Below are 124,761 nucleotides of genomic sequence, written 5' to 3' on the forward strand. Positions count from 1 at the left end.
GCACCAGAGGGGAGGTCAGGGGTCATCAAGCGGGGGTTGGGCGGCATCATGTGGGAGGTCGGGGGCATCCGGCTGATCACATGTGTGCTTCTCAGAGGGCAGCATAGCAAGCGTTCTAGGGAGAAATCAGAGGGGTCCCAATGATACATGGGCACACACAGCACACCCCGGGATTTCTGACCCTGAGGCCACAGCCCCTAGGCTGGGTGCTGGACGCCAGTCCTTCTGCCTTCGAGGGCTTTCAGCAGAAGCCTGTGGGATAAGGGCTGGCTGCTGGGGCCTCCAGTGGCCAGCACCAGGAGTGAGAGCCTGGGACAGGCCGTCCCTGCTGGGCCCTGGCTCCTCACCCAGACCCAGAGGGCTTGGAAGAGCGCCAAGGGTAGTGCTGGACGCATCCTTGTTGGAGACAAGGACCTGGGACCCAGGATTTGGGAGCAGCAGGCTACACATAATGGATGTCGTTTGACAACTTGACACAGACAAGGACAGCCCAGGCCACACCCCAGGCACTTATCCTACAGTGGCTTGTATGACGCTTCCAGCAGCCCTGTCCACAGAGGCCGTTTCCACCCCGTACTGAGATGGGCCCTGATGCAAGGGAAAGCCAGTCATTGACCCAAAACGGGGGGACCTGGGCTTGAATTCAGACAGTCTGACTCAGGTCTGGAAAGAGGGACAGAAAGAGAGACAGAGAGAGACAGAAAATGACAGAAAAAGAGATGGAGAGAGAAACAGAGAAAGAGAGAGAGAGACAGAGAGAATGAGACAGAGAAAGAGAGACAGAGTTACAGAGAATGACAGCGAAAGAGAAACAGAGACACAGAGATGGAGAGATACAGCGACTAAGAGACAGAGACAGAGGGAGAGAGCCAGAGCTAGAGAGATACAGAGACAGGACTGAGAGACACAGCGTGGCAGGCAGGTTGCCTTATGAGGAGGCCCTCCCCTTGCCCCCCAGGTCCCCTTCCTAGCTGCCAACCCCGGCAACCGCCTGGAGGAAGGCCGGCACCCCAGCCCCGCGGCCCTGACCCGGCCCCTCCAGGGTTGGAGGGGTCCAGGCTGCAGGGCGCTGCTGCCATCTAGTGGGAGCATGTGGTCCTGCAGGACTCAGGGTGCAACACCACCACCGTCCCCCGCTCCCCTGGACACCCTCCCTGTGTGTGGGAAGGCTCACCCTTCACCCCCCACAGTCCACGGTCAAAGCAACGAGTGACCACAGTCACTGCCATTCCCGAGACGAGAGTCCACTTCATGCCTGCCCTGTGCCCAGGGCCCACTGCACCACCTCCTGCCGAGTTCCGTCAGCCTTGGGCCAGGCCCTCATGTCCGCAGCTTTGAACAGCGCTGGTCAGGGGTTCCCAGACTGGCCTCAGTCTGTCCGGGTTGCTCTGATGCTTTCTTGTGATTCTCTGTGGGTGTGGGTTTGGAGACGATCCTACAGAGGAGAAACACTTTCCCGTTGGGACGCCTTAGGTTCGTGTGGCCAAATTGACCTTGACCCCAGGGCTAGGGCCCCTCCTGTCTTTCAGAAGTGAGTCCCCTCGGTCAGCGCACCACACCCAAGAGGAGGGGCCGTCGCCGTCACAGGGTCCCTGATTCCGGCGGGGCCTCCGGAGAGCCGCAGTGAGAACAGGGCTCTCCCCAGCAGGAGCGTCCCCCGGAGAAGTCACGGTTTGGGCTGAACACGGCTCTGCCACATCCACGGAAGACCCAAGTGGGAACAGGAACAGAGCAGGTGGCGAGAGCAGACCGCTGGGTCCTGGTGAGGACCTGAGCAGGAAGCCATGTGGGGCGGGGGGCTAGGAACGTCTAGGACAGCTCCCGAAACCAGAGGAAGCCGTACGTCCCAGCGTGGGGACACCACTCTTGCCAGCCCTGCCCCCACCTGGCTGAAGCCGTGGAACAACCCCCACACCCAGCATGGGCGAGGGTCTCAACCCCCCATCCCTAGGCCAGGGCAGGCCCACCCTGGGTGTAGAGCACAGCCTGGCCGTGAGTCTGGGGTCAGGACTCAGCACCCCAGGTGGCCAGTCTTCCGTGATTTCCCCCGGGGAAAGGGAATTCCTGCAGCCTGTGGTGGTCTCTTGCTAGCCCCCCCAACAAGTAGAAGTTTCTGTGAAAGTCACAGCCACTGGGCTGGTAGGGGTGAGGGTCCTCCCAGGCTGAGGGTCCTCCCAGCCCACGGAAGCACAAGGAGCAACGTCCCCTCTGTCCGCTAGGTGTCGGTGTTGGCCGCTCTGTGTGCAGGGCCACGGCAGCAATTCCCAGAAACCTGGAGGGACCACACGAGGCCCGGAGCTGGAGCACGGTGACAGCCCCCCTCCGCGGGCATGCGCCCGACTCTGTCCCCAAGCTCTCACCGCAGCAGGCCGGCTGCTTGGCCAAGCTGGTGCCCCCTGGGCTGCCCCTCCCACCCCCGGTAAAGAGAGGGGCTCAGACTGGAGCCCAGGGAGCACCCCCACCCCTCACACCCCTGGCCCCAGGGAGGGTCTCCCCACTCATCTCCAGCCACACCTCCCCAGGGCCTGGGTTTGGGATTCAGTCTCCCAGGCAGCCAGGCTTCTGGGATTTCAGGTCTGCTGTGGGCTGTGCTCCTGCAAGCCCTTGGGGTGCTCCCAGCCCTGGGAACCCCCACAGAAGCCCCGAGCCGGTGGACACGGTGTCCGCCCGCCCTCGTCTGATGCCACCCAGTGTGAGTGCAGTGACCTGGGGAGGGACGGGATCCTCCGGGGCCTGGGAGCTAGAGGCCCCAGTTCTCCGTTAATCCATGCAGCTCTGGGTGTGAAATCACAGGCCTGGTCCGGTCCAGCGGAGCTTTGACTGTGGTGGCCTCCGGCAATGACTCCCGCCCAGGGCCCACTGACCTCGGGGAGGAGGAAACAAAGTCTGGTTGATCTGGTCCTGGGCCCGAAGCGGCCCATCAGTCAGGGAGCACGCAGGCCGCGGACACCCATCCTGAGATGGGGCAGGGCTGGAGGGAGACGCAGAAGGACGAGAGGGAAGGAGAGAGGCCGAAGCCATCCTCTGCGGCCTCCCAGCCTCCCCGTGCTCCCCCGGGGGCTGCTCAGCCCCCAGGGGCCCCCATCCCTCGAGGCCCAGACACTTTGAGGATCACTTTGGGGCAAAGCTGCCCCCATGTTACAGGGGAGCAGGCCAGACCAGAGCCCTCGGCAGACCCTCCAGGTCCGTCCTCCGGGGAAACGCACCCTGTGGCCGACTGAGGCCGCTAGCTGGCCTCCAGGATCAGCGAGGAAGGCAGGGTCTCCGTGGTGGTCGGGTCTCGGCTCCCCACAACGTGGGGGGAGGCTCCGCAGGCCGAGGGCGTGTACTGCCCTCCAGGGCTCAGTGGACAGGGCCCCTCACTGTCCCGGCTCCAAAAGGGGACAGAGGCAAACATCTGGAACATCTGACCAGCAGACTAACTAAAGGCCTGGGGAAATGGTCTCAGGGCGTCCGGGGGCTCTGACCCCAGCCAGCCTCACTACCCTTCTTCCTTGAACAGAAGCGTCGCCAAGGGCACACCAGCGGCGCAGCCTACCGCCAGGCCCGGCCAAAGATCGTCTGCACATTTGGGTCAGAAAGACAGCGTTTTGGAGAACCTGCCAGCACTCCGGGGTTCCTGACGGGTCTGTGCGTCTCACCCCCTGCACACTCTGTGCGACCCACGCTTTGCACCAGCGGCCCCGAGCGGGCCAGGGTAGCTGTTGCCAGCCACCGGGGTCCAGCCCGAGGGACCTGGCGGCCAGGGGCTCTGCTCCCGAGAGGCCGGGGCGTGCTGTCCCCAGCTTCAGATGCGTAGGAAATCTCTGTGCCTTCCTTCATTTATTGGAGGAGGCAGGGACTATTATGGGTCATTTTGTCGCCGTGGCAACACCGGGGTCTGAGCACTGGGAGAGACCTGATTAGGTCATCGTGACTGTGGTGACGGGAAGTAATAGGGACAGCAAATCAATGGGTCCTGATGGCTGCGCCCAGCTGGCTGCGGGGAAGGCTCCAGGCAGGGGGTTAACAGGGTCCCAGCGGCAGCTCACGCCGACAGGAAGCCGATGGGGCGGCGGGACAAGGGGGCCTTCCCGTCCGTCCGACCGTCATCTGTCCAGTAACAAGCCTCCTGCGGGGGAGAGGGGACGCGGCCGCTGCCCTCCCGGGACACTGCCCCAGTGCGACACTGTGCATCTCAGGTGGGGCCCTCCTCACTGACACCCCAGTCTCCCGGGACCTCACACGCCTCGTGAGAAATCAGGAAAAAAACCCACACATGTTACAACATCGCTAGCGGACCCTGAGTCCAAGACGGTCACCCGTCCTGTTTCGGGGTCACGCTGTTCCCATCCTGTCCCCGGACGATCGTCCTTCTGGGTACGGACAGTAACACGGGCCCTGCTGACACTGCTGTGCTCTGTGCCGCGGGCGGGTAACCCTACAGGGGTACAGTCACTCCCTGTCACCCGGAAGAGCAAACGGCCTGCACGGTCGGTGAGGGCCAAGGGCAGAGGCAGCTGGCCGTCTTGTTGCTGACTGGGGGGGTCCGCGTGTGGCCGCCCGGCCCGCAGTCCAACCCTCTTCGGCCCCGCACTCGCGGGCGGCGTCCAGCCCCAGGCGGTATCCGTGGAAGGGAAGGGGAAGCTGTCCCCGACTCTTGCAGCGGCGCCCAGGAGCACAGAGAGAGAGGGCCTGCTGGGGGCTCATCCTGGTCCGCGCGCCCCCAGGCCCTCTGGCGGAGCCTCTGCTCTCCCGTTTACAGGGCAACAAATCAGGGCTCCAAACAAAGCAAGAGGGAGGAGGCCGCCCCACAGGTCTAGACGCCTAGCACAGGAGTGGCCAACTCTCTGCTGGGCCCTGGGGCTGCCCAGAGGACCCTGACCAAGGGGATGCCCCAGGACTGGAGCGAGGGCGCATGCTGCAGCCTGGTCCTCTCCTACCACGATGGAGCCGTGACAAGTGACCCTGCAGATCTGGGGAGACCCACGACCCCATGGGCAGCTTCCACTTCCCTTCACAAACACCTGGGCAATGTCTGGCAGTCCCGAGCGAGAGTGCAGGACGGGAGAACCCCGCCGCACTGCTGCGGACTGTCAGTGGGGAGCCTAATAACTCACCATCAAATCTCGGACGCTCTTCTCTCTTTGTACCTAGTCCTGGGGCAGTCCAGCCTCTTCTCTTCCTCCCGAAGGAAGGGAGGAAGCGTCCCTACTAAACTCGTGTTTCTGAGTTAGATGACTAGAAGGGGCCATCTCTGCATGTGGTCCCCCCACGTGGCCTCTCCATGTGACCTGTGTGGCCCCTCCACAGTCTGGGCGGCTGAATTCCTTACGTACCAATTCAGGGCTCCCATGAGGGCACACACGGAGGCAGCCAGACCTTCTGAGCTGGCCAGGGCAGGGGCGGGCGGGGCACCGACAGAACAGTCTGGGCCCCTGGGGGCTGAAGGCGCCAGGACCCAGGGCCCCAGACGTACCTCGACCTCTCCCTTTGACTCCCGTGTTTTTCAGACATGCGCACACTGTGGCTGGAACAGGACCGGGGTCCCAGAGTGGCCAGGTTCTGTTTGGGGTTGAGTATGCCCAGACCCAGACCTTGCTGGGGGCTCCTCTCCTGCAAACAGACAAGAGGGAAGACACTGCTTGGCCCAGAGAGGTGCGCACAGCCAGATGACCCAAGCAACCCCTCATCACCCCAGATCTGGCTAAATCCTAAATGGGAGGATAGGTTAGACCATCTCGGGAGCTTGGGACGGGCAGCTGGGGGTCCCAGGCAGTCAGCTCTGTGGCTTCCTTCCCTGAGCCTCTCTCCTGGGGCTCACTCAGAAAGACGGTCACACCGAGCTCTGCAATCTCCCTGAGCCGTCCTGGTGAGCACGCGGCGCCCACGGGAGTGGCCCGTGAGCCCAGCCCCTCCTGCTCCAGGCACCGCAGGGGCACACATACCCTCGTGGGCACGTGCGCACAGGGGCAGGCGTCACAGCACTCAGTCAGGCAGATGCTGAAGCAGAGCAGGGAAATCGCGCTGCAGAGGGGACCCCGGGCAGCGTCCCCCACACGCCAGTCCCACCTGCTTGCTGCCCGTGGACAGCCCCTCCTGCCACCCCCTGCCCAGAGTCCCAGGCCCGACTTCGGTTGGTGCTGCATGAACCCCGAGCTCACCTACGGCTCCAGACGTTAGGCACTGCTGCCAGCCCTGAGGCTGGGCAGGGGCTGTGTCCACTCAGTGCCCGACTGGCCCAGAGACAGCGGTGGTTCTAGACGGGGACCCTGGAGCTCTCAGCAAAAGGGTAAGCACGCTGGCTGCCCACGGAACCGGGCAGGATGGTGCGGTGTCCCCAGGAGCTCACAAGAGTCCAAATCACCTCGGGGAAGCGCTTCCTGGCTCTGCCGCCCGCTGTCGGGCCGTGGGCGCCTTACTTACCAGCTCTGTGCCTGTTCCCCACGTGTGGAATGGGGTTAAGAACAGACGTACATCTCAGGGACCCGTGGCATTCAATGACCCGTCTGTGAACCACGCTCGGAACGTGGCTGCTGTCATCACCGCGGCGGAAGGACACACCAAGGACAAGAAGACATGTAGCCAATCCATGGGGCTAAGGCACCGCCCAGAATGCCATGGAGAGACTTCCCCCCTCAGCTGCAGCCCAGGGGAAAGGCCAGCAAGTGCCGTTGGGGTAGTCAAAGCACATCATCCACAGCCACGGCTGGAGGAGAGGCAGCGGCCTCGGCCCCAGTGCCCAGGAGCAGCCTCCAGGCCCCAGGCTCTGTGCCCCCTCACACCTAACCAGATTTCCTCATAAAGAGAGAAAAGCTGTGACTTTGTACCAGCGCATCTTTGTCTGCAGGGCTGAGTTCCTAAGAAGGGAGAGCCAGACAGGGGGCTGGAGGGAAGGAGCCGGCATTGATAGACTCCAGAGTCAGACCCCGACAGGCTCAAATTGATTCTGCAGCCTGAGAAAATTAAACGCACGGGGATTGGGATTTATGCCGTTACATGTAGCTGCTTCCTGGTGTCTATACCCGAAGCTGTTAGAACAGTGATCTTCAGAGATGCACGGAAATGGTGTGTGAACAGACCAGCGAGCCGTCCCTGGGGGGGCAGCGCAGGTTCCTTGCGGGGTTTTTTTTTTTTTTTTTTTCCAAAACCACTCAACCTTTATTTGCATATAAACAGTTCACTCTTTTTATTTACATAACCACCTTTCTCCTAGACAAGCAATATTAGCCAACATAAGGCAAAGATGCCTTGTTGATGACAATCCTATTCAATTTTCTTTTTTGGAGAGTCTTCTCAGCAGCCAGTTATCACATGGCAATTTTCACAGTTTCAAAGAAGTTTTCTTCATTTTAAAACAAGAAAGTGTTACACCTGATGGTAGTTATTGTCAAATAGTTCAATCAACCTTATATAACTTTTATAATATAACTTCAAGTATGTGTATTATTTAACCAACACAAACCTCAAAAAGACGCTTTAATCAGAGCGTCTAAAAGTACAAGCAAACCCCAGCTTGGGGCCACTTCTCTAAGGGTGGAGTCACTCCGGCTACTGGGAGCCCCAGAGGCGGGCTTTGGGGCTGTCGGTCCCGGGGGGCTCGGGGTTTGGGGTGCGGAGGGCAGGATCCGCCTGGATCCAGGATGCGCTCAGAGGAGGATCCGCCCCTTCCACAGGACAGGGCCCACGGGGTGCTCACGACCCGGAAGGCTCGCATGCCCGCGGGGTCAGAGCCATGCCCCCACCCCCGCTATCTGGCCCTGCACCCCCGCGGATGCCCCACTGTGCCTCTCCCTGTCTCTGAGGGGCCCAGGAGTAAGCAGTTTTGCGCCTCCCCAAGGAACAGCCCCATGACCGCTGCCCCCAGACTGGAGGGGAGAGGCAGAGCCTGGTCGTGGCGGGGTGGGGGGGTGGGTAGGGCTCACAGTGGGGCTGCAGTAGACTCTGTCCCCTGCACCCCGTGCGTGCACACGCCACCCCCTTCTACTCCCCCGTGTCCAGACTCGGCCCGCGGAGGCTTTCACTGTGCGTTCATCCAGGGGGTCGGGACCCCAAGCTGACGCGGCTCTCCACCATAGCCAAAGCGGGGAACGCCGTGACCAGGACTTTGAAGGCTCAAAGCCGGCCACGCAGCCAGGCCCAACTTCAGGAAGCAGGGGCACGTGTCTAGAGAAAGAGGCCAAATGATGTGCAAGCAGCTCCAAAGACTCTGGTGGTCCTGTTCCAGGCCGGTGAATCCTGCCGGCCATGTCCCATGTGTCGGCCGCACGGAGCCGGGGCCCGCAGCTGATGCCTGCCTGGCGGGGTGCTTTCCGGGCCCACTAGGGGCACCTGCCGTCTGAAGACCCCTCAACCCAGAAGACACACCGTTTCCTCCACCCGCTCGGTGCCCCGGAATGTACGTGAGCCCGTCTCCTGGCTTGGGGCCAGGCACGCGTCCCAGTGCGGGCACGGTCTGGGGCACGACCCACACGCCCTCAGGGCTGGCTGGATCTGGGGGTCTGGAGACCTGTCGGCGGTCCCGGCACTGAGGGCGCAGTATCTGCAGCCTCCTCGTCCCTCCTCCCCGCTCCACGCCGGCAGCTGGGCTGAGCCAGGCTCCTTCTCAGAGTCTGGCCAAAGGCTGCGCAGCCACAGCTGCTCACGCCCTCCTCCCCACCCCCTTCCCCCTCCCCTTCTCCCCCTCCACCTCCACCCGCTGCCCCAGGGGCCTGTGGCTGGCCTCCATCCGTGCCTCTGGCCCCACCCCCTCTCTCACTGTGTGCACAGACCTTCCTCTCCGTCTGCCACTTGGGCGGGCGTGCCCTGCCACTGTCCAGGGTACGCCTTGATCAGTGCCCGTGCCTGCACCAGTCAGGGTGAGCTACGCTCCAGCCCCAGACATCAATGACTTGAGGACTGCTTCTCACTCAAACACAGCGGGTCCTGGGGGCGCTCGGACGCTCGGTCAGCACACCCCACCACAGTGTGGGGCCAGAAAGGCTGCGACGCCCCCACCTCCCGGGCCCTTGGGTTTCCCTGCACTCATGGGCCCCAGAGAGGGGACTCAGGAGGCAGGGGCCAGAGCCAGTGGTTTTTATCAGCTCTCTTTGAATTTTTTGCAAGAACGGATTCAGGAAATAACTAGCGGAATTAAAAAATGTTTCTCGCGAGTTTTCAAGGAGAAAACGGGGAAGACAGGTTGGGAGTCGCTCGTGGCTGCAGGGTGCTCCCCTTGCACAATGGGGCGAGGGGGAAAGCCGGAGGAGCCGGAGGGAGGCAGGCCCCCCAGCGGTCAGGCTGGCCGTGTCCTGCCCTCTCCTTCCTTCCCGTCTCTCAGCAGAGCCTCGCAGGAACAGACACATGGGGCAGGCCCGCGGATTGTTTCCTCCGGTGTGCTGGGGATTTCGAGTCCTCGTCCGCATCCTGTGGGACACAGAGACGGGAACCACCTGAGGCCGCCTGAGGGCCCAAGACCCCCTTCTGCGGGCCGGGCTGGATTCGCCCTGTGCCCCCGTGACCTGTGTGCTCCCAGCCCTTGATTGGGGGCCTGCTGGAGAGGATTCAGATGCTACAGATGCAGCGGTGGGGGAGGACAGGGGCGCACAGAGACACCCCCATTGTCCCCAGAGCATGGGAGGAGGGGAGGCGACAGAGGACACAGCGGGCGCAGACGGACCCTGTGGGTTCCAGCATGCAGGGAAAGGAAGGTGCCGGGAGGGTAAGGTTAGGCAGGTGACCTGTGGAGGTGAGCAGCGAGCTCCCCCCACCGCTCCGGGGAAAGCACCCCAGGCAGAGCCAACAGCCCGTGCCCAGGCCCGGAGACAGAAGCACGGGGAAGGTGGGAAGTCAGTAGCCGCGTCTGGGGCTGGAGAAGAGGGCGCTCAAGGTGGGCCGGCCAGAGGGGGCTGCAGGAGGGCGTCTGCTGGGCTCGGGGTGGACAGGGGCTGGGGCTGCTGGGAGGGAGTGGGGGCCCGCGTACGGTGGTGATTGCTGCTGGCAAATGACCCTGAACCTGGCAGGCGGTGTTGGGGGGCCGAGGTCCACCTGGAGGCTCCACCGGGGAAGCAGGCCCTGCTGACCTAACCCACGGGCCCTGTGGCGGGGTTCAGCTCCTTGCTGGCTGGCAACGGGACGCTGTCCTCAGTCCCCTGTCTGTGGGCCTCTCCCAGGGTGGCTCTCAAGGGGGCGGCCCCTGGCTTCATCAGACAGAACGGGACGCAGAGCCAGAAAAAGAAACGGATCCAGTCAGTGTTTATAAGGTGACGCGGGAGTGAGGCCCATCGTGGGCACCATGGCTGGTCATCGGTCCCACACACACGGGATGGGCACGGCCCGGACACGGGGCAGCAGGGGGTCTCCTGAGAAGAACCTGGACTTGCGCGCATCTTGAAGGTGCTGCAAACAGGATTCTTGGGCCAAGAGACCAAGAGAGGCGTCTTGGCTTTCGGCCTGGTGATGAGGCCGTGCTGACCTGAGATGAGGCCAACCAGGCCCCCACATCTGGGGTCCCTTCCCACAGAGGAGAGAGGTGCGGAGGGGCGTGGAAAACCCCAAGACCCAGAGCCCCCAAAGGCAGAACCCGCCCAACGCCCCTAACCCGCCAGTGGCCTCGGACCTCATGACCACGGTCCCTGCAAGTAGAAGAGTTAATCTCCACAGGAAGGGGGAGCCGCAGATGCTTGGGGGAGAGGTACCTGGGTCCCTAAGCCAGCTGACCCTCTCCCTTAATCCGGATTGCAGACCAGAGGCCGTGGCAGGGTAGGGAAGTGGTTGTTAAGGTTAGGGACGACATCCCCACTCCCGCAGTCGCCCAGGGCAACAGTGGGTGCTGGATGCTGGAGCCTGGATCCCTGCCCACGGTGCGTCCAGACGTCCAGGCAGTGGCCGCTAGCCTGCTCTGCCCACCCTGAGAGGGAATCTGGGGCTGCGGCCGCCGGCGGCCGCCTGGTGTACCTTCTGTGAAAAGCAGCCCCCAGACCGAGTGTTGAGCCCCCGGCGTGGGAGACGCAATTTCAGGGAAACTGAGCCACGGCAGCACCCTCTGTGACCTCCGGAGGCCAGAAAGAACAGAAGCAATCCTCCGCGGGAACGCCAGTCCCAGAGGGGCGGCCCCCAGGAAAGCTTTCTGTTGGCTGCACCTGTGTGCTCCCTGCCACCCCCCCATTCTGCAGGTGGCTCCCACACCCAGCCACCTCCCTCCCGGACCCCGGGGAATCCAGGGCACTTGCACTGTGCGGGGCCAACCTGTGACTAGCCTCCCGCCCCAGGATGAAGGTCCCAGAGGCCCTTGTGTGTGAGTCACATCCCAACTCCTAGGGAGGAACTGGAGGGGGGGGCATGTGGGGTCACGACAGGAGGGGGCTGAGCGTGGTGGGAAGCTCTTGGTGGGCACCGCTGAACCACATCAGGCCCTGGGGGGCAGAGGCTGGTTAGTCCCTGTTCTCAGACACAAGCCCAGCTGCCCCACCGGCCCAGCCTGCCAGCGCCCAGCCCAGCCCCACTCTCTGTCCCGTAGGCCAGAGGCTGGTCACCCCTACACCCCAGATGGAGAGAAGCCCGTGCACCGTCCACTGGGGAGGGAGCAGCTGCTCATAGGGAGGGAGTCCTCAGGGCTGTGACCGCTGGGATGGGGTCTCTCCTTGGTGGGGCCTCTTCGTGTGGCGGGTCTGGGCGGTCCCAGCCCGTGGGCTCCAGAGGCTCCTGAGTTCTTCCCAACAGCTTCTGGATGACAGTGCCCCCACGCAGGTGAAGCAGGCGGCGAAGGAAGCATTTGTGCCAGAGCCGGCGTGAGAAACCCCTGCCGAGACCACACCTGGGCCTGGAGAAGCCACACGTGGCCCAGGTGCCCGGAACTCCCCAGGGCTCGGGCAGCGACCACCAGGTGGCAGTGTGGGGACATCCCGAGGGGCCCTGCCTCTGAGCCCTGGCAGGGCCAGGCCCACTCGGGGCGGGATGCCGAGGCCTGCGGACGGGGACCTGCGTTCCGTGGGCCGTGGGTCGGCAGGCCTCCTGCTCCAGGATTCAGGCAGCAGGAGTCAGGCCACACCGCAGTGCATGCATTCCTGGGCCTGTGCCCCTGAGCACCCCTGGGACAAAGGCCCAGCTCCACCCGGCTTTCTGCACCGTAGACGCTGGCGCCTGGAACGGCCACCCAGCTGGGAGGAGGCCCAGGCCATGTGGGAGGCCGGTGTCCTGCTGAGGCCGCTGCTGACAGCCAATTGGCTCTCACAGAGCTTGACCCCAGGATGCAAGCCAGAGCCCCCCCACACACACGCCCTGCCCAAATCCACAAACCAGGTCAGTGCTGGTGCTGCTGGGTGCTAACAAGTCTGGAACCACAAGCGCGTCTTCTCCCCACGGGGCCCCTTGTGCACGTTCTCCACGTCTCTGCCCGTCCCACAGGGCGCTTGTATGGGGAGGATTCAATAACTATTCACGTGTATTGTACGGGGTTGCACAGTCTTCCCCACATATGCGTGTCCCCTGGAATCTCAGAACGTGACGTTACCTGGAAAAGTGTGTTGCAGATCTCATCCGTGCAGATGAGGTCCTCCTGGATGAAAGTGGGCCCTGAGTCCAGGAGCGGGGTCTTACGAAGGGAGGAAGCAGACACACGGGGAAGGCATGGAGAGTCGCCGCGTGTCCCGTGGGTGGGGGAGGAGGGGTGCGTCTACAGGCCAGGGAACACCAAGGCCACCTCAGCTGCCAGGAGCCGGGAGGGGCCAGAGGGACAGTCCTGGAGCCTCCAGAGGAACGGAGTCCTGCCTACACCTTGGTTGAGGCTCTGGCCCCAGAACAGCAGCCGAGATGCCCCCATGAGCATGAGAGGCCATGGAATGGTCCCTGCCCTTCGTCCTGAGCCCATGAGAACTCTGCCGCTCTGGATTCCAGGTGGGATGAAGCAACAGTAAAATCCAGCCTGCTGTTGGGTCCACCAGCTCTCAGCAGGGAGCACCTAGAAAGCCCCTTCTTCCCCAGGGGTAGGGAACTGTTCTCCCAGTGGGTTTGCACAGCATCTGAACCCGGCGACCCCTCCCCCCCAGGAGAATGCAAGCCCTCAACCAGCCCAGGGGGTCACACTGCCGCTGGCCAGTTCCCCAGCTGCCACACCGAGTCCCTGTGCCAGCCGCGAAGCTCTGCCTGTCGGGTGGGCATCGCCCCAGACACCCCCACCGCAGGCCAGCCGGCAGACCACCCACCCACCTCCCTTTCCTGGGCACAAGCAGGACCCTCCCTCACCGCCTGCATCTCCAGAACCAGGGCTCAGAGGCCACCCCCCCTCCTCTGGAGAGACGTTGCCAAGTGGGGCCCGGGGGGCTGGGCTGCAGCTGTGTCGGGGGGCTTTCCTTCCAGAGCAAGGCCTCTGAGCCTCACTTCCTCCCTGCCGTTGGGAGTTGTGCCAAAGGCACTGAACGGGAGCCCCGCCTCTCGACCTGCCCCCACCTCCGCAGAGCAGAGGCCCGCGGTCTGTGCCCAGACAAAGCCCAGCAGAAGCCAGGGGCCAGGCCCCCGTGCGTGTGCAGGTCCGTGTGCTCCGACAGAAAGGCCCGCCCAGGCTGGATCTTCCAAGGTCCAAGGTCGGGGGATGTCTGTCCTGCCAGCTCCCAGAGTCCCGGGCTCAGCGCCGCACAGCTGGGTGCCGCTCACCCCGCCCCCACCCTTCCCGGGCCCGGCAGGAGGGACACACGCTTCTCCAGCGTGCTGGGGTGGGGAGGCCAGCCCCAGGGCCTGCCAGAATGCACTTGTGCCCTGCAGAGGCCTTCCTGGTAGCCCTGGCCTCCCCCACCCCCGCAGGCATCTGTCTCTGCACGGAAGGCCGGAGGAGGAGCAAGCCCAGAAAGAAAGAGGAGGGGGAAAACCTCCGGAGAAGTGGGGCATGTGCAAGTTAGGGCCTCTCCCGCACCCTGCGGATCCCTGCGGGCCGGGCGTTCTGCCCCAGCCCTTGTGGTGGTGAGAACAGCCCTACTCACCAGCCTCCCTCTGGATTAACTCGGCACCCCATGCTGTCACCGCAGCAACGGGTTTGTGAATAATAGTGATTTGCCACATTTTGTGTGTTACGTTGCCCACCTGCCGTCATGGCTCGAGGAGGGGCTGGTGGTGGCTGGAGGGCTGAGTCATTAACCTCTGATTAACAGTCTTCTGCAAGGTAGTCACAAGCCCCCCAGCCTGGGATCGGTGGGCCTTCCTGAGGTCCAAGGGTGGGGGCCCAGCTCTCAAGGGGTAAGGCATCCAACGGGGGAGGGGGAGCTTCCAGGAGCTGGATCTGAGATCACGGGGCCCCTCTGCCTGCCCTCCTTCCAAGTAATGACCCCGACTCCTCCAAAGGCAGATGGGATCCAACCCTGTGGTTGGAGCATTTAAAGGGCCCTTTTTGAGGGTATCATCCCCAAGTCCACCCACCCCAAAACTGCAGGCTCTGTAGGGCTACGGGGATGGGTCCTTCCTGGAGTGGGCTGGCGCGTGGCGGGTGAACACAGGCCCCGACTTGTGGCCAAATCCCATCTTCGGCTGCCCTGCTGTTCGGGAAACACTTCATGGCCACCTCTCTCGGACTCCCTGCCCACCGTCTGCCACGCTAGCCAGCCAGTCCTGTGGGGTGTCCTCCAGCCCCCGGATCCCCAGCCTGCGCGTGCCACAAGGAAGGAATGCTCACTGCACATTGCTTTAGGGGACACAGGGCTTCTGGCTCTTGCCCGTCTGGGTGTCCCAGCTCCCCTGGGCCTCGCCTGCATGGCTGTAAACCCTGTTTGTAAGATTTCTTGACTTGGATTCTTTCCTACCGGGTAGCCGGGGAGAGACAGCAGGAGCCCAGGTCCTCACTGAGTCTTCTCCCGGGAAACCTCGCGGGCATCTCCTCTGCTCCGCCCAGCCCACAACACCTAAGCCACCGTCAACAGCGCCCCAGATCCCAACCCAGAAGCCACCGTCATCCCCACGGCAACACCCCCGACGCTAGAGCCACCGTGTCCCGGGAAGCGGGTGGTGGTGGGGACCCGCGGTGTAGTCCGCGGGACCCAGCGCACAGGAAAACAGTGCCATTATGGGCCCCGCGTGGGAAGTGTCTCTTTGTTCCCCTGTCCCTGTCTGCTGTTTCCCACTTGGCATTTCATGCCATTCTCGCTAAATAAAAGAGTTACAATTGCTAGCATGGATTTTGCCGTCCGGGTTGCTGTGAGGTTTGTCAGCTTTCCAAGCCCACATGGGAGCATGTAACCCACACCCCAGGTCACTGAAACCCCAGAGTTCACTGTGCAGCTCGGCCCTGACCGTGCCTCCAGCTGCCAAAGAGAGAACACAAGCCTGTCCAGGGACAGTCACGGGACGAAGACGTCCTGCAAACTTGGAGCCTGACGGCTGCTGGAAAATATTGAGGTTTTGGGGTTTTTTTTAAGATTTTATTGATTTATTCAACTGACAGACAGAGATCACAAGTAGGCAGAGAGGCTGGCAGAGAGAGAGGAAGAAGCAGGCTTCCTGCTGAGCAGAGAGCCCAATGCAGGGCTCGATCCCAGGACCCTGAGATCATGACCTGAGCCGAAGGCAGAGGCTTAACCCACTGAGCCACCCAGGCACCCCTGAAAACAGCGAGTTCTGCTGGGAGCTGTGAGGCTTAGCAGGCCAGCAGGGCAGGACACAGCTGCCACCGAGGAGAACGTGTTCCCAGAGGCCCAGAGGTGGGCCACGCCAGGCCACGCAGGGGCTTTCGCCGAGGCCACAGGGTTGCTCACGGTGGGGGGGGGGCTGGGTGGTCTGCACACAGAAGGAGCCCCCTGGACGGGCTGCTCACCACCCCTGGGTATCGGCTAGTCCCGGGAGGGACGGCCCCTCCAGGGTCAGTGCACGTCTCCCCCATCCTCCATCATACAGAGAACAGAAGACGCAGCGGGCATGAGGGAGATGTCCGTGGGACCCGTGTGGACCCTCCCGGGGGCCCAGAGCCCAGCCCTCCCACATGGGCCAGCCCTGGGACCTGACCATCACCAGCGCCTGCCAGCAGGGGCAGAATGGGTTGGGGGGTCGTCGGACGAGGCATCCCTCCTCCCGCAAGCTCTCACCACCATCCACAGCAGATGGGTGACCCCTAAGAAATTAAACATTGGGACACTAGTGTTTCCTGCGTCAGGATGTAGCCTCCTGATCCCCACCAGCACTGCCGGCAGCCAGGGGAGGGGCAGTGCCTCCCCGAGAAACTGGGGGGGGTACCCCGACGCCTCTGCCCATGCCCAGGCCCAGGCCCCTGCGGGGGAAGCCAGCCAGCATCTGGGACCCCATGAAAGGGAGCCAGTAGTCAGGAACCTGTCCCAGGGAGTGCCCTGGCGTGGGCACACTCTCCTTTGTCCCATTGAACTTCATCACAAAACAAACACCGAGTCAAAATTAATCAAGTTTTCATGACTTCAACTAGGGAGCACTTAAGTCCAGCAAGATGTCTTCAAGGTGGGCTGTGTACTGACCCCGGGGGGCGGCTTTGGAGAGATAGCTTGGGTCAATGATCCCAGGAGAGCTCTGGGTCCCCACAGAGCAACCGCCGTGCAAAGACCCTGTGGTTGCAGGGGGGACAGGGCGGGGGATGCTGTGCGCTAAGAATACTGCCAGAGGCAACAGGTGCGCCCAAAATGCAAATCGCAGGGCAGCTGGCGGGGGTGGGGCCAGGGAGAGGTGCCTCCAAGTGTCGTGGGAAGGGTCACGGAAAGAGACCACAGCAGGGCAGGAGAGGGGGCTGCTGGCTGAGTGCCGGGGTGCGGGCAGGAAGTGGCCTTCCTAGGAGCAGCCGCCAGCCCTCTGCAGGGGGGACGGCCATAGGCCGCTGCAGGATGCACCCCGCAGGCCTGAGAAAGCACCCCCCTTCCCCGCAGAGCCTTCGCTTTTGTCCCCGAAACAGGAAGCAAGGTCTCCTGGGAGTGAGGGTGGGAGTGGGGCGGCGGCCACGGGGGAGGGGGAGGAAAGGAGTCCTCCGTCCAGGGGCTACCCGCAGCCCAGAGGACTCCCTGGAGCTCGGCGGCTGAGAGCCTAGAGTGAGGCCAGTCAGCGCAGACGTGCGAAGCAAAGTGAGAAGAATAACAGGGCATTTCCCTACTGCGCACAGCCCCAAGACAAGCCCTTGGAAGGCACAGAGTGACCGTCCTCTGGGAGCTCCCGGCCTTACTGTGGACACTCTCCTGAGCACAAAAGGCAATCCTAGGTTAACCTTAGCCCCCAGGGTCCTGTACGTCCATTTTAACATATAGAAATTCTTCGGAAACTTCCTTTATCTCCGCCCCCAAGATAGGTGTCGGCATCGTCCCTCCCCCCCGACCCCCTGCCAAGCATACGACCCTCCTGTACACGTCGGAAGGGTCTCATGGCTGAGTGTTTACTAAACAGTAATAAATAACCTTTTCCCAGCAACCGCTCGCCCCCACAGGGTCCCGGAAACCCTGCTCCCAGATTCCTCAGAGACTCATGCTGCCCCGACCCCCTCCCAACTGGGCAATGTGTTCCACCCAGCGTGTTCCCCCGTTCCCCTCTTCCCACCCGCGGGTCCTGTCCCAGAGCTTGAATAAAACCACCTTTTTGCACTGAGGATGGCTCAGCAATTCTTTCTCCGCCTTCGGCTCGGAACCCCAACGTTTTCTACATCAAGCCCCTGGCTTACTGTCTCTGCAGTGTCTCAGCTGAAAGATGCAAAGGGCAGGAAAGGTGCAGGATTTCACCAGCGTCCGATTTTCAGCAAAGAGCGTCAGGAGTGTGAGCCACGGGACAGGCTGATGGGGCGCAGCCCAGGGGTGGGAGAGGAGGGCGGCTGGCGGTGGCGGGGCCGATCGAGGGCGGTTAGCGGTGGCGGGGCAGGGGATCCCAGTGGGGGCTCGAGACAGGTGCCGTGGGACCCAGCAGAAGCCGGGAGGATGGCAAGGCCGGCTCACACTGCCCACGAGGTCCAGTCTAGAAGAGTCCAGGGAGCATGGGAGAAGTGGCCACTGCCCACACCCGCAGCGGAAAACAATGAGGTTGGGGTGTCCCCTGGGCCCTCCTAAGGCCCTCCCAGGGTCAGAGCAGGTTGAGGGTAGACCCCACGCCTGCAGGCCAGTGAGGGCGGACTCACCAGGGGACAGGCCCGCACCCCTTCTCCATGGGGCTTGCTAAAGTCCTGCCTGGCCTCCCTGCTCAGTCCTGTTGTCTGGGCTCTCCTGTGGCCATGTGACCCCCATGGAATGGGATGGACACGGGGGGAGGAACCAGATGAGGGACCTGCTCTCGCAGGGGCCTGTCCCACATCTGATGGGACCACGGGTCAGGATCTGAGGCTATAGGCAGCTGCTCCCGTGGGAGGAACCAGCAAAGGATGGCCCCATAGTTCAGTGAGGGCCTGAGATGGCCCATAGTCCAGTGAGGGCCTGAATCAAAGCCACTGAGCTAGCATCCCCAGGAGACCCTGGTAGCAGCTGCCTTCTCGCCGGCTCTGCCCACGGGAGGCACAGCAAGGGGCTGCTTCCGGTCGGTGAGGCCTTGCTCACTGCGCAGCCCGGCCAACAGTCGCGGCCCATGCCAGCCCCTCTCCCCTCCCCCACCAGGGGCAGGCCGCAGCTACCAGTCCCTGGACACCCCTTCCCCTGGGTGGCCCCCAGCCCTCCCAGTGCCAGTTTCCCTGGGAACCCTCAGAGGCTTCTGACTGACAGGATCCCAGCTGCAGCTCCAACGGAGGGTCCTCTAAGGCTTGTTGCCCTGAGCCCTGAGGTCACTGTGCTCCTGTCTCACAGCCAGAGTGCCAGGAACGACCCAGACCTGGTCTCGCCGCAGGTGCAGCACCGGCCAGCCCCTCTCCACCCAGGCCACCAGCCTCCGGCCCTAGAAACAGCCAGCAGACGCTGCCTGTGACCTCAGCCCCAGGAGAAACGTCGCCCACCAGACCCACCAAAAGACTCTGTCTCCTTGTAGTGATGCGTTACCCCGTGGGCCCAGCCACCCGGCGCCCCTGCTGGGGAGTCCCCCATGCGCCCTGGCGATGTTCCAGGGGCAGCCAGGCATCCCCACACACTGCCGGCCCCACTCCTGCTGACCGAGGAGAAGCCAGGTGAGCCCGGCTGGGAGCAGTGGAATCCAGCATCAGAGGCCACGGGCTCCCCTGCGCTCAGCGGCCAAGCACGCATCGGTCAAACACCGGGCACGACCTTCAAAATTAAAACACAGCCCACTTCTACTCAGCTTGCTGCAGCAATGGGCGCCCTCCGGGAGGGGTAACTCACATCCGGGAAGGATTTCCAAAGCGGGGTCACCTGAATGGGGAGCCCCTCGGCTGTGTGAGGGCCTCAGACCCCCAGCCCCGCTGCGCAGACACCACCTGGTGGGGATTACCGCAGACCACCCTGTGGAAGGCCCCCAGGAGCTGGGCCAGGGCTCACCACCCGTGGGACCCCCACCCCCACGCCCAGTGGGAGGAGCTCAGTGAGCTCCTGCAAAGACCATGCTCCAGGACTGGCCGGGCCGCTGTGTGGTCCTCCCTCCATCCAATAGAGGCTTTCCAAGGGGCCAGACAGGGCCCATCCGTCCCCTCTAAGCCCTGTGTCCCAGCCCCTCCGGAGGCCAGTGGATAGAAGGACGAGCCTGGTTTGGTGGCCAGAGGGCATCGGGCATTTGAACTCATGCTGGGTCAGGGGCATACCTCCTGGGAGCCTCCAGGGCCTGCCCTCACCCATCCTGAACCCCAGGGCCACACCCCCTTTGTCCCCGCTCCTGCCTGTTGCTCCAGAAGTGTCTGGATAAGGAGCGCTTCCCAGTGTGTGATGTCTGGGGCCTTCTCCAAGGGTTTCATTGCCTTTCTTCCTGCAGCTGCAGCCTGAAAATTCTTTTAAATGGAAGAGACTGGGCCGGGCACTCCCAGAGGCCGCTGGTGGATGGGGCACTTGGGGGGGCACATTCGCCCTCCCCTGGAGTGACCCGCTAGCCGTGGGCTGGGGAAGGCGGGGAGCAGCCTGGGCTTGTCCAGAGGGCCCATGGGGCACTGGGCTGAGCATACTGGCAGGCTCCAGGGCGGCCCAAGGCCCACAGAGGCCAGATGGATGGCTTTGGAGGTCAGGCCCGGGGGTCCCAAGACAAGATGTCTGCAGCTGCCGGGCCTCCCAGTGGGGCTGCGGTCTCCTGCTGGTCCTTCTAGCCCCTCCCTGGAACCCTGGGGACCCTGGGAAAGGCTTCCAAAGCTGCGCTGCTGTGGGTCTCAGGGAGCAGATGTGGGGTACAGAGGGAGGGCCCCCAGATCTGCTCCGAGGGGTCACCCCACACCGCTCCTACCACAAGGGGCTGCTCAGCTGCGGGTCGCCCCCCTTGCCTGCGTGCCCGGGTGTCTCGCTTCTTGGGTGAGGCCAGGCGTGTGCTGGGGTCTGTCGGCACGACGGGCACCGCTCCTCGGCCACAGAACCCATGACATGGTTCCTGCAGAACACGGGCTCTCCCTCACCTAACGAGGTCTGGAGCGTGGACACACAGGCCACAGAGAAACAGCGGCGGCTCGTGTCCTAGAGATAGTCTCCGAACGAGACAGCAGGCTGTCCGAGGGCTCCGTGCAGAGACCCAGGCGGTCGCCCACCAAAGCACCCCTCCTCTCAAAGCCGTGGACTCCTGTGTGCTCTCCACGTGAAAGGCGCCCCTCCTCGCTGACGCGCTCAACTGTGGGCTCGTGCACCACCCGGAGGCTCCGGGATCTGCGACCTCCGTCTCTCGTGGCCTCATCTGTGTCTCCTCATCTTACAAAGACCTCCCCACCCTAACCCCATGTGACCTCATCTTCACTAAGTGCATCTGCAAAGACCCGTGTCCAAACAAGGCCACGTTCCAGACCCCTGAGGATGTGAATCTTGGGGGGACGTGACTCCACACCACACACGGCCCGCACGGAGGGGTGGGGATCCCGGGAGAGCCAGTCCCAGCAGCCGGGCTCCCGACTGACCGGCCTCTCCCCACGCCCGGCAGCTCCCCACGCCTGGCTCACCTGTGATGAACCAGGAAAGGTGGACCTGTACTTTGTGGGGCTGGGCAGCAGACGGACACCTCAGGCCTCGTTACCCATCAGAGGAGAGGCTCTGTGGAAGCCAGGGAGGCCTGGGATCAGTTAGCTACAGACCCTGGACAGCTGGGCTGGGGGTGCCCCTCCCGGCCGGGCCCTGCCCCCAGGATGCAGGCCACAGACCCAGGTAAGGGCACGCATCTGGCCAGCCCTGGCCAGCCCTGGCCATCAGGGTCCCCATCCTTAGCCTGCGTGGGAGGGATTAAGGGACCATCTGACCTGCAGTTTTAGGGGGCCCAGGGCCTCGGGCAGGCCTCCAAAGTCACTCCTGAGGACTCTGACGTTTATTCTGGGAGATGGTGAAGAGGTCCCCGGAGCTGCTCGTCTCTCCGACCTCCCACTCTGCCAGGATGCAGACCCACACGGGACCCAGGACCTGGAAACCCCTTCCTACCCCGCCTGCCCCTGAAGCCACTTGCCCTCCTCGGAGGAGTGCAGGTGCGAGCCTGCAGCAGGGGCAGGTCTTCACAGGGACGGTGGGAGAGGGAAGCCAGGACTCCCCCGGGAGCGCTGGCTGCAGACATGCGTAGGAGCCACAGCAGCAGGCCTCCCGGGAGTGTCCAGGACAAGCCAGAGGCTCCAGCCCCATCGTAAGAGCAGAAGCAGGGGTCTGGGCAGGACCGCCGGGGTAGGGCGACTCTAGGGGCGGCTCGGAGAGGAGAGCTGCACACCGGTGTGGGGTCCCCGCCTTCTCTCTGCCCCAACGGCCACAGCAGAGGCCTGAGGGCTCCCCACCCTCAGCTTGACACCAGCACGTGGCTAGATGCCCTGGGCCAAGAGCCATTTATATGGAATAAATGTGGATGTTGGGGTTTTATAGGTTACAGCCTTATAAGGAAAATCCTGGGTCTCTGTGAGCACGCGTGAGCAGGTGTGAGCGTGTGTGTGTGTGTGTGCGTGCATGCGTGTACACCCACCAGAGGGGGGTAGGCTGTGAGGACAAGGCCAGCCAGTAGCACACCTTCCGGAGGTTCAGAATAAAGTCTACAAATCCCGGCCGGGCGTGGGGTGAGGCTCACCCGTGCTGGTCGCCAGATAGCCCCCTGCACTCAGCCACAAAGACAGCCCCGTCCCGCTGTCCCCTGCCGGCACTCGGGCCTGGTGTGACTTGGCTGTCTTCCCATCAAGGCGGGTCTACCTGCCCCGCTCCAAACCAGGGCCAGCCCTGTGTCACCCTTGACCTTCGGGATGTGGTGGGGAAATGCTACACGAGCTTCAGGCCCAGAGCAACCCCCTTGTCCTTGGGGAGCCCCTCGAAGGCCGCCCCAGCCACCCCAGCCACAGGCCGTGAGCAGGCACGTGGCTGGGGCAGCTTCCTTCCTGGTCCCCGGCAGGATGCCAGGGCTGCCCGGCCGACCAGCACACACTCGCCTCACGGTGTGTCACGCACTCATCTAAGGGCTTGTCGGGGGTTAAACTGCCCCCCAAACCATGTGGCCAAGCACTAACCCCCAGTACCTGTGAACGTCACTGTATTTGGAAGAAGTCTTTGCTGATGTAATCAAGTTAAAGTGAGGCCTTATGGCCACAGTAATCCCCAGAACCTATGAATATATTAGGTTTCACGGTGGGGGGTATTAAGGCTGCAGGTGGAATTAAAGCCGCTAATCAGCTGACCTTAAAACAGGATTATCCCGGATGATCGGTGGGCCTGGCGTCTCCACTGAGAGCCCTTTCCTGGGGGAGGCAGAGGAGCCCAGAGCCGTGGGGAAAGACACCAGTGGGAAAACCAGTGTGTCCGGATGTTGCCCGCAGTCCCCTGAGGGCAAAATCACCCCCAGAGAGACCCCTGCCCTGGTCTGACACATTGGCGGATGCCCACGCCGTCCACAAGCCCAGTGCCACGTGGGGTTCTGTTGCAGGAACCCAGAGGGGTGCACAGTAAGGCACCCTGTGGGCCCCGGGGCTGCAGGAAGCACTCCTTGCCTCCCTCTGAGGGTCTGGGAGGGCAGGGGCCTGGGGAGAGCAGACCCTCGCAGAAGGGGACACAACGCCTCCCCCAGGCTCCAAGACACTCTTAGGAAAAGCTGGACGCTGGGAAACAGGGTCCCTGCAAAACCTCCTAGCAGTTCTTAGACCAGAAGTGGGTCTCGGCATCCAGAGCCCCAGTTCCAGGCCCCCCAGGATGCGGGTGCCGGCAGAAGCTCGCTCCGACCTCCACGAAGGGCTGTCTGGTGTCACATGGCTCCTGGCCACATGAGTGGGTGCAGGAACTTGGGTTGCAGGAACGCAGCAGGACTTGGGTGCAGGAACTCAGCGTCAGTAACGCACCTGCTGTGTTTTCGGGTCCACATGATCCGCAACAGCAGGGACGACACCGATCCTAATGACAAGAACTGACCTTTCGAGCACGTACCCTGTGCTCACTCCGTGCCCACTTCACGAGGCACGTGGGTTTTCTGTCTCCGCTTGACAAGCCACCCCCAAGCTCAGTGGCTTAGTCCACCGCACACATTTCTTCTGCTTGCAAACCTGCCGCGACCACGCCTGCCTCTGCTCCAGACTCATTCCCCGGGGCAGCTCGGCTAGGCTGAGGACCCACTTTCAAGGTGAGTGGCTGGGGGCCAAGGGCCTTGGTTCCTCCGCCATCTCCCCGTGGCCTGTCCCCACGTGGGCTGCACGGTGGTTGGCCCCGGCATCACCTGCCGTGTTGGCCGAGGCCAAAGCCTGCGGGTTCCGGGGAAGGGGCAGGCCCCACGCGGACGGGAGGAGCACACACGGGTGGGGGTCTCTGCCGGCATCCTAGAGCCACGCTGTGCCACGCCGGGACCCTCGTGCAGGAACCCTCACCCACCTCTGACGCAGACCGTGCTCCAGACAAGGAAACGGGGATGCGTCGGGGTCAGTCCCTCCTCTGAGGCCATGTGCGACATGGAGCCAGGATCGGCACCCAGACCACCTGCCCCCCACAGTGGGATGGTACACGGTTGGCCCTGCTTTTGGATCTCTCTCCCGGGACCCTCGTCCACCTGCGTGATGCGTGAAGGGTGGGGCCCACGGTCCAGCAGCCACTCCTCCCTCAGCATCCGGCCTCACCTGCTGTACTCACCCCAGAACACGTCAGAAGTCTGCCAAACACCCCGCTGGAACCCACAGGTTTCGGTGTCACTCAGGTGTGGTGGGCAGGACAGCCCCAAGGACAGTGGGTCCTGCTCGCCGAGACCTGTGAAGACACCACATTAGAAGGCGAAAGGGACTTTGAAGGGACTTTGTTTAATGAAGGCTCTTCGGTGGGGACTGTCCGAGACGACGGGGTGGGGGTCGTGTCCCTATGAGGGTCCTCCCAAGAGGGCAGTGGGAGGGTCGGTCAGAGAAGGGGATGAAGCAGCAGAAGCAGAGGGTGGGGTGGGGGGAGCAGAGCCCAGGAGCAGGGCAGAGGCCAGAGCCGGGGGGCTGGGGTGTCCGTCCCCGGAGCCCCCAGAGGGAGCCAGCCCACACGTGGATGGACTTCAGACATCTGACCCAGAACCGGGAGAAGCAGGGGTGCATGAAGCTCGTGCTGATCAGCTGGCCAGCGGGGAAGCCCACTGTGGGGACCGCTTCCAATCCCGATGCCCTCCAGCATCGTTTTAGGTGCCTGAGAACATCTCCTGAGGCCGCGTGTCCCGATGGTCCATGGGCTCCATGCCCCATGTCCTTGCGGAAATGGGAGGCTGCCTTGGTCTTTCCTTTTCCTCTGGGTCCCCAGCTTTGTCTCCCTGCCGAGCCCTGCCAGTGCTGCTGAGGTGGGGGACGCGTGGCCCCCGAGGCGCGCCTATCCTGCCTCAGGGCACGTAGGGCCAAGTGTCTGTTCAGAGGAGCTGGGAGCCGGGCTTGCATTCCCCGCTCTGAGGGGAGCAGCTGGGATGGGAAGAAATCAGGGAGGAGAAGTCCCCAAAAGAGGCGTCCATCAGGGACATGGACCTCATCCGGAAAAAGAGCCGTTGTGACGTAATTCTGTCGTGACCCTAGATCCGGGTGGGCCCCAAATCCAGGGACAGGTGTCCTTACAGGAGACACACAGAGGGGACGGCACGGGCTGGCCAGGCAGACATGGGCCACGGCCACGGGCCAAGGACACCAGGGGCCACCAGAGGCAGCCATGCCTGCAGCTCCTCATCTCGGACTTCCGGCCCCAGAACAGGGAGGACAGGCTCCCGGAGTCTTCAGTCCCTGGGGCATGGAGACTGGTTTCGGGTGCTTGCCGCAGCTGCCCAGAGAGACGGGGAGGTGGGTGGGAAGCGCTGGCCCAGTTCTGGGCAGAGGGGATGCAGGTCTGCCCCGGACAGGATGGTCCTGCAACTTCTCTGTGTGTTTGAAAGTTTTGATTAAGAAATGTTGGGGGGGGGGCACCCGGGGGCTCAGTTGGTGAAGCCTCTGCCTTCAGCTCGGGTCATGGTCTCAAGGTCCTGGGATCGAGGCCCGCATTGGGCTCCCTGCTTCTCCCCTCTCCCTCTGCTGCTTCCCCTGTTCGTGCTCTCTCTCTCAGATAGATAAATAAATAAATCTTTTAAATAAAATAAAAACAAAAAACTAACATGTTGGGGAAAACCTGAAATGTTAAAGGAAATGGAACTATCTCTCCCTACCCCCACTCACTGAACTCTGAATGGATGTTTAAAGTCTGCGGCAGACTGAGCTCTCAACTGGCTGCAACCCCCGCCGGCCTGTCTCCCCCGGGCCTGTCCCCCTCACTCCCTGGGCAGACGGCACCTCGCTGCTCCCCAGGCAGGGGCTGGGGACCCCTGCCTCCTGTCCACTCTCAGCGACGCCTTCCTCTCTTGCTCCCAGACCCCAGGGTGCCCAGGCCTAGGCATGCTCCCAAGCCCCACCTGGCCCCCACTGTGTCACCCCCAGAGGCTCCAGTGTCCCTGAGGTTTTGAGGTCTTCCCAGGGGACTCTGTCTCCCTCCGTGTGTCTGGTGGATGTTCTTGGAGACACGTGTCAGGGCCACTTCCTGTCCCAGAGGTGCCCCCAGGAAAGCCCCAAGTGGGGAGGGCTCTTGGCACCTTGGTCTCTGCTGCTGCCAGAGCCCCAGACAGGGCCTGACCCCCAGCACACCCTCCGTCCCACCTGGGGCTGAGCGGATGAATGCGTGAGTGCGGACTCCGGCTGTGGCCCAGGTGGTCAACCATGCCCCCCCGCCCCCCCCACCAGCCTTCCAGACAAGTCCCCACCTCGGGGAGCACAAATACACTCCGCAGGTCACAGCTGGTGCTATCCTGGCGGAAGGGACGTGACCAAGCCCCAGCAGGAGGCTGGCCTCCCGCTGCCGTCCCCCGGCGGGGTGGGGGGGCGTCCCTGGGCCTCTGCCAAGGGCCTCTCTGTCTCCTGTTCTGTAGGTGCTGAGGCCACTGAGCAAGACAGCCTGCTCGCTGATCCCCAGCCTCTAGGGCAGGAGGGAGTCTGAGCACTCCCAGCCAGCAGTTCTTCCACCCCTGCCCCCCCCTGCTGTGCTCTTGTTACTCTTGTGACCACCTGGTGTTACATTCTTCCTCCTGAGCAAAGTCCACCCCAGGCCTCCTGTGCCCCAGGGTGGTGGAGGGGCTGGGGACTGGATGGTGCTGGGGACCAGAAACTGCACCAGGCCCGAAGGACCTTCCCCCGACCCAGTGGGAGCCAGGAGCTGCAGACACCTTGATCTCAGACTGTGCCCCACCCCCCCCACCCCGCCCCGTGGAGAGGGAATGAGCTTCTGTTGTTCGAAGCCACCTCGCCTTGGGGGTGTGGTGCTTTGTTACTGTGGCCCCAGGGAACAAACACAGTACCCCAAACCAGCCTCCCCAACCCCCGCACCCCTCACTCAAGACAGGACCACTCTTTCCTGGTTGCTGAGGCCAGTAGGACACCCTCAAGGCCCTCCTGTGTTCCTCTGTCCCTTGTCCCTCCCTACAGGGGCACCCTCGGGCCTCACCTGCAGGTGAGTGCTGACCGCAGGTCAAGGACAGGGTCTCCGAGGGAGTGTATCGGACCTGGGGAGGATGAGAAGGGCCCATCCAACCCCACGCCAACACCCCCATCCCCCGCCCCGCCGAGCTTGCACCCTTCCCAGCTGGCCTCCTGCTTTTGTGTATGAGAAATGGTATAAGGCCGGAGGCTGAGAAGCCGCAGACCTCTCCACGCTGGTGGCCTGGGAAAGCCCGCAGCGTGATGCAGTCCCAGTTCTAAGGCCAGAGCCCCTGGGAGCTTGTGTAATGGCCTGTCCCAGGGCAGAGAAGGTGGGATGAGATGTCCCAGCTCCGCTGTGAGCTGACCCTTCCTGCAGCTCATGCCCTCACCTGTTGCAGGAGCCCCTGTTTCTCTCCCTGGCACCTGACAGGATCCAGAGCAGGCCAGCTGTGTGCCGCTGCAGCCCAGGGCCCAGAACACGGGCACACAGCGGGCCCACGAGCCGGGCGGGGGAAGGAGCGAGCGTGAGCACCGCACACAAAAGCAGGAGCTCGGGCCGAGCCTGGAATGAGTGCATGAGCAGCACAGCCCTTGGGCATTAGGACGGTCCACACCACGGGGTCACCACGGGTGTCCACAGTCCCCACCCAGGCCTGAGGCATGGCGGCAGGACCCAGTGGCCACTGCCAGCGGTTAGAGGCGCTGGTCTCTGCCCTGTGGAAGGATATTGCTGGGGCAGATAATGGCAGATAACGGCCGCAGTGACCCCCTGTTCGCTCCCCGCTCAGACCAAGAGAGGCACCTGGGAAAGCAGGCCAGCACTTCGGAGGGTGTGGTGGAGGGTCCGCTCCCAAGCTGAGCCTGGCCTCTGCCGGCTCCTGGGAGGGACACAGGCCCAGAGTGCCCTGTCCAACAGGAGTGCTGGCTGCCCGAACCCAGACATTCGGAGTCCGTGTACAGGTCACACTGGGGCTTCTGGCCGCACGGCGTCCACCCTGGGAGGAGCTGGACACCAGCAGCCCCCACGGCCCCATAAAGACTGGGCACCAGGCTGGGGGCCCCTGGTTGGCAGGGCCAGTGCGTGCTGTCAAATGTCAGAGCTGGGGAGCCCGCTCTGTCCATGGCCCACGGGAACCATCCCAGAGACACGCGTTTGGGAACCCCCCCTGCCCCTGCCCCGTGCCCTTCCCCTGGCTGATGTTAACCTATTTCCCTTCCCTGCAGTAAACCCTGGCAGTGAGCACAACAGCTCTCAGGGAGTTCAGGGGCCGTGGGGGTCAGATGTCGGTGGGGGTCTCAAGGACCCCAGACTGGCCTGGGGTCAGAAGCAGCGGTCCTGTGTGCACAGGGCTCCCTCAACGTCACAGTTGGCTGCCTCTCACAGAACCACCAACACCAACCGCCCCCAGACTCACCCCTGGGCATGGTCCCTGTGCAGTCTCTCTGCATCCCAGCAGAGAGGACGGCGCCCAGCCCGGAGCAGACCCCGTGAATGAGCGGCCTGCATGGACGTAAGGTTGGGGAGATGCCTGGGGTGCCTGGAATATCTGACCTCAGTCGTCCCTCTGCCCCACGGACATCCCCTGGCACTTTCTCCTCCCCCCCGCCCCCAGGTGCCCTGTGCAGGAGGTCCCGTGGATTCCATGTTACTAACCCGTGACTGTCCCCAGCTGTAGGACATGCGCACGATTATTTGTGTCCTGCTGGTAGGAAACTAAAACCTAGACTACTAGCGTTTGAGGTCATTCAACCAGAAAACGTCAGGTCTGGCCTCAAAACTGCTCTGAGCCACCACACCTGTCAGCCTGGGGAACGCAAGCCCTGGCCCGGCCCTGCCTGCTGTTCCCTGGAGTCCCTTCCGGATGTCCCCCACCCCTGCCCATCCTCTTCAGGACGCGGGGTGTGGCCTCACCATCCTGCAGAGGCTCCCCAGTGGCTGCTGAGATGAGCAGGCAGCTGGTCCAGCTGTTGCCATGGAAAAGCTCAGTGCCCACACGGGCTGCCCGGCAGGCTGACCACCCACTCCCCCAGGACCCCCGGCCAGGCTGCTGGCCCCGCACCCAGAGTGTGCAGGCGGCAGGGAGCTGCTCGAGGCCAGGAGCCTCCGCTGGGAGGGGCAGACAGCATTACCCCCCACCCTCTGCGCTTGTGGGGGCCACTATAGCCTCTCTGGGGGGCGGGTACAGGAGCTCTCTCTTTGTCTGTTGCCTCCCAGCTCTTTTGCTAATGGCACCTTGGCCTGCTTTAATGAGCATCTTCCCCTATGAACACAGTCTCGGGGCCCTAATATCCCCTTGGCCAAACCCAGGCCTGGCCAGTCAGTGTGTGCCATTCCCCAGTACCCCCCCTCCTCCCCGGTCCATGATCTGGACAGGTTGGTCCAGGTACTGGCAGGTAACCTTAGTCAAACCAGTGATGCTCCTGGGTCCGGCCAGGAAATCAGGCCAACAATCAGGAAAGGTGATCAGGGTTGGCTTCTAGATTAAAGCACACCGAAGTCAGCCCCCCGCAGCTCCATGTGCCACGCCAACTCACACAGTCCCGTGTTTACTGATGCTGGACTAGCTTGGGGTTTTCACTGACGGTCCTAACTAACGACCTTTGGCTCCTAATGTCTCTGGATCCACCCAACCTACCTGGTGTGACTTCAAACAAGTCAGCCCCTGGGGGCCTTGGTCTCCGTGTCCATGGCAACGAGTGCCCAAGACGCCTCCACGCTGAGTGTCCTCCATTTCTGTACCATCAGGACCCCCAAAGTCTTTCCTGGTAACATCAGCCTTTCTCCAGCTGTGGAAAAGTGTCGGGACACACAGAAGATCCCCGAAGGCAAAACACTGGCCTCTTTAGCAGAAGTCTGAGACTTCGGCCCCTGTGGGGCGGGGGCGTGGCACTGTCTGCGCGTTCAGCCAGCCAAGGAGCACTGTGCGTGTCCACCCTGGTGCTACGTCTCGGGGCCAGCCAGCTGTGTGCCCCAGAACACATGCCTTGCCTCCTCCTGACCCCGCAGGGCTGCCTTCTACCAGCCGAGAAGCCTCAGGCAGGAGACTGGGCATCTGTCAGCCTGGCTTGGAGCTCTTCCACAGCTCAGTACTCCCACTCCTGTGTGGGCATCCAGAGCAGGGCTACCCCACATCTAATTCTGCCTTCCTGGAGGAAAACTCAACAAATTACCCCCAGCTGCCCTCACGTCTCCACGTCACGCTAAGTGGTACTCTAGGGAAGGTGAGCCTGGAACCAACATACTGATCCTGCAGCAAAGGCTTGTCCCATATCTGATGTTTCCAACGTGCTGCTCTGACTCTCTTCATGCAGTGATTACTCTTGCCTGACACCTGCGCTGGAGACCCCTGTGGCCAGAGAAATCTTCCCTGCCCGCTCACACTTCCGCACCTCTAGCTCTGCTTTCTCTCTCAGGATGGTGATGATGGTGGTGATGGTGATGATTTTGGTGGTGATGGCGATGACAGTGGTGATGGAGATGATGAAGGTGATGGAAGCGGCGGTGGTGATGGCGGTGGTGGTGATGCCGGTGATGGCGGTGATGGAGATGATGGCAGTGATGGCTTGGTGGTGGTGATGGTGGGGGTGGTAGCTAGGAGCCCTCACTCTAAATCACACTGTTAGTGATGGTGATGGTGGTGGTGATGGTGATGGTGGTGGTGGTGATGTTGGTGATGCTGGTGATGGTGGTGATGGTGGTGATGGTGATGGTGGTGGTGGTGATGCTGGTGATGGTGGTGATGATGGTGGTGATGGTGGTGATGGTGGTGATGGTGATGGTGATGCTGGTGATGGTGATGGTGGTGGTGGTGATGGTGATGGTGGTGGTGGTGATGGTGGTGATGCTGGTGATGGTGGTGATGGTGGTGTTGATGATGATGACGGTGGTGACCGTGGTGATGATGCTAATGGTTGTGGAGTTGATCGTGATGGTGACGGTGGTGATGTAGGAGCCATATGTCTAGGTTCAAAGTTTGGTTCATGAATAAAAGTTATGTGACTGGCCAAGTTACTCAACTTCACGTACTTCAGTGTCCTCATTTGTGAAAAGAGGATTAAAAAAGAATTGATGGGGATGCCTGGGTCATGGTCGCTGAAACATCTGCCTTCTGCTCGGGTCATGATCCCAGGGTCCTGGGATTGAGTCCCATGTTGGGCTCCCTGTTCAGTGGGGAATTTGCTTCTCCTTCTTCCTCTGCTCCTCCCGCTGCTCATGCTCTCTCCCAAATAAATAAATAAAATCTTAAGAAAAATAAAAATAAGAAAGAATTGATGTTGTTGAGTCATTAGTGAAATGTCCAGGTAGAAATCTAGTGCCTTTGCAGCTGGCAAGCACTAGTAACTGCTCACTGTTCCTGTCATTGTTATCCTCCCCTGGGTCGGTGTTTGATCAGACGTGGGCAAACAGCCCACGCAAGTCCAGGGACAGTGAGCCCTGGGGTTTTGGAGGGACTGTCTTGCTGGAGTCACTGCCCTGAGAGAGTGAGGTCCTGGAGATTCAGTCAAGGGACATGTTGCCGCCACAGGTATGAACCTGGCTAAGAACAAGGCCAACACAGCGGCCAGCAGGACTGACGGAGGGAGACAGGGTCCTGGGGGCATTGTTTGAAACCCCGGGTCAAGCTATGTTCACCGTCCTAGGCTACACTGGTGACATCTTGTCCTGTCACCCAAGCCGAGTGGGTTGAGTTTGGGTCCTTCACCACGGGAAGGGCCCTGCTCGATGGCCCAGAGCTGGTGATAAGTGAAAGATGTGCCAGGCGAGCTCTGAAGACGACGAGCGGGGTGAGGAGGAGAAGGAAGCCCTGGTATCAGGGGGTAGCTCGACCATCCTCACAGGTCCTGCCAGCCCAGGGTCGCCAATACACCCACTCCGGGGGCCCCTGCGGGAGTCCAGCAGCGCGAGCACTCGGGCTCTCCAGCCTGTTCAGAATGACGGTTTTCAGCCTGAATGTCTACATGTCATCTCGGATCAGGCTGTCACTGTTTGGGGAACTCTCTGGAAGTACCTGGAGCAAGGACTAAAGGGTAACCTGAGCAGACCGACAGGGACATCCCGCGCCTCAGATGTCCGTGCAGATAGGCAGGAGACAGAGGGTGGAGCACGTGGCCCCAAGAGACGAGGGAGGGTGGGGACCACGGCAGAGGAGAGGTCCTGTCTGCCTGCAGGTGTCTCAGCGACCGGGCGTGCGACCTCCTCCAGCCAAACAAGAGAACAGCAGCCGAACTCAGATCGGGTCTGGAATCTGAAATAGAGACTCTGGGGCTTAGACAGGGATGGTGTCCGATGTCTCCTGTGGAGGGCTCAGCACAGAGTGGGTGCTCAGGGTAACGCTAACCTGAGTTAACCAGAGACTCAGCCCTGCGTGTTTTCCGAGGGGCCGGCAAACAGGACTCCTGTGCAGGGGTCTGGAGAGTCACATCGCGAGGACAGGAAGCCCGTGTGCGTCAGGTCATGTCCACACACCGCTGCGGAGATATCCGCCACTGACAAATACTGGCGGGCCCTCCCTTTCCAGCCCCGGTCTCGCACCTACGGGCCTCTAACGCCACTCTACCACGTGTCACCTCGGGGAGCAGGCATTACAAGTCGGGGTGTTTCCTCTGGGGCTCTACATCTCAGCTGGGGCAATAAGAGACTCTCCACGTGCCAGGAACCCTAAGTAACTACGTGGAGAAGAGCCCCACCCTCTTCCCAGCGTGTGAGCAAGAAATAAACCGTACCGAGGGGCTGGTGACCAGAGCAGGTCACCACAGTGTCCCCTGGTCCATCACGGCAGTGGTGAGTGAGCAGTGGAGCGGGAACAGCGACCAAGTGGGAACGGCACGTGGCCGCCAAGTCCCGCCCCTGTGGTGCGCTCGTACCTGCCTCCTTCAGTAGGTGCCCGTCCCGCACTCTCCCAGGACGCCCTCCTTTTGCCTTCATCCACCTGGAGGCTGGGCATCTGGGAAAGAAGCTGACAAATACAGATGCTGTCCTGCGTCTCTGCGGGTTTCCCATAACCTTAGGTACGCTCTTGAAAACGTACGCTCTCAGAAAGCTCAGAAAGCCGGGTACACCACGAGCCGCAGGACGCGCCTGACGGCTGCCAGGCTACACCCCCGGGGGCGGCTGCCTGCCCTGAGCAGGTGATTGGTGGCATCAGCCCTGACTGAGGGCAGCCAGGAGCCTGTGGAGGAGTACCAAGCCTCAATGCACAGGTCCCATCCGGCTCTGGGGTGTGCACCATAGTAGGGTCATCTTGGACAGCATTCTTTCAGGAAGATGTGCTTGTGGCAGAAAACTCAACACAAACTGGCTTAAGCAAAAAGGGAATGTATTGAATCATGTGTCTGTAAAGTCCATGGGAAGCTCTGGCTTCAGGTACAGTGGGATCCAGGAGTTAAATATGTCTTCAGGAAACAGTTCCCTCTGTCTCCTTGCTCAGCTGCCCTCCACGTGGGATCCATTCCCCAGTAGGTACTCCCTCCCTTCTGATGGCGAGGTGGCAGCCAGAAGTCCCTCTGCCCTGACACCTGCCTGCCCCCAAAACCCGAGGGAAAAAGTGACCTTCCCTTCCAAGCATGACTACCCATCCCTGGACCAATCACTGGGAACAGGGAAATGGGATTTTTCCATCGGCAAAACTTAGGTGATGTGCTCACATCCGGAGCCAGAGATGGAGTCAATATTTCCCTAATTTTGCCCAATGGGTATGGGACAGAGTTACCCCAGAGAAAATCAGGGTCCCGTTACCAAAGTCAACATGAGGACACAGTGCTCACTGTCCAGCAAATAGCCACACATGCCCTCCTCTCCTGCCCACAGAGCCGCGTGCTGTTCCATACGCAGCAGAAAGCCCTTGACCACAGCAGACGGGGCCCTCTTCCCCGGCCTTATGATGAATCCCATCTGGTTTAAGGCAGTCATAGTATACCACCCCCACCACCACCAGATTTTCATTTTCCCAGAGACCTTTACAACAGTTAATGGCCATGAGACTCTCTTCTGGTCAATGAGCACTCCCGGGACTGGCATCCAGTCTGCTGTTCTCCGCGTGGGCCTTCATAGTGACCCCTGATGACCGAAGCTGTAGCAGCCACGTTGTGTCTATGAAGTACCAGGTAAGAGAGACAAAGCCGACGCTGTGAGCTGTGTTCTGTTTCTCGACTGCTGCATGGGTAACACGCAAGTTTCCCTGCAGGGACAGCTCGGAGTGGCTCTTACAAACCGGTAACAATGAAGAGCTTCATGAAGACTAGGTGAGTTTGCTTGGGGACCCTATGTGGTAACAACAAGCTCCTAACCACGGACAGCCGTTAGGGTCATTGCTGGCACACTACCACACCGTGCTTCCTCTGCAGGAAACTGCTCTTGGCCCCACGTTCCCCTCCAGCTACCGTCCACATCGTGTTCCCCTTCTCGGACGCACTCACTGACCTCATGTCCACAGCCCCTCAGCAGTGGCCTCGAACCCCTTCTATGCTGCGGAAACTGATAAATACAAGGAGTAGATGACCTGGAGGGCAAAGACTCGCGAAGTACTCGCCCCCACTGGCCGACCGCGGGTCCTGGGGGGCCGGGTCTGTGCCTCTGGAGATCACCACCCCCTTGCTGCACACCACAGATGTTCTGAAAGTCGCCAACGCCTTGTTCCTGCAGCCTGGCCCGGCAGAGCGGAAAGGTTTCAGTCCCTGTGGGGCAGGCTCCTCGCCGTCCATGCCTGAGGGCACCCAGGCCCCCTCAGAGCCGCGATGCGAGGTCCCTCCAGCTGCGTCACCCATGACCCCACCTGCACCTGTCAGCTAGTCCACAAAAGTGCTGAGTAACAAACAGCTGGGACCCTTGCAGCTTCGGACGAAATGTACGTACGCTTCCTATGTCTGAAGGTCGCCTATTCGTCTCAGCCAGACTCACGCTGGGGTGGGTGTGCCTGGGCCCTGCAGCCACGGCATGGGTCTCTGGAGTCTGGGACCAGCAGGGTCATGCCCTCCTCGAGGCCACGGCAGAGGCCCAGGATAGCAGGCAGAGACACATAGCATCTCTTGAGTCTGGGCTCAGAATGGGCATATGGCTGCTTCCGACCCTCCCACAGACCCCGGCACTGCAAGACCAGGCCCAGGTCTGGGTGCCGGGTAGGGCATGGGCCTGGTGGTTACTTCTTGTGGCCACAGACCACACAGCTTGAAACAACACACACCTATTCTCTCCCGGTCCTACAGGCCACAGTTCCCAGATCTCAGTGCAGCCAGGCTGAGGCTCTCACCGTGTTCTTCCTGCTGCCCTTGACCGTACCGGCTGCCACTGCTGCTGCCCTCACCTCCCTCGGTGAAGCCAGTCTCACAAGTCTAGTCCTACCAAAGGCCCCAATATACCTCTGAATTTTCAGGGGGAGTAAGCAGGCTCAGATTTGGATTTCTGGCACCTTTAAGGAGAAGAGTCCTGTGAGTCCAGGCGCTTTGTCCCGAGGCCTCTCCTCCCTCCTGGAGGCCTGCCCTGCTGTCAGCACAGCTCAGACCAGGTCCCACATGGGGGCCTCCCTGCCGTGTAAACGCCCAGCAGATAGGCCTTCTCACAGGCCACCTCCTGCTCCCAGGACAGCCAGGAGGCTGGGATGCCCGCGGCCCTCCCAGGAGGAGCCCTCAAACCACAGCTTACTTACATATCCCCCTGCTCTGTGCCAGTGCTAAGCTGGGCCCAAGGCCGCCCTTCTGGAGTGGGCAGACGTGCTCACGAACCAGAGCGTGCACCAGGATGGTGGGAGAGGGCGCCGCGGTGGGGAGGCCTCAGGTGGCCGAGGCACCATCTGTGGGCTGGGGCCCCAGAGCCGGCCTTCCACCACAGACGGGCCGGGTGGTAGGGACAGCTCTGTGGGCAAGTCTTAGGGGAGCGGAGCGGCAGCTGCGGACACGGTCGAGACAAACCCAGGCTCCTGAGCCGGCCTCTCGCCCCTCCACCCACACGGCACAGCTATCCTGCTTCATTGGGACCAAGTGCTGGAAGGAGACGGGCAGGAGCCCCTGGGCTGCAGGCCTGGAGGCGCCCACGCCGGCGTGGGGTCGGGGGACCATGCGTCCTAAGTCTGTGTGCAACCGCGGCAGACCCGGGTGCCTTGCAGGCCCTCCGGAGAACCCTGGTCCCGCATCCGCCCCTGCCTGCCCGAGCACGCACCAGCCCCCCAGGCGTGCACCCTCTCAGCGTGAGGCCACCAACCGGCCTCTGGGAAGACGTGACATCAGAGCCGGGGCTGATGAAGAGAGAGGGTATGGACAGATGGGGGCAGGACGTGGGTAGCCCCCAGGGCAGGTGCAGGCTCAGGAACCAAGGAGCAGGAATCCAGGGAAAGGGCACATCTAATGTCGTGGACACTGTCCCGAAGACAGATTGTAATTCTAGGAGCAGGCTGTGCCCAATAGGAATATAGTCCCCAAACGCTCACTTCCTCTCCGTCCAGAACCACACTCATCTCCTGTTGTGGGAGCCTGTAGGGCCAGCCCCCCAACCCGCCCCAGGGGCAGGCATCAGCTTCCTACACTACCTATGATGGTCTTGGCCACCCGACTTGCCTTGCGCTGCCTGTAAACAGACAAGATGCAAAGGCCTACCGCATAGACTTTGAGTGTACCCGTGTGGTTCGGCCCTCTGAGTCTTGCACAGAGAATACCCCAGGGAGCTCACCTCTTGCCACCTGGGTCCCAGAAAGAGACCTGAACCTGACCCACAGTCTGGAGCAGAGCCCCTCAGGTCAACCTACAGCCCTGGGAGCCAGAAAAACAAAGTTGGCATTGTAAGTCACAGAGATTCTGCGGACTGCAGCTTAGGCAGCATTAGCCCAGCGGGAGCTGACATCCCGCCCATTCCTTGGCTGGGGGTTGGGGGGTGTCCACGGAAGTAGTCTAAGTATCCAGAGGGCCCTGAAGTGCTCTTACCAGAAGGAGGTGGGATGGATGGGAGAGCGCACGGAGGAGCTGACCTCTGGCTCCTAGATGCGCCACCGGGGCTGGCCTGCTGGCCGGCACTCTTCTTCTGGCTTTCGCAAGCAAAAAGCAAGTCTGAACCCCAAAGGAGCAGCCGGCCCCGCTGATTTATAGGGCCTGAATTGGATCTGTGAGAGCAAATTGAATTTTGAATAGAATTTCACGTCAATTAACTTTGCTCAGAGTCTTAGAGAAGAACAGTGACTCTCTAAAGGAAAACCGAGCGGTGAAGATTGATGGGGCTGACCGGCCATCCTGGAAGCCACTAATTATCGGCCAAGCAGGGGAAGGCCCTGTGCTGGGCAAGGTGACCAGGTGAGGGCTGGGCTTCCAGCCACAGCGAGGGCCCAGGGCAGGCTGGGGGTGGAGAGAGGTTTTCTCTCTGGTGGACTTCCCATCTGAAGGCAGGGACCCTCTGCCCTTATTGCACCTGATGGTCCCACCTGGTGGGAAGGACGGTCCTCAGCGACAGGATGAAGGGGCAGGAGAGACCTGGGCTGGCCGCAGGCGCAGAGCCAAACCCCAGGGGCCTGGGAGAGAGCTAGTGAGGCGCCCAGAACTAGGGCAACAAGAAGAGGGAGGATTTCATTGTCCACAAGAGGCAGGCCCTGGGGGGGGGGGGAGCACGCGGGGGAGGGGCGGGATCCCATGCTCAGGGACACCGGTGGCTACAGAGGGGGCACGCATCTGTAAGCCCTACTGTGTGCCATGTGCTGTCGTAGTTCCGGACACCGTGGTCCCCAAAGTACAGTCCCCAGACCTGCAGCCCCTTCGTTGGACATGCAAATTTTCAGGACCCAGATGAGTGGGAAACTCTGGGGCAGGCCCAGAGATGCACGCCAAGGAAACTCCCAGTCCCACGGGACTGACAGTTTCAGAGCTGGAGAACTCGCTGAATCTTCAGACCACCCACTGCGGGGAGCAGAGACAGCACCTCCAGCCCTGTTTTGGAGCAGGGAACCCAAGGCAAAGAAGCGGGATCCATTGCCCTGATCTTGTGGGAGGAAGCTGGGGACGGACAGTCTGGCTCTGTGACAGCCCTGCCCAGCACGTATTGTTCTAGGAGGTGGGGGGAGGGGCGACAGGAAAGGGCCCATAGGAAGCCCCAGGCTGGGTTTAGACAGGTCTCTGCACCCTACAGAGCAGGTATGGAGCCTGGAAGCTGCCCTCAGAACAGGCCTTGGACCCAAGGGCCTGTACCCAAATGAAATCTTGAAATATTATCCTGGGGCACCCTCCAATGCCCACATTTTCTGGCCTTCTGTCCTCAGGTGGGAATGAGGATCGCGGGAATACAGAGGGACCAGTCTGGATCCGTTTCTGTCTTCCTAACGAGGTTCTTACAACTCAAAAGGGATGATGCCGAAGGAGTCAAGAGTTTTCCTAACAAAACCTGGAATGGGAAGAGGCGGAGGGGAATCCGGGCCCTAGCCTTCCCAGGGAGGGCCGGAACAGAGAGGGCCTCATGGGGCCGGGATGGACTGAAGGCTAACAGTTTTGGGGCCTGAGAGCCCCAACCCTGTGTCTGAAAGCTTGTCGAGTTGCCTTTCCAATGATCATCAGTGGCAGCACTGGCAACGGGCACCCAGACTACTTGCCTCCCTGCCCCCCCCCCACACACTGGGGCCCTAGGCCCTCCAAGGGGCAGAGTGATACAAACTGAAAGCCCAAGTCCCTATATGGGGGGCACAGTGGACCATTCTCCCAGCATTGCCCAGGGCAGCACTTCCTCAGTGAGCAAGGGGGCACCTTCCAGAGCTCATCTATTGTGTTCCCTTCAATTTCCACATAGTCCAGCAAATGTTACCCTGCCTCAGTGCCTTTGCATGGGCTGTGCTCTCTGCAGGGAAACATGGTTCCCCGGTCCTGTGCACTACCAGCTCCTTCTCCTCCTGCAGCTCCTCAGCTCAGATCTGCACTCAGAGGCATTCTGGGACCCCTCCCTTCAGTTAGCTTCGTGTTATCATTAGATACTATGTTATCAACCGTCACATTCTCCCCCACTTCCAAAAGGGCTGTGTCCTCACTACAGCCTCACAAACAGTGCCTGGACCTAGTGCACTTGCTAAGTATGATTCGAGGGAAGAAAACAGCTTCTCCCCACCTGAGTGTCCCTCCTTTCCCCAGGCGGTCCCCTGTTGACAAAAGAGGAAGTTCACCATTACATCGAGCTTTCAACTCTCCAGCCGCCCCTTCCCATCACTTCCTGCTCCTCAGTAACACTCGGTGGGGAGTAACCCCTACAGCAGAACCTGCTGTCTCAATGTGAACCAGGCAGCCCTGGGGCCTCAGTGAGGGTGCATTCTGGGGTCTGGAGCTCTGGTCTCAGGTGGGCTGCCCTACTCTAAAATCTGAGCAACCTGATCTGGGAGAGGGACAAAGGAGCGCTGTGCCTGGAACTGCAGCGGGGAGGCGGCAGTGGAGAGCTCCCGGAGCTGAGAGCCTGCAGCCAACCGCCTGCCTGAGAGGGGCAGGGGGCCACACGGAGACAGTGGGTGTCCTGCTGGTTTTGGGTGGTGGGAGGCCTGGAAACTTGCCTTCACTCGCTCCCTCTCCGGCAAGGGGCAGTCCGTCCCCTTCTGCACACATCGCACGTGAGCAGGACTTGCAGTGCCTGGGAGAACGCCCCCAGTAAGTCCCCACCCCCACCCCAGCCTCCAGCTCGGGTGGGACGGTGAGCTTGCCCCTCGGCCCACGTGTCGGGTTTGGCTGGAGCAGTCCCCCCACCATTTTTCCGTGGTGAGGCCGAGGTTGGAGAAGGGCAGACACCCCTGGAGGGTGCCTCCCACGTGAGGGGGCGCCCCGCCCAGGTGCCCGCAGAGCCGAGGGGTGGGAGGGGGAGGCGCGGCCTTCCAGTCCCTCCTTGAGGGGCGGAGCCTGCAGGAATTGGGGCGGAGCTCGGCGGAGGACGGCGCGCACGGGGCGGAGCCCGGGGCGGGGTCTCCTCAGCCGGAGGCGGGGCGGGGTTGGCCGGGGCGGGGCCGGGGTGCGGTCGGGGCGGGGCCTGGGCGGGGCTGGCGCCGGACTCGGCTGGAGCGCCCACTTCCTCTGGCGCTGGCTGCCGGGCGGAAGTACGTCAGTTGTTATCTGCTCCGGGCGCTGCTGCCGCCGCCTCAGCCTCAGCCTCAGCCTCAGCGTCAGCCCGAACCTCAGCCTCACGAGCCGCGGCGCCTCAGCCCGGGACCCGCCCCGCCCGCGCTCCGCCAGCCGCCGCCGCCGCCCGCCGCGCATGAGGCGCGCCCCCGGGGCCGCGGCCCGGGGCCGCTAAGCACCGGCCGCCCCGCCGATGCGCGCGGCCGCCCGCGCCGGGGCTCCCAGGCCGCGCCGGGCCCGGGGCTGAGGGACCCCGCGCGGCATGCCCGGCCCGGCCTGCCGCCCGCCGCCGCCCAGGGCCCGAGCCCGCGCGGCCCGCACCGAGCCCGGCGGCGCCGCGTAGCGCAGCGGCAGCGGCAGCGGCAGCGCGGGAGCCCGACGGCGCGGCCGCAAGGTCACCGCGCACCATGGAGGCCAAGGTCCGCCAGAGCCGGCGCTCGCGCGCGCAGCGGGACCGCGGCCGGCGCCGGGAGGCGGCCCGCGACGCCCGCGACCAGAGCGCGTCGTCGGGCGACGAGACCGAGCCCGGGCCTGGCAAGGAGAACGCGGGCCTACCCCGCGCGCCCCCGCCCCGCGCCGCCGCCGTGCGCCCCCCGCGCCGCCGCCGCCGCGAGTCCAGCTCGCAGGAGGAGGAGGTCATCGACGGCTTCGCCATCGCCAGCTTCAGCACGCTCGAGGCCTTGGAGGTAGGTGGGGCGGCGGGCGGGGCGCTCCCGGGGCGGCGGCACACCCACCCCTTAGGGCTGCCGGGCCGCGTGGGCCCCGCGCGCGGCGCAGGTCGCTGCTAGGGGGCCGGGCAGGCTGCGGGGGGCGCCGGCGAGTGCGTCTGCAGCGGCTGGGGAGAAAAGGTTCGCAGTGGCACTGTCCGGCCGAACGCCGCCGGGTCGCTCGCGCGCTTCCCTTTCCGCTGTTTTCCGTTTCCAAAATACCGCTTGGCTGGGCTCAGGACGTGCCGGGCGGTGAGCACTGCCGGTCCCGGTGAGGGCGGTGGCGGAGGGGGTCCTTCGAGATTCTTCCGTTCCTCTCCTGCTCGAGGCTTCTGTTCAGACGGAGGCAGGCAGGGGGATTTCTGAGACCCCTCTCCTGACGGCTGCTTCACTGGCTGGTCCGTAGAACGGCAAAAAAAAAAAAAAACACAAAAAACAATAAAAACACCAAAAAACCAAAAAACGCTTGAATGGCGGAGTTATCCGGGCAATATTTGCTCAGCAAATGCGGCCCTTCCTGTGCGAACCCAGGTGAGTTGAGAAGGGAGTGAGTACTGACTGTCAGATTTGGCCAGGGCCCTGACCTAGAACTGGGGAGAAGTTGCACCCCACAGTTCCGCCGGCCCAGCCAGCCCGCCCCCCACCCCGCACCCTCCAGGGGCCCCTTGCAGCGCTTACTAGGGGCCACCGGCTTCCCCTGGGTTTGGGGGTCCCAGAAATTGCCCCGTTAACAGCCCCCCTTCGTTTTTCTGGGGCTCGGGAGCCAGTGGCCTGGGATCCCCAATGGGAGGCTGCGCTCTGGGGAGAGGTGCCTGCAGTGCGCCCTCTCCCTGAGGTGGGCCAGGTCTGTCCAGTGTCAGGTGCTGGCAGCCGGGGACATGCCTCTGGGACAGGTGTGCTGCTTTCTGTCTAGCAGGTGGATCATGCGTGGAGGTGGGGCACTTACGTCAACCACAGAGCCCCCATCCCCACCCGGTCCTCTTTGTGTGCAGCTGGGGGGCCCTGGATGGCTCCTGGATCAAGGGGTCCCCAGCAAAGACACTCTGGCGGGGGTGGCACGTGCCACAGCTCTGAATGGGAAGGGATGGCCAAGTTCAGCGCCGCAGCTTCGCAGAGTGGTTCCCCTGCCACCTTCCAGGTGCGAGCCTGCCCTGCCAGGTGGGCAAGAGACAGTCCTGCCTGTGGTCTCCAGGGCCCTGCATGTCGGCCTCCCACGCAGGCACGTTAGCCCCTCAGAGGTTCTGCTGCCTCGGGCCCTTTGGTCCCAGGTCGTTTGGACCCTCGAATCTCCTCCGTACAGACACTGCTCACGCCCTCCCCAGTGACCTGCCCACCCACACCTTGCCCATCTTCCCCTTTCCTTCCTGTCAGTGACCACTCTCTGAAGCCATCTAGGGAGTGACTCTTCTTTGACCCTCTCCCCACCCGAACTTGTAAGCTGGAAGAGAGCAGGCACCACGTTTGTCTAGTGTGTGCTCTGTGACGGTCCCCGTGCCTCATATGTGTTTGTGGGAGGAGAACGGCTGTTGAGGAAGGTTGTGCCGGAAGTCCGTCTGCACCCCCGCTGAAGTGAGCCGGCAGCAGCCTTGACAGCACCCCTCCGGCATCGGGGACCCTCAGTGCAGCCTTGGGCGTGGGGGCTTCTGCAGGTCCCGCCGTAGATGGAGTCTGCCGGCTGCTCGGAGTTCACCAGCCACGGCACCATTGTGCCTTTTCCTGCCCCGCTGGGCCAGGGAGGACCCGCCTGTCTTGGAAAGTACGGGGCTTCTGCACAAGTCGTAGCTTCCAGTTTGGTTCTCTCGTTCGGGCTCACTTCTTGCTGAAGCCTAATAGTTTCCCCAGAGTTCAGATAGTTCATCAGGACACCGAGTGGCAGCACACAGTGAACGTGTACCTGACCAGGCACAGTTCTGGGTCTGCGTGTCCTCAAACTGCACTGTAAAGATGGGGACCCCGAGGCCCAGTGCTGCACCCACCCAGTGTCAGAGCTCTGCCAGGGCTGCATGGCACAGGGATGTGCACCGCTGTCACCCCTGGGGCATAAACACCCAAATGTCAGGTGTAGACTTGCTTAGGAGGTTTGAGTGCGGGAGTCCAAGAGTTCTCCTTTTCTTTATCCTGAGGATGCAACCTCCCCCGCCCCCCACGCCCCAGGCAGGTCCCTGACCCCACCCTTCCAGCACCTCCCTGCGCACCTGTGTTTGCTGGGAAGAGAGGAGGAGTCCTTACCTCTGGTGTCTAAGAGGATCACAGGCCACTTGTGTGAAATGCTGGGGCCACACACATGTGACATGGTGGTGTCAGCTGAGGAGAGGGCTCCGGGTCTGGCCAGGCTCACAGTGTGTCCACGGCCTGGGCATGGAGATGGACGGTGGGAGCTCGCTATCTGAGCTGAGGGCGTGCGGAGGCTATGGGCTGGGCAGGGGTTGCCCATGTCAGCCCTGTTCCTCCGTCGGCATTCTCATTCTGTTCAACAGGGTGGGAGCAGGTGGCAGCGGGCAGGGGTCTTATGGTTTGGTGGGGACAGGGGCTGTCTTTCTCTTTCTGACCAGGAATGTTAGGGACAGGTGGATGTTTCTTGCTGTCCTGGTTCCTGTGACATCTTTGCCTGCAGAGGTGATGAGAAGGCCCTTGGGGGACAGGCCAGGGCAGAACTGAGGTCCTCCCGACCCACCCTCCCTAATGGCAAAGGGAACCGTTAGGCCACAGTGCGAGCCCCTGAGTCTCCTGGGAGATCCACTTTGCAGGCAGACCTACTCTGTGGCCCCCAGCTTTTCCATCAGGGCTGTCCGCATGCCTGGGCACCAGCGCTTCCCCTTGGCGCGCTCTCTGTGTGCTACCTACTTGCGAGCACGTGTGCCGCACGTACCCACTGGAAACCACCCTTCTGGTTTGGCATCTGTGTGGTTCTTCGCTGATTTGTCTCAAAACAGCGAGATACCTTCAGCTGGTTCGAAGATCAACATCAGTGAACACGTATAGTCTGAAACAGTTTTCAGTTCCAGCCGTGACCGCCTGCGGGAACTACCCTGGCCAGCTTCTGGCCTTTTCACAATATGTTGTGTGGGTAGAACCACACGGGCCCTAGTAGCATATCTCGCCTTTTTTTGCTAGAAAGAAAGGGTTACCCACCATGTCTCTACATGGGTCTAGGAGACATGTATCCAGGAGTAAAAAACAAAAAGGAAAACACCCCAAGTTTTAGCTGGGGTAACCGGTGACTTCATGTCTAATTCTGTTTCTCACACCGATCACTACATGTTAACTTGGATAATCCATAAAATGGACACTAAAGCCAGACACGACCTGCTGCACACGGCTGTGCTTGAGACACCAGGCCGGGCCTCCCTGTGGCCACATCAGCAGGTGAATGGCCGTGTGGGCTCGTGCTCTTGGCCTGCCTGCCCATCTCCCAGCTTCGGGTGATGTCGGGGGCATGCTGTGCGTCTCTGCTGGAAGTAACTCAGTTCTCCCCGGGCTTAGGACGCTGGGGCTGGGGCTGTCGTCTCAATGCAGGCACTGGAGGCTCTTTGCGTTCTGATGGGTGGTGGCCCTGCAGGGGGGCAGAACACCCTCTGGCCTGTGCAGAGGGCTCAGTGGTAGTGGTTCTGAAGCTGCTGTTCGGTGTCCCCCTGGGCAAGGGGCACACGATCATGCTGGGTCTGCTTGCTAAGGGCCAGAAGTGTGGGGGTCCAGGATGTGGCCTCACTGTCCATGTGCTGAAGCCTACACCATGGTTCCCGCCTGTGGGGGCCTTGATCTGGGGGGCTGCATGTGTGCCTGGCCCAGCCCTCCAAGGAGAGGGACAGAGGAGGGTTGGTGCTGAGAGGAGCTGGCAGCTGGGAGCGACCACGCCCACTGGCCAGAGCACCTCCAGGGTGCCCCCTTGGGGATACTGAGGCCCGGAGAGCAGGAGCACTTTGCCTGCAGTCATGGAACGGAGGTAGGGCACCGAATGTGGAGCCTGCCTAGGCCGGCACTCGTCTGCTCCCGTGTTCCTCCTGAGGGCTGCCATGGGGGAGGAGCTGCTCCCTCCAAGGGGGACCCCGCGTTCCGGTTGGTAAGCACAACGCCATTGCATAGCCTCCCCCTCCCGTGTGGATGTGGGCTCCCTGGCCTGGGCAGACAGCTGGGGGTGGGGTGGGAGCCTGGCCTGGGCTCTCCAGTTGTGTGGGTCAGTGTCCGCTGTGAGAAGTCATGTGGTGGGAGCAGTGGTGACATTGACAGCCGCTGAGGGCACCGTCCTCAAGCACCCACTTGGTAGATGAGGAAACTGAAGGGGGGGCAAAGTTCTCATCTGGAATCTGCCCACCACGGTGCCGGACAACAGGGATCTGGTGAGTCTTCCCCCAGACTTGGGTCACATCTTCGGGAAAAGTCTGAGCTTGAGTAGAGCGGCCAGCGGTCTCCCTAGCGTCTAAATGGACGGCCTTTCCTGGGCGGCCCTGGGCCAGCTGCCTGACCTCTGGGGAAGGGCTGCCCCTCTGAGCCTGGCTGGCATCGCAGATGGTCTGCAGGGCCTGCGGCTACACACAGGCTGCTCCATCACTGCCCACCTGTCATGGGCGGCGGGGCCGTGGCGTGAAGGCTCACACACTATGGCACAGCACAGTGGAGTTGGCCCTGGGTCTCCTGGCCAGCCTGTTGTCCCTACCTGGCCCTGGGTACAGCTGAGGGTCTGGAGCCCCTGGCCAGTGGGCAGGGCCTGTTTCCTGGCCTCCGTCACCCTGGCCCACTGCCCTGCTTCTCTCTGGCTGGGGCTTACATACACAGCATTTATAGCTTGTGGGCCTCAGTTTCTCTCTCCTGCCCACACTGAGTCCCAGCATCTGTGAGCATGGCGTAGGACTGATGGTGGCAAAGGTGGGGGCCCGTGTCTCCCCACATGCACTCTGCTGAGCCCATTCAGGCTGCCCGCACCTCACTGTGGGTGCCGTGGGCCTCATCTGCCAGAGGGTTGGCTTTACCCAGCATCGGCAGCGGGGGTCATGGGGGCACCCCTGCGACAGACCGCAGCTCTCCATCCCCCTGCCCCGCTCGGAGTTTCTAGCCAGAGTCTCAGGTCCACCGCAGGTGCAGGTGTGTGTGCAGGTGGGTTCACGTGTGTGCTGTGTCCTTGCTGGCATACGCGTGTAACTGTGTGTCTGTGCTCCAGACCCCATCTGGGGCAGCAACTCTGTGACCTGGACAGAGCAGAGGACAGCCTCCATGTGACCCCTTGGTCACACATGGTGAAACCGCATTCCTGGAGCTTGAGCGTAGGACCTCATGTCCTCTATCCATTGTTCTGGGCCTGCTGCGGGACAGTCACCCTGTCGTCCCCACACACACCAGAGCAGATAGCAAACGCTCATGAGTTCACAAGACTCGTCCTGTCCCTACCATCCCCTTAGCTCTTTGGGCCTGTCTCTGCCATGGCCTCCTTCATACCCCACCACAGTCCCTCGGTCCTGTAGCTCCCGCCACATCGAGCCCCCTCCCACAACCCCCCTGCCAGAGAATCCTCAGACATACACAGGGGCACACTTCTGGCCCTGGCTAACTGCTCTGTCCCCTGCCTGGAAGATCCTTTCCCCAAGTGTCAGGTGACTCAACTGTCTGGTTGTAAACTCCCCCTTCCCTGGCACGGAGCCTTCAGCCCTGTGTCTGGGCCACCCCTGACCCATTCCAGCTTATTCTCTGTTCCTTGTCCCTCCCACGAGGACTCAGGCGGTGTCGTTCCCTCGTGGACGTCTCCCCACCAGAATCTCCTTGCACGCATGCTTGTTTCCAGGGAGCAGCTCCGAGACCTGGGGCTGGGGCAGGGGATCTGCCGTGCAGTGCTGCTCACTTGATACCTGGAGAGGCAGCTGTCCTCGGCTGTGGCACCAGGCGGTTGTTTGGCGTGCCTTGGTCGCTCTGTTTTCTGATGGGCTGCCGCCGTGCTCCTGCCTGGGCGCCAGCAGGTTCCCGTGTCCGTCCGATGCTTGTCCAGTGAAGCGTCTCAGTTGGCCGCTGTGGGGTCCGCTGGGAACACAGCGCCGTCGCCGCTCATCTTCTTTCCTGTCCCGTGGCCTCTCAGCACCCCCATGGCATCCTTTCCGGTGGGCTTCTCCTCTTCCCCCGACTCCGCACGGCTGTGTGCCACCCTCCATGCGGCCATGGTTTCTTGCCTGGACTAGAGCAGAAGTGAGCAGTGGGCCTGACGCGCCCTCTTTGGTGGTTGTCATTGTTCTCTGGAGCTGGTGAGGTCAGGCTGGCCCTGAATGCCAGGCAACGGGGGCAGACTGCTGTGAGCTTGTGGCTGGGTTTTTAGCACCATGTTCTTAGATACATTGGCCTGAGACTGTCTTGTGTCGGCGGCATCTTCTCTTGTGTTCTGGAGCAGTCCAAACGGCTCAGGAATCAGCAGCTCCTCTCCACCTGTGCGGCCCCAGTGTTCATCCGCATTTGCTGGTGGCCAGTTAGAGACCCGAGTCAGCTCAGGGTGTGTGTGTGGGGGGCAGGTACTGAGTAAAGGATCCAGGGACCCAGGGTCATCAGGGCGCCCCTCACCCCTTTCCCCCACCCCAGAGCAGGACGGCCTGGGGCACTTGCTGCCGAGCAGGACTGCCTGTGAGTTGGCAGGTGGTGAGGCCTTAGGCCGTGTGCCCCTGTGTTCTATTCGGGTGGGCAGTGGCTGCTGTCCGGAGGAAGGACCCTGGAGGCTGGACATCACCTCACTGTGGGCTTGGCTGGGTCATGTTCTTGGGGCAGCCCGAGTGCCAGCAACTGCACAGTGACCTGGCAGTGCGCCTGCTGGGAGCCACGGTCATCCTGGCCTTGACCCCTGTGGTTCCCGTGCTCTGCTTCCAGAGGTGGGGGCCGTGGTCGGCCCCATTAGGGAAACTGGAGAGGCGGCCGAGGCTCCAGGCGTTTGCTAATCGCCGAGGGTGGAAGAGGAGTTGGTCGGCCCGGCCACAGCCACACCACCCAGGCTGTTGTCACCCACCCATACGCTCTGCCAAGAGCCCCTCAGTGCAGCCTCCATGAGGCCTCCCGGAAGTCTGGGAAGCCAGACCATGTCCCAGTCAGAGCTCTCCAACACTGGGTTAGATCAACTGAGCCGTGGCTTTCTTCACTCAGCCCGCGGCAGCCCCCATCACCTGGACCCTTGGTCCGGATGGTGTCTTATTGTGTCTTGTTCACTGGGGCCCAGGCTGTGGTTGCTGCGGGCCACGCCAGGCTGTAGGCCTCTGGAGGGGACTGCTGGCCAGCAGGGGGTGTTTGGATCCATTCTTCCCATCCTGATTCTCTGAGCCTTTATTGAGCACCTACTGTGTGCCATACTCTGCCAGCTACTGGGTCGGCTCCAGACAGGACGCAGATAGGTAACCAGAGTGGTGAGTGAGTGCCTGCAAAGAAATTGGGGGCTCGGGAGGAGGCTGCATAGGCCTGGCAGGTGCTAGCAAGGCGCCCGGCAGGGCTGGGCGGGACATCCACTTGGATGCCTGGAGAGGGTCGGTGAGGTGGCCAGGCTGGGGCCCCAAAGGCACCCGAGGTGCTTTCTCCTTTGGGAGCCAGAATCTGAAACCCACATGGAATTGAGTGCTTTGGGGACTTTGGACAAATGTAGTGTCTGGTTCCAGTTCCATGTGGAGACTGTTCTGGTGCCCTGATTTGCCCGAGGAGCTAAAGAAAGAAAACTCGCCAACGAGTTACCAGCCTTATTCAGCTCCCCAGGACTGTGTGTACCAGGCTTCTGTTTGAAGCTGCGTGTGGGGGAGAGCTGATTCCGGAACCTGGTACCCAGCCCAGCATGTAGACCACCCCTGCCTGTCTCTCCAGTGGCAGTCAGTGTGTGTGCACACGTGTGGGGTCGGGGGGACCAGGCTGGCCTGGTGGGGCACGTCCATGCCCCCCCCCACCTGTCTGCCCAGCTCATGCTCTGCCTAGCGAGGCATCTGCGTGCCTCCAGCTCTGCTTCTGCCTGGGAGCAGCTGTTTGGGTGGGCGCCGCTCCCTGGACGCCCCACAGGTGGCAGGCCGGGAGCCACGTACACGCCAAGGCGACTGCAGGCGCCTTTGGGGCCCAGCCAAGGGAGGGTTCTCCGCTGAGAGCGGGGAGTGAGCAGCGGGTGCGGAGGGCCATGCCCCCGTCCACGCCGGGCACATGAGTGCTCTGCTGGAGGGCCGCCACGCATACCCCTCTGCCAGGGATGAGCGGGAGGCCACAGCCCAGTCAGACTTAGAGCCCCCACGGGGACTTTCGGGATTGCCCATGACCCCCATCAGCTCTCTGAGCTTACCCATTGCGGACGGCTCCTAACCGCTCGCCCTAGCCCCACGTGCCGGTCCTCAGAGGCTGGCAGGCCACTGGCTGGTCCTCAGCCCACACTGTCCCGCGTGCTGCCGGGCCCACGCTCGGTACCAGGAGCCCAGAGTGGATTTGTCAGGAACTCATGCAGACCTGTCTCCCGCGTAAAGCCGGGGCCCCTGCCTGTCGCCTGTGGAATGAACCCACATTCTCCATGAGGCCTGGCCTGCCCACCCCCTCACCTGGGGCCCCGGGCACTCCTGTCTTGGGGCCTGTGCACCTGCTGTGCTGGTTCTGTCTTCCAGGAGCGAGTCTGGGATGCTTCCTCCGAGCCTCCCCTGCTTCCAGACAGCTGAGGAGGACAGTGAAGGGGGCGAGCCCAGTCCTAACACCTGGCCTAAAGTCCCTTCTCTTCCTCACCGCGTGGCCCCAGCTAGCCCTCTGCCCACTCTGGGCCTCGATTTCCTCATCTGGGAAGTGGGGGTGATGAGCTGAAAGTTCCTGCCACATGGTCCTGCCACCCCCCCCCCCAGTCCCCGTCCCCTCCCCAGTGTTCTTCTCTGAGCTAACCCTGAGGTTGGTTCTCTGTGTCCCCCACCCCTGGACGAAACAGGCCCGGATGTTTCAGCAACAGCGGCCCTGGCTTCTGACCTCCCTGGGCAGTCTCTCTGAGTGTGCAGCTGAGCAGGTCGCAGAGTCTGACGGGGGCTTGCAGGGCGGTGAGCCCAAGGCCAGCTCTGGCGGTCATGGGTGGGCACATGGAGGGGCTTGGTGGGGTGGAGGGGGCTTGGGCAGAGGCTGACCTCCACACCCAACTGCCAGGACAGTGGCCGTGGGCAGGAGGGTCCTAGTTGAGTGCGGATGAGAGCGCAGCCTGGCCGGTCAGCACGGGGTCACAGTGTGGGGTCGCAGTGGGGCGTGTGTGCACTGTCGTGGGAGGAGGGTGTGTCCGCGGTATGCAGGCCTGGGTGGGGGGGCCCCGAGCAGGGCCTGCCCGCTTCTTACTCACTGCCTCTTCACCTCCGGCTCTGTGCCCACCGTCCTCATCCACCTTCGTGCTTTTGTCCAGAGCACCTGTCGCCATCATTTGTGTGGCTTGTCCCAGGCCATAGGGTGGGCGGGTCTCTTCCATTTCCAGGGTGCTGCCTCTGTCCCAGCAGCCCCTCCGCACGTGGCAGGGGCTGGATGGCCGTGGAAAGGAGTAAGTGTCTTCACAGAGCTTGGGGGGGTGGGTCCCCATTAGTGTGCTGAGCGCTGGGTGCGGCAGAGGCTGTGGTGGCGCTGCTCCCCGCCTGGCTCCCCCGCTCCCAGGCCTTTGACCGTCTGCCCTCCAGCCCTCCTGCTCGGCCTGCGTTCCAGTGCATAGAGCGCACTGTGGGTGGGCACCCAGGGCAGGGGTGCTGAGGAGTCCTCTGAGCCGGAAAGAGACTGACCTAGAGGGACCGAGGGGCACGAGCGAGGCAGGTTCCAGAGGGTTCTGCAACAGCTGGGGTGTCAGTGAGCCCTTCGGGGGCTGGTCCTTGAGGGCCGTGTTACCCTCAGGGGCCCTGTCGTCATCCTGGGGATTGAGGGACCTCTCCAGCAGGCTGCCTTATATGGAGGGACAGCGGGTGGGCTGTGGGGGTGGGAAGGTGATGGGGAACAGTACCCATCCAGTGTGGGTGTGAGCTAAGGAGGGGACAGGTCAGGGAGGATGCCTGTCCTGGCATGGTAGCTGGAGGGGGTGGCTGGACGTGGTTGTCATGGCCGGGCCGGGGCAGCTGGGTGGGGGCTGCCTGCAGGCACTGTCCGGGTTGGCTCTCTGTCTGTCCGCGACTCCCAACCTCCTTAGCTGCGGGTGTTGGGGGGCCCCAGGCCTTGCCGCACCTTGATATGGCGGCCCTGGGCTGGGCAGTTCGGCCTGGTGGAGGGACCCTGGCTTCCCCACCCCACTGTCCTGTCCGTCCTGTCCTCCAGCTCTCTGTGACTCAGGTGCAGATGGTCTATGGTAGGGCAGTGCTGCCATTACGGTTCACAGGACGTCCTGTTTCTCTGTGCCTTTCCCACATCCAGGAAGCCTTCTCAGTCCCAAACATACAGGGACCAGTCGGTCGACTCTGGGGTGCTGGGGGGTGTACCGGTTGCTGGTGGGCGGTGGACACACGGGCTGCCTCCTTCCTAGCTGGGGAGGGGGGTTACCCTTCCTGGGGAGAGGCCCCTCCACCACCTGGAAGAAGATGCCTGTATATGTGATCTCTGTCCCCGGGGCCGGAGGGGGTAGGTCACAACACAGAAGGTAGGTGCGTGTGGGCTGGGCCTGTACTTAGCGTGTGTGAGGGGTGAAGTTTGCGTTAAGAACTTGCAGGTGAAGGAGAGTGAGCCGCACAGATAGCAGGGTGGGGGCAGCTATGCCGAGGGCCCGGGGCAGGTGTGCGCTGGAGGTCTTCCGGGTTGGGGAGGACAGCCTGCCGGGTGAGCAGTGGCTGTTGCCTGATCTGTGAGCCCGCAAGGTCTTCTGGGGACCCCCAAGTCCCGGAGGTTCTGGGAGACGGGCAGCCTCAGCCAAGCAGGGTGGGAAAGTGGGGAGGTGGGCTGGTTGGAGGGAAGGTCAGGTGGGTCAGGCCACCAGGAGCGTGCCGGAGCATGGCTGTGAGGGTGGGTTCTGTGTGACCCTGGGGGCGAGGCCGCTCTGCAGCCCCAGGAGCAGAGGGGGCACCCACCTGGCTGGAGGGGTGCGGCCATGCCTTTGCCCACAGGATCTGGGAGCCAGGAAAGGCCGGTACACGTCCGCCCTCGCAGCCTCAGACCCTCAGTGAGAGAATCTGGGTCTGCCAGTTCTAACTCCTGCTATCTCTGCACAGTTGGCTTACTGAAGTGCGGTTTGAGAGCTTCTTAGTACTGCATAGTAGTGACGTTTAGGGGAGCTAAAAATAGCCCCATAAAATTGCTATAGGAAAACGTAATCACTGATTTCATGACAGCAGGCAGATCCCCCTTGTGGTCTGGGGAGGGTCCAGGGGCCTGGCTGCTCCGGGGGCTGTTGGAGGCTTCACTGTGGGACTGTTGCTTCCTCAAGGATTGTGGGCCTCGGCGCTTGGCCATGCCCCTTTTTTAGGGCCCCTCTGTGTGCGGGTGCTGGGATGCGCCGGGGCACATCTGCCGCCCAGTCTCTGGGCTCACAGATGAGTCTGTGGGCGGACGGCAGCTCAGGGGTACAGGCCAGTTCTGTACTTCACCCCAACGTGGCTTCACCCCAGCCTGTCGCTGCAGCCTTAGCAGGGCCTGCTTCCTCGTGGGCACGCCCCAGTTCTGTAGGCTCCCAGCGTGGATCCCCCAGCAGCCCGCCGAGCGTCCCCCCCCAGTCTGATGCCAGCCCACCACTGCCCCGCTCCGTGGGGGTCTGCTCCAAGTCTCTCTCTACTTGCCGTCCCGCCCTGGCCTCTTGGGGGCAGGCACTGCTCTTGCGGCCCTGCTGCACCCGGAGCGTCCAGCACGGTCTGGGCACGGCCGCTGCCCCAGTCTACAGATGAGGAGACCATGCCTACCCAGAGGCCCCGTGGTCCAGGCAGAGCTGTGCCTGGGACCCAGGCCAGCGCCCCACCCTGCTGGCTCAGTGGGGGTGGAACTGGGGCGGAGTGTGCCTGAGCTAGGGTGAGCCCCCAGAACGGGCCTAGGCTCACACGGGGTCAGCATCACAAGTGAAGGCCAGCCCCAGCCCTGGTGTGCTGGAGAGGGCCAGCCGGCCACGTTCCGGCGATACCCCTGTGGCAGGAACTGTTGAATCCTGTGACCAAGAGCCCCTTGGGTGCACAGTCTGGGGGCTGCTCCATGAAGCCCCCATCATTCTCAGGGCAGTGGCTGGGCGGAGGTGGCTGCCTCTGGGTCCCGATACACAAGGCCTTTTGCCCGCCTGAGCCAGGAGAGGGCCCATGGGGTGGCTGTCCCTCCATGCCACAGGGCCTAGGCCTGTTGCCTGCTGGCTCATGCTGTGCTGGGCCGGGGCAAATGGCTTCCCAGCCCCTCACTCTTCCAGATGCTGGGGCTCTTGCCCTGGGGCCAGGATGCCACGGGGCTGAGTCCAGGGCAGGAGACAGCCCAGTCACTGATATTTCAAGGGTTCACAGTCTCGGGTTTTTGTTTGTTTAAAAAAAAAAAAAAAATAGATAAAACAGGCTTACAGAAAATGTGCTGCATTGGATGATTTGTGGTTGACTGATGCATACTTTGGGTGAAAGATGTGATTGGAGGTGTCTAGAGAAGGGGGCTGGGGTGCCCAGAGGCCCTTCCAGAAGCTGCAGAGGGTCTGCGGCAGGGCCTAGAGGGAGGCCCTTGTGGAGCCCAATGCCTGGCCTGGCCTGGTCTGCCACTGGAGGTTCACCGGGCTTGGCTGTGTGGCATGTCTGGCCTGCCGTCTGTCCCCTCTGTTCTGTTTGTCATGATTACAAGTGCTCGTTAGAAAGATCGCTCTGGCCCAGCCAGTTGTCCCGCGGGCAGGGCTGTTCCCACGGTTCCTGGTTAGTATCTGCTGGCGCTTCTGATCACATACACCACCGGCCAGGCCTGTTCTCGCTCCAGGGCTCACACGTGGGGCTTCAGAGCCTGTCCCCAGGCTAGAAACCATTTCTGTGATTTTACCTGCTCAGAAGGCCTCAGAACAGTGGCTCTCTCTGAGAGAGTGGGGCTCACTCCACAGGGACTCAGAGGCCTGTGTTGTGTAGTCCTGGAGCACAGGACGCTCGCTCGTTGCGGAGGGAGGGGCCGTGGGCATCTGGGGAGAGAGGACAGGCGGCCTTCTGTGGCAGTACGCGGGTCTAGGTGGCCCTGGCCAGGTGCTTGGTGTGTGTGGCCTGGGGCCTGGGAGTCCATACAGTGTGGCGGCAGCACTGAGATGCCCATCCTGTTGGTGCACGCCGGGAGTTGGGGGGTGGGGGTTGCGCATGTGTGTGTCTGGGCACGGCGGGGCGCCTCACCCTCCCACCTCGTGACCACGCCCACGTGGCAGGGCCAGTGTCCCCCAGGGGCCCAGACATGGGGTCCGATGTTCTGGGTCCCCATGAGCATGTTTCTGGAGGATGTTAGCATGGAAGTCTGAGAAGTGATCTGTGAAGTGAGGGAGGCTGGTGGGGGGCCTTCTCTGGTCCCCTGGAGGCCTGAGTAGAAGGAAAAGCCAGACCCTCCCCTCAGGGCGGAGAGCGTGCCTCCTGCCTGGCCCCTGGAGCAGGTACCAAGTTTGTCCGGCCCCCAGAAGAGCCATACCCACAGCGGGTCGGGGGGCCTCCAGGCTCCATGCTTGGCAGTCGCTTCCTCGGAGGGAGACTCTCTGTGTGTGGGCATCCTGCTGCTCCGTCTGTGCAAACCCCTGGCCGGCCTGCCCTTGACAGTGTGTCGCTCTGGTTCATCTCTGCAGACTGCTGCCCACCATCTGCCCCGGCGACCCTGTGTGCCGTGGGGGGGCTGGGCTGGGCTCTGCAGTTGGGTGGCAGCTTCCCGGCGGAGAGCTCCGGACCGTGGGAGCCTGTGTGGGAGGGAACAGCCTGTGAGCAGCCAGGTCTCCCCTATAGGCGGGGCAGGGAACCTGAAAGCGGGGACCCCGTGTGAGGGGCGGGGCCCTCGTGTGTCCTGTGGCGTGCCCGCATGGGCAGAGTGAGCTGCAGTCCTCGGGACTTGCTTGTCACTGGAGGGACTGCCTCGTTCTGCCCCGGGGAGGCCTGTGGCCACGTGCTGACCAGTGGAGCCCTGGAGGCAGGCGCAAGAGAGGGAGGGGGCGGGAGCTACTCCCCGTCTCAGGGCATTTGCATTTGCTCCTCCTCTGGAGGTTCCAGCCTTGCGCAGGAGTCCTCCCTGAGATGTTCAGCGTCTCAGCTGGGGCTGCCCTGCTGTCCAGCTGAGTTTATGCGGGGGGGTGGGGGTGCACCCCAGAGTGTGGAATCAACCTGATGCCCATAGGCAGGGCAGAAGCCAGGAGGTCTAGTGAGCCAGGGTTCCATTGTCAGGGTTCGGAGCGGCCCCTTTGGGCTGAGACGAGCTGGGGCTCTGAGGAGTTCAGTGCGGGCATTAAGGCATCTGACTGGGACTACAGGAGAGGCTGCAGAAATGCCACAGCCTGTGAATGTCCCTGGGGTCTGCTGTCCCAGACGGCGGGCGCGGAGAAGGGTCTGTCTCAGGTCCAAGGAGTTAGGAGCCACTTGCTGCCCTGGCACAAGCCTGTGGAGCTTAGGGCAGAGCCTTGGCACGGGCCAAGCTGGTCACCAGACTTAAGGAGGGCTCCCAGCCTTGCGGATGCCCCAGGACAGGCGCCACTGCCGGCCCGGCTCCCTTCCCTCTGCTCCTCAGTGAGCCATGGGACGGCGTGGGGATGAACCCCGTCCCTCCTTACTGTTCCCTCAGAGGGGAGAGGCTCTGACGGGGCCGGCCTGCATCTGTGTGGTTGGGGCTGTGGGCCCCCCAGGAGAGCCTGGGGGTGTGGAACGTCCCACGCTAAGCGTGGCGTCCGCGGCTGCCTCTGCCCCCAGTGCAGCCTGCAGCCGCACCTGCTTGCTCCCAGCCCAGGCTGTGGGTCACACACAGCAGGACAGTCCCGGGGGCTGCCGTGCATGGAAGGGCAGCTCTAGTCCGGCCAACTGGGCTGGTTCCCCGCACTAGTTCTGGGAATTGTGGGCCCCTCTCACCAGCCAGGAGGTGGCGTGTGGTTCGAAGTTGGAGGACCTCCCCTGCCGCGCACAGCATGTCCCTGTCTAGACTGGGGCTTTGGTTCTCCCTGCCACCTGCCTAGGTGGCCTGAGGCCTGGCTGGGGCCACATGCCCACCTGAGCACAGAGGCCAGCCTTGAAGAGGCTGCCACAGTCGCCCCGCAGGTTCTCAGGAAGCACTGCCTGTGGGGCTGTGAGGATATCACCTGGGATATGGGGGACACGTCAGCCAGGGGCATCACCTTCATGCATGCCTTCCTCCCCACCTCGGGTGAATGCTTTCAGAATCTTCTGGGTCCCTTCCAGTGAGTTCTTGCCTCTTCCTCAGCAGCCAGGTGGAGATGGCAGCTCTTACCGACCCCATGGACCCAGGTGTGAGGCTGGTGGGGGACACTGCGCCTGCTCAGCACCGTGAAGGCAGGCTGTCCCGGGCCTTGGGCTCGCTGGCAGGACCAGCTCTTCGCTGGGGGCGGTAGGGACCCCACTGCTGCGACTGGCATTGGCACAGTAGCCCCTGCTCCGTAAATCCCTGCTGGGTGTCCCTCCCTGTTCTAGGGCAGGGCTTCAGGGTCCCCGAGCTCTGTGGATCTGGCCGAGTCAGGGGCTGGTTCCCCAGCACAGGCTTCCACAGTGTCCGCATGCCCGGCTGCGTGCAGTTGGGCAGTAGACCCCAGGGGGCTCCGGACCCGGGGACAGTGGTCAGCTGCTGTGGCAGCAGCCATCAGCTCAGGAGTCCAAGCAGCACCCCTAGGAGGGCCAGTGCAGCACCTGCTCCATTTTGGGCCACAGATTGGGGGCCATTTGGAAGCTTAAGCCCTGGTCTAGCTTTGTTTCTACTACAACATCCTCTGAGCCCCCCAGTACTGATAGCCCCCTGGCGGGGTGAGCACCTCAGGTAGACGCTGTCACATGCCTAGGGACCCGCCCTTGGAGCACAGCACAGTCTTGCATGGTGTCACCAAGGCCACTGCCAGTTAACCAGCTTTGTCCTTCTTCCCTCACAGAAGGACATGGCCCTGAAGCCACATGAGCGGAAGGAGAAATGGGAACGTCGCCTTGCCAAGAAGCCCCGTGAGTCCGAAAACTGCCCGTCTGCAGAACCAAGTGAGAATGGGCGTTCCCTGGAGATTGGCAGCCCCGAGCAGGACCTGGAGCCTGCCTGTGACCGTGGGAAGAAGAAGGCCCCACTGCAGCCCAGCAAGCAGGTGAGCGCTGGGCCCTGCCCCACTCAGAACCACGGGCTCTGTGCCCTCTCCCCTGGGTGCCCTCGGGGCCACACCAACACCTGGACACCACCGTCGGCATCTGGGCCTGCCTGGCAACCTGCTCCTTCGTTGTTGGGCATGGGGTACGCGGCCCATGTGGACTGGGGCCCGAGGTAGCCGCTCGCCGTGAGCCCAGATCCTGAGCAGACAGAAGACCTTCCCCCCGTGGGTGACACAGCCAGAGAGGCCAGGCTGGGAGCCCAAGGATGGGGGTGGGGGTGTGTGTGCTTGGGGCAGGAGGGTGCAACTGCTGGTAGGCCGGCCCCGTTGCCCCGTTGCGTCTGTCAGGCTCCGCCGACCACGGGGTGTCCAGGGTGTCTGTAACGCGTGGGGGCCGGGCTCTGCACCAGGTGTTTTCCATCTGCTAACCTTCTGTAGAATGCAGCACATCTTTTGGTGGGGGTCATGTGACTGGTGGTCAGGGGTCCCGGTATAGGGAGCAGCCCACCCCAGGGGCCTCCCTCCACAGCGGCCGGGAGCCAGGTCCTTTCTGGCGGGTGGTGGGGGAGGGGAGCATCCTTGCTGTCACCAGAGCCCAGCTGGGATCGGGTGGGGAGACTGGGACCAGGGGACACTCTCCCAGAGCGTGGGGCTCTCTCCCAGGTGCCGGCTCAGCCCTACACTGCTTTCCTCCTCAGGGACTCGCTGGTTTGCGCCTTCTTTTCAGAGAGGGGTTCTTCTTGGTGTTTCACACTCCACTTTCAGCTCCCTTGGGGATGGGACTGCTGGAGAGGGGGCAGCATGTCTCAGGGGCCCGGGCTGGTTGGGGGGTCTGCAGGCACACCTGCCCAGGTGGACACGTGCTCTTTCTTCCATGCAGGTGTGCTCCCCAGAAGGGGGGCCGCTCCCAGCCAACCACTGGGACCAGAACGGCCCGGCCCAGCACCAGCAGCAGCTCCAGCCCAGCCAGCCCCAGGGGTCACTCCCAGCCCCGTGTCAGCGCTGCCAGCCCCGTCGGGCTCTCCCGGACCCCGGGCAGCCCTGCCAGCCCCAGCGGCCACTCCCGGGTCAGCGCCGCTGGCCCCAGCGGTCACTTCTGGGCCCAAGACAGCCCTGCCAGCCCCGGCGGTCACTTCTGGGCCCAGGTCAGCCCTGCCGGCCCCAGCGGCTGCTTCCAGCCCCAGATCAGCACTGCCGGCCCCAGCAGTCACTCCTGGCTCAGCCTTGCCGGCCACGATGGGCGCTCCTAGGCCCTAGGCACCGCTGCCGGCGTCTGCGCTCCCTGCTGGCCCCGTGGCAACGCTGCCGGCCCCTGCGCTCCCTGCTGGCGCCGTGGCACCGCTGCCGGCCCCTGCGCTCCCTCCTGGCCCCATGTCCCCTCTGCCGGCCCCTGCGCTCCCTCCTGGCCCTCTGGCACCGCTGCTGGCCCGTGCGGTCGTGGGTGGCCCCCTGTCTTCGTGGCCAGCCCAGCAGGGCATCCTCAGGACAGCGGGGCCGGCCCCCACAGTCACTCCTCCTGCTGCGTCCACGTCGCCGGCCCACCAGCTCACTTTCAGGCCAGTGCTGCTGCCCCCGGCGGGCTCTCTTAGCCCCTTGCCAGCCCCGGAGGTCCCTCCTAGGCCAACCTAGCCGCCCCCAGGGGTCCCTGCTGGGCCTCAGTCAGCCCCAGCAATTAGTTGAAGCCCCAGAGCACCCTGGCCCCGCAAAACCTTCACTGCTGGGCCCTGGACAGCCGTGCCAACAAAAGCGGCCACTCATGGGCCCGGAACAGCCTCACCCCCCCAAGCGGCCACTCCTGGGCCCAGAACAGCCCTGCCGACGAAAGCGGCCCCTCCTAGGCCCAGAACAGCCCTGCCAGCCCTTGCAGTCCCTTCTGGGCCCCAGCCAGCCCTGCAAACCCCAGCCGTTACTCCCCATCCCTGAGCGCCCTTCACTCCTGGGCCGGCCAGCCCCGCCCCGTCGGCCCCTCCTGGGGCCCCCGAGCCAGCCGCGGCGGTCGCTGCTGGACCTGGTTCGGGCCCGTCAGCCGCAGCTCTCACTCCTGGCACCGGGCCGTCCCTGCAGGCCCCTGAGGTCACGACGGACTCGATCCTCCACCCCTGCGGTGGCCCGCCAGGCCCCGTCTGTGAGTCCTGGAGCCTGATCGATGCCCATTTCCTAGGCCTGGGTGTGGCCGTGCTGGGCAGATGTGCTGCTGCACTGGCCAGAGGCCTTCTCCAGGCAGGCCGGGCTGTTTGCGGCTGGAAACTGTGGCTCAGCAGAGGCAGCCCCCGGCAGGGCTGCTGCCAGGTGGAGGCCCGCCTGCACCAGGAACAGAGGAGAGGACCCCCAGCATCTTCCCACCTCCCTGCCATGCTTGACCCTGTCGTGCCCGCTACTTTGGGACGCGCACACTCCTAGGAGAGTGGACACGGCTGCCCCCAAGGGCTTGGGGTTGTCGGAGGGGTTCCTCAGTGTCTCGCTGTGCCTCATGAGTGCCCGTGTGTCCTTGTACGTCAGTCTGTGCACGCCTCCCCCCCCCGCCCTGTGTGATAGGCTACAAGTGTGTGTGTGAGAGTGTGTGCGTGCACGTATGTGGTGTGTGTGTGTACGTGCTGTGGGGGTGTGCCAGCTGCAGGCCTTGCGCCCTGGGGCCCTGACCCATGTGGCCAGCGTGCATTCCGTGCCCTTAGGCAGAATGTGGGCCCCACTGGAGCCAGACTGCAGGTCCCGCTCACCTCCCCTCTGGCAAAGGGCAGCGATGCATGTTCATCTCCAGTGTTCTGTGAATGCAGGGAGGGGACATGGGGGGCACTCGGGGCTGTCTGTGGCCACGTAGGAGCTGCTGGTGACAGGAGGGTGCCCCCCCCCACTCCCCCAACTCCGCCTCCACCCCAGTGGCTAGGTACTGAAGCAGAGGCAGAGTCTCCCGTCTCCCTAGCTCTGGACCAGGAGGGTCGGGGGTGTTCTCAGAATGCCACCTCCTGGCCTCCCACCCAGCCCACGCAGCTTCCTGGCTGTTGCCCGCCCCCCCCGGACGTTCCCCGTCGGGACAGACCTCACACTACAGGGCTTTCTCTGCCCTCCGCCCATCCCACGCCTGAGCTCGGGGGTCACCCATTCCTCACCCCAGACCTCTGGCTCAGGGCAGTCCCACACTGGTGCTCCTGGAGTTTGGGCATGAGGCAAGGCATTCACTTCTGATCCTCCAGAGCAGGAGGGTCTCTGGGGGAGGGAGCAGCAGCTCCTGGGGTTTGCCCTGGCCAGGCTCCCGGACACCCTTTGTGTGTGTGCCTAGTCTCACTGAGCCGCGACGGCCACTCCAGTGCTGATCCCGTTTATGGAGGCTGGGAGGCACACCTCCTCCATCCCATTTGCTCATGAGGACACTGGCTCTCCGGGGTCCCCACTGGCTGGGTGTGGGGGCTGCCCAGCACCCAAAGCAGGGCTTACGGGCATCTGGTCCTCACCCAGGGTCTCCCAGAAACGCGGGGCTTATTTTTCTGATTAAAGAAAATAAAAAGTGCCGTGCCATTATTTTTATGACCGCATCAGTGAGTGTGTGTCATACGTGAAGTGATTTATTCCGACAAGTGGTTTTCTACGCGTCTGGACCTGCCCCCGATCGCTGCGTTCCCACTGAGCAGCAGGAGAGCAGCCTAGGGATGGGGCTGCCCAGGGAGGGGTGCGCAGCCTTGGCACGGCTCATGCTGTGTGCTGTGTGTTCGGGGGAGCCGTGCTCGCCACAGTCCCCCAGCAGACCATCTCAGCAAGCCCCCACATCTCTGCCCTGTCCCTCGGAGCCACTGCTCAGGAAGGGGTCTCTTTCTAGGTGTTGCAGAAGGTGCCTGAGAATTGTCCCAGATTCCTGATACTCCCAGCGTCCCCTCCCTCCTGTTGACCTGAGGGGGGCAGTGTTGGGATCTCTGTCTTCTTCTGGGTCCTGTGCAGGCTCGTGGGTGGGCAAGGCGGGTGCCAACGGGCACAGCTGCTGCCTTTCTAGGCCCTCCTGCTCTGGGAATGTGGCCCTGGCACGTGAGTGCCTAAGTGGGGGAAGCAGAGCTAATGGAATGCTGATCTGCGGGAGGGTGGGAGACTGAGTCCCCCGGGCTGGGCCCAACCCTTCCGATCTGGTACGGCTCCACTGTGACTGAGCCCCACGGTGCCCTTGGGCCCCTGCTCTTCCTTGCCTACTTACTTGCTGAACCATCTGATCCCAGAGGGGTCCCCTGGGGCTCCTGCTACCCTTGGGTTCAAAGTGACAGGACCCTGAAGGGGAGGGCACTTTGGGGAGACACCCAAAGTTGCTGTTGGGAGACTAGACCAGGTGTGCCATGTCCTGGGGGGGCGGGGACGGGAGGGGGTTGCTGCCACCTTCTGCTGTAAGGAGATGAGGGTTTTGTGTGGCCAGATCTTGGAGGTTTCTGAGAACATCTGGTGATCTGGGTTTTTCTGTGTTTTTGGAGATTTTTGAAATGATGGTGGCTCCTTCCAATGTCATCAACCACCTTACTGGCTAAAGGACACGGCTGTGTGGGACCTGTGTGGCCTGGGGTAGAGGCTTGGGCCCTGGCAGCTCACGTGGCCCCAAGGCCAGAGGTGTGGGGGATGGTCCGCCCTGTGGTGGGTAGACTGGGAGAAGCTTGGCTGAAAGTTGGGCGTAGATTGAGTCCATGGGGGCGCTGTGGGTCCGAGGGAGGCCCAGGATTGCTCTAGGCGACGCCGTGAATGGAGACAGGAGCCTGGGTGCAGTGCTCTGGGGGGGTCTCCCTCCAAGCCCTACAGCCCACCCCACGTAAGCCCCCTGCCTTCACCTCCCCATCTGCGGATGGGGCCCAGAGGAGGAGAACATGCCTGGTGCCTGCCAGGCCAGTGAGGAGCAAGGACAGTGCTGGTGGCTATGGTGGTTCGCTGGGAGAAAGGAGACTCCTACCAGGAAGGTGGGGTAGCCCCGGGAGGGCAGGGTCCAGGCACAGGGACAGACCCGGTGGGCCTCACTGGCGCTCTGCAGCCACAGCCGGGCCTCACGCGGTGCTCTGCAGCCACAGCCAGCAGGGTTCCTGGGAGGAGCTTGTCCGCGCCCCGCACACAGCCGAGCGTGTGCGCCTCTGACGAGCGGCGGTGCTCCACGAGCAGGCTCAGGGCTCGGGTGACTGCCGGGGTGACTGTCCTGCCCTCTCGCGTGGAGGGCCCAGGGAGGAAGAGCCCCTGGACTGCCCCCTCACTCGCTGACCGAGGATACTACGAGCACCTCTGTGAACAGGCTGCTCCTGGCACGGAAGAGGCATCCTGGAACTCTGTTCTCACAGATGCTTAGCGTGTCACAGAGGCCGAGGTGCATCCGGGCGACACCGCTGCCTGGCCCTCCCGGCCTGGCCCGAGGCCGCAGTGACCATATGCCCATGCAGCCTGCCCATACCAGTGGGCTTTAAGGGAGGCGGTGTCCCTGTCCCACTGTCCGCTTTGCTTGGGGGGGTTTGGCAGGAACCCCACCCCAGGGCCAGGGTTGGGAGACCACCAGCCTCCCAGAGGGGCCGCGGGACCCCGTACAAACACTTGTCTGAGCCTGCAGATGCAGCTGAATGGTGGTGCTGCCGGGGGGTCATGGTGAGAGCCACACACAGCTGGGGACACTCGTGGCCATGCTGAAATTCAAGAACAGGAGACAAAATTGGTATCAGACGTTCCACGTTCAAAGTGCTATCGGGGACATTTCCCTTCTCCGCAGAGCAAGTCTTAGGACCGTGGTGTGTCTCTTGCTCTTCTCCGTTCAGACCCACCCATTCATGGGCTCCGTAACCACGTGGCTTCTAGCCTGTGGCGTGTGGAGGGTCCACAGTGACCTGCCTCCCCTGGTCTCTCCTCACTCATGGCTCTTGCTGGCTGGCTTGCACCTCACGCTCAGCCAGCCTGTGGCTTGAATCCCCGCCAGCCCGCAGAGCTGAGTGGGCCAGCCCAGAAGCTCCCCTCGGATACCACAGCCCCAGCACCGAGCACGAACAGGCCGGAAGACATGTGCGCTGAGCCTCCCCCAGCCTCAGGAGAGCTGGCATCTGCCCAGATGATGGGCCGGAGACAGGCAGCCGCCTTTCCCTGCTCCCCGCCGCCATGTGAGGCTGATCCTTGGCTTCCACCTTCTAAATGTCTCTCCGAGTGAGATCTCGTTAGAAAATAATTCTGAGGAAATGGCCATCAAAATTCATCGTCTGCGCTCACAGTCACACCCCAGTGTCCGTGCTGGAGGAGGACATGGGTCTGAGGCCGGTCACCACCAGAAACTGGAGATGATGGACCAGAGGAAGGAATGAGGCCGACAGAGTGGGCATTCACAGACCGGGAAGCCCTGGCGGACACGGCCAAGGCCAGAAGTTGTTTCTTTGAAGGCACCAACTACACAGCCGCGGCCGGACGGATGAAGAGTAAAGGTCCCCAGCGACCAGGGTCGCGCCGCAGGTGTCCAGACAGGCCTGGGCCGTCACCGTCTGAGGGGGCAGGCTGCCGGGCAAATCCACTCTGAGCCCACAGACTGAAACGAAGCAGACGCCTGGGTGGTCCCTTACCTGTGGAGGAAGTGAGCTCTGCGATGTGGCCATGTCCGCACCCGCCAGCACCTCGGTCTGTGTCGCAGTGCCTGCCAGAAGGCCGACCTCCTGCTACAGGCCCCAGGGGCTGGCCACACCCAGGACGTTTTCGGACCCCAAGGAGGTGGCAGCTAGGTCGCCCTGCACTCACACCAGGCAGCTCCGCTCCCGCGGCCGATGCCCTTGTCCTTGAGCCTCCCCTGGCAGGCTGTGGTGGTGGCAGCCACTGGCCTCCCGGGCTCTGTCCCCTGACATCTGCGGTGGCGAGGTTCCTCTGCAGAGCCCATTTGAGCATATCCTCCCCCTCTGCCCTCAGTAAAGTCCGATTCTTGGTGCCCTGAGTCCCCCTCCTGTCCTGACATGTCTGCCCTCTGGCCGACTGATGACCCTTGAGGCTCGGCGTCCGGCTCCTCCAGGCACCTCACACCGCGGGCAGCTGCGTTCGCTCACGGCCAGGCCGCACGACCCTGGGCCTGGCGGAGGCCAGTGCTGGGGGAGGACACTGGGGGGGCTGCCGTCTGTGCTGTCCGTCAGGTGGGGCGTCCGCAGTGTCTCCCATGCAGGCCCAGACCCTTTGCGTGTGGGGTTCGTCCTTGCGGCTGCCCTAGTTCTCTCACTCGTACAACAGACATCTCTAGCCTCCGTGCCGGACCCTCTCATGTCCCCTGCTGGGCGGCCTCCCCAGCAGCAGACTGGGTCTCAGGTGCTGGGGCAGGGCTGCTGCAAGCCCCGAGCTCCCACCCCAGACCCGGCGCTCACAGGAACCGAGCAGTGCGCCCTGCATGGCGGGTTGCGGGGTGGGGCTTCAGTGCAGGAGCTGTTGCAAGGGTGGAGGAGAGATGGGCTGTAGGGTGGCAGGCACCCGTCGCCCCCTAGGCCCCACCTGCCAGGTCATCACAGCCCTGCCCAGGAGGGAAGCACTCCGCGTCCAGTATGAGCTTCGGGTCACTGCCTGTCTGGGCCCGGGATGCAGCAGGGTACAGGACGGAGACAGTCCCTGCCTTCACGAAGTTTGGAGAACGGTGGGGAAGACAGGTGTGCAACGGATGGAGGGATTTCGAGGTGCCCACGGGCGTGCCTACAATGGGAGAAGCTCCTGTAGATGAGGGCTCAGGGAGCCTCTCCCAGCATGCGCAGGGGCGGCAGAGCACCTGGCACTCCGGGGACGGTGGACAAGCCCCTGGCACTCTGGTGGGGAGGGGCAAGCGCCTGGCATTCCTGGGGGTGGTGGCTGAGAACCTGGCACTCCGGTGAGGGACGAGCGCTTGGCACTCCAGTGGGGGGAACGGCCGAGCGCCTGGCTTTCCCAAGGGTGGGGGCGCTGTACAGGCGCCACTGGGGGTCGTCAGCAGTGCAGGGTGTGAGCTGGTGGATGTTTTTAACAACTTGTGCTGGTGGCCAACAGACAGGCCAGCCGCTCAGTGTGGGCAGCCGCTGAGCAGGAGACTTCTGCTGCGCAAGAGGCTTCTTGGTGGCTTAAATCAGGTCATTAGCTTCTAGAAAGATGGGGACATCTCCCGAGCAGGTGACGGAGGCTGGATGGAGCCCAGAGGGCCCCGCACCAGCCCACTCCGATAGAGTTTTGGGGGCCGGACAAGGCAGCTCATCTTGTTCCTCTAGCAAGGGGGGCCACATCCAAGCACAGACCGGGACCTCCCACAGCTTGTGTCCCCTGGAGCCTGCTGGCCACGCAGCTGCTCGGGTAGTGGCCTCAGGCATCCCCTACCAGCTGCGGTGCGTCGTGCATCTGTCCGTCATCCGCCCAGCGACCTGTCCGAGTCTCCTGAAGAGCAGGGAGCAGTGGAAGGGACAGCCAGCCTCGGAGGGCTGCGGTCTGTGCCTGGGTGCTGGACTTTCGTGGGAACGCTCGCACGGCCTGAGTCCCCTTCACGGCACCAGACCGCAGTCAGGGACCGACTTTTCACATGGAGACAGACACACCGACCAGTGATCCTATGTCACGTTCAGAGGGACACTCGGGGCCCCAGGATCCTGGTCGATGTAGGAGTGGACAGAGGGTTGGGAAGGATTATCTGGAAGAAGCGGGGTCAAGCTTGTAACTCGAGTAGGTGTCAGCCAGCCCAGGGGAGTGGGAGCACCAGGCTCCCCCTGCAGCTGGTTGCACTGGGGCGCATGCCCGGGAGTCTCAGCAGCGCCGCCCCGCTTCACCGGCGGACCTGCCATCAGTCGGGGGACACCAGCCTGAGAACACCCAAGCTCAGCCGTACCCATTTCTCACGTTCTAGGAGGGGTGTTGAGCTCACACAGCAGAGCCTCGTACATTGGGCAGGGGGGCTTTGTCCCACACTCCAGTGCTCTCCAGCTCCTGCCTGCCCAAGGGGGTTTGCACTGTCTGCGTGAAGGGCCCCTCCCTGAGCGGGCCTTGCTCTGTGCCCTTGCCGAAGCCCTGGTGCTCCCTGCCACAGCCTCTGTCAGGTTCACTGTAGAGCTGGGACCTAGAGCACAGGCCTCTGCCAGTCATGGGTTCGGGCGCTGGGGCTGAGAGGGCGGACGCACACAACAGAACACAGCAATCCTATGTCACACTCTCTGCGGCTACGTGCCATGGGGAGGGCGGCCGTCACACATGCCAGCTGGGATGGGGTGCAGTTTCTGTGGGGTCAGGAGGCCCCACTGAGCCCCAGGGAACTGGGCACCTGTTGCTGGTGGGAAGAGCAAGTAGTAGGGGACCACCAGGCCTGGAGGTACATGAGCAGGCTTCCTGGCAGAGCTGTAGGTTGATGGCCCTGGCCTGGGACACTGACGCCCAGGGAGTGAGGGGCATACTGGGCATGGGCTGTCCTGTCTGCCCCGGGACACTGCTGTCTCCCAGCTCCTGGGCCCTTTCTTAGCAGCATCCTCTGGACTGGCCACCCAGTCCACTCAGTGCCAACACCTCCCACCCCTGTGGTCTGATTGCCAAGTGGAAGCACACATTGCCCGTCTGGGCTGGTGTGCTGGGCGGCCCGCCTGGGAGGTAGATGCTTTCTTCTGGGATGTGCAGTGTGGCCTGGGCTGGAGGGCCCTGCTGTGAGGAGCTCAGGGAAGGACGGCTGTCTTGGGAGGGGGTTCTTCATGGGTGCGTTGCCATGGCCTCAGTGTTCCTGCCAGAGAGCTCAGAGCCTCAGGGTGCTCCTGGTAGGCCCCAGTCTGAGACACTGCGTCCCTCACCCCATAGACCCCATAGTCTGATGGCAGTGCTCTGTCCTCCTAGTCTAAGGGAATTGTTCTCTCCCCACCTTTCTGAGCGTCAGAACCTGGCCCTGCCAGATGGAGGCAGTGCTGTATTTCTCCATATCTCTCAGTCGGAAGGTGAAGTCCCGGCACCCGCCCCCCCCTAGCCCCAAGTCTGAGAGCGTGCTCTGGTGGCACGCCGCCTTGCAGGAGCCAACTGTGACAAGAATTTACAAGCCAGCGTTCAGACTGTTGGCAGCAGAGCCCAGCTGTGGTGTGTTTACACCGCAGAAGCTATACGTGCTCCATTTGAGGGCTCCCAATCCCGCATCTGTCTCCGTGGGGCCATTCTCCACTCTTCTGTGGGCCTTCTGACTTGCCGCCACACCTTTCTCTCGGAAGCCCTCCCTGGCAGCCCTGTCTTCTTCCCTCTGCTGTTGTCCTGGTACTTGTGGCTGTCTGCCAACCACGTGCCTGTCTCTTCTTTGTAGGCTTCGGGAGGATGGGAATGTGTGTCTGTTGTGTTTGCTGCCCAGAACAGAGCCAGTTCGTAGGCACCCTGTAAGCATTGGGTAGATGGGCCAGTGGGCAGGTGGATGGGTAGATGGGTAGATGGATGGACAGGGGGATGAGTGGGTGGATGGACATGTGGGTGGGTAGGTGGGGGTAGGGGTGGACGGATGTGTAGACAGAGGGATAGACGGATGGGTAGGTGGGTGGTGGTGGGGTGTGGTTGGATGAGTGAGGAGATAGGTAGGTGGACGGATGTTAGAAGGGTAGATAGATGGGGGGGTGCGTGGGTGGAGATGGATGAGTGGATGGACCACAAGGCCCAGTGGTGGGCTCAGGCACAGGGGCTCCCGCCTCCCAGGGCAATCTGGGCACCCTCTGGCCCTGGACATGGACTTGAAGGCCTGCGACTCTGATCTCATCTCTCCAGCTCCAGCTGGCAGCAGAGGTGTGCCGTCTCTGACCCCACCCCTGGCTTAACTGGCCAGCAACATTTCTGAGCAGCTAGGGGAGCAGATGGGGCTATTGGACAGCCGAACCCCAGCTTGAGCTGTGTGGGGTTGTGGCCTGGGGACAGAAGTAGGTGACCAGCCAGCCCATTATGTCTGGGATTGGCGTAGTGCCCAAGATGCAGGACTCAGTTTTGTAGGACTTTCTGGGAAATGGGGCTTTCAGAGCCAAAACGTGAGAAAGGGTGACAGACCCCAGCCTGCCCCACCTGCAGGGTACTGCTGAGGGGTCGGTCTGAGGCTTCCTTTCTGGGACCCAGCTCAGAGAGGAGACAGGCTGCTTATGTGCGTTCGGTGGAATGTGGCGCCCTCCCTCTTCCATTTCCAGCCGTGTGAGGTCGTAGTATAGTCCCTCCGTCTACTCTCCTCTTACTGGGTAAACTTGTGCAGTCAACAGTCTTCCCCACAGTGCATGGTAGTCTGCACTGGTCCTTCCCTGGATCTGTGGTTTCTCTGGGTCTAGCTTTTCTCTCCTGGGACAGGGACCCTGCCCTGGGCTCAGGCTGAGCTTCTGTCCCCCAGCAGTGACTGTGTGGAGCTCTTGAGGGTGAGGACTAATGGTCACAGACATAATCTCCACGGGAACCACAGCAGAATCTCCTAGAGGGCCTGCTGACACAGGGTTTGAGTTTCAAATTCAGCAAGCCTGGGTTGGGTTCGTGTCCTGAACAAGTCCCTGGGTGCTGCTGCTGCAGCCAGCCCAGCGACCCTGCTTTGAGAAGCACTGGACTGTAGCTCTCGGTTTCTTAGGCTTCCCCCAGGGAGGCAGCAAGGAAGGTCCCCCATGCCCCAGTTTTCTCCACTTTGGGGAAGGGTTGTTGTGGGGTCCGGAGCTGGGGGAGCCCGCAGGTAACAACAGTGACACCTGGTGGCTTCTTGGGGCTGGCCCAGGGCTCAGGCAGACAGAACCACATCACACACACACACACACACACACACACTGCGTTGCGCACACGTGCACACACTGCGTCACACGCACACCTAAGCATGCACACACGTGTTGCAGCACACCCGCACACACATGTGTGCACACACACAGCGCCACACTGCGTCACACGCACACACTGTAGCACACCCGCACACGCGCGTGCACACACAGCCACACGCACATATGCACGCACGCACGTACACACACTGCAGCACACGCGCGCATCCCGTCACATGTGAGGGACTTGGTGGCATCCCATTTCACAGGTAAGGAAGCTGAGACTTGGAGAGTCAGGAGAGGCCGCACTGGTCAGGGTCTGTACATGGAGTGCTCAACCAAGTAGGAAGGAGCACAGGAAGCAGGGGTCCCCAAGGCCCTGGATGTGGGGCCAGGACCCTGCCCCTAGCCTGCCTTGGAGAAGGAGGGTGGTGCTGAGGCCTGGGCTTTCCTGGAGCCCTAGTACCCGGGGCCTTGGGCTGGGGATTGTGGGCCCTGGTTCCGTCTTGTCATTTATACTCTGCTGGCCGACAACCCAGGGCCCATGGCATTGGGGGCTGTACCCCCATCTTGGGACCTGGGGTGGCCCTGGGGAACAGGGGCTCTGAGGGCTGCCTCGAGAGAGGCTTCTGGCTGAGCCTGCTGTGACATGCACAGGAGCAGGGACCCAGGTCCCCAGGGTGTTTCCAGGACTCAGGAATGTTCTAGATCGTAGCCATTGTGCCTTGCAGACCCATCTTGACCTTTGGCCCGGTCAGGATCTCCAGGCTGGAGGGTGTTTGAGACAAAAGGGCTGGACGTGGAGGACTGGCTGGAGGCTCCGGACCCAGTCAGACCTCACTGACCCTGGTCATGGGGTGCGTCCTGCACACTCCTGCACCCGCTGAGCTAGGAGGCTTGGGGACAAAGAGGAGGGCAGGACACCTGTACCCCTCGCGGTGTCCCCACGCTGGTGAGGGGTCAGCGGCCACCTGGGTCTGCTCCACGGAAGGTGCCAGGCACACAGACGGGGTGTGGAGGGTCCACAGGTGTCCCACACGCTGACAGAGAGGACACAGCTGCGGGATCTGTGGGAACTGCGGGAATTGGGAAGCTGGGCGGTTGGGAGGTGGTGGAACCCTGGACAGAGAGTGGGGGAGCCCAGGACACCTGGGCCACGTGGTTGGGGGTGGTGACTACAGTTATGTCCCAGTGAAAAGGAAAAAAGAAGCAGGAATTTTGGGTTCACCTAACTTTCTGGGCTTGGTTTGGCCGCCTGTAAAGTGCGCACAAGCGTCCGATCTCTTACGGGCTGCTGCGTGAGAGGGGGTGGGGCGCTGGCCGGCATACACCGGAGCAGCTGCCTTGCTTCTAGACGCAGAGCCAAGGCACAGAGATGTCTAGCGGTGGCCCGGGGTCACACAGTGGGGAGTGGCCGGGTCACCCAGTGGGGAGTGGCCGGTCCACACCTGTCTGTGCACACCTGGGACCATGGTGGTGTGGGTGCTGCAGGGGTGGGTGAGCGGCCACCGGCCTGTCCTGGAAGCCTGGTGTCCAGCTCCCTGGTGCAGTGAGATGGGGCGGGGCGGCCCACCTGCTCCGGCTCCAGGAAATCAGGGCAGAGCTCACAGCGGCATTATGTCGTGTGTCGTCTGCTCTTCTGGGTGTTTCTGCTCCGAGTGGTAAATGGTCAGCTCCGCAGAGCCTTGCCCCCGCTGCCCTCTCTCTGGGTCGTGGCCTGGGTCTCAGTGTGGGTGAGCAGGGCAGAGCAGGGGTGAGGAGCCTGACCCTGGCAGGGCCCCCGGCCCTGCCCCCACAGGCAGAGGGCTTGGGTCTGTGTTTGCTGAGCCTGCCTCTCCCTGTCCCCAGATGAAGGTCACCGCGTCCAGAGGGGGCGACCGCCACAGTGGGGACGACAGCCTCCACGAAGCCACCAGCTCCCGGACAAGCAGTTCTCGGGACCAGCTCAGTGATGTGAGTGCCCCAGCTGTGTCTGTCTGTCTCTCTCTCTCTCTCTCTCTCTCTCTCTCTCTCTCTCTCTCGGGTGCCCGCGGCCGGCCCCCCGCCCCCGCAGACACTGTGGGCCCAGGCTTAGCACCTGAGACTCACTGGGGGCTTTGCCTTTGCAATTAGCATTCTGCTTTCATTAAAACATGATTTTTTGGTAATCAGGACTTCCGCACTAGGAGGGGTTTAAATGGGGAACCCGGAAGAGGCCCCAGCAGGACCCCTGGGGAGGCCCTTGTCCAGCAGGGAGCCTGCCCTCACCCATGGGTGCTGCTGGTAGGGCAGTGGGCGGGGAGCCAGGGCCGTGGTGGGAACAGTGGTGGGCAGTGCTTCTGGCCTGGTGGGCGGGCCTGCTGAGGCCTCTGGGAGCAGCGTTCTGGTCTGGGGACAGACAGTGCCCCAGAGGGCAGGCCCCCCCCCCGCCAGCCTCAATGACTGGGGCAGCACAGGGAGGATTACACTTGGGACGTGGCCCGCCGTAGGCATGTTGGGTGCCCTCCAGGGCCCCTGGCTCTCCCTGGCCACAGCCACTTGGAGGAGGGGGTAGGTGGGCACAGCGGGGGATTAGGATGGAGACCGGGGTGAGGGGTCCCAGGAGGAAGTGCCTCGGGGTGTCGGGGGGCCCAAGAGGCTTTTGTCTTCCTAACCCCCTGCTGCAGAAGCTCAGAGGCTGGGGGCTGGGTTTCTGGATGATTGAATGGAGGGAGCGTCTCTCATTATCATCTCAATAGGGGCCTAGGGGCACGGTTGGTGTGTTCCCCCCCCCCTCGCCCGCCCCGGAGGAGGGCTAATTGCCTGCCGGAGCTTGCTGCCACAAGATGGGAAAATAGGCTGGTAATTGTCTGGGGCCATGGGGCTGCCCTACTTCGGACGCTAATTGCCGGTGGGACGCGTGAGGACGGATTCTGAGCACAACAGGGACAGCCCTGAGGGCGCACACTTGGAGAGCAGTTACAGCGCGCGCACACACACGTACGCGCGCGCACTCACACACCCCGCCCCCGCCGGCAGGGCTTAGCAGTGGGCTTCCCAAACACACACACACACACACACACACGCACACCCCACCCCCGCCCCCGCCCCCGCCGGCAGGGCTTAGCAGTGGGCTTCCCAAACACACACACACACACACACACACACACAGAGCAGTGGGCTTCACACACACACACACACACCGCCGGCAGGGCTTAGCAGTGGGCTTCCCAACCCCGCCAGCCGGCCTGCCGGCATCTGCCTGAGGAAGGAAGGGTCCCATAGCCCCAGCTGAGGCTGGATGGGGTACCGTGTACAGAGCAGAGAAGTCCAGGCGGCAATGGGGGACCCTCCCCTACACACACCCCGTGGTCTCCCACCGTCCTGGAGGAATCTGCAGCCAGACCTCCGTTCCCCCCAGCAGGCTCCAGACCCTGGTCTTCGAGCCCTGGACGAGTCTGCGCTGGCCCGCTGAGCACCTACTCACTCACTCACCCTACACTGGGCCCTGCATCTACCTGCCCCCTCCCCGTCCCCCAGAGCCCCCACAGCAGAAAGCCCTTCCTCACGCAGCCTCTGGCAGGGCCCAGCTCCTGTTTCTCCTGACACCAGAGAGCGCTCCGCCAAGTGCTGTTGGGGCTCCCTCAAGGGACCTCCGGTGGCCACAGTGTGCCCTGCCATCTTATTTCCAGGGCCCCGAGGTTACCCGTCCAGCTCCCCTTCCAAGAAGCCTGCCCTCCGCTCCTGTACCCCCACAACTCTGGGAGGCTGGGAGGCTGGAGGCTGCTGGGTAGTCGGGGGCAGGCCCACCTGGGCACAGAGGAGTGGGCCCTACTCCCCTGCGTTCCCGTGGTTGGTGGAACTGTGTGCGTAAAGGTGGGGTCCGGCTCCGCGAGGGGCCGAGATGGACCTGGGGACTGAGCCCCTCTCTGAGACAACGTAGCCACTTCGCCCTCCTCTCGGTTGGGCGAGCTCTGCTGGGCTGGACCACGTCTCCGGAGTCTCTCGGGGGAGGTTCCAAACGTGGGTCCCCAGGCACAGGTGGGAGGCTGCTGGGGCTCTGGGCCACTGTGCTGTACCCTCCCTTGCGGCTTCTGTCCCAGGTCCCAGCCTCGTGCCCCCCAATCCTGTGACCCAGCAGCAGCCGGGGGCCTGGGCCAAGGGGGTGGTCCTCAGAGGAGGGGCCACCCGGGGGAGGTGTGACCATCCTGACTGTGCTTCCTTCCCCCGCAGAGCTCCGCGCAGGCGGTGTCGGGCAGAGGCTACTCGGTAAGTCTGCTGCCCCCTCCACTGCGGGCTGGACCCACACATGCCTCTTGCCGCCGCAGCCCCCAGCCGTCTTCAGCGTGTGGTCCCTGCCCCAGCAGCGGGGCTGGGGTGGAGGCCAGCTGGGGCGGAGGCCGGCGGAGACCACCTGGGAGCATCGCTCAGGGTCTCGACCCGGGAGAGAACAGTCGGCCCTCGTTGCCTGACTTCCTGAGGACCAGGGGTAGGGATATGCTCTACCCCGGGTCCTGCCAGAAAGCACTTGGAGTGAAGGGTCCCGGGCACCGAGCAGCAGCCCCCCCACCCCAGGGACTTGACCCCCCCCACGCTGCGCTCCATGCTCCGCCGCCTGGGCTCAGGTGTGAGGCTCCGGGGCCCTGTGGCAGGAGGTGCTGGCTTGCTGGGCCTGACCAGGCTGGCTCTGTGGGGGCTACCTCCCTAGCCCTGCCTCCTGCCTCCTGCCCCTGCTTCCTGCCCCTCCCCTCCTCCCACCCACCCCTACCCCAGCTGCCCCTACCATTTCCTCGTGACTTCATTTTGTTGCCCCTTAAGCATCAGGAGGGACGTTAATGACGCCATAAAACCCAGAGCTCCATAAAAGCCATTTTTGCAGATTTACAGCCTTTTTTTGGCTCATTGGAGGGTGGGGCCTGGGCTCTGCCTGCCTCATCCTTGCCTCCCGCCTCTGCCCCCAGCCCCTGATTTACTGAGAGCCCCGAGTCCCAGGCCTGCTGGGAGGCTTCTCTAAATCACATCAGCTTTTTATAGGGTGTGTCATTAACCCACTGACTTTCTGTGTGACAGGACACCCTGCGCCCCTGGGCCTCCCCTGACCCCTGGCCGCCCTGACCTCAGGGTTGGGTGGGTCAGGTGCCGGGTGTTCAGCGTTGCACCTGGTGGGCTGTAGGCTTCTGGGTGGTGGTCACATCCTGATGCCGGAGGGGTGTCTCCCTGGGGGGGCCCTTCCCTCCTCGGGTCCGGCCACAGCCATGGGTGGCGGCCTGCAGTGCCCCTTCCCGCCGCCCCCCCCGGGCCAGGTCGTCTCAGCATATCCTCTGCTCCTCGTTGGAGTGGCACTCTCGCTGGGAGCGGTGCCAGCGCTGGGCTCCAGCCGGGGGCAGAGCGCTAGTGCAGGAAGTGGCTGGTGGTAACACTTGGTGTGATGCGCATCGGGACAGGGAGAGAGAGTGGATGGTCAGGGGTGTGTGCCGGCCTAAGGGTCCCAGACGGGCGAGGCCCAGGGATGCGCCGACTGGCGCCTCCTTCCGTGTGTGAGAGTCCCTGGGCAATTGGGGTCTCCCTGCTCTGAGCCTCCTTGCTAGAGCCCCTGCGCGGCCCTTCTGCTTCCAGATTGCATGTGTTATTCATGGTCTTCTCCCCCAAGAGCTCCTTGGAATGTTTCCTGGAGAAAAACCCGTAATTAATGGGCCAGCTGCTTGCAACTTAACCCCCCATGGCCACTGCACAGGAGTGACAGGTGGTGGCAGGGACGTACCCAGCCTGCTGCTGGGCCATGGCGGTTCCTGTGTGTGCATGCCAGGTGCCGGCAGGAGCAGGTGTGTGCCGGTCCCCAGCATGAGCAGGTGTGTGTTCCGGTCCCCGGCATGAACAGGCGTGTGCGTTAGGTCCCTGGCACGAGCAGGTGAGTCTGCTGGTCCCCGGCATGAGCAGGTGTGTGCTGATCCCTGGCATGAGCAGGTGTGTGCTGATCCCCGGCATGAGCAGGTATTTGCTGATCCCCGGCATGAGCAGGTGTTTTCTGATCCCCGGCATGAGGTGTGTGCTGATCCCCGACATGAGCAGGTGTTTGCTGACCCCCGGCATGAGCAGGTGTTTGCTGATCCCCGGCATGAGTAGGTGTTTGCTGATCCCCGGCATGAGCAGGTGTTTGCTGATCCCCGCATGAGCAGGTGTTTGCTGATTCCCGACGTGAGTAGGTGTACACATTAGGTCCTGGCGTGAGCAGGTGTTTGTGCTGGTCCCTGGCATATGCTTGTGGGCGGGTGCTGCAAGGTTTAGGTGGTTGGCCTGGCCATTCCGGAAGCAGAGGTGCCTCTGGCACTGGAGGAGGCGGAACCAACCCCTGTGACCCTCAGCCAGTAGGAACAGAGAGGGTGGGGGCAGGTGGGTGGCCAGGCCCAGGCCTGGGAAGTTCTGTGAGCTCAGTGCCCAGATCTCTGTGCACTGGGCCCCCAGGGCTATCTGTGGCTTCCGGCGCTGCCCACCAGGGGTGTGAGGGCTGGGCCAACTGGACTGGGCAGAGGGGGACTATGACCCTGCCTCTAAATCCAGGCTTCACCATGGGAGCCCCAGACACTCGAATGTGCACACTGAGGTCGAGGCCTGCGTGCGTGTACGTGCATGTTCACTGGGTGGTGCGTGTGGCTTTTGCCAGCACCTGACCCGTGTACAGGTCGCGGATGGCTCTCTGTGAGAGGAGAGTGTATGCCGTGTCCCCTGTGTCTCCGTGTGGCTGTGGGGGGCTGTGCACGCCTGTAAGTCCCAGTGTGCTGTTTCTTTCTGGACCATGCGCATGTCCGTCTGGAAGGGTGTGTGCGTGCCCCTGTGTGTCTGTGCTTAAGTGGCAGTCATGGCGCGGGTGCCTGGATGTGAGCCACGGCTTCGCGTGTGGGTGTGCGCCTGTGCCCCGGTGTCTTGTTTGTGTGTGTCTGTAGGTGGGACCTTAGGCTCGGCAGGGCTCATGTCTGTCCCCAACCACGTCCCTGCACTAGTGACCCAGGGCAGCTGTCATCTGACCTGCTTTATAGACCTTACTTAAAGGGCTTTAATTCTGTGAGCTTTATCCCTAGCAAATCCCCAATTATTGCTCATCCTCGACAGCTTGTCCCGGAAGCTTGGTGCGGCCTCCCCGGCACACATCAGATGTTCCTTAGTGCCGCGAGATGAGTTGGAAAGTAATTTTCTCCGTTCAGCTGTTGGGAACTGGGGACGTGACAACCCATCTCCCTCCAAAGCAGGGCTTGGGAGTTCTTTTATTAAAGGGAAATGAGGATCTGGATGCCGGCTGGGGCCGGGAGGCTGGCCTAGTGTGTCGCACAGAGTGTTCTGGAAGCGGCCTGTGCTCACAGAGGCTCTGGGGCTGCAGACAGGAGCGGAGGCAGAATGGCAGTGATGCCACCGGCCACCACCTGTGATGAGCCCGGGAGGTCTCAGGCCCTCCGTGTGGACGTGATCACCATGGCAGTGACCCCCCCCCCCAGGTGAGGATTGAAGTGCAGGGCTCAGAGACCCCCGCGCAGGTGCCGGCCAAGGGGCTGAGCTGAGAGCCAGAGCAGGCAGGCCCATCCGCAGGTCCCCTCCGTTCCCAGGCCCATCATGGGTTCTCAGACCTCTCCCGGGCACCCTCCTCCCTTCCACAAGTGTTTGCTGACCCGAGTGGCCGGTGTCCCCGCCCCATGGGCCTCACCATGCCATGGAGAAGATGTTGAATAAAGCCAGTAAGAATGTTCCTAGGTGGATGCGGCGAGTGCAGAGGTGACCGGGTGGCAGGGAGGGGCAAGGCCAGGCTGCAGGGGACACAAGTGTGAGTGTACGTGCTGGGGCAGGGGGAGGGACCCCTGGAGCAGCTAGTGCAAAGGCTGTGCAGGGGGAGGGCTCCACCTGCCCATAGGAAGAGCAGCAAGAGGCAGGGGGCTGCCATGGGCAGGGTGGTGGGATTCGGGTGAGGCTCTCCTTTGGAAGCAGGTGGAGTTCTCAGCAGAGCAGGGCTGGATGGTGAGGAAGAGGCCTCTGCTTTCTCCCCAGGCCAGGCAGCTGGAAGGCCACAGGGGTGAGTGTGGGAGAGCTGGCCGCAAGCCAGGCACAGAAGGGCACAGGAGGCCCACCAGCTGGTCTGGGTCAGGCAGGCCCCGTCTATACCTGCCACGGCAGGACCCCTCGTGCGGGGTGTAATTAGCCAGTTGGCTTGATTGCGTTTGAGAGATTTCTGGAAATTGATTTTCAGGTTTCGGTTGGGCTACAGACAGCTAATTTCCTAGCACCCCTAGCCCCAGCACCATCCTCCCACGCTGGAGCCCAGCTGGCGTGAGCCACAGGGCTGTGGAGGGAGGCTGCTGTGGCCGGCAGCGTGGCCCCGGCTGGCCCCGGCATGGCCCGGACTGTGGTTATGGAAGGTTCCTTCACACCCGCGTCCGAGCTTCCATTCGCCTGATGCGGGCTCCCCTGGGTGGTTCCCCACAGGCTGCTTGGGCCTCCTCACAGCCCTGGGGCTGTAACCGGCGTTCCCAGGGCAAGAGCCAGGAGAAAGCATTGGTGGTGTGGCTCCTAGGCCGAGTAGTCATCAGACCCACCTGGATGCCAGCGGCTGGGCCGAGACCCTTTCCTCAGCAGGCGGCCCCCCTCCCCCCATGCGGGCTCAACACCCATTCACACGTGTTCCTGCCAGGGACCCGAGCTCCTGGCTCTGCACCTGCTTTCCCACCCTGGGTCCCCGGCCCCCCCACTTCTGGCGGGATGGGTGCGTACGGGCCACTTGTAGGTTTGTCCTTTGAGCCGCGCCCTGTGTGGCTGAAGTTGGGGGGTGCAGCATGAGCCGGGGTGGGCCCAGGTCCCACCAAGGGTTAGTGGCAGGAGGGTTGGTGGGCGGGTGCAGGGAAGCCCTGGCCAGCTGTCCTCCTTGAGGTGGCAGGGAGGCGCCTGGGGCGCCCCTAGCTGTCCCGAGACAGGCTCTCCAGTAGTGGCCCAGCACCCCCTGTCCCCAGCCACCCCTCTGAACAACACTGGGTGCTGGCAGGCCCCAAAGCCGGCTCTGTCTTTACGAGGCAGGTTTATGAATCCATTACCCTGCTCTTTGGGCCACTTCCGAGCGGCCATAATTTGTACAAAAGCAATAAAACCCAGTCAGCCTCTCCCTAGTGCGGCAGCTGCATTCTCCTCATGATCTCTGAGCACTGGGGCAGTCCTGAAGCCAGCTGCTGGGGACAGGGATGTGCTGCTCAGGGGACGGCAGGAACTTGCGGGGACTGCGGGGTGTGTCCCGAGCGTGGAGTCCTGACCTGTGATGCAGCCCCGGCCAGCCTGGCTCGTTGTCAGAAGGTCCCCTGCCCACCCACCCTTCACTCAGACCGCCTCCTAGGGCCCTGGGGTGCAGCCATGGCCCACCTCCGTCCCGCTGGTAGGACATGCAAGTCCTTCCCTGTGTCCCTGTCCCCCAGCACTTTGGCTGGGGGTGTCAGCTCCAGCCTGCCCGTACCGCCTCCTCCGGCTCGTAAGGCTGTGAACCTGGCCCTCGGATGCATCCAGGGGTGTGATCGCAGGGAAGCTGCCCCCAGTGTGCAGACAGACCAGCAGACCAGCTGGGTGGGCCCTTTGTTGCTCAGTCTGGAGATGTGGCATGGGGTGTGTGTGGGGGGGGGGCGTGACCTCAAGGGCCCCAAGCTGCAGCCCCTCCCCCACCCAGCAGCTGGGTTGCAGGTTCTTCCAGAAAGGGGGCAGGGCTGTGGATTGCTGTGTGTGCCTAGATAGAGCAAGACAGGACAGAGGATGAAAAGATAAACAGGTGACCTGACCTGCCCAGTGCTTTAGCCAGTGGCAAGTGCTGAGGAGAAGGATACACCAGGCAGAGGGGGTGCTGGTGTCCAGGAGGTTGCTAGTGTAGAGGGGTGTGGAAGGGGAGGGGTCTGGGGTGGAGGGGAGGGGTCTGGTGTAGAGGGGTGTTGAAGGGGAGGGGTCTGGGTGGAGGGGAGGGGTCTGGTGTAGAGGGGTGTAGAAGGGGAGGGGTCTGGTGTGGAGGGGAGGTTGCTGGTGTAGAGGGGTGTTGAAGGGGAGGGGTCTGGGGTGGAGGGGTAGAGGGGAGGGTGCTGGTGTGGAAGGGGAGAGGGGAGGGGTGCTGGTGTGGAGGGGAGAGGGGAGGGCCCCCCGCTGTGGAGGGCAGGGATGCCCCTTCTCCGGCGGACATTCTGTGTCAGCAGCTCTGCGGGCAGCTGTGTGTATCTGCAGGTTGGACCCGTCACATGGGCACATTTCTGAACCCCGTCTTTCTGCAGCTGTTCTGTACAGGTGGCCTGGTCCTTGTCCCCTTGCTCCGCTGTCCCAGGTAGCGGTCAGCCTGCCCAGGGCAGCTGTGCACCAGGCACAGCAGGATTGCTTGACCTCCCCTCCCAGGGTGCTGGGGACTCACCCTGCTGGCCAGAAGAGCTTTCCACGCCCACCCCTTTGCCCTGCCAGGTGCTGGAGGTGTGGGCGCCCCTGGAAGGAGGCACAGCTGTTGTCTTGTCCTACCCGCTGGTGGCCCCGCCCCACCCCCACTGGTGGGGCAGTGCCATGTGTGTGCTGGGGCGGCAGGCATCTGGCAGCCCCCACAGGTCCCAGTCAGGTCGGGCCAGCACAGACCAGGACAGCCGCGTGCCCCTCCCCACCCTGGGCCCCTGGGCCCCTGGGCCTTGGGCAGGGAAGGGTCCGCCAGGACGGCTGGGACCACACCCTGCTGCTGTCTGCAGAGGCGGAGCTCCGGGGCCCCAAGATAGGGGCTGGGGATAGGGCTGGGGAGCCAGAGGCCACTTGCCTGCCCCCCCCCTTTCACAATCCTCCCTTTGGAGAGGGACAGCTGGGCAAGGTCGGGCAAGGGTCTCGGTTGTACAGGAGGAGTGTGAGGCTGCCGTGGGGCTGGGGGCCTCGGTTTTCTCCGCCAGATGGCTGGATCCCAGAGAGAGGGGAGGACCATCCCCGTGTTTGCTGTTCCTGCACCACCCGCGTCATTGTACCCCCCAGCCACAGAGTGCACACACTGTGGAGCGCCATGTGTCTGTGACAGTGACAGCCTCAGCCTATGACTGTGACAGCCTCGGCACCACCGGCCCCAGGAGGGCCCCTTCCACTGTGGGTGGGAGCAGAGCAAATCTCTGGGTCTCTGCCCTAGCAGGCAGCAGTGGGAGAAAACAGAACCCATGGCGGCTGCTTTCTGGGTGCTGGCTGACAGGACGGGGGGTGCTGGGCACGAGTGCGCCCCATGGTCAGACAGGAGCCAGCCAGGGACATCAGGCCAAGGGCAGATTGGAGGTCAGGACTGAGTGGAAGAAGGAAGGGGCCACATGGAGGGGGAGGGGCCCAGCCAGCTCCCAGGGCCAAAAGGGAGGCGGGCTTCAGGTAAGGCTGATCCCAGCAGTCGAGGCACGTCCAGCTCATTGGCACTTCTCTGGGCAGGTCATTCGATGGGAGTTTTAGGGCGCTGTCAGCAAGAGGGGGTCTGGGTTCTGGGAGGCATGTGACATGCCGGGGCACCATCCTCCAGCTGGGAGCCTGGAGCCTTGGACTAGTTGTCCATGCCGTGGGGTCACACGGTTGTGTCCCCATGCCCTGTGCTGCCTCTCAGCCATCCCAGCAGGGCTTGCATTTAGTGGCGGGAGAGCATAGGTGCGGGACAAACCAGCTCGTCTCTGTGGCATTGTCCACCCATCTTTAAAGTCTCCCTGCCCCCATTATTTTATTTCAAACTGGCCACAGGCACGGGACAGAGTTCAGCGCAGTGCCACTGAGGGCAGGCAGCAGCCCCCTGCCGGCCCCGAGCCGCTGGCAGGAGAACGCCCCCAGCCGGGCAGCCACAGGGTGGGCCACGGATTTGGGTCCGCCTCGGTCACTTTGCAGGAACCGCCAGGAGAAGCCACCCAGATGCGCTCCCTGCCCCGCGCTCCTCTCCCTGGGCACAGGGCCCCTCCCCTTGCGCGCTCTGCAGGGGAGACCACTGAGCCAGCTGTGGGACGGTCGGTCGTCTTGTCCCGTCTCACCGCCCTGTGGACTCAGCTCTAGGGAACTGTGTCTCAGCAGCATCACCTGGGATCGCTTGGGAACCTCTGACTGGGGCAGCGTGAGCTGAGCCTCGGACAGCATGGTCGCCCCACAGGGTCCTCCTGGCTGGGCCCGCAAACTGTGTGAACCCCAGGAGGGGCTGTGGCGGCCACCATAGCCTCCTCGCGTTGCTGGTTCCTCCCCTGGAGCCTCCGGACGGGAGCCAGCCTGCAGCCCTGCTCCCCCCAGTGCTGCCCCCACCACAGGGACGCCTCCAAGGCGGCGGGGCAGCTGGTGCCCTCCATCCTGGCCTGGCCTGAGGTGTGGGCAGCCCCTGCTGTCCCTTTAGCGGGGGGAGTGGGGGGCTGGGGGGGTGTCGCTGGTCACTGGTCCCTGGGGCCTCCCACCTCTGCCAGCCCCTGGCCTGCCTTTCTCCGTTCTGAACACAGGCCTCCAGTCCAGGTGCCAGCCGGCTCGGCCTTCTTGCCCGGACCCTGTGTTGCTCTGCGGCGCCCAGGCCCCACCACTGGGAACGGCCCAGGGCGACTTAGTTCCGAGCCCAGGACTCCCGTCCCGCCAGGGGACCCAGCCACAGCCCTGGCCCCAGAGGCCAGATGCAGCCTCTCTGGACAGGCCCACAAGGAGCCCTTGTGACGGTGGCCACACGTGCCAGGAGCCAGAGCTGGAGGGCAGGCGTCGGGCCGGGTGCGGGGGCGGGCAGCAGGCCGGGATTCAATTATGCAGAACATGCAGGGCTGCGGGGCACAGGAGGTTAGGAATTAATGTTAACACTGTTCTGGTTAAGACTTTTTGTGTTCATAAATAATTCATAAGGCAGTTAGCGCTTTGGGTCTGACAACAGGAGAATATATTAATATAGTCGACTCCGCGAAAGGTCAGCCGCGGCGGCGGGGCTGCGGCCGTCTTTGATTCATTCGCTGAGACGGGCTCGTTAATTACTCCGGCCCAGCGAGGGCTGCGGGGCAGCCGCTAATGAGAAGGGAGCCTGCCGTCTGTGGGCGTGGAGGAAGGAATGGACCAGTGTCCTGTAAGGCCCCTGAGGCAGGAGCAGAGGGCCCCCACCTGCCCCCCTGAGGCTCGGGTAGGGCCGGCCGGCTCCAAAGAAGCCATCAGGGCCTCCTGGCTCAGGCGTGTCCCGGAGTGGCCATCCGCGGTCTCTGAGTACTTACCGAGCGCCTGCCACAGGTGAGGGGTGACTCCAGGCCCTGCAGTCTGAGGGTTGAAGAGAACCCAAAGTCCCCTCTCATGGGGGCCGTGGAAGGCAGGGCGGGTGGGAAGCAGGACAGAGGAGTAAACGTGTGCCCGTCGCAGCAAACGCGCATAGAGCGGAGGGAGCCGGAGGGGAGAACGCAGAGCGGCCATCAGGCTAGGGCCCGGGGTGCCCCTGAGTGCCCCTGGGGAGATGGCGCTCAGACAGGCCCAGGAGCGTGACCGTGCGGTGGGGGGAGGGAGTCCGAGCGTGTGTCCGTGTGAATGTGCAGGCATGTGCACGCGAGGGCTTCATGCAGGCAGGGGGTCGCCTTCTGTGTGGCCGGGAGCTGCTGGGGGGAACAGAGGGGCCCAGGGGCTGCCCCGGCTCTGTGGGTGTGGGCGTGGGTGTCTAAGCACAGCCAGCACCCAGGGCACCAGGCATCCATCCGTCCAGGCGTGTCCTCCATGCCTGCTGTTGCATGGTGCTCCCCAAGTTCCTCCTCCCTGGTAGGCGAACTCAGGTTGACCCACAGAGCAGTGCCCAGTTCTCCTTGATATCTTTGGTAACTGCAGCCAGAGAAGAGGAAAAGTCATTTTGTGTTTTGCACAGTGGTGCTGTGGGATGGCCATCACTGTGAAACCCAGACCTCCCTCGGAAGTGCCACCCCCTGGAGACCCCACAGCGGGAGCAGGAGGATAGCTCAGACCTCAGTGGTCAGAATCCACGTTGTCCCTCCATCCGTCCATGTGTTCATTCCCTGCGAGCTCCGTCTGGGTACCGTGTGCACCGTGCTAAGTCTTTCATCCATCCATCCATCTGTCCATCTGTTCGTGTCTTCATTCCCTGCGAGCTCTGTCTGGGTACCGTGTGCACCGTGCTGTCTTTCATCCATCCATCCATCCGTCCGTCTGTTCGTGTCTTCATTACCTGCGAGCTCTGTCTGGGTACTGTGTGCACCGTGCTAAGTCTTGTCTTTCATCCATCCATCTGTCCGTCCGTCAGTCCATGCATTCGTCCCCTGCCATCTCCCTCTGAGTACTGTGTGCACCGTGCTATGTCATCCATCCATCCGTCCGTCCGTCCATCCATGCGTTCCGTCCAGGGGCAGCAAGGCAGGTCCCATGGGCTAAGAAGTGAAAGGACCAGCATTACATTCCAGTCGTCGTGAGATTTGGAGAGTTAGAGGGATGGCTCCTTTCCTCCTGGCCTCCCCCGCCCTGATCAGTCACCGGACCTGCCCAGCACTCTGTGCCCTGGACTCTCCCCTCTGACGTAGCTTCATGCCATTGGCAGCTCCTAAGCTGCTGTGTTTCCGGCCCCGGTGCAGACTTGGCGTCTCAGGAGCACCAGACCCCATGCCGTGTCTCCATGCGCTTCCCTCAGAGACCGCTCTCCGCCCAAGTGCAGGAGGAGGCCTGGAGCGGGGTGGGGGTGGGGGGTAGGCACGCCAACCCACTTGTTTCACAGGGCCCGAAGAGCCCACTGGTCAGCTGTTGGACCATCCTTGTCTCTGTGAGGCGGCCCGTCCAGGGCTGTCAGAGCTCTAAACCATGGCCCGCCACTGCCCAGGTCTTGGGGGCCACCCCGAGATGCAGGCACTTGAGGCGGGGGGAACACAAGGGGGCGTGGGACGGAGCAGGAGAGTCATATGGCTTCTCTGGGCTGCTCTGGGGGACGCACGCCGGGGCGGGCAGGTACCAGCCCTATCTGTCCTTGCTGCCCCCACCTGGGAGAGGTGAGGATGCCACCTCCCTCCTCCAAGTGCACCTGCGTGGTTCCACCGCGCTTCTCCGCTCAGTGGGTCTCACTCACCCTCAGCCGGTGGAGGCCTTGCGCACTTGGGCTATTAGGGCTGCAGTAACTTAATTGCTCGTTAATTGGGTAATTAGTGCTTTGTTTTGCTTTAAAGCCTAAACACTCATAAAAAGTGAATTAGCTGAGTAAACAAGGGTGGGATTTTCAGGGTCCTCATCTAGCTATCGTGCATAATTAATCAGGCTCACTGTGACTTTCTGAGCCAGTGTGGCCTAGGGCCCTTTGCAGGGTGATCCTGGAGCCCCAGCCCTGTCCCAGCTGCCCTGAGGGAGTCCCTGGTGTGGGGTCCTGATCAGAAGGGCCAGACTGAGACTGGGTTTCAGACCCCATGCACCCACTCTTCTGGGTGGGCTCCCAACTACTCTGCCTCCGTTTCCCCACCCGTAAGCAGGTGGGTCGGTGGTGGGTCCTGAGTGGTATAGAAGTGACTCCAGGGAGCAAATGCGCCACCGGCCCCACACCCCACAGCCTGCCGGGCCTCCCGCCAGCTGGATGTGGGGCTCCCCTCTCCGGCCTGCCCTACGGTGTCAGGACTGCTGTCCCACACAACCACACCCCAGCTTCTCCCCGTTGCTGCCAGCAAATCCCTCACCTGCTGGGCCCCCGCTTCTTGTCCGTGGAGTCGGCAAACGCCCAGGTGAGTACTGGCGGGCCCGGCAGCTGCCCTGCGCTGTGCGCCCCATCCTTGCGGCCTGGCCCGGTGCTTCAGACACAAGCACCCAGCTGACCCCATGGCCGCCCCAGCCACAGACCAGACTGCAGCCCCCACCCCACCCCTGGCACCCCTGCCTGTGAGGTCCTGCGTCACTGCCCAGCATCTGAGGGTGGGGTGCTCTGACCAACAAGAGTGAAAAATGGCCTTCTCAGCCCAACTCCAGACCATGGGTGATGGGAGGCGGCTCCAGGCCCGGGGCTTCCTGGAGTCTGTTCGCGGCTCCTTTTTTAGCTGAATTGCTTACCGGGGCACGCGTTGGATATCCCGGGGGAGCGTTTACAGCACGATGGAAGGCGAGCACCTTGGGCCCTTCTCTTTGGGGGAGACGGGTGCCCACGCGGGCAGGCAGGGCAGCCACTCTCCTCCCCGAAGCTCTTCCGAGGCAGCAGCGCTGGGTAGAACGTTCATGAAACTGGAGCCGATGGGGCCATGGGAACCGTGAGCGTGGCCAGTGCTGCTGGGCCACATTCATAGGGACAGGTGACCCTGTGTCAGGTCACCTGGGTGCACACGTGCCCTGCACACACTGGGACACTGGGCAGGATGCCCTGGGGCAGAGCACACGTTGGGCAGGACGCCAGGCGCTTCCGTGAGCCGGGCCTCAGAGTATACCTTGACATGTCTCAGAACATGCACATCCGTGACGGGCCGGCTGGGCCTGCATGCACATGCGTGAGCCATGACAACGGCCCCGTGAAAACAGCCCACATCAACAGTTTGTGCCTCTTGAAACTCCCCGGGTGTCCCCAGGGCACACACCCCAGAGTGTGGCCTCAGCACCAACTGTCCAGCAGCTCACACCTTTCTGCCCCATGCTCAGGTGGGCTGCCTAGAATGTTCCGTGGCCTTCTAGCCCACGTTGACCGGGGGCCCTGCTGATTTGGTGTGCAGCAGCTCAGGGCTTTGTGGGTGGAGTGCTCTTCCAGAGTGAGCTTCAAGCCGGCGAGGAGGCAGGTCCTCCGCAGTCCCCGGGCAGCTCTGTGAGCCAGGCCTCCGCAGCAGACATCCCAGACTGCACGCTGCAGCGGGAGCGGGAACCTGGTCTGGGTCCAGAGCACCAGGCCATGGGCCGCCCCTCAGCCCTCTCTGACCCTGGATTGAGAGGGGTCACCTGAGTAGGAAGCTAGGGGGAGGCAGAAGCAGAGATGGGGCGGCTCGTAGTATCTTCCCTACGGCAGGGCCCAGGGTAGCCTCCGGCCCTCTCTGTCTCCATGGCCTGAGGGGGCCCGCAGTGGGCAGGACGGACCCTGCCCCTGCTCCCTGCTTCTCTCCTCCCCACTCCCCGGGGGCTCCTCTGGCCCAGGCCCAGGCCCAGATGCTAGAGCATCTGACGGGAGAAGTGGGCTCAGAGTCAAGGTCTCCCTGCCCATGAATTTTGCATGCCTTTGTTTGAGAGATGGGAGACAGGCAACCTCCACTAAGTACCACTGTGAAGCAGTAATTAGTGTTCACACTGAGAGAAGAAAAAGGTACGTTTCTGTTGCAGCTCAGTGACCGTGTTGATTTGTGTCTCCTAATCCCGGAGGGTGACAGGCAGCCCCCACCCAAGCAAGTGGCTGCCCCGGTTTCTGGAAGAGGCCCGGGGATGGAGGCTGAATTCCCCAGACCTCCGGTGCAGGTGCTCCTGGACCAGGCAGGGCACTGTCAGTGAGAGGCGTCTGTGTGCAGACCCTGTGGGGTTTGGATGCCTCCAAGAGCCGTTAAGTGATACAAGGGAAGAGGCTGAGGCAGAGGTAGTGATGCTGAAGATGATGCTGGTGATGGCAGTGAGGACGGTGATGGTGACGACCGTGATGGCGATGGTGGGGAGGACGGTGCCGGTGGTGATGATCATGCTGATGGCTGATGACGGTGATGAGGGTGATGATGAAGGTGGTGGTAGTGGTGGTGGTGACGAGGACGACGGTGGTGACGAGGGCGACGGTGACGGTGGTGACGAGGACGATGGTGGTGACGGTGGTGACGAGGACGACAGTGGTGACAGGGATGACGAGGACGACGGAGGTGATGGTGGTGACGAGGACGACGGTGGTGACGAGGACGATGATGGTGACGGTGGTGACGAGGACAACAGTGTTGACGGTGGTGACGAGGACGACGGTGACGGTGGTGACGAGGACGACAGTGGTGACGGTGGTGACGGGGATGACGAGGACGACAGAGGTGACGGTGGTGACGAGGACGACGGTGGTGACGGTGGTGACGAGGGTGACGGTGGTGACGAGGACGATGATGGTGACGGTGGTGACGAGGAACGACAGAGGTGACGGTGGTGACGAGGACGACAGTGGTGACGAGGATGACGGTGGTGATGGTGGTGATGAGGGCGACGGTGGTGACGATGACAACGGAGGTGACGGTGGTGACGAGGGCGACGGTGGTGACGAGGGCGACGGTGGTGACGAGGGCGACGGCGGTGACGGTGGCGACGAGGGCGACAGTGGTGACGGTGGTGACGAGGGCGACGAGGACGACGGTGGTGACGGTGGTGACGAGGGCGACGGTGGTGACGACGGCGACGGTGGTGACGAGGGCAACGGTGGTGACGAGGGCGACGGTGGTGACGGTGGTGACGGTGGTGACGAGGGCGATGGTAGTGACGAGGGCGACGGTGATGACGAGGGCGACGGTGGTGACGGTGGTGACGAGGGCGACGGTGGTGACGGTGGTGATGAGGGCGACGGTGGTGACGAGGGCGACGGTGGTGACGAGGACGACGGTGGTGATGAGGATGACGGTGGTGACGGTGGTGAAGAGGACGACGGTGGTGACAGTGGTGATGAGGGTGACGTGGGTAGCAGCGACAGTGAAGAAGTGATCGTCATGCTAACAGTCCTTCCAAGAGCGTACCCAGCACTGTCCTGGAGCTTTGCCTGTGTTCACTCATTGAAGCTGCACGACAGCCTGTGGCCGGGCTGTTGTCTGTGTTACAGAAGCATAAACTGAGGCATGGAGAGGTCAAGGGGCTTGCCCGAGGCTGCCTGGTGTGGGTGGCAACACGCACCCGGAGGATGTCTGCCCCTTTGCCCACGTTCTGGCCTCCCTACTGTGGCCAGCACCTGCACTTGGGGCCTCGAGTCTGTCCTCTGCTCCGTGGGCTCCCTGCTTGACCCGCACACACACCCCCAGGGTTGCCCCCCCACCCCGGGACCACCCAGCCCTGCTGGATCCCTTGAAGGTCACCTCTCTCAGGCAGTTCCTGTAAGACAGATGTGGCTCCTTTTCCCTCCTTGCCCTGATTAATTGCCTCATTCAGTTCCGACTCTATTGCAGTTAAACATTAATTCGGTAGGACTTAATGACGGGAACCTGTTTATGACGTGGCCTGTGCTGGCTGACAAGGGGGTGCTGTTGGTTCATGGCAGGGCCACGCATGCGCTCGCTGGGAAGCACCCTAACCCCTCCTTGATCGTCGGGTCATTAAGCTCTCCCTGTGATACGGAAAGCTGCGGGGAAAGGTGTAAAACAGCCAGCCTTGGGGTTCCAGGTGCCCGGTCCTGCCTGGCATACAAGGCCCCACCCTCCCGGCGGTTTGATGGGACTGTGGTTTCCGACGCAAGACCTAGGGCCGCTCACCACGCAGGAAGAGGCCCGGCTGGGGGCCTCTGGCGACTCTGCCAGCAGCTTGACTGCTCTGTGCCAGCTGCAGCGAGCAGGGCTCCTGGCATCCACCCCAGCCCCCCACACGCCAGGGCTCCCGTGGCAGAGTTGGGTCCCAGCTTCGCAGGACAGGACCATGTGCTGCCCGTGTTTTGGTGTGTCCAATCCCGCACCTCTCCCGTCCCGTCTCACAGGCTCCCCTCATCACCCTGGCGTACGCCTCCTCCTGGATTTCAGCCACCCTGCCCTCTCCCAGCTCCCCGGACCTGCTCGTGAGGGACTGGCCTGGCCTCTTGCCATCGCGTGGCAGGGACATGGGTGTGAGGACACCCCTCCCCACCAGGTCTCTGTCCCGGCCCTGCAGGGGGTCCACGGGGCTGTGGGAGTGGGACACTTGTTAGCCTCAGAAGACCCCCCCACAGCGTGCCTATCCCTCAGGGCCACTGCCAGCTGCAGCGGGTGGCTGGTAAAGCACGGGGCCCATCTGTACTACTCTGAACTTTGCCATTGAGTGCACCCCGGTCCTCACCCTGGGGCGCCAAGGGCAGAGCACCCCCTCCCTGCACTGGAGGACAGCAAGGCGCGCAGCTGACGGGGACCTGTCACCCTCCTGCGCGGCCTGGGAGGTGTATTTTCAGCGGTGGCATTCATCTGACACAACGTGCTGTAATTGCGGTTGCTAGGACGGGATCATTTTTCTTTATGTTCTTTTAGGGGGAAAATTGCTGTGGTTCTAGAAGAGCAGTCTTTCTTTTTAAAGCTCTGCCTGCTGAAAATGGAAAACAAAGATTTGTTTGCACGATCGCCGACCTTGCTTTCATTAACTGAGCTAACACGCCCAGTGGTTTCTAGCCAGGCCGCAGGAGCGCGGGAGGCACGGGTGCCTTCGGGAGCCCTCCCTGCGGGCGGTGCCTGTGGCTGCAGGCCTGGCCTGACCCCCTTGTCTGTCTGAGGGATCTGAGCCCCCCTCTGCCCCTTCAGTAGAGTCGGGGCTGCTGGCGCTGGGCTGCCGTGGCCCTGCCCAGAAGGCACCCTAGATCCCACCCACGGGCTCCCATCTGTGCCCATCACCCTGGAGGGCAAGCTCCTCACCTCTGCCTGGCCCACCCCTCAGAGCCTTTCACCGAGGGCCTCGCTGGCACTCCAACCTCCAGATCCCTTCTAGGCCCCCCAAGGCCCAATCACCCCGCGAGGCTCCACCCACAACCTGCCCTGCGACAGGGTGCTGACTCTCCTCTGTCTCTCTCCCCCCACAGTGTGACAGCGAGAGTGAAGGGGACGACAAGGTAAGCCCCCCATACCTCCTCCCAAGACCTCCCCCCACAGGGGTGCGGGACAAGTGGCCTCCTCACATGTCCTGGCCCCGTCCCTGCCAGGGATACCTGGGGGCGGGGGGGGGCACTGTGGGCGGGGCGGGGGGCATGTTGTGGATAAGTGCAACCCCCCACCTTCCAGGCTGGGGTCCGGAAACATCACAAGAAAACAGATTTCCTCTAATAGCAGCGGCGCCTTAGCACCTAATTACCCTCCTTTTCAGGAACAATGAAGTTCCCATTAACGCAGGATTTATGCGCTTGGAGTGTTTAGCTCAGGAAAAACCACAGCGCAGGCCTGCTGGGGTGGGGGGGCCTTGGTCCTGGTCATTTGCCGGCCCTCGTGTGTCCCATGGGGAGCAGGGAGGAGGCCACCCCCAAGCCCTCAGCCCAGCAGCTCTCTGTCCTTGGGGCCCCTGCTGTGTGCTTCCTGAGACCCTGGGGAGTGGGAACTAAGGCATAGAGAGGGTCAGGAGCCTACACAGCTGGCCCCTGCAGTCCTCCAGAACATGGGAACGGCACAGCTGCGAAGAGTGGCAGCTGCTGATGAGGCCGCCGGCAACGGCCGCGCCGAGGGCAGGTACCGACTGGGCGAGGAGGACCAGCGTCGAGGCCGGGGGCTAGAGTGTTCACCCCTGTGGTCTGCCGCGCACTGGCTTCCAGGCCGGTTTTGTGAAGGGGAACAAAGTCCCGTGGGGAGGTCTGTGCAGTGCACGACCCTGCTGCGCGGCCAGCTACTATGTCCCGGCCTGTCCCGGCCTGCGCTGGCGCTGTCTGAGGCCTGGCCGGCCGGATGGCCACCCTTGGCAGACGTACGTGAGCAAGTGTGGGAAGGGCTGGGACACTGCCTGGCAGGACAGGCCTGCAAAGGATGCCGAGGTGGGGGGGGGTTCGGGTGACCAACCTCAGAGCCTGGTGGAAGGGAGGACGGGAAGGGCCGGGGGGCTCATCCGTGGCAGGGGGAAGGGGCAGTGTGGATGGGTGAGGCCTGAGACCCGCCGTGCAAGGCAAGCCAGCCCAGAAGTCCTGCGCGGGGTCCTTACTGGGGTCTGGACCATTCAGGGAAGGTGGCCGGAGGGCGGACGGCTAGGAGTGAGCACTGCTGTCTGGGGTCCGGGGCGACGAAACTCAGCCGGCCACCCTCCCACCCCGCTCCCGCCAGCCCCTCTGCAGAGCGGTTGCTCCCCAGGCTCTCTGAGGAGTGAGACGAGGGGCCTCAGGAAGCTGCAGAGCTGACCCTGCGTCCCTCAGGCCCCGCCTTTCTATAAAACCACCTTGAGGGACGCGCTCTCTGAAGCCAGAGGTGCTGGAAGGGGGTTCAGAGGAAGGGGTTGCTGAGCCCCTGAGACTGCTGGCTGTCCCTGCCCAGGCCCCCTGGCCTGCCTTCCACAAAAGAAACCAAGCTGCTGCGCCCCAGGTGGGTTCCTTCCGGGCGTCACTGTCCTGACTCTGCCGCCAGGTTGCACTGTGCCCAGAATGATGGCTCGCTCCTCTCGGCCAGGAGCATTGACCCCAGCCCTCCAAGGGCCTCTGGGGCCCCGTGCAGCCAGGCCTCTTGGTCACTGCTGGCCCTGGCCTGCTTCACCCTCTACCTCTGAGCCTGCCCCTGCTACGAGAGTAGGGACTCTGGGCCGCGGAGACTGGGGGCGGAGAGGGCAGGCACCAGGGCCAGCTCAGACTGTGCCCCAGGAACAAGCAGTCACTTTGGACGTAGCCATCGATGCCCTGGACCAGGTGGCAGGCCACCACCAAGGGTAGCAGGGGCTGTCGCCGTGGCCTCCACTGCACTGACCCTGAATGGGGAGCCCCCAGGCCAGTCCTAAACAATGCTTGGGGACCAGCCTGGCCCAGCCTGGCAGAGGGACAAGGGGGACAGGTGTGCTCAGGAGGAGCTGACTCTGGATGGGTGCAGTGTGGAGTCTGGGACTCATGATTCTTGTGTTTCTGGCAATTCCCTGTGCACCCTGAGGGAAGAAGCCCTGCCCTGGAGAGTCTGGAGCGCTAGAGTCTGAGTCCCAGAGCCCCCTGCCCGGAGGGTCTGGCTGGGGTCTCTGCTAGAGCTCACTTCTCTGTTGCGCCACGCATAGCCACTTGGCCCAGATCCTTGTCCAGGCTGCCGCTGAGGCTTGTGGCTGTGGGTCCTGGAAGGAAGGCTGTGGCCAGAGTCAGCCTTCTACAGACTTGTGTGCTGGGCTGTGGCCACCGTGAGTGGTCTGCACAGGTGATGCGGTAGCCCAGCCCGGCATGGGACAGCCCTTGGCTCTGGGGCTCCAGAGGGCACAGGCCTCCTCCCTGGTCACCCAGGCTTGCCTCTCCCAGGAGTACCTGGGTCTTCTGAGACACTGGGGTGTGTCCCTGGGCAGCTTGGGATGGAGGCCAGAGGCCAGGCTAAGACCCCACACGATTGACCGTGGGGCAGCATGGGCTGGGCAGGTGGGCTTGGGCTGAGCCCCGAAGTCTGTGTGAATGTGGGGAGGAGCCCCGGAGAGGCTGCCTGGAGCAAGGGTTCCCTGAGGGGTAATTGGCCAACCACCACGGACCGGTTGTGCCTGGTCAGCACTGGCAGGGCCATGGTGCCTCACCAGGCTCTGTGTGGCTACCTGGGCTGCCATTCTGGATGCTGTGACTGCCCCCACTTGCCCTCCCCCCGCCCCCAGTGCCTCTTATCTTGGCACACAGCTAGATAACCTCTCCACTTGTCTGCTTACAAATCTGTCCCTGTCACATGCAGAGACCCATACTGCCTGCACAGTCAACTCCCAGCCCTCAGACCTGGCTTCCAAGGTACAGATGCCCACTCTCTCCACACGGCCCCACGCTGGTTAGAACAGCATTTGGCTGCTATGGTGGAAACTGAAATGAACTGGCTAAATAGAGGGGTTTGTATTTGTCACTGAGAAGCCCATGTGTGGGCCCCACAGGCTGGCATGGCCTGTCCATGGTCATCAGGTTCCTATCTTTCTGCTTGGCCATCCTTGGTATATGGCTTCCTTCCTCACCTCCTTAGCCCACAAAGGCACCTGTAGCACCAGCCATCTCATCTGCATTTCACCTCTCCACACCACTGATCATACAGAATGACTGATTCCCTGCATGGTGAGCCAGGGAGAATGTTGGTGCAAAATGTCCACTGGGGGCCAGAGCAGAGGGAGAGAGGGAGGGAGAGATCATGAGCTCAGAGGGGCTACATTATGTAAATCATAGCAGGAAGCTCAGGTTGGTTCCGAGTGCAGTGGGGAACTGCTATCTTAAGAGGTCCCTGTCCCTCCAGGCTGCATGGGGTCACTATACACCATGTCAGGTTGGACGGCAAGAGAGACTGGAGTTCCTTCTGCCTCCCTTCAGGCAGCCTGAGTTCCAGGGTAGTGGGTAGCTTCCTCCCAGCCCGTCAGGAAACAGGTGCAGCTCAGAGCAGTACCTGTCCACCCAGAGCTGCCGCTCTCCCTGTCCTCCCCCACCCCAGTCCAACTGACCTGCCACAGGGCAGGACCCCTCCCAGGAGCCTCTGCCCTCTACAGCCCCCACCGCCTCTCCCAGTGGCACAGCCAAGCAATGTCTTCCGCTCCTTCCAGGAGGAGCTGGTCAGGCGAGGAAGGCCACGTATCTCCACAGTATTTGCAGGATGGCAAAAGCCCTGATTTTAGAGCTCTAAGAACAGGGGAACGCGAGTAAGAGGCATCCCCCCACAGTGTGCCTTTCCCTGGGGCCCGGCCCGCGCTGTGCCTCCCAGACCTTCCGCCCTGGGGCACTTGTGTGCTACACAGAGTAGAGCTCCCCTTGTCCCCTTGCTTGCTGCGTGGCAGGCTGGAGACAGCGGGGCTGCTCGGGGCCCGTGGGGAGGCAGCTGGCCGTGCAGGTTGGGCAGCTCAGGGCCCGGGTCTGGGCGCTGGGGAGACCGTGGCAGGCAGGCCGTCCCCTCCCGGACGGGGCAGCGGGAAGACCCAGGCTCCGTCTCTTGCAACCTGTGTGCGCCTCCAGGACCGGCCACCTTCTAGATGCCACTGCCGGCCCATCCGCCTTCACCCGCTGGCCTGGGGCTCTGCCCCTAGCTGTAGGTGCAGACAGGCTGGGGACGGTCCATATCCAAGACACGGAAGCGCAGAGCCCAGCAGAGCCTGTCTACCCTGCAGCGGGGGTAGACCGCTGGGGCCGGGTTCCGACAGGCAGATAGGAAGAGCTCTCTGTCGTCGTCCCTCATGAAAGAGCGGGCCCCGCCCCATGGGCGCCCCGCCAGGCTCCGCAGGCCCCCCAGCCAGGCCCGCGCCCACCCTCCCCCCCCACGCTTGGGGCGCTGGCTGCTGGCGGGGAAGGCGGCCTGTGCTGCCAGAAGGCTGGGGAGCCAGGCAGCCAGATGGCCCCTCCGCAAGGCTGCGGTTGGTGTCTAACTGCTTTTTTATTGGAAAAATATGGGGTGAAAAATTGTGTGGGGCTCATTAGGCAGCCTCCTGGGCCTACACGGGCTGCCGTCTGCCCCAGTGGCCCGGCCAGGTGGCCGCTTGGCTAGTGCTTCTCGTTGCCCGTGGCCGCAGCGCTCCCTCAAGGGACGTCTGTCTGGCCAGCCCGTCTGTCAGGGCCTCTGCCAGCTCTGAGCTGCGGCTGGCCAGGAGGGGCCGGGGTCCCCTGGGGCACCAGCACACCCACGGCCGGCCCACAGCCTCTGGGCTTCACTTTGCTCTCTGCTAACTGCAGGCCCAGCGGTGCCTGTGGCCTGGGGTGAGCCCCTAGAAAACAGGTGGGGGGCCGCCTGAAATGAGGCGGGTGGCAGTCGCCCCTCCCCTTGGCCGCCCTTGCCCAGTCTGTGCCCTGTGTCTACACTGAACCCAGTCTGGCCCAGGCCCCTCAGTGCCTGGCTGAGGGCCTCCCTGCGCCTCTGTTTTCTCTCTGAAATGAGGCTTGTGAGGTCCTCTTCCTAGATCCCTGTGACCTATGAGGAGGGGACGCAGTGGTCCACACTCCCGGCCCTCTGGCCAGTAACCCTTACATTGCTGGACCGTGCTTGATCCCTCCTGGGTCAAGTAGGGCTGATACCAGGGCAGCGTTCAGTGTGTGTCCTGGGGGGCTAGGCCTTGCCCCTCCGGCCGGGCACCCCACCCCTACAGGAAGTCCTGCTGGCCGTGCAGCTCCCTGCTCACAGTGGGCTTCCCCACGGGTCTCTGCTTAACCCACTCCCAGGAACCCCTGCCCGAAGTCTGCAGGAGGCGCTCCTGACGTCAGGCTCACCTGACGTCCTGTCTCCGCAGGTCAGGTGCTGTGGGGACAGTGGTGCAGGGAGCTCCTTAGAGAAGCACAGAGCAGGTGCAGGGGGAGCCCTGTGGGCGTGTGGGGGCAGTGCAGCCGGGCAGCCCTCTGAGCCACGCCCTTTGGGGATGCTGAGCCCAGAGGGCACCTTCCCGTGGGTCTCTCCGAAGCAGGGCCCGGGCTCTTTGCACGCCGAGGGCCCAGACAGGCACTGGGTGTGGCCAGTGGTCCCAGCGAGGACCACCAGCTCACCTGGCTCCAGATGACCTTCCAGAGGGATCTCTGTCCTGCGGCCTGTTCTGAGCAAGGCCCCCCGTGATAGGCCCCCCCCAGGACTGGAGGCCCCAGGGAGGGCCAGGCTGTGGCAGCCCCGCAGAGAGGGTACAGCCGGCCCCGGGTGCAGGGGAGGGGATGGGATGAACACGTGCTGTGGCTCCAGACGCTCGCGTTTTATAGTTCTGGAGGTCTCGAGTCCGAGACAGGTGTCCCAGGGCCCAAACCAAGGTGTCAGCCTCGCTGCTCCTTCGGGAGAACATGTTGCCGACCTTGGCAGCTTCTGGGTCTCTGGGGCCTCTCCTCACGGCACCTCTGACCCTGACCCTCCTCCTCCCTCTTGTAAGGACCCCTGTGGTCACATTGGACCTACCGGGGCCCTCCAGGCTCACTGCCTCCTGGAGAGCTCCGTCTCTATGTCTGTAAATCCCTGGGCCCCTTGGGTGACGGACGTATTCTCGGGTTCTGAGGGTTAGGACTGGATGCTGTGAGGACCGCCATTCCCCCACCGTAGCGGAGGGCTAGTGCCCGGGTCTCAGGCACATGGCACACGGCGGACAGTGCTTTCTAGGACCAGGGGCCCAGAAGAAGCAGGTCAGGGGAGAGGGGTGAGGGAGGCCAGAGTGCTCTGGGCTGTAGGTGACTGTCACTTGCCTCACCGGAGGCTGACTGAGACGGAGCCTGGGGACTGTGGGTTTCCCCTGTGCAGGGATCCTGCAGCTGTAGGGCGCTCAGGCTCCACTGAGCCAGGCCAGGCCCCCAACACTCGAGGGCGTGTTCCCGGGGCCTTGCCTCCGTGGGTGCACACACAGCCCCAGCTGTGGCTGGCCGGGGCAGATGGAGGTGCTCCCCAGGGACAGGAAGTGGGGGCTGCTGTATTCAGTAGAAAGCAGAGGTGCTGGGGCCACTCGGCCTGCATGCCCCTTTCCAGCTCCGTGACACCCCAGAAAGTGTCGGGGCTGCCTGTCCCTCCTGTCCCCCAGCCAATGGCCCTTCCAGAACTAGCTGATCAGGACGTGGGGGTCGGGGTTTGGGGAAGCCCCCATGCCCACCCCCTGAAGGTTGTACCAGGCCTGACTGGGGTGGGGGCTTACAGAGAGGCTGCCTTTCTGGTGGGCTGCTCCCCTCTGTGCCTGGAGGGGGTCACAGCCCCTCAGACCCCACCTGCCCGGCTGAGCTCACAGGCCTTGCATGGGGGCCCCCATGGCAGATGGGAGCAGGCGGGCACCCCAGGGTCATTCAGGGCCAGGCATCAGGTGAGCACGCATAAGCCAGCAGATGCAGGGAGAGCCTGGAGACAAGCGGGGTAGGTGGGGCAGGGGTCCTTGCGGGGTCGAGACACTCCACCCTGACCCCCAGGTACCAAGCCTCTCTCCCCACTCAACCAACACTCAGTGCCTGCACACCCAGCTGGCCACTTGGAGGTCCCCCCAGCAGGATCTGGGGGATTGTCCCACTCGGTCCCACCCCACCCCCAGAGGGAGAGAGCTGAAGAGCCAGGCCTGCCTGCCCCCTCCATTAGAGCACCCACCTTAGGGGCACACACCGTCCCGCCCCCACACACGTGTGTTCACGCCCCACAGTGCTGTTACGTGTACATCTGCTCTGTGTACACACACATCCTTGAGAGAGGAAGAAGAGGCGGGGAGGACAGGGGAGAGGGAGGGCAGGGAGAGAGACTCCCGGGCAGGCTCCACACCCAGCACAGAGCTGGGTGCAGGGCTTGAGCTCACGACCCTGAGACCAGAAATCAGGAGTCACCCACCGAGGCGACCCGAGATCCTCACCACCCAGGCAACCCAAGGTCCTTATCTTCGTCAGCGCTGCGGAGACCCTAATCCCAGTATGGTCACATTCTGAGGTTCCGGGGGGCACATCTCCTGGGGCCACCACTCACCCAGTGTGGCACGCTGTCCCGACCTGCTGGTGTCCACCTCCTGGACGTCTCGAGCCACATGGCAGCCACGGCCACGGCGCTGAGGACTGCAGGTAGCCGGGGGCCACCTCCCCGGGGGCCAGCGGCCATCTGAGCCCTCTAGCTCAGCTCGGTGTCCTGGAACCACTGCTGCCCCGGTGCCGTCAGACCCTCCCTTGCAGGCTTGCAGCAGGGTTTTCTTGATTCTGTGAAATCCACTCTTGGGCAACATCTGTACTCCCGCCTCACCCTGCTTTGCCCTAAATCTGCATTTCCCAGTCGGCAAGGAGGCCGCACGGGCTGTTGGAAAAGGGTCTGACTTCACCCTCTGTCAGAATGGGCCTTGGGGGTCTTTCTGGCTTCGCTTCCCTCCCAGCACCATGTGCCGGTTAGCAAGGACCCTCCCTGGACCTGCCCCCACGCCCCCGCCTCAGCGGAGCCCGCCAGTCCACCCCCGTGGGAACCTTCCGTGCTAGGCCAGGAGAACGGGGGCCGGCCCTGGGCTGGGCAGTGAGGGACGAGAGGGCACTCAGGCCCGACACCCTGGCCCTCTCCTCTCCCCGAGACCGCTGAGACCCCTGGCCACGCTGCCTTCCCCCCACAGGGCTCTGTCCTTGGTCTCAGCAGGTGTTCTGGTCCTTCCTCATCTGCAGACTCTGCCTCCACTTACCCCAGAGAGGCAGCCTGGGTAGGGGGGCACCTCCCCCGGTGCTCCTGGGGTGACACACGGAGCTACCACGTTGAGTGTGTGTCCCCCTGGGAAGCCCCTGTGCTCCTGGCCACTGCCTGTTTGGCTCCAGAATTTGCACCTTGTCAGTCTTTCATGTCACAGTTGCCGGCCTTTGTAAACAGACAGCCGTGCCCTGGGCTCCCCCAGCTGGAGGGGGACACTGCGCCTGCAGGCAGCCTTGAGAACCATGTTTGACACAAAGACAGGCTTCCCTTGGGGTCTAGGGCTGCGGTGGGCGGGCCACATGGGCAGTGGGGCTGGGCTGGGGCCGCTCCCCCCGGACGACAGGTCTCCAGGCGCCTGCTGCCCGTGCTTGGACTGGCCCAGCAGAAGCACGCCGTCCCACCCCCGCTGGCTGTGCCAGGGGTAGGGTCTCTGGCCCGCTGGGGGAGAGTGGGTACAGTCTAGCCACCAGTCGGGCTCTCTCCTCTGGAAGAGGCACAGCAGAACACACCCCTGGGGGGGCCCGAAGGGTGCAGAGCTCGGTTAGTGAGGAGCACCCAACCTGGTGTACATCTGCCTCCGAGACTACGGGACCTGCCCAGGGTCGTGGAGAAAGGACAGAGCTGGGACTCCACCCGGCCCTGTGTCCACGGTCGTCCCCTCCCCCTGCTCCTTCCCTGCAGGCCCCTCTATGCCTCAGCCTCAAGCCCATGGCGGGCAAGAGTGAGAGCAGGGCCCCACCTAGGCCCCTGGCCAACCTCCCTCTACAGAGCTCCCGGCTCCTGCCACTCCACTGGAACAGCCCCATCTCCTCCGCAGGACAGGCCCGCCACCATGCTGCCTGGCTCATCCCAGCAGCTCCCAGCTAGGCCCACTGTTCCCCACCCTCCACCCCAGCCTTATGGTGGGTCAGACAGAGAGGGTCTTCAAGAGTCTCTCTCTTTCCTGCCTAAACCTGGACCCACTTCTTCTTGCTCAACATAAACACCCAGGCTCCCTCGAGGCCCTGCCAGGTTGCTCCTGCCTCAGGACCTTTGCACTGGCAGTTAGCTGTCCAGGAAAAGCTCTTCCCCAGAGTTCCCCTCACCTTGGTCCTGCGTAGAGGCCCCGGGTTGGAAGGGCTTCCCTGCTGCCGCTTGGAGCAGCACACCACGCCCGTCCCCATTGCTGTTCCCCCCACCCCATGTGCACTTGTCTCGCCTGTTTCCCCATGTGTTTGTCGGCAGCTCCCACGAGGCCATAAGCACAACCCAGGCTTGCTGATGGGCATTTGTATGCTGACGTGCTGAGAGCAGCCTGCTGTGCCCCACGGGCCCCAAGTTCTGCACTCCATCCCCTTGTTGGAGCCCTGGATACAGACATGGGGTGTTCTTGGGGCTGCTGTGGCCACTGCCACGAACCTGGAGGCCGCAGACAACACAGACTGCTTATCTCACAGTCCTGGTTTCCACTGGGTTTCCCTTGAGTCAGGGTGAGGCCAAGCTGTCCCTCCCGGGGCTCCAAGGGAGAATTGGTTCCTTGCCTCTTCCAGCTCCCAAAGACACCCACATTCCTAGCACCTGGCCCTTTCTGTGTCCAGAGCCAGCAGGGTGGCGTCTTCCCATCTCCTTCCACTGGTAAGGACCCTGAGATTACACTGCCCCCTCCCCCAGTCACAGGCCCATCACCAGCTCAGCTGGTTAGCAACCTGAATTCCACTCTGCCACGGAGGGTGACCACTCACAGACTCCTGGGATTGGAGCATGACATCGTTTAGGGCTCTTTGGCTGCTGAACAGAGAGAACCAGGTTGGGATACCCCACTGCATGGACCCCTTTCCCCTTTGCTGCCCGAGGCCTTGGAGCCAGGGCTGTGTGTGGGAGCTCACAACCCTGTGGGGTGCGGTGTGGCGGGTGAGGGGGCCCGTAGACACTTGCCTGTGAGGCAGAGACTCCTCCCCAGGCCCTGATTTTCCCCAGTAGGTCTGTCCTCTGCTGCCTTCCCTGAGGAAGAGCATGCCCTGGCTGAGCCCATAGAAACCAGTCCTACTGCTGGAGTTCAAATCTGAGCTCTGCCGCAGAGCAGCTGCATGGCCCCGGGTGGGTCACTTTTTGTCGGGGCTTCCACTTTCTCATCAACAGTGGGGGTGATGGGGTGTCCTCAAAGGACGGAGGCATGAGGGCCCCACGATTTCAGTTATAGGGCATACTGTGGCGTTCGACAGCAGCTAGTGTCTGCTGTCTGTGGGAGGAGACAGCAGAACTTGGGGGAACAGTGTTCATTTGCCAGGAGAAGGGAGTACGGAGATTTGAAAAATAATTCGAGCAGGACAAAAGGACTTAAGGTCCCCACCGCGAGTGGCACTGTTAGCTGTTTCTTCTGGACCTTTGGAGATTACTGTGTCCTCTGCAAATGTGTCCATTCGTGCATGGGAATCCTGGGGCTGGTCAGCTCCGCTCTCTTGGGATAGCTACGCAGCAGGCTCCCCCAGTGTGGACCTGGCCACTGATTCTCACAGCCTGGAGCAGGTGTTTGCAGGTTCTGACCTGGTGGGTGGAGTGACCCCACCAGAGCTCACCTCCTGGTGCCCCCGAACGTGTGTTCTGCGTGGATTGTCCCACAGCTCGTTTCATGATGGGAAGCTGTACTGCTGGCGTCCTGGGACCCCTGTCTGTACGCTCTGGAATGTGAGAGGCCCACTGCTGCCGCTGCGCCCGGGGGCTACCGCTGTGCCTGGCTCAGTGTCCGCACGTGCGGCGTTCGCAAGCGGCGATGGTTCTCCTGGACCTGCAGTGGGCTTCCTCCCGCGGAGCAGCCTGGAGGCTCTGGCGGCCCGTGCCCGGCAGTAGCCGTTTCCGCTTCCAGTGACTGATAGGACCCTTCCCCACTGTGCGTTCCCGTTTCGCAGACGGTGAAACCGAGCCCCGGGAGGGCGGAGCTTACACCATACGAATGTACGAGCGCTGTCGCTCTTTCCTCGCCGCTCAGTGGCTCAGTTTCCCCCTCTGTAAACCGGACTTGGGAGCCGTGTGTAGCTTGTTGCGAATCGGAGGGGCTCGGGCCCACAAAGCGCTCAGCACAGCGGGTGCTGCGGGCGCTGGCCTCGCGGCGGACAGGGAACATCCAGGCTCCGACCGGCTTGCGGCCCGGAGCGGGCGGATCCGCGCCTCGGGGCTGGATTAGTCGGGCCTGCCCGCGCCCCGCCCCCGCCCCGCCCGCCCGCGCTCTCGCCGCCGCCTGCGCGCCCGCCAGCAGTGCGCCCGCCGCCGCCGCCGCCCTCTCCGGTCCTTGCCGCGCCCGACGGCGCCGGGGGCCCCGCGCACCGCCAGAGCCGCCCAGAGCTCTCCGAGCCGGTGCGCCCGGCATGCGCGTGCCCGGCCCGGGCTCCGGCTAGGCAGGGCACGCCGGGAGAAGGGCCACCTCGACGGCCGGAGGTGGCGGGGGCCCGCGCTCCGCCGCCCGCGTCCATGCCGCCCGGCCCCGGCCCCGGCCCGAGGACGAGCGGCAGTTGCCTGCAGAGCGCGTCAGACCCGGGGCGCCCGCGCGGTGAGTGCGCGCTGGTGGCTCCGGGGAGGGATTCGGGACTTCGGGGGCCGGGGACAAGACAGCAACCGTCCCTTCCAGAGGAGCGGGGCTCAGGAGAGGCCCCCGGCGCTCTGCCCACGCCGTCTCTCCCGGGAGCCAGGCGCGGGGAGACCCCGTGTCTCCGGCTGCGTCCGCGCGGCCCACGTGGCGGCCGGCGGGCGGGGGTGCATCCCTGCGGAGGGTCCCGGGCCTTGGCGGGGGCACTGGGGGGCCCGCGGCAGAGGCGGGGCCGGGCGTCGTGGGGGACGCGCGCTTTTGTTTGTGCCCCGGCGGGGCCTCGGCCACCGCGGTTTCCGGCGCCCTCCGCGCTCACCTGCCCGGAGTTGGAGTTCTTTGTCTGGGGCGGGGCGCGGCGGGCGGAGGCTGTGCCGCGTGTCTGAGCGGAGGCTACCCCGCGGGTCGGGTCCTCGAAGACAAAGCGCGCCGTGACCCCCGCCGGCGGCCGGGATTGTGCACCTCAGGGGAGTTATGGTCGGTCGTGACACACTCCCTACCGGGCGTGCCCTCTCCACCGAGACCATGAACCTGCAGCCCGGGCCCCTCCCACCTGTATTTTCGCCCGGAGTAACCCCTTTCTTCCGTTCCCACGCTGGCTCAGTGCCAGGTTTAGAGATGCTGTGGCTGCCTGGGTCACATCCCACTAGATGGTCTTCGGGAAGTTTTTTGCACAGGTCTGGTGACTGCCCTGGGGCTGCCCACCCGCCTTGGTCAGCTGGCCAGCTCCGGACTCCTGCCCCTGGAAGAGAAGGAGCGGGAGGGACTGTACTGGGCGACCTCCAGAAGAAGCGTCTCTTCGCTTGGCCTGAGAAAGGGGCTGGCACGCGGTCGCCGCCCCGCAGCGGCCTGAAGCAGTCTGAGGGTGCCTGTCCCGTCTGTTCAGAACCTTACCAGATGGGCATGGCTGCGCCTGGCCAGATGTCCAGGCCTCTCACTGTGGTCCAGGAACCTGCTGGGCCCCTTCCCAGGACCCCTGCAGGGACTCAGATCCCTCAACCTCCCCAAGCATACTTTAACTTGGGCCCTCTGTGGCACGGGGGGTGGAGGGGACCGCATGGACCTGGGAAGGTGCCTTCCCTCCTGCCTTTGCCAGGGGGGCATCCAGGGTGGGAGGTAGTGGTGAAGACACTTCCCCCCACCCCCTCCACTGTTCCCCTTGAATTTCCAAGTGCCTGGGGCGCCACCTCCTGGCCCCTACTCAGGGCCCTGGCTTTGAACTAAACGAGCCCGGCCTTAGGTGAACTTGCCCCCCCATCCCCTAGGGCGGGACCAGGAGAAGTTGTGCTGGACAGAACACAGGAATTTTCTCAGTGCTGCTTCTCGGAGTTCCTTCCTGATACCACCTTGTTCAGATGGGAATGCCTCTGCCAGAACAGGGGGCTCGAACGTGGTTGGGGCTTGGGGACACCACCCCCCACCTGCTTCCCTTTACCAGCCCAGACCTCTCCTGGATGGTGATGGCAGCTGGGGTTTTGAGCTCGGATGGTTTGCTCTGCCTAGAGATAAGGAGCCCTCTGGCAGTGGCTCTGAGCTGGGGACCCCCGAGGATGCTCGCGCGTTTAACGCCATCCCTGCGGCGCAGAGGGCCTGTCAGCGCATCCGATGATGAAGACCTCAGGGGGCTGCCTCGTTAGAGGAGGCTGCAGGGCACACAGCTCTTCTCATCTGTGGCAGCACCCACGCGCATCCAGCTGAGCAAGAAGAGCCCTTCAGACCAGGCACCAGGGCCCTGGTACGGGGGTGGGGGAGGGGTCAGGGTCAGGAGCCACGTGGGCCTCCCACAGCCTTGCAGGATGGGGGTAAAGACTGCAGCTGGGGGCACTGGGAAGACGCTGGAGCGCTTGAGTCGGGGGTGACCTGTTGTGATTTGGATTTAAGAGAGACTCTGGGCTTCGTGGGGAATTCATCTGTGGGCACGTTAATGAGCCCAGATAATGACGATCGCAACAGAGCTATCAGGGGCCCCTCCGTGTGGTCCTGGGGTCATGGTGCGGGTCCAATCCAGGAAGGACTGGGGTCCCCGGACGGCCCTTGGGGGGATGACCCATGCGCCATCAGGCATGGGAGTGCAGTGGCCATCGTTTCAGGCAGATTCAGGGCTGTGCTGCTATAGAGCGGACGGGCATGAGCTATCCTCGTCCTGGTCCTAGGGCATCATCACTTTGCAGACAGATGGGGGGGCCTGGCTGTGTCTGGAACCAGAGGCTGGGCTGCAGCGCCCCCTCCCGCTCCAGGGCTGACAGCCCGCCCGCCCCTGCCCCTGCAGACCCCCAGCTCGGGCGTGAGGTGGTGGATTCAGGGACTCTGACAAGCACTACTCACCATGTAGGATGTATCGGGAAGAACAAGCTGACAAGGAAACAAACGTGGGAGAGAAGAGGTCACGGCTGTGGCGCCCCTGTGTGGGAGTGCAGCACGTCCCACCCAGCTGGTAGTGAGTGAGGAGCTGACACACAGCCTCCGCGGTCTGGCAGGCCAGGCAGGGAGGGCCCCTCCATGCACCCGTGGCCACACTCCGTCAGGCACGGGGGAGAGCGGAGTCTATGCAACCCTCTTCCCCGCCTGGAGCGTCCGCGTCTCAGGCCCCCCCGTGGTCTTGCTCACCTGTCAGGGCTCTTTGCCCCGCCTCTACCAGTGCTCTGCAGCCTCCCTTCTGCGGCCCGGGCCCTGGGGCACGGGGCTGTGGTTTGGGGGTTGCTTTACCTCCCTCTTCTTCCTGGTCCCGGCTTTGGGGACATGAGTAGAAAGGACTGACCCCATTCCAGTGTGACTGCGAAGTAGCCCAGCAACAGGCCTGCATCTCTGGCTCCGTTTTTGACATCCCGGGTCGGTCTGACTCGACAGAGGGAGCAACTTCCCCTGCTCCTGACCGCCGGCTCCCACCACACGCCGTTCACTTCCCCACCGATGAGCAGCGTCCGGCCTGGGACACACACAGCCCGGGTCTGCTCCTAGGGTGGGGAGCGCATCTTGTAACCGACTCCCCTGCACCGTAACTGCCCCGTTCAGTAAGGCGCTCATGTTTCAAGTGTGAGGCCTGAGGCACCGTGACCAACCTGTAGGACTACATCCGCCCTCACGGTCCGAGAACGCTTTCATCGCCCTGGAAAGCTCCCTCGTGTTTTCTTTCAATTTGGTATTTATTGTGTAAGATCCACATAACAGAAGTCAGCATCTGGACCATCTCTGCGTGCCCGTGAAGAGCCATTAAGCACGTCCACCCTGCTGTGTGGCTGCCACCTCTGGGACTCTTCCCTGGAAAAGCGACCCCGTCCCTGCTACCCAGCTCCCCCGCCCCAGCCCTGGTGCCCCATCTCTGAGTCTGTCTCCTCAAATAAGTGGGATTCCCCCAGTGTCTGCCCTTCTTCTTCTTCTGGCCTCGTGCTGCGCACCGCGTCCTCGAGGTCTTTCCAGGTAGCAGCAGTCAGGAATTCTTTCCTCTCAGGCTGGGCAGCATGCGTTGTCCGTCTGGACCGTTCTGTTCCGCCGATGGACACAGGCCATCCTGGCTGCTGGGAATGGCGCTGCTGGGTCTGCCAGGGCAGAGACCGGCTGCAGACTCAGCTTCCAGTCTGGGGGAGCATGTGCCCAGGAGTGGGATTGCTGTTCCACGTATTTCCACACTGAGCCCTGTGTGGACCCCTGGGACCCCTGGGACCCCTGGGACCCCTGCCCACAGCGGCTGCACCTCTTACCTTGCGGCCAACGGTGCTCAAGGGCCCTGGCTTCTCTGTGTCCTTGCCAGCGCCTGCTGCTGTCTGGCTTTGGTGGTGGCTGAATCCTTGGGCTGTTTGCTGCACACCACCTGCCCCACCGCCCCATGCCAGCCACTGGCCACTCTCTCCACCGAGAAGTCCAGCAGCAGGACCTCTGCACACATGAGAGGCAGTGGTCCCAGGGCCAGGGGACGTGATGGCTGGAGAGCTCATGGTTTCATTTTGGGGTGATGAAAATGTCCTAAGCCTGGCCAAGGTGACAGTTGCTCACAGCAGCAAAGACCCTAAAACCACAGAATCTTACTCCTTTGACAGATGAATTGTGCAGCATACGAGTTCGAGCTCAGGGAAGCTGGGTTTGTTTATTTGTCAGAGAGAGAGAGCATGTGCACAAGCCGGCAGAGAGGCAGGCAGAGGCAGAGGGAGAAGCAGGCTCCCCACTGAGCAAAGAGCCCGATGTGGGACTCGATCCCAGGACCTGAGCTGAAGGCAGCAGCTTAAGTGACTGAGCCACCCAGACGTCCCAGAAAGCTGTTTTTTTAAAAAGTCAATTAGTGGGGCTCCTGGCTGACTCGGTTGGTGGAGCGTAGGACTATTGATTTTGGGGTTGTGAGTTCGAGCCTCATGTTGGATGTAGAGATTACTTAAAAATAAAACCTTGGGAGAAAAATCAACTAGCCAAAAAAAGTCTACTCAGGGCAGTTTCAGGGAGCTCCTTCCCATGAGCTGTGGCGGGGTCCTCCATGCGGGGCCACTTCCTCACCCTGACATCCGACCATCTTGTGTGCATGTGGGCGTCTCCCCAGGAGAGAGGCTGGTGAGGGGGAGGGTCCATGAGGAACCACCTAGAGCAGAATGCTCTGCTGTGGACGCTGCATCTCGTCCTAGCCATGGTCCCCAGCCGTGTGATTTGGACCAAACTGGAGGGTGCTGTCCTACCGCCGGTTCAGTCCCAGGCTCTGCTCCATCTTCTAGCACCGGGCCCAGTGAGGTCCTTGGGTTCCTGGGGCTGGTCCTGCCGAGGTGCCCCTAAGTTCCGAAGTCCCAGCCCCCCACTGGCAGGGTCACACTGAATAGCCACATCTCTGTTGAGCATCCTCGATTCCAGTTGTGGGTTGAGGGACCTGTGTGCCCACCTGTGTGGCGGCTGTGGGCACAGGAGGACACATTTGCTGGCCGGGCAGCCCTGGCATGCACAAAACCCATCCAGACCTATGTCTGGGGGGGCAGGGTAAGAGCCAAGTTCACCCCTGAGCCCTTCGTCCCCTCTGGTTTCTGACCCTCCTCTCTGTCTTCCAGGCATCTGTGGGCTCCGAGAAGCTTTTTGCCCCAGCAGCCGATAAAGGTAAGCATGTTCCTTGGCCTCACCTCCTGGTCTTTGGGAAAGGATAGGATTTGTTCCAGAAACCATCGTGGGAAGGGACAGCAAGTCTTTTGGGGCAAGAGAGTGGGCTCCAGATTGGGCTCAATCATGGGTCGGTTTCTGGATGCAGAGCCTGAGGCAGGAGTTATGTGCTTTGATTTTCAGACCCCCACCAAAAGCTACAAGGAAAGCAAAAGTCAGGGAGCAAGGTCAGCACTGGAGCAGTGGTTCCCAAAGTGGGGTTCTTGCCCCTTCACTGGGACTGGAAGCAAGGCATGGTCCCAGACCCTCCCCAGGCTCATGGGGTCAGGTGCTCTGGGGACAACTGGCAGCTTGTAGTTTGGCACCTGCTATACCCACGGTGTAGGCTGGCTGCCGCGGCCACCACTACGTACGTGGCTAATGTGGCCTGCACAGCAGCCCTACCCTCTGGCCAATGGCCCCCACACGGGTGGCTTGGCACAGGGACAGAGTGCCAGAAAGCTCTCTTAGCCAGCTCTAGAGAGCAGCTTCCATCCTGCCTACCAGGGTCCCTGGACCCAGCACAGAGAAGGGGCCCTTTTGCTTGGAAGGCTCCGTCCAGGTGGGACTGGACGCAACAGGCTTTGCAGCACAGAAACGTTGGGGCCCACAGTGGCTTGGGAATAGGGCATGGTCTCCCCATGATTCTGGTGGGAAAGCCTCATCCTCAGATTAAAGCATTTCAGCAAAGCATGCACATGCCCAACAGAATCAGGGTAGGGGAGACCAGACCGGTCCTGGGAGGGAGGCACACTCTGCCAGCATTGACCCAGAGTGGAACACAGAACTAGGGTGTTTTCAACCAATAATCACAAACTGGGCAGCTAAAAATGGACGGACACTTACCCTTAACAGTCCAGAGAACAGAAGTCTGAGCTGAAGGTGTTGGCAAGGCCACACTCCAAACACTCCTGGGGAGGTTCCTTCCTTCCTTTTCCATTCCTGAGTGTCCCTGGACTCAGAGCCATGTCCCTCCTACCTCCCCTGGCCTTTTGTCTTAGAAGGATGCCCATCACTGGGTTTAGGGCCCACCCTGTTTCAGACTAGTGTCATCTCAAAATTCTTAGCTTGGTGACATCTGCAAAGACCTTTTTTCCAAATTAGGTGACATTCACAGGTGCTAGGGATTACGATTCAGACACGAATTCTTGGCACAGTTCAGCCCACTGCCCGGTCCACTCACGTGCGCAGGCAGAGCTCAGGAAACCAGTCAGGGCTCTGCAGTGCCCAGGGAGGGTCACAGCAGGGGTGATCACTGGTAGTGCTCCTGCTTCCCCAGTGAGGGGAGAGGCTGCAGGTGGGCTGGGGCCCTGGCGGAACCCAGGTCTGCGCAGCCCACACCTGCCTTTTTCCGTCCTTGGGGCTGCGCGTCCTTCGAGAGGGGCTGGCACAAAGATGGAAGAGAGGCAGGAAGGAGGTCGGAGTGCCAGGCCAGCCCCTTGGCGGCTGTGAGCAAGTGGGTGGAGACGGTGCTGTGATCCATCAGTCCCCGTTCTCATGGTGGGGCGGCAGCCTTCTACCTAGCTCCGTCCCTGAGCAAACAGATGCAGGCTGGTGGCTACAGTGGGAAATGTCACCCTAGAGGAGGCAGAAGGAGCCATTTCCTGCCGCCACCTGTTTCTGCCAGGGGAGGAGACTTCCCAGAGGTTCAGCGGCGTCCCCTGGGTCTCTCTGGCCCCGTCCCACAGCCATGCAGCTGCAGGCTTTTCGCTCCACTCAGCATGGCAAGTTCCTGCATGCGCCCCAGGAGGAAGTGAAATCCGCCAGCAGCCCAAACAGGGTGACCGCAGTCAGGAACCTGGATTCCCACTCCTGGGAAACTCCAGACCAAGCTTCCTCCGGCCCGGACATGTGCCCGCTGCCTAGACACTTCGTGGACAGGAGGGTTTGGGATGAGTCGCTGGGAGGTCAGGGAGTGGGCACACACAGCTCCAAGGGGACCAGTGTCAGCTGGAGCTGCCTGGACAGTGGGTGTTGGGGGGGTTCAATGACGACTTGGATGTTGGCGGGGTGGGGGAGCAGCAGCTTCCTCCCACCACCTCCTGGGAAGGCCAGTCCTCTGGAGAGTCTCCCCCAGGTCATGGGCCCAAAGACGGCTCAGGCCGTGGGTCACCTGGGTGGCTTCAGAAAGAAAGCAGGCCACCAGCGCGCGTGTTGCTCAGTGGCAAGGGCGACAGGTGAAGGTGTGGCCAAGGCGGGATGCAGTGGCTGGAAGGGCCTGTCCACGCAGGCCACGGATTCGAAGCCGCTGCCCTTGGCCTCCCTCCCAGAAAGTGGAGTCGCTGCAGGCTCTCTGGACCCCAGCCCTGGCCCCTGTGGACTGGGCGGTGGTGGGGGGGCTCAGTCGTGGCCGCGACCTCTCTGCTACTGTCCCTGAGTCAGGCCCAGCTCACTCCGGCCCTCTCTCCGCAGGCCCCACGCTGGGCGAGGAGGCTGAGGCCAAGGCCGGGGCGCCGCCCAAAGTCTCGGGCCTGGAGCGCAGCCGTGAGCTGAGCGCTGAGCCGCCCTTCCTGCCCACCGTGCGCAGCCCCGCGCCCTCCGCCGGCCCCGCGCCAGGCGCCCCGGCCAGTCCGCCGGTCAAGAAGGAAGCCCCCGCCCTGCCCCGCCTCACCCCGCAGCCGCCGCCCGCGCCCCCGCAGCCCCGCGCCCCGCTCCCGACGCACGTGCCTCTGCCCCTGGGCGCCTTCGCGGGCCACGGCCAGGCTGCGCACAACGGCCTGCACAGCCTCAGGTGGGAGGGGAGGGGCGGGGCCTGTGAGCGGGGGGGGGGGGGGGCCGGGCGGGGCAGACGCCCCGCCCCTCGGCGCTGAACCCCACTCCCCGCAGCAGGAGCAGCAGCGCCAGCAGCAGCGCCAGCCTCGGGCTCGCGAAGCACGCGTCCCTGTCGCCTCTCGGGCCGGGCCCCCACCTGTCTACCTCACACTTGGCGCTCCGCTCGCAGGCCCAGCACCAGCACCACGCGGCGGCCATGTTCGCTGCCCCCCCGACACTGCCCCCGCCCCCGGCGCTGCCGGCCAACAGCCTGGTCCTCCCAGGACACCCTGCCGGTAGGTACTGACTGGGGCTGGGGTCACTGTCCCTCCGCTCTGTGGTCCTCCCCTCTGGGCAGGTGGGAGGGATGTGGTCTACCCGGGGAGGGGGTGCAAGCACCTGAGGCAAAGACTCCCCCACCTGGTCCCAGACCCCAGGGACTGATGGCACCCCGGCCTCGGGGGCTCCCCACCCCCCCCCACCCCCCGCAGGCTTCCTTTCCCAGGCGGGAGGTCCCACTGCCAGGTGCAGAGGAGGCTCCCTGCCTTCTCCTGGCTTGTGCACCTGTGTGCTGGCGCATGGGTGCCCTGTATGTGCCCATGGAAACACAGACGTGTTCCCTGCTCTTTCTGAGTCCTTGCCAGGCCTCGTCAAGGGGAGGGGACCTGGAGCATCTCCGTTGCCTTGCCGACAAAGGCTTCCAGGGCCTGCTGTGACCCTTGCAGCCTCTCACCCCTAGTGTGTCTGGGACGAGGGCCCCAGGCCCTTTGTGGGGGCGTGCGCAGCTGAGTCCTGGAGCAGGGGGTTTCCGGGTGAACGGCAGCAGCCTGGCTTCTCCCTCCATGCTTGGTTCTGGCAGGTGCCCCTTCAAGGCCGAGTGTGGGGTCATTGAATTCTCCCAGGGGTCTTGTCTCCAAGTTCTTTGTAAAATCCTGAGCAGCCCAGCGCAGGTGCGGGCAGCCCTGTGCCCTGGGATGGGACCAGGTCGCTGGGCTGGGGGGACAGGGGGCACCGGGGCTCACGGTGTTCTCTCTTGCCTTTAGATGCCAGCCTGTTGATCTCATTCAGCCAGCCAATCATGTATTGCCAGCCTCATTCGGGGATTCTGATTGGTACTTGGTCACAGGCTCCTCTCTTACCTCCACCCTGGGGCCCGCACCTAGCGAGCGGCCACCACGGCTTGGCCTGCCGAAACCAGTGCCAGGTGACTATCCGCCTCGCCCCGCCCGGAGCCCACGGCCGACGTGCCTCTCCGTCTCTCTCTCTTTTTCTCTTGTAGATCACGAGCTGCTCAGGCAAGAGCTGAACGCGCGTTTTCTGGTCCAGAGCGCTGAGCGGCCCGGCGCCCCCCTGGGCCCGGGGGCTCTGCTGCGGGCGGAGTTCCACCAGCACCAACACACACACCAGCACACACACCAGCACCAACACACATTTGCCCCCTTCCCCGCGGGGCTGCCCCCGACGCCGCTCCTGCCACCCGCCGCACCCCCGCCGGTGCGTAGGCCCCCCATGTGGGCGGGCGGGCGGGCGGGGCACACAGCAGGCACACGCAGACGCTCTCCGCACGCACGCTGGCCAACGCCGACCCTTTCTGTCCGTCTGTCCATCTGGCCCCTCCTTTTGGTCCTTCTGTGGGTCCCGTCGTGAGGTTCTCTGTCCTGGGCTTGGGCGGGTGCCCCACGTCTGCTCACGGGTGACACGGCCTTGGGGCCAGTCTTAGCCCCACAGGATTTTCAGCATCTCGGTCGGCAGCAGGACAGCAGGTCTGGAGACTGAGACAGGACTGAGGGGGGCGGGAAGCCAGGACTCCCTCCCATGGGCCCTAGGTCGTGGGCCCCCATCTCTTGAGCCAGCTACCTTGTGGGGCGGAGTCTGGCCAGGGCTTTGCTCTGTGAAGGGCCAGGCTGCTGGGGGCCTGGGTACATGTGACCGCCTGACCACCAGCCCTGGGCTCCATGCCCCCCGTGATGACAGCAGCGTTCCCTCCCAGGCATCAGCCAGGACACTTGAATGGCACAGATGGGCCCCTTTGCACTGCCTGCCGTGGGACCGTTAGAACAGGGAGGGGACCCACCCACTCTGTGAGCTGGGCCCCAATGGGCCAGTTCAGGACATTGGGCCAGTGTCCTCAGGGACCCCAGGGGTCAGCTGGCTGCAGGCCACCAGCCACAGGAAGCAGCTTTCTGGGCCTCCACCTGGCCCAACAGGGGTGCGGGTGCTGGGCCCAGTGGAGGGTGTGGGATGGCTCGGGGAGGCCTCACTCTCCGCTTTTTTCTTTTCCAGTTTGATAAGTACGCACCCAAGCTGGACAGCCCCTACTTCCGACATTCCAACGTGAGTGTCCCTCTGGGGTCAGTGGGCTAGAGGTCACGGTTAAAGGGTGGGGCCGCACCTGCCCAGAGACCTTGTCAGGTTCCCTTCCACATAGCACAGGGGCCAGGCCCAGCGTCCACGCCCAGGATGTCCCTGCTCCCAGCCGGGGCCCTGGAACGCTCCCCCTCTTTTTCTTGCAGTTTTTCCCGTCCTTCTCTTCTGCCGTCCCCGGACTGCCCACCTTGCTCCCACACCCAGGCCCCTTTGGGTCCCTACAGGGTGCTTTTCAGCCCAAGGTACCAGCTGCGCCTGGGGTGGGACGGGGTTCAGGGCACATGGGAGCCCTGCTGTGCAGTTGTGTGTGTTGTCATCCTGGTGTTGGTGCGAGCCAGCCATCCCGGGGGGGATGGGGCTGTGCAGCCCCACGGCCAGAGGGGGCTGGGGGCTCCCATACTCCCTGAGGGGCCTCAGCCGGACCCCCAGCCTAGGCAGTGGCCGGGGTTGGTGGGACACCAGGGAGCAGCGGTAGTCAGGTTTCACGGGTCCTTATTCCTCAGGGCATGGGGGGCATCGGGGCAGAGGGGAGGTCTTTGTGGGGTGGTCAATGTGGGGCCATCCGTGTTGCAGGAGGCCCCAGAGAGGAATGGGCCTTTTCCTCTCATCCTCCCCAGAGCAGGGCTGCCTCAGCCCTGTGACCCAGGCGTGTCCTCATCCAGAGCGCCTTCCCACCGTTGCCGAAGTCCTTGGGCAGAGGGTGTGGGAAGCCAGGCCCCCGCGGGTGGCAGGGTGCAGGGCCCCCTGGGGTCCTCTGCCTGGGCCCGGGCTCTGCAGCTCTGTCATATCCTGTTCTCTCCCTTCAGACTTCAAACCCAATCGAGGTAACGGGCCGGGCCAGTGCTGTTCACACCCTCCTCCAGAAAGCCCCTGGGGTAGGTGGCCTCCCTGCCCACCCTTCCCTCCCTGGGGTCACCCAGCTGGCCCAGTCCCCCTCGTGGAGGGTGGTGGCAGCAGCAGGGCCACCCGCAGAGCCGGGACCTCACCCTTCCCTCTCCATTGCTGACAGGTGTCCGACCCCTACCGGACTGCAGTCAGGGTGAGTGTGCAGCACACGCCCGCACATGTGTGCCTGTGTCCTTGGGAGGGAGGCTCATGGCTGGGGAGGATGGCGAGGGCCTCACGGATGGCCCCAGGGGTGCCCAGGACAGCAGGAACCTGGGGAGGCAGCAGGAAGAGGCCCCCCATGAGGCTGAGTGTGTGGCCCGCCCTGTCACAGAAACCTGGGAGGTGGTGTGCGGTGCACGTGCAGATCGCCTGGCAGATCTACCACCATCAGCAGAAGGTCAAGGTGAGCCCATCCCGCGTCCTGCCAGCTGGCAGGTGTCCCCATGCGCTGCTTGTGTTGGCACAGGGGGCAGGGCTGGGGAGGAGTCCAGAGGATGGGGGGTTGCCCAGGAGGCCCCCAGGCAGGGGTTTGGGAGGAGCTGACCCTATTTTGTCCCACCAACATCATTTGAGGCGTCCGCATGATCTTTCCTGCAGGCATTTAGAGAGCACCTGTGGTGTGTGTCTGAGAGGGGCAGGTGGCCCAGGTGGGCCCCCAGGCCATAACCCAGACAATACGGGGAAGAGGCAGCCATAGGCACTCTGGGGACATGCTGTGGGCTGGGGATGCCAGGGAAGGGCAGGCAGAGGCAGGAGAGGCCCTTATCCACACCAGAACGGGGGTAACCTGGGCCTCAGCCCCTAACCCCCAGCCCCAAAGGGTCCTGACCCCGCTGTTGTCATCTCGGGTCACACGCCCCTCCGAGCATGGCTTTCAGAAGTCATCACGCCAGCATGTGCTATGAGAGGTCCACAGGGTCCTAGGACAAAACACCGTGTGTTTCACTCTGCGAATGTTTGAATGTTCGGGTAAGCCGCGGGGGCGGCCCCCACGTGCGCCAGAACACCCCAGTGCAAGGACAGGGCGCCCCAGAGGGTCTGCGCGCCCTTGGCCGCGTATGGTCGTCACAGCGGAGCCACAGGCACATTTGTTTTATGTAATAAACTTAAAGCTAATAGTGAGGCCAGATTCAGTCACCGGAAGCTTGGAGCATATTCAAAACAACAGTACCCGAATTGGCTTTTTCAGTCCCGTTCTGCAAAATCGTAGCACAGGGAAACTTTTACCGACGGAAGCGTGGTGTCTGTCTGCACATGTCCTGACAGCACATGGCTCTCCTTGGTCGGGACGAGGGTCTGGTTCTGCCCCAGCGGGAGGGAGGACGTCGCACGCTGGCGGCCGGTGGCTGGACGTGCTCCATCCCTCTCAGCAGGTGCAGCTGGACCCCCACAAGCTGGAGGTGGGCGCCAAGCTGGACTTGTCTGGCAGACCCCCAGCCCCAGGCGTGTTCACCGGATTCCACTACCCGCAGGACCTGGCCCGGCCCCTCTTCTCCGGCTCAGGTAAGGCGCCCTGTCCAGAGCACAAGGAAGGGGGAGGTCCTGCCTGTTCCCTGGGCTGGGGCTCCGACAGGACAGTTCCAGGCGCATCCGCAGGCTTGTTTCTCCCACGATGCTGCTGGGTCAGTCCCAGCCCCCGTCACCTCTGTGCCAGCACGTGTGACACCCTCCACCCTGGGCCCCCACTCCGCCCTGGAGCTCCCGCCTCTGCTGTCTCCCTGCCCAACCCAAGGTAGGGCAGGAGTCCTCCCTGGGTCTGGCCTGCCCCTCCCCCACTCTAGCCTCTCTCCCGGGAAGGGTTTTGGCGCAGCTCCCCAAGAATCCACACGTCTTTCCGGCACCATCTTGCCATGCTGGGGCTCTGGGACCACCGCCAGGTTCAAGGATCACAGGGAGCCTCCTAGGACTCAGCATAGGTTACCTGCAGGGCCAAGATGCATCCCAGGGAACGGACATAGCAGAGTGGGAGAAAGGGAAAGTCTCGCAGCGGGAGATCAGCAGGAAGTCAGGCACAGGACGGCTGAGGGCTGGCCCGGGGAGGTCCAGGACGCACCCCATTTCCTCGGCAAGGAACCGAGACAACCCGCACCCTGTGCTGTGCTGCTGGGACACTCGCAGACCTGGCACGCAGGGTTCCAGCGGGGAGCGGTCACGTGGCTCCTCTGTCCACACACACCCAAACTGGACTCCCAGAAGGAAAGCAGGCGCCCCGCACGAACCGGTGTCTGTGCAAGGGAGTAAGGTTCATGAGACGCTGCTGTGCAAGGAAGCTGAGAGCCTGAGCCCTGAGTTCCCAGCCTCGTCCGCAGGTGCTCCCGAGGCCAGCCACCTGGGCTGCGGCGCGAGCAGCAGCCCCATCCCTGGAGGGGCCCACTCCTCCCTCCCCAGCTGTCAGGACCAGGGCTCACCTCGGCCCTCCCTGAGCACCCTCCTCCGTGTGCACACACGCTCTCCTTCCCCTGCAGCCCCCTTCGACCAGGCCATGCACCCAGTAAGGGTGGGCCCTGGTAGTGGGCTGGGGTGCTGCGTGTGGACCAGACCGTGCAGGCTGGCCTCCAACAGCGTGACTTGGCCAGTCCCTGGCTTCAGCTCCTAGTTGGCCTCTGGATGGGGGTGTCCCTCAGGATGCAGAGGTCCCCCCCATCTGGCTTCAGTCCGTGGAGTCGGCAGGACGTTTTTTTGCTATGGGGCCCAGGGAGCTGTGGCTTCCTCTGCTGGGCGGAGCCTGGAACCCCGCCCTGCGGTGCCATCCACTCACCCAGACTGGGCCCTGCGGTCACAGACGCAGGTGGCCTGCCCTGCCTGCTGGACATCTCGTCCCGCAGCAGGGCTCAGGCCTGCTCTGGCGTGGCTGTTTCTCCCCACATCTGCGCCGCTGCCCTTCCCGATTCCTCCAGCCAGAAGCCTGCCTGCTGGCTCGCTCTTGTGTGTGCTCTTAAAGCAGCGGGGACATGTTTCCATTAGTGCCAGGCCAAGCTAGTTCTTACTTCCGAAGTTTCCGTTTGATGACTTTGGCCTGTGAGTCCTTCGGGAGAGCAGCTGGTTGTATGCTGGGGAGCCCGCGGAGCCGGGAGTCCGTGTGGGAGCAGCGGTGGGGCTGGCCACAGAGGCCCGTACAAGCATAAACTGTCCGCTGCAGTGTCCCCCCAAGCCGGGGACATGGCGAGATGAATGCGGCCGGCCACTGGTCTGCACCAGGAATCCTCCCTCTACAGTGGCCGGCGTGTGTGGCTACTGGGCCGGACCCCGACCCCACGGCCCCTGCTCGGGGCCCAACTCGGTCGCCCTAGGGGTACTGTCGGGCCAGGCTCCAGCCCAGCCAGGGCTGGACCGTGTGCTGACACCTGTGGGCTGTGGCTGGGGGACGCTGCGGGAGGGGACGCGCTCTCTTCAACAACCCTTCAGTCACCAAGATCGCCTCTTAGCTTCCAGCTGGAAGTTCTGGGGCCGGTGTCTTTGGCGCAGCCTCAAGGCCTGCCTTTACCCCTTGTTCTCTGGGGACCCCAGTGCCTTCATTCCTCCCTCCTCTCCTCGTGAGCTTTCGGTGGGAGATGTAGACAGGCCCCTGAGGAAGCTGGGGTGTCCCCGCTCTAGGAATGACCCACAAACAGGAGGCCCCCGGTCTACCAGGCTCCTGTCAACCTGCTCTCATAGGTGCTGCCCATCCCACTGCCAACCCGTTCGGACCCTCCGCCCATCCTAGCAGCTTCCTGACCACTGGTCACCTGACAGGTAGGTGTGCTCTCCAGTCTCTGAAGTCTGACTGGGGGAGGATGCAGGTGAGCGGGAAGGGGACCCTGAGAAATAGAACAGCCCTCAGACTATGTAGGGGCACCTGCCTTCCTCTGGGGTCACAGGAGGGTCTGGTGTTCAAGTGAAGTCAGGAGGGAGCCCTGGCAGGAGCCGCGAAAAACCCTGAGCCCCGGTTGTCCCCACAGACCCTTTCAGCAGGCCAGGGACCTTCGGGGGCCTGGGGAGCCTGGGCAGCAGCGCCTTCGGAGGCCTGGGGAGCCACACACTGAGTGAGTGACCACCAAGCTTGCTCTCTGCTCTCCCGGCGGCACGCATGGGCTCCTGCTGTGGGTTTGGGCTGCACCCTGACCCTTGGCTGACTGTTACCCTCTGTTACCTCCCTGGGTGCAGGAATGGTGTGCTTCTCCCCAGCAGCCCTGCGGTTCCACGGGGCACCCTCACTCAGGGTGGGGATGCTGTCATGGCCTCACATTCTCACTCTTCTCTAGCTCAGGGCAGCGGCATCTTTGCCCCCAAGGAGAGCTCTGCACTGCATGGCCTGCCCAGCCCCCATGAGGCCTGGAACAGACTGCACCGAGCGCCACCCTCCTTTCCCACACCACCCCCATGGCCTAAGCCTGTGGACCCTGATCGGGTCTCAGCCCTGACCAATCACGACCGAGAGCCGGACAAGGGCAGGGAGGAGCGGTGAGTGGCACCGGCCTCAGCTCTGTGTAGAGATCCCCCTTGCCGTACTCTGGGGGCTGGGCAAGGCCAGTAGAGAGAGAGCCCCATGGAGAACCCCAGGATTGGGGCGGGGGCCACGGAGAGGGCGGATCCAGCCCTGGAGGTGGCCACAGGAAAGGTCAGCTGGGCTCGGTCACCCCAGCGGGGCCTCTGCAGGGAGCCACCTGCATCTTCACAGTGGGGTCTGGCTCTGGGAGGGGCACCTGCAGGAGAGTCCCCTGGCCGGGAGGACTGGGCTGAGGCTGGCCGCCCCTGGGCAGCAGCACCAGGTTGGCGGAGCAGGTGGGAATACTGTCGCAGAGTCCGCAGCAGAGCCTGGAACCTGAGGTGGGTCTGTTGCAGCTGGCCGATGGGGTGGACAGGAGCCGGAGGCCCCCCGCCTCGCCCCTCCTCCTGTTGGGGATCCCCACCCAAGGCCCTGGGGGCCATGCCCTCTTCCTTGTGCCGGACGCGGGGCAAAAGGCTCAGAGGCACACTGCGGTGGGGCCTCCCCAGCATGAACTTGCCTCCGTCCTGCCTCAGGGGTTTCGGGGCTTGGGTCTAGGGAGAGCTCTGGGGTCCCGCTGCAAAGCTGGTTTCCGCCTTTATCAAGGGGAGGAAAGAAACGGGGTGTCGTGGGCTGTGAGGGTGTGGGCTTGTGGCCTGTGTCGACAGGATGCTGAAGGGACCCCCCACAAACGCCCCAAGGATCTGGAGGTCATAGAGGGGGAGCTTGGTAGCAGCACCCTGTTAACGCGAAGCTCCTCTTGACCCCGGGCTGAGTGAAGGTGTCTGTCTTGTCGCTCCCAGGGACCTCCTGGAGAAGACGCGCATGCTGAGCCGGGCCTCGCCCGCAGCCCCTCTGGGCCCCCCACTCAGTAGCTTCCTGCTCCGTGGCCAGAGTGAACCGGGCCGGCCCGGGGGCCCTGCCGAGCGCGAGGCCGAGCCCCGCGTCAAGGAGAGCCGCTCTCCGGCCAAGGAGGACGGCACCAAGCTGGCCACGCGCCCGCTGTCTCCCTACAGCAAGGCGGCCCTGGGCGACAGCCTGCGCCTGGCAGGCCTCCTGGGCCGAGAGCCGGGGAAGCCGCCCGAGGCGCCCGCCGAGCGGCCCCAGGGAGACGTCAAGGTGAAGGAGGAGCGCAGGGAAGACAGTGATGCTCCCGAGCCCCCAGGGGCCGGGCTGCACCCAGCGCCAGAGCGTCCACACGCGCCCCCTGCACCCCTGCAACTCGGGCCCAGCCCGGTGGCCCGCGAGCGCTTGGGCTTCACGTGGGACCCCCTGCGCGACGCCTACCGCGGCCTGGAGCTGCCCCGGCGCGCCCTGCCCGCCTCCGCCCCGGGCCCCGCCACCCTCTTTGAGCCCCCCGAGCGCCCCTACCGCGACCGCGAGCCCCACGACTACAGCCCAGAGCGCCTGCGGGAGGCGCGCCGCGAGGAGCTGGAGCGCGCCCGGGCCGCACACCTGGGTGCCACAGCGCACCTGCCCCCCGCCGCTGCGCACCTGGACAGCGCCGCGCTCCTGCCCGCGCTGGGCTCCCTGCACTACCCACGCCTCGGGCCCGCGGCCGCCGCGCTGCACAACGGGCTCCTGGCGCGGACCCCGCCCGCCGCCGCTGCACTGGGCGCGCCGCCCCCGCTGGTGGCGGCGGGCGGGCCCCCCACGCCCCCGGGGCCGCCGCCGCGCAGCAGGACTACGCCGCTGGGGGGCCACGGGCCCGAGGCGCGTGACTATTCCCCATCCCGCAACCCCCAGGAGGTGGAGGCACGGTAGTCCCCACGGGACCCCGCGCCTGTGTACAGAGACCCTTCCACAAATGCACTGCTGTAAACTTTTCTACGCGGACGTTTCTAGAACCTAAGCACAGCGCCGTCAGCCCTGGGGTGACACTTGCTTAACACCCGAAGTCTGCACAGTCTTTGCTGGGGGTGATCTTTTGTTTTCCGAGCTTGGAATTAGGCTACTGGAGGAGAATTCAAGTTTGTACATCTTTTCCCACAGGTGAGAAGCGTTTTTAATAGATTTGTATTTTTTTCAATTTTGTGCTCTTTAGACATTTAAAAAGAAACAAAGAAACTTTGCTTTTTTATCTTCAGTTCGGATTTGCAATGTAAAGGCCTCAGATCCTGCTCTAGAACCCCAGGACCTTTTGTCTTATTTATGGAGAAAAAAAAAAACGGTCATTTTGTCCAGCGCACTGTGAGGCCCCCACTCAGGGCCCGCCTGGCCCTCCCTTGGTACTTGGAACCGAAGTTACAGATATATATTAAAATAATAATAATACTGTACAAAACTCTTTGCCTTATGCAGAAGCATAAGAAGATTTCTTTTTTGGTTTGTTTTTAAAAAAAAACAAATGAAATATGTAAATAGTCTGTTAATATAAATATATGACGTTATTAAATTCTTAACCTAGGTAGACTTTATAAAAGGCAGTTTCTAGAAATCTCTCTGGCTCTTTGTGTAACCTGGCCACAAGCCCGCTCGCTGTCCATTGGAAGCGCTCAGAAGCTTCACTGCTGCAGATCTTCAACTATGCAAGCGCTCCGAGGTGGGGCGGGGGGGGGGGGCGTCCCTTCCCCGGCGAGCCGGGCCCCGCCCTCTTCGGACCCGCGGCTCTGGCCGCAAGGACAGTTCTGTGGACCCCCGTGCTCGTTGCGTTCTCAGACTCCGTAGCAGTTTTAGGAGTGGAGAGTCTGGAGGTTCACTGCAAACAGGAGTAGTAGCTTCTGTTCACTCTCCGTGCGCAGGCGTCAGCAGATGTCCCCGCGCGCCCCTCCACCCGTGGAGGCCTTGGCATGATCTTTTGGTTTCAGTTTTGCTTTCATAACCACCCGAACGTCCCCCTGTCCCGTCCTCCACGTCCCTCTCTGTTCCCTGGCATCGGCGCCCGTGTCCGCTGTGCTCTCGGGCCTCGTTGGTCGGACCGTCTGCGGCCATCTGCTCTGTTCTGTATTTTCGACCGTGTGTCCCCTGTGGACTCTGGTGGTTTTAAACACTGAGTTCTCTTGTCAATCAATGAAGATAAATACAGTCTTGATTTTGGATCACAAGGTGGTCGGGTGTTGTGTGTGACGTGACAGAGGGTGGTGCTCTGCGCCCCCTGCAGGACGGCCGTGGTGCGGGCCGCAGCTGGGCAGTCCGTACCCCCCGCCCACGTTAAGCAGAGCACCTTCGAGGGCTCGTCCTCGGGCCTCCCGCTCCGCCTGGACCGGCACCCCAGGGCTGTTCCTGCTGCCGGAACGCCCTCGCCCTTTGCCTGCCGCCCCTACCTTGGGCTGCCGTCGGGCTGCCGAGCCTTGTCCTCTCTGTGTGCTGGACGGGGGCTCATATCCGTGCAGGGCCAGTTTCCCACCACCACCCGCCACAGCTCTGGCCTCACACAGAGCCGGGGGAGCCTTTTCTGGAGGCACGGGGACTTGGGGCGGGAGGGCACAGGGACAGAACTGGCCACCTCCATGCTCTGGAGGAGAAGGGCAAAGGGCTGTTCGTTATGCTCGCGCTGTGTGCGCTTCGGTGATGGGGGACCTGAACGGATTCAATGTGTTGGGTGAGTAGCTGGCCCAGAGCTGCCCTGAGCCCAAGAAGGCCTCCCTAGCCCTGTGGAGGGAGGGGGTGCCCCCCAGGGAGCCCACTGTGCCCAGCGGCCCACACTAAGCCCCACCCAGCTGCCAGGGCAGGCCTGGCTGGCCCACCCTCCCCCAGGGCTCTGGGGACCTGCCCGTAGGTGTCGTGGGCCGCTGGATGCCGGTTGGGCCCTCCCCTTGACTGAAACCACCTGGGAGCCCAGGGGCATCCTGTAAAGGAATGAAATGCTTGGGCTAAAGCCAGAGCACCCAGGAGCTCCCAGTCTGCATTGAACCACGGGGTCGGGGGAGCGGCAAATAGTTCTCACTCCCTTCCCAGCAAAGGCCCCCTGCGGGGACGTCCCCCATGGGGGTGGGGGGTGTGTTGGTATCTGCCCTGGGATGCTGTCCCATCCCTGAGGGATATCGTTTTCAAGAGGTCACTTTCCAGGGCGCCTGGGTGGCTCAGTGGGTTAAGCTGCTGCCTTCGGCTCAGGTCACGATCTCAGGGTCCTGGGATTGAGCCCCGCATGGGGCTCTTTGCTCAGCAGGGAGCCTGCTTCCTCTTTCCTCTCTCTCTGCCTGCCTCTCTGCCTACTTGTGATCTCTGTCTGTCAAATAAATAAATAAAATCTTTAAAAAAAAAAAAAAAAGAGGTCACTTTCCCTAATGCAATGCTGTCCTTGGGGAGGACTCATGAGGGAGCAAAGTCCACAGTGAAATTGTGGTCCCTGAGGGGCACTCTGGTGGGCCGTCCTCCCGGGAGCACCTCTGGGACACTCCCCACTAAAGGTCCTAGTCTCCGGGAGTGGCCTGTAAGGGCCTGTGATCTCTAGTGCAGCACCAGGGCCCACACTGATACATCACTCCCTGGGAAGTGTCTGTAAAATCAGAATAAATGGTTGTCAAATAAAAATTTTCTGAAAGGATTAGAAGATAATTCATAAAATTTATAAAATCTCCTAGAAGGCAAAACAGACAGTGAGTTGAGAAATTGAGGAAAAATAAAATACATTGAGGGCCTTCCCAGGACGCCCATCATCTGCCTCAGAGAATTTTCAGGAAAAAAGATCTAACACGAGTGGGGGAGGGGGTATTTAAAGGAAGTGACACGATAAACACCCAGTGGGTCAAGGAAAGACGTTTCCAGACGTGCGTTTATTCCCCCGTCCTCTCTTCAGAGGCCGCTAGAGGAGAAACTCACGTGAACCACGGTCGTAAACCAACAGCAAGACCCCGCACGAGGGGGGCCGTGGAGGGAGACGCAGGGTGGGGTCCCCGCGGCAGGCCCGTGAGCCCGCCCCGAGCCCCGACGCGCCGGGAGCCCTGCTGCCCTCTGCACGGGAACTTCAGGATTAGCTCATGGGGTGTTTGTAAATCTTCCTCCCGGACCTTCACGCCGGGACAGCCTCAGAGTCCCAGGCTGATCTCGGGGAAGAACTGAGGCCTTTACAGCACAGGCTCTCCCGGAGCCGCCCGGTGACGCGTCCATTTGCGTGGGCGTCCTCTCCGGTTGTCGGGCAGAACCCTGAGCTCCCCATGAAGGCTCGCAGCCTCTCAAGCCCTGGGTCGTGTGTTCCACGCTCGGGGTGAGGTTGCGTGTGGGCCGGAGCAGCTGGGGCCGATGGACCTGGCGCACCCAGAGCTGGGGCGAGCGCGGGCATCAGGGACGGCCCCGCCCGCACCTCCGGAGGGCCTGGGACCACGTCCTCCTGGCCCTTCGTGGCCAAGGGTGAAACCGGTTCCGGTCAATACGTCGTGTTGCTTCCCCGCTGGGGCGCATTTAAGTGCCCGTGGGGACGCGCACCCAGCAAACCGCCAGCGGCCGGGACTGTTCCTCCCGGCTCGGGAGGAGAGCACTGCGTGGGGAGCGGCGTGGGGCTCACCCTGTGGCCAGGACGTGAGCCCCGAGATCGGGCTGCCCATCCATCCCCTTCCCGGTCCCACCAGTTTCCGGGCTTTTCCTCACTTCCCAGGGGGGCATGTCTGCACCGTCCACCTGTCCCTCCCTCGCGGTGCTCACTTGTGCTGCCACAGGGCCGACCACGGGGCTGGCCGTGGGCCATGACCCGGCCCTTGCTCCCGCCCATGCTGGGGTGCACCCAGGGCTCCACAGCTCCGGACACGCGCAGCATGGGGACTCTGGTACCCAGGTACTAGGTCTTCCATGATTTTCGCTTCCTTTGAAACTGTCAGACCAGACGCGGGGGTCGGGTGTGCGGCATTTCAGTACCCGTCGTGCATCTTTGTCCCCGGGGGCGCGTTGGTGGCGCAGACTCCCCAGGAAGGCGAGGTCCCTGCTGGCCCTCTGTGGATTCTTCCGTCCACATGTTTGCGTCATTACCTGCTGCGGCCACAGTGACCTTCGGGGGCACTTGGCCACTGCGGTCACCGCCTTGATTCACATGCCCTCAACTGAGAAGTGATTTTAGCGCTTGTGCACTTGCCGGCTTCTGGTAAACAGGGTCACTCCACGACTCCGAACCCCAGGGGGAAACAGGGACTCCGTTCTCCCGCGTACACGTGGCTACTGACCCCGTGCCCGACTCTGCTAATCTTCCGGAGGGTTTTACGTGTTTGCCTGCAGCATGGGCAGGCAGCGCCTCTGGGCTGGCCTCCCCTGGTCTGGCCTCCACACGCGGGGACGCCAGCCTCACGGGGGGCCCTGTGGCCTCCCTCCCTCCGCCGGGGGCCCAGGACGCCTGCAAGCCCGAGCACAGGGTGAGCGCAGGCCTGGCCACAGGCTCGGGGTTCCGCGGGCAATCAGCCTTGTGGCCGCGTCACTCCCTCACTCTAGGGTTGATTCGGGCAATTTAGATGTTTCCGGAAAATCCGACCGCGTGGACTCAGGAGGCACGCTGCAGGGCGCTGCCTGGGCTATAGGGCACTGCAGGTGTGACACCGCCGGCACCCGGGACACCCGCAGGCGGGCCTGCCGTCGGTCGGCCCCTCGGGGTGGTCCATGCCATTCCGTGTCTCTGGGGTTTCCGTCTCCCCCCGCCCGTCCCCGACCGAGCGTCCCTCCGGCTCTGGCTCCAGGCGCTCCTTCGCTGCCCCGTTCCCCTCCCCCGTGGAGGGGTCCCCCAGGGCCCGGCAGGGATCCCGCAGAAGATTCGCTGGAGCACTGCGTCCCTCTCGGGCTGCGGACGCTTATCGTCCCCAGCGACAACACCGTGTGCAGCCCCCCCACCTCCCGCCGCCACCGCATGGTCGGAGCCATAAAGCTCCGTCGGTCCACGGGGCTGCCTGAGCTGACGGCACCCCGGGAGGGGCCGTGCGCAGGGACGGCTGCGTCGGGACAGTTCTAACTGGGGCTGTCAACAGCTGGTCTCTCAGGGGCTTATTCTGGGGGACCAGGTTCCTGCAGGCGGCCAGGCCCCCGCCGCTCGTCCCGACTCTCGGACAGGAAGGCACGCCAAGTGCCAGCTCCCTGCGCAGCACAGCTTCCCTAACGGGGACCCCCCCGCCCTCCCACCGACGACAGTCCCTTCCCTCTTGGCCTCACATCCTGCAGAATCCCCTTAGGGTCAGGACCCACTCGGCTTCAGCGGGAGCTGATTAGCACAGGAACAGGAACGTGCGGCTGCGACCTCCGATGGGAATGTCATGTGCAGCGGGCAGTGGCTCTACCCTTCCCACAGCATGACAGTCACAGGGCACAGTGTGACAGAGACGGACGTCGGCTGGGGCCCGCGCTAGGGACCACGGCCCTTGGCCTGTCTGGGCCCAGGAAGCCCTCTGTGTTGTGAAGAACTTGATGGGGACGTGGCGTCCGTTTGGGGAAGTGAAGAACATTTGGACGGTAGTTACAGCCGCACACAGTGTGTCATTTAATGCCCCAAGCCGCACCCACAAAGTGCCTCAGGGGCGCTACGTTCTACTGTATTGCAGTGATTCAATCGCTTGCTGTGACTACAGAATATAATACAGCTTAGCAGGAAAAAAGTCCAGGGAAAGGACAGCTCCCTTTACCCCGGAAGGCCCGCACCCGCATGGCTGGGGTACTGGGGGGCCCCGGCACTTGGGGTGCCTCAGCGCACACTGCTCATCCGCAGGGAGGGTAGGCCCTCCCTCCCGTGACAGCAGGCCTGGTGTGGGATGTGTTCCAGACACAGAAATGTGGATGGCATCGACCCAAGGCGCTTCCGAGCAGACACGTCCAAGGCCGGCTTTGGGCAGCGCCCCCCATCCCCGTTGAAACTGTGGTGCTGTCCCCATGGGACCCCCCCATCAGCTGGGGCCTCAGTGACAGGTGGAGCAGAGCCACACTCAGCATGTGACCACGAGAGGGGCTCTCAGCCCCTCGTCAGCGCCAAACGCCCGGCTCAGGCTGACGGCCAAGGCTCCTGCTCGCGGGGGCCACCCCCGTCCTCCTGCCACGCCCCTCACTCACACTCACACTCACACCCACACTCACTTCCCATCCAGCGCCACCTCCTCCCGCTTGCAGGGCCCATGCGGACGTGGATCCTGGCAGGTCCCCTCCTTCGAGGGGTGCTCAGTCTGTAACCAAATACGGCAACCAGGCCAGTGGAGAGGTCAGCGTGGGGAATGGGGGCGGTGGGAGGCGGCCTCGAGCTGGCCCTCAAGGGGCGGATGAGAACCACACGCTGGGCTCCCCCGGGAGCGGCCCCTCTGCTTGCCCGTGGGCCTGGGTCCAGCGGCTCCTCATGCCTGTCCCGGGGTTTCCAGAACCGCCAACGGCGGATGGTGGCTCAACCCACATGTTGAAGCCCCACCCCCAGGACCGCGGAAGCTGCTCTGTGCGGACGTGGGGTCTTCACAGAAGTGCCGGAGGGGAAATGAGGTCGCCACGGTGGGTCTAACGCAGTCAGCCGGTGTCTTTCTGAGAAGGGGGAGCGCGAGGCCAACATGCGCGGGGGCGACCCGCCAGGACCG

At 63.0% G+C, this 124,761-nt stretch overlaps 1 protein-coding gene and 1 long non-coding RNA gene across 8 annotated transcripts; one reads left to right on the plus strand and one right to left on the minus strand.

Annotated features, from left to right (window-relative positions):
• Positions 1 to 9,039: 9,039 nt before the first annotated feature.
• Positions 9,040 to 12,928, minus strand: LOC122901989. The gene is made up of 2 exons (XR_006383722.1): positions 12,470 to 12,928; positions 9,040 to 9,384 (listed from the first exon to the last, which is right to left on the minus strand). It is a non-coding gene; the product is annotated as an uncharacterized LOC122901989 (long non-coding RNA).
• A 27,334-nt stretch (positions 12,929 to 40,262) lies between these two features.
• On the plus strand, positions 40,263 to 118,742 carry FBRSL1 (fibrosin like 1). Of its 7 annotated transcripts, none has more exons than XM_044243576.1 (20): positions 40,263 to 40,605; positions 56,573 to 56,773; positions 70,300 to 70,404; positions 72,643 to 72,678; positions 89,018 to 89,047; positions 105,750 to 105,795; positions 108,247 to 108,565; positions 108,661 to 108,881; positions 109,629 to 109,697; positions 109,865 to 110,079; positions 110,869 to 110,919; positions 111,099 to 111,194; positions 111,759 to 111,827; positions 111,962 to 111,991; positions 112,172 to 112,243; positions 113,211 to 113,343; positions 115,495 to 115,572; positions 115,779 to 115,862; positions 116,082 to 116,280; positions 117,109 to 118,742. In XM_044243576.1, exons 1-20 carry the CDS (start codon positions 40,327 to 40,329, stop codon positions 118,067 to 118,069), a joined length of 3,294 nt encoding a protein of 1,097 aa, XP_044099511.1. In that variant the 5' UTR covers positions 40,263 to 40,326; the 3' UTR covers positions 118,070 to 118,742. The 7 variants fall into 7 exon arrangements, with proteins under 7 accessions (XP_044099511.1, XP_044099514.1, XP_044099512.1 ...); XM_044243579.1 differs by having other exon boundaries at positions 113,214 to 113,343; XM_044243577.1 differs by having other exon boundaries at positions 108,664 to 108,881.
• Positions 118,743 to 124,761: the final 6,019 nt, after the last annotated feature.

The sequence above is a fragment of the Neovison vison genome, chromosome 3 (assembly GCF_020171115.1).
Source record: "Neovison vison isolate M4711 chromosome 3, ASM_NN_V1, whole genome shotgun sequence".
Lineage (NCBI taxonomy): Eukaryota > Metazoa > Chordata > Mammalia > Carnivora > Mustelidae > Neogale > Neogale vison.

Bases quoted from the DNA above. Each gene is read 5' to 3' on its own strand.
- FBRSL1 (XM_044243576.1), top strand. From the start codon at position 40,327: ATGGAGGCCAAGGTCCGCCAGAGCCGGCGCTCGCGCGCGCAGCGGGAC. The intron at 108,882-109,628 runs GTAGGTACTGAC...TCTTGCCTTTAG, and splicing joins CCTCCCAGGACACCCTGCCG to ATGCCAGCCTGTTGATCTCA. The intron at 111,195-111,758 runs GTACCAGCTGCG...CTCTCCCTTCAG, and splicing joins AGGGTGCTTTTCAGCCCAAG to ACTTCAAACCCAATCGAGGT.